Source organism: Schistocerca serialis, chromosome 9, assembly GCF_023864345.2.
Source record: "Schistocerca serialis cubense isolate TAMUIC-IGC-003099 chromosome 9, iqSchSeri2.2, whole genome shotgun sequence".
Classification (NCBI taxonomy): domain Eukaryota; kingdom Metazoa; phylum Arthropoda; class Insecta; order Orthoptera; family Acrididae; genus Schistocerca; species Schistocerca serialis.
In genome coordinates, this window is record NC_064646.1 from 389,382,444 (window position 1) to 389,526,622 (window position 144,179).

The 144,179-nt window shown below is 42.3% G+C and overlaps 1 protein-coding gene across 1 annotated transcript; it reads left to right on the forward strand.

Moving 5' to 3' along the window:
- The first annotated feature begins 24,375 nt into the window (after positions 1-24,375).
- LOC126419636 (mucin-5AC-like) lies at positions 24,376-103,476 on the forward strand. Its single transcript, XM_050086825.1, has 10 exons — positions 24,376-24,473; positions 36,785-37,860; positions 47,419-50,011; positions 58,329-58,445; positions 59,923-60,018; positions 63,576-63,762; positions 77,140-77,324; positions 91,303-91,431; positions 96,880-96,991; positions 101,421-103,476. The coding sequence occupies exons 1-10, from the start codon at positions 24,432-24,434 to the stop codon at positions 101,765-101,767; spliced, it is 4,884 nt and encodes a 1,627-aa protein (XP_049942782.1). The 5' UTR covers positions 24,376-24,431; the 3' UTR covers positions 101,768-103,476.
- Positions 103,477-144,179: the final 40,703 nt, after the last annotated feature.

The window sequence follows — 144,179 nt, forward strand, 5'->3', positions numbered from 1 at the left end:
TAAGGCACCTGTCATCATCAGGTTTACTATCGAAATTTCGAGAGAACATTTTCCGGTAAGAGTCTGGCAACATATTACTTCCCCCACATACGTCAAATTCGAGAAATTAGAGCCGAACGTGACTACGCCTATTCAGGCTGTTTTAGTTTTATTTCTAGACCATGCTCTCGTAGACAAATTATAGAATCAGGTAAATATTCTGAAGAAGGCTCAATTTCTTAGGCTGAAGCCTAGGTAAAGGATGGTTTCATTACCGCAATCCAGGCTGATAGTTTCTTATATACCAATACAGACGCTTACCGATATCATTCTACCATGCGCTGTTGCGAGTACAACAGGGTTGGAGCACTCAGTTAGTGGTACAAAAAGTACCCTCAGCCACACACCATTAGATACCTCGGCCACACACAGTTAAGTGGCTTGCGGAGTATGATGTAGATGTAGAACGATAATTCCATTCGCATTAAATACAAATATACTCCTTCATGGGCGAATTATTTGCTGCATGAAACTTATGTGAATTGGCCCACGTTTACTTGTTTTATCACGTAACGTAGAATGTACCGGATCCTCTTACTTCCAGCTAATTATCCGTGAAAATGAAATTAGTAGCAATTGCGGAAGTGTCGGGAAATGCTGTCAGATTTAAATTAATGAGGGAGAGCATTCCGTTCACCTGGCACTCTAACCGCTGGGAAAGTAATGATGGAACGACGGCTTCTAGTAGCAGAGTAGGCGGATGTTACGGCAGGGGAGACGGTGTACAGCTCCTGGGCTGCGATTTCCTTCGGGAAGCGACTCGGGGCCCCTGCGTAACGCCTGAAACCTCCGCCGCCCACGCCTTACACAACAGGGGGCGACACCGGCCGATGCTCCGCTTGTGACAGGTGGGCGCTGCCAGCCCGCCGTGAGAATGGCGCGGACCCCGTGTCGCAAGTCGCCTGCTGGCATTGCTCGCGCATGCTGCGCATCGCGGAAGTGAAACCGCGCACCGCCCACGCACACCGGCATGCATGGGTGGCCCGGCGCTTTCTGGTGGGCCCTGCTTCGTGATCGGATTGTCGATGTGGCTGCCGCAGTCTCTCGGTACACGCTACGACAACGCCCACGCGTCGTGTTCAGTCGAGCCGTGTAACTGCCCGTAACTTCCTGGTTGCATGTACGCCTCTATTTGGTAGAATTTCGGACTCCTGGCTGTTTTCAGATACAAAGTAATAAAAGTGGGAGATCACTGAAAGAATTTATGTCAGACACTACACACTGAAAACACATATATGTTGACCCCAAAATGGAAAGTGTGCCAGATATATGCGATGTGACGAATGTGGATGAAAGAACGCCATAAATTTGCCAGCTGGAGCATGAAAACTAACGAATACATCTCCAGGACCACACACATGAGTAACAGCGCTGGAAATCGTAAGTAACATCGATCGATAAGTTCACATTACGAAATTTGCGCCACAAAAGTTGATTCTAAACTAAAAAACAAGAGCAAAAGACGACAAAATGTAACATAGGAGCACATTGTATGTACCACATAATACCGTTACCATATGTATAAAAAGAAACATGTATTACATGCCACTGAAGATGCTTCCAAAATAAAAGAAGCGAAGCGCTTATGGCAATAAACAAACTACCTCCATGAATATAAATATAATTTGTATGCGTCCATCATATTATGTATTAACATCTGGCAGTTTCATGTGCTTTTGATAATGGCGTAATACAAAGACCGAAACCGGTCGTGTGAACTTAAAGTCATAAAAAAAAGGCAACTGGAGCGGTATTTCGTCGGTTGCGGAATCAGCAGCATCATCCAGACATAGAGAAACTTGTATTCCGTTATTGTTATAACCATTGTTTGTTACATATTTCCGAATAATATTTGACGTTGTGCTTGGTTGCATTACTAGTTTTTATCTCCATCTACATCACGAGATGCTGTTGTTGTAGGCCATTATGTGACTGAATTCCAAAACTGCATCTTGCTTTGAGGGATATAGATTAAATATTTCTTGATGATGCATTTTGTTGTTATTTGTACACAGTACAGATATGTAGCGCTTCTGTGAACAGACTTCCAAAGGTTTATACAGATTTTCACTGACTAAGAGTGTCCATAGTCAAGTCAGCAATATTAATTTGCACGTAACACAAAGCGTATTTTCAGCTGAGAAAGTCATTCAGTGGTATTTTGAAATAGTGAGAGCCCCTTTTAGGTGCCTAGGGACTGCTTTACCATAAGAATCATCGCCCAGGCAGGAACTTTAGTCGGTAATTGAACCCACCTTCATTTGAACAATGGAAAACTTGTTATCGTTTTTTGAGGAATATTTTATGAGTTCAAGAACGTTCTCTACTGCATAGTATCTTTGTTCCCACCACCATGTCCCGGAATAGTTCCCTACCTGCAGTAAACGGAAAATTGACGGCATTGTCAGACCTGTCTTATCGTATAAACGCACTTCGTCGTTTTGTGGTAACACTGTCTCATCACTTTCTTTTCCCAGCAAAGAATTGTCCGCGTTTTGCATTTCAGTCAAGTTGCGGCAGGTGTCCACGTGTCATTGTTTTTGATCGGGAGTCAAGGTGTATCTGCCGGAATTTGCAAAGACTATTCTTGTCTTCAAAACATTCTGGAGAGCGTCTTGAACACCTGATTTAGAGATGTTGCTCTATTGCTACTTGTGACGCGACAGTGTTGCCACACCACGGCCGCACTTCCACTACTTAATACTGCCTTCTCACAATTGACTGGCCGGCCGCGGTGGTCTAGCGGTTCTGGCGCTGCAGTCCGGACCCGCGGGACTGCTACGGTCGCAGGTTCGAATCCTGCCTCGGGCATGGGTGTGTGTGATGTCCTTAGGTTAGTTAGGTTTAATTAGTTCTAAGTTCTAGGGGACTTATGACCTAAGATGTTGAGTCCCATAGTGCTCAGAGCCATTTTTGAACAATTGACTGGTCGAATGCACATCTCTGTTGTTTACAATTCTTCGTTCAAGCTGCTATCGCAGTTACTGCGCTGACGTCGCTTACACGCCGGGAATAAATTCAAACTCAGAACATTTTGGACGGATGGCGTATGCATGCAGCCCTATGAATATGGCGTTACACATCAGGAAGGTATAGAAGAAACAGCAACACGTTGACACCGAGATGGTTGAAATAAACATATTGGTTCCTGTTCGTGTTAACTTATAGCAGCCAGCACAAGTTACGGTATCAAAAATATCACCAAAACATCAGAGGTCACCTCCGGCCTGAAATACGCACTCCTCACTCGCATCATTGGGCTGACGGAGCAGTTGACGCTCTGCGTTATTTGAAAAGAAGAAACTCGCGACTCATATAGGCACACTACTCCCCTTCACTCTGCTACTGTCGATTTTCTGTGTTGTTTGGCGCCTGGGAAACGTGCTGCTGTATTTTCAGCTCACTCAAAATGTTCATTACATGCTGTTCACATCGTAATGTTCTGTCGGAAATGGCGTCCATTGACAGCAACGATTCCTGTCGGGCTTGAAGTCAGTTGTCACTAGAAGGGGTGACGTATTCGGTCCCTGTCGGTTAAGGTGTTTTTACCATTGCTGCTCTTAAGCCGGTTGCGAGTGTTACTCCAATCCTCGGAAACACATTGGACACGCCACACTGATACACCAACAAATCAGCAACTTCATTCATGGTGTGGCCATGGGCACGTCTAAACACGAAAGCCCCTGCCACGTCGTCACGTTGACCCGTCTTACTGCACAGATTCCATGTAACATGCAGGAACAAAATCCTTGCTATGAGTTACTTACGTCAACGCTGGAGGGTCACATGATACAGAAGGTCACATGAGTACTTGGTATCGGCTCTACACCATCTGTAGCGCTCGAAAGCGATCTGTACTCTCTTCCAAGAGGTCACAAATGTTTTGTCCTGTGATCTTATCAGAAGCTCCTATTCTCTCCTTGTTCGTTCACTTTTAGTTTGATATAAGGGTACAAACCAAACAAATACTATCAAGAAAGACTCCCTAACATTGAAATTTATGTCTGGCGTCAAAATCTGTCCTCTCTCTTTGTCCCTAGCTTTTTTTTGGGTGGGGGGGGGGGGAGGGAGTGTTTCTTGATGTTAGCAGTGTACTATTTCTTTCACAAGACAAGTTGCAATGAAAATAAGGTTGGTCAGAATCCACCGATGTGTGCGTAGTATAAAAATCTTTCAAAATCTTTTCTATTTAATCGCTGAGTCAATTCACTTCAGTTCGCTTGCTATGTGTTCATCTTATGAATTAAATTTTTTTTCAGTATTTTCAAGTCGCTGCGCAGCTAGAAATTTTGTCTTTGGCCATATAAAGAAGACAGATTCTGCAATCATTTTTATGTGTAAACAACAACGGCAAAACTGCTAAAATATTTGGCGTTCTGCAACTAGTCTTAACAGTACGCTGGAATCTCGTAGACTGTAGAATTTAAAATGGTGTTTACTGCATGTCCATAATTTTAAAGTATGTATCTACTTATTGATGCGAATGTAAGTGGGTGAAGTATGGCGCACCGTCATTAACTCGTGTTGTGTCGTGGCCTGGATGATGTCAGTTACTCCAGGTCCGCTTCGATTAGATTTACTTTCATTTCAATTGATCCATAGTGAGGACGCCCTCCAGGAAGCAGAACATGTCAGAAAAACAATAACACATGACAAATATTTACAACTAAAACAAATAAACTAATGTACCTTCCAGGGTCCCAAGTGGAATGATCGTCATTTTTTTATTTATCATTTTTTTAATAAATGAGCACTATATGAAAGGATCATTTTACACCACTCATTTACTAAGATCGCATTAATACACTGAATTTAAAATAAAAAAGTTTTTTATTTATTTATAAGGTAATAAACATATAATAGAATTACTACAATACTTAGTTACAATGAAAACGCATTACTGCACTGAAATGGTGCAGAGCAGAAGTTAGCTTGTACTTTACACACACACACACACACACACACACACACACACACACACACACACACACACACACGCACACACAAATCACTTGGTTCTACTGAGCAAGTTATCAGTGGAGTATAAGGATTTGGCCACCAGTAAATCCTTTAGGCTTCTGTTAAACTGAATTTCAGTGGTTGTTAAGCTTTTTATGGCTGCTGGCAAGTTATTGAAAATGTGTGTTCCTGAATAATGCACACCTTTTTGAACAAGAGTAAGTGACTTTAAATTCTTGTGAAGGTTATTTTTATTTCTAGTATTGATTCCATAAACTGAGCTGTTGGTTTGAAAAAGTGATATATTTTTAACGAAAAATTTCATTAAGGAATAAATATATTGGGAAGCAGTATTTAGTATCCCTAGTTCCCTAAACAGGCTTCTGCAGGATGTTCTTAGCATAGTATGCCAACTTTTTCATTTTTATGTCCCCTATGTCTGACAGAATTCGCATTTCAAATAGAGATTTGTTTAGAAGCTTCAGCAGTTATGTAGTGTGCTCCTCCCGATTTAATTTATTATCAAGCTGTAATCCCAAGAATTTAACACTGTCCACTTCTTCTATCTACTTGTCATCGTATGTTAGACATATACTCGTGGGGCACCCCTTACAAGTTCTGAACTGCATGTAGTGTGTTTTTTCAAAGTTTAGTGACAAAGAATTGGCTAGAAACCAATGATTAATGTCCACAAATATTTTATTAGTCGATCTTTCTAAGACTACACTTGATTTGCTATTTATTGTAATGTTTGTATCATCGGCAAACAAAACAAACTTGGCATCTGGTAATGTTTCTGATGAAAGGTCATTGATATACACAAGAAAAAGAAAGGGCCCTAAGATGTAACCTTGTGGGACCCACCACGTAATTAGTTCCCAGCTGGATGATGCCTGATAGTTTTCGTAATAACACCCTATGTTTCCTGCCCGAGATATATGATTTGAACCATTTTGCAGCACTAAACAGGTATATAACGAATTTTAAAATATGACATGTGGTACGCACCATATAATACTGTAAGGGGCGATCAAAAAGTTTCCATTCGTAGGTCATACAGTCGAAAATCAGCATGTTAATCAGGCAAAACTGCCATGAGCATTGTGGCGATCATCCGAGGGACGCACCAGGTTGAAGATACTCGTTTGATAAAACACGGTGTCCTGCTGCGTGAAGAAGTCCGTAATTGCGTGCTGCACGTCCTCCTCAGACAGGAATCGTCGACTTTTCAAGGCCATTTTTAAGGGACCGAAGGCTTTGATAATCGCTTGGGGAGAAATCAGGACTACGGCAGGCGATGGTGTGTCACCCACTTTATTTGACGTAACTTCTGCGTTACGACATTTGCGATGTGGGTACGTGCGTTGTCATGAAGCAGCCGCACTCCTTGTAGCAGTTTTTCCAGACGTTTCGCTATAAGTGCCCCATACACATTCTTTATTCTCCGATGGGTGTCACCGGTGTTTGTTTTTCGGCAGCGAAGAAAAGAATAACACCACGTTAGTCCCGTTTGGATGCATTTGACAATAACGTGGCCATAATTCAGGTCTCCACATTTACTGCACGCACGTCGTAAAAACACGAATGCGACGCTAATCCCTTGCCTACATGGTAGTACTTATATACAAGCATCGGAGCCACCCTACATTGCATATACGCTGCACCAACGCCCTCAAACGGAAACTTTCTGATCACTCCTTCTAGTTAAAGAAAAATACTTTCACTGCTTTGTGGACGTTATACACAAAACATACCTTTGTAAAAGCTCCTGTGGAGCACAATTTTAACTTTCCCTGTCTTTGGCATTATGTATCCAATGGTAAGCTACCATGGAAACAGTAAAAATACGCTACATGTTCTTGCTTTGTATCAGCGTCCCACTAGTAAAGGGAAGCATACTACTGGTTCGCAAAATTCCTGTGTTACAAACAACGCTACCTACAGAACACCCCTGTCAACGCCGATTAGAAGCGGTTGTGACGTCGTCATGTTTGGTCCGTTGATTTGCGAGTTGCCGCCGTCGTGCTGTTGTTTTATTTTGTGCGATTGTCTTAAAAATGTGAAAGGTTTCACTGTCTGTAGCGTTTCGTATTGTTCACAATGCCTTACAGATGTCCATTGCCTAACTGCAGAGGGAATTATACAAATGGCCCAAAGGTCAGTGTGTTTTCCTTCCCAGAAACCGAAACAGAAAAGCAGTAGTCGATTCGAGCTATCTGTCGAGAAGATTTTCAGCCAACGAGTAATTCCATTGCAAGTAATATGATTATCTTTAAATACGTTACAATATACATAGTTCTGTAAAACGATTTTAATGTCTGTATTTGTAAAACAGACTGAGAAATAATGTGATGCCATTCTTATCTATGCAGTACATTTTCAGTAACAGAACGAGGAACGAGAAACCATAATGTATGATTGTAAAAAGAGTAGGCTGTTAATAACACTGTTATCGAAGCCTAGGTTGGTTAAAGGCAAGTCACTTTGATATTAGGCAAACATTCAATAGAAAATAATTGAATAATCTAGAGAATCTAGTGAGGTTATTAGGTTAGGTCTGTTTTGCCTGAGATAACTGTTTATAAATAGTCCAGAAGTAATAGTTGTAAGTTTTTTGTTGTTACGGGGCCTGTACCAACACTGTTTCCATAACGCTCATAACAGACGTCAAAAACTACAGCAAGGAACGAGGATCCAGAAAGTAGAAGAACGAAGGAAGAAAATGAGCAGCTAGCTTTTGCACTTGAGGAAAATGAGGAAACTTTGTGTGAAGCTCGTAGGAAGATACCGTTCCAGATATTGATGAACTAAAAACGAAACTAAGTTTTAAAACATTGCACCTTGTTTTGGTTATTATGCAGAAAGAAAAAAATGCTGTTATAATTACAATTGACTAACGTCAACCAAGCATCAGGTGCTGTGTCAAAGTTAGTGAGGATTTAAATTTTATCAGCCTTTTCGATGATGTGGAACTAAAACATGCATCTGAAACTAGATTTCCAATGGCTGTGCAGTGTGTTAACAGGTTGGAAAAAAAATCAGCCAGAAGAATATACACTGCACGTTCGTGTAGTGTTCTGGCAAGCAATCGATTGATTACTGTGTAGCTGCAGTGAAAAAACAGTTAATTGTATTGGATAAAGAGTTCCTGAAAGACGCAGTGCTTTGGCTTTCCTTAAAGAACAAATGGTTTCAGTTAGCTAGCAAGGTGAATGTGTCATGTTATTATTGGCAGACTATAATTTCTTCCTCCCTGGTATATTCTACTTCACCACATGCGTATAAATTTATCAAGAGCCCTGGCAATCTCATTTTTCTCTCACCAGTCACATAGGCCCCTGCGCTCTAAGTTAGACACAAATCCTTAAAGACCGCAGAATGAAGATTTTCTACATTGTGTGAAGATAAAATTCACATTTTTGGCTGAGGAAGACAAACTGATCTTATATTGTTAACAGATGGGTTACAAGCAGGGCTGTGCGTATGTTCTGCTGCACACAGCAGTGAGATTGATAGAATAGCTTATGTGTTCATTATTTCAACCTTCTTGTCTTCTTTGAAAGATGTAATCCTTATATTACCAGTTGCAAATGCTGATAGTGCTCAGGTATGATATATGGTAAAACGCATTGTTATTGGACTTGAGACATATGGTTCACAGTCTTTGCTATTGTGGGTGACAACAGTGCTGTAAGTAGAAAGGCCGTTTCCCATTTATGTGATCAACCACAACTGGAAATCCAGTATGCACACACAAAAGACCCAAGCAGGAAATTATTTTTGTGATTGATCCTGTTAATATTTTAAAATGTGTGCGAAATTCGTGGCTGAAAGTTTCTGACCAGGAACTAATATTCCCAGAATTCAAAGGACTGCTACAGTAGTAGCTTCCTTTGGTGTCTTAAAATGCATGCAGTCAACTGAGAAAAACTAACTTGTACAATATGGGGTTTCTTTCTCTAAAATCACTGTATCCGTCGCATTTAGAAAGACAAAATATTTCTCTGGCTTCAAATATTTTTCATGAAACTATTCCAATAGCATTAAGAAAATTAGGCGCCTTAGACTACCTCAGTAACCGTTACAGCACTGCTTCATTCCTAGAGGCTGGCGGGATGTGGTTAGTATTACAATATTATGGAAAGGAAAGAGACCGAGAAACGTAACAAGAGCCAATCACAAAAATCTCTTCTCATTTAGCGCTCCTTCAAGAACTTGTCCAGTGGTTGAAGAAGTGGAAGGACCTAAATACTGGCAACAAACTGACGAAAGAAATGCGCTTTGCTTTGTACCAATCTACAGAAACTATCATACAATTGTGCAAGCATCATGCTATTGATTGTGGACTCGGTTTTCCCTACCAGCCGGCCGTGGTGGCCGAGCGGTTCTAGGCGCTACAGTCTGCAACCGCGCAACCGCTACGGTCGCAGGTTCGAATCCTGCCTCGTGCATGGATGTGTGTGATGTCCTTAGGTTAGTTAGGTTTAAGTAGTTCTAAGTTCTATCACAAAAAGTGTTAGTGCCCATTCCCATACCGCCTGTGCGTGGGCTGGCCGACTTCCATCATAGTTGTAAACCGCCACGTACAGGACTAGGGAGAGTGGGGTCAACACCACCGATCAAGACAAGCACCGGATATGACGTAGGTTAAGTTAGCTTTGTAGGACTTAGATTAGGACACTAATTTAGGGAACTGCAGCGATTACTTACCTTGGCCAGCCCAGTGCCAGGGGCATGCTCTTCGGGTTTGAGCCTGGCTATCCCAAGTAGGTTTATATACAACTGGCATACCTGTGGCACTGCAGATAATAATAAATAGTCTTAGTAGACAAGTTAAGTAATAAGTAGTTAGATCAAACTGCTCATTGTTGTAGTAAACTGTAACTAACACATTGTAGTAGTTAAACTGTAGCTCACTAACACAGCTGTCAAAGCTGCATTGTAATCTTATCTATGTATAATTATTATGTCCCACTAATCATCTTAGGAGGTGGGTTAATATTGCGTAATTACTAGGGGACTGATGACCTCAGAAGTTAAGTCCCATAGTGCTCAACCATTTGAATCTCCCTACCAGGAAAGGTCCAAACAAACAGTTTGGAGGCTCGATTTGGGCAGTACCAACAGCTGGTTGGTTCACATTATCATAGTTTAGTTCGCCAGATTTTTGAGGTGGAAAAGAAGACTAGAATTCGTGGCTGGGCGGACATGGCCGACCTCGCATCTTTTTCTACCAGTGGAGATTACACTGTGAGCAGATGTGTCGGAATTTAATTCCTGTGTAGCAGATAGAAATGATGTGAATGAAATTTCTAATGAAATGTGGCCTCTCATTCATTACATAGAGGGATGCTGCTCCTGTGCATGTATCAAACCATGAATTTGTAGTTATTGTACAGAATTTCTAACTGCATAGAGTGATGCATGAGAAAACATGTGATGCTATAGTTTGACTGCCGCAGCAGGTAGAGGTGGTCTATGTTATCCAAGAGATGATGTGATGCTTTGTGCATCTTGTGTATATGCTGTGATGAAACTGTTACTCAATCATTTCAGAGTGCAGTTTTTGCAAAGAGAGAATCAGCGAAGTGTCCCAAAAATTTTTGCTGGAAGGTATTTGCTTTACGCTTTATCGGGACATCCTAGCCCTTCCCGTCCAGCAAATGTGATCCAGGAACGGATTGTGCAAATTGCAAGTAATATTGCACTAAACAGTTTCGTTAAAAATGAAACAGAGCGAGTAAGGTCAAACCAAGCCTGCAACTAAACGAAAAAGTTTTTGAGCAAGGGGTTAAATAAAGTTCATATTTCGGAGATAGTGTTTGTTTAAGAGAAAGTATCAAAAATGTGTATTTTTTTGTGTGTGAGTGATACACAATAGGCCAAAAATTTCTTCCAAAAATGCTGTTGTCTATACATTTTAGCTGTCTACTTTGTACAATAAAAACGCAGTAAATGGTTCGTCTTACACTACATAGTGTCATATATTTTATTACTGAATTCATTCTTTATTAATCAACGATATGCAATAACACCTCCGAAGTGGAACACCATGGGACGATGCTGTCTTAAAATTTCATTGTTACTCTCTGGTCCGCTCGATATTGTTGCACCGGATTAGTTCGCCCCTGCAAGGCAGACAACCAAGTGAAGTAATTTGCAAAGCGGGCTGCTGTCGCGCCTTCCTGGAAATTCGGTGTCAATGAACTCCACGCACGTACTGACGTTTGCCACGTTACATACAATGCTCAATCTGAGCACCTGTAATGTGAGTTGAAGTCCTGGAGGTACTGATAACGCTATATGTCGCACCCCTCCCCACATTGGAAACGAAACAAAGAAAATGTTTTTTTTTTCCATACCGTTACTTCTGACTTTAACATTAACTAAAATAACCATACATTAATTCATTTCTTTCGAGAAAAACTGGTAGTTAAAGGATTAAATAAGACCCTCATGTGCTCCAACACATTTTCTACGAGCTGCCGCAGGAACTGTATTTCTTAACGCGTTTCGGCCGTATGGGTTTCGACGATCTTACGAGAGCACTGACAGACTGAAACTGCAACACTCGAATTTATTGTTTTAGACAGTTTGATAGTATTTTGTCCCGTGGATCACTTTTACGATTGATCATAACGGTGTGGCATGAGTAATTTTACATTCATGTGTGTGTATGTGTGTGTGTGTGTGTGTGTGTGTGTGTGTGTGTGTAGGTGACTCTGCTAAAATTAGTCAGGTGCATTTTCTCTTGTTATTTCGGCAAATATCAGCAATTTAGTTTTTGCAATGTGTGTTTGGAGCCAGCGTGGTCATCACGTCTTTCATACGGACGAAACGCTTCGGTTTGTTTCCTGTTACAAACTAAATTATTTTTAGAGCAGAATTTTTCGTGCCCATTCGATAGGGCGGTCGCAAATTAGTCTAGTGCATATTTGTTTTACTGATACGCCTTAGTACGGACAGTAAAACACAAAGAATAACCAGTATTCCACCGCTATGCGGCGGCACAGCTCAATCACTCCTGGAGTATTGCATATTCTTCGCGTTTTACAATGCCTATTAATACATATCACCAGACGGAATATCGCATTAGATTAATTTTGGACTGCTTTATCGAATTTTGTTTGTAAAGCGAAAGAAAGAAGTGATAAGCAGGGCCTTTTGTGTATAATGTGAATTAATAATGCCGGCCGGTGTGGCCGAGCCGTTCTAGGCGCTTCAGCCTGGAACCGCACGACCGCTACGGTCGCAGGTTCGAATCCTGCCTCAGGCATGGATGTGTGTGATGTCCTTAGGTTAGTTCGGTTTAAGTAGTTCTAAGTTCTAGGTGACTGATGACCTCAAATGTTAAGTCCCAAAGAGCTCAGAGCCATTTTGAATTAATAATACCATCCTACCAACTTATGCTATTCCATTATTCTTTTATGGCATAGAAGAAATTGTCCAAGGGTAACTTTTTTATGTTAACAGACTTCCTCTGTCACTTCCTGATAGAACAGTTTGATGATTGTAAATGAAAAGCAGAATATTGTGCATCCTCCACAGTATTAATTTATTTTTGTTAGTCAGTTTTTGGCTTAGAAGAAAGTCATCAAAATTTGTTACTACCGTCATCAGAGACGGTAAAATATTGGTGAAAGATGTTGAAAAACGTGTTACACGTCGGGAATGAGGTAGAACTGGCTACGGTAGTAACGGATTATACAGGGCGAGTCAAAAGTCCTTGGACACCTTCATAAGTTGGAAGATTAAAGGGAAAATTGAAATGTGATTATGGGAACATATGTTTGACGTGGGGCCGCAACTTTTGGAGTGAATGTCATTCATGGCCGCCATCTTGAAATCCGCTATTTTGGATTCAAGTCTTTTTTTTTAATGAGAAAGGGGTGTATGACACATCAAATAACACTCGCTTGAGCTCTGGTATTCAGTGGTGTAATTTGTTTTTGTCTATCTTGTACAGTTTAGAAGTCAGAGTGGTTGCGGTGACTACAGTTGTGCATTGCACGGGATGGACAACTCGTAGAATATGTGTTGTAGCAGTCGGAATGAAGGTAATTTCCAACTTTGAACATTAATAACCTCTAAACTGTAGAAGATAGACAAAAACAAAATACACCACTAAATTCCATAGCTCAAGCGAGTGTTATTTGATGTGTCATACACCCCCCTTCCCATAAAAAAAAAAAATGACTTGAATCCAAAATGGCGGATTTCAAGATGGCGGCCATGAATGACATTCACTCCAAAACTTGCGGCCCCACATCAAACCTATGTTCCCATCATCACATTTTAATTTTCCCTTTAATCTTCCAACCTATGAAGGTGTCCAAGGACTTTTGGCTCGCCCTGTATAGAGTGCGTAACATCATATTGAGAGTTGTTGACGAATATTGTACCTCATTTGGCAGCAGTAGTCACTTAAACTCTAATGATGGCGGAAAAATAGTACACAAAATAAATTAATACTGTAAGAGACGCTTTGGCTGTTCGTTTGAAGTTTACTTTTGCTGTCTGTCAATCATTTTATATCGCTGGGTAAGCGATCAAAAATTTTGGTGACAGGATTATGCGCCCCTGAAAATAACAGATGAGAGTGCTGTAGCTTCAATCCGTCAGCTGATTCGGTAGACTGACGAAAGCCACAAAGCCGAAAAATCAGTTGAAGAAATAGAGTTTTTGCGACTGTACGCACGTAAGGAACCACTAAATACACTGCAAAGATACAGTGATGCAGATATTTGGGAGTTGTTTTCGCAGCTCCGTGGATCTAGCAGCGCACGTTTCGGCACTGCGTGCACATCCTCGTGCTTTAGCGGAGCGGCGCTGCGGGAGAAAGCCGGTCGCGAATCCAGCCCAGCGGCGGCGAGGCGGAGCGGCCTGAGTTACCGCTTAGCCAACCGTGGGATCCTGTGAGCTACAATTAGGCCCGCGAGGCGGCTAAGTAAGCGAGACACGCCTGATGACTCCCCCGGGCGCCTCGTTCTCACTGCACGGAGGACAATGCAGCCACAATGGGCGACTGCGCGCAAAACACAACTGCGTTTTCTCAGCGCTGGCACAGTCGCCACTGTACTTTGTCGCTGTAAAATGGAGCGCAAGACAACAGAGTTGGCCATTGGCCCGTTAAACACGCTTAAACACGGGAAGACTCTCGGGGGCCGTAAGAAGTGTGCTATTATAAGATAAGAGCTTAAGTAAGTGGCCTGTAAAGAGACGAAGAAATAGCAGGACAGTAATTTGCGGCGGCTAATACAGAGCACCTCATACCCTCAGTTGACCGTAATTTTCGTCCAGTGTGCTGCAATAGCAAACTAAGTAACATAATGCTATTTTAGTAAGATGACCCTGAAGAGGACCGTCGGAAAGACTGTGAAAATGTCGTTTTGCTTTATAGTTCTTTTTAATGTTAGAGACACGGTGGAATGTCCAGAACAATTTTATGTGAATTGTATTGGGCAGTGGGTGTTTTTTTGTGGGAGGGGGGGTTCGTCTGACAGATTTTATTCGGCTCTCCAAGACTTCCTGTCCGTCAGCCTTTTCATCTCAGAGTAGTTTTTGCACTCGATGCCCTCTATTATTTGTTGCACATATTTCAACAACTGTCTTTCAGCACAGTTTTTACCCTCTGCAGCTCCTTGTGGTACCATGGAAGTTGTTCTCCTATGTCGTAGCCATGTCTTGTCAGTCCGTCTGTTCTTCTTGCGAGGGTTCTACACATGTTTCGCTCCTCCCTGATTCTGCGGAGAAACTTCACATTTCTTATCAGTCCACTTGACTTTGATCCTCCTTCTGTAGCATTAAATCTCAAATGCTTAGAATTTTATCCATCGCAGTGGATATTTTCCGTTTTTCTTTCCAAGTTCATCGTCCATTTTCCACACAATGCAGTGCTCCAAACGTATATTCTCAGGAATTTCTTCGTTAGTTACGGTTGATCTTTGATACTGGTTGACTGCTTTTGGCTAGGAATGCTCTCTTCTCTGGCACTAATTGCTTTTCATGTCCGTGCTTCGTCCGCCAAGTCTTATGATGTTAAGTTCATCACCAATCTCATTTTTCCACATTACTTTCGTTCTTCGTCCGTCGATCCTCAAACCATATTACGCACTCATTAGATCGTTTATTCTATTCAACAGGTCCAATAATTCTGCTTGACTTTCACTGAGGGTAGCACAATACCATCAGCGAAACTTATCGTTGAAATCTTTTCACCCAGAAATTTAACTCGCTATTAAAGCTTACTTCCATTCCCGTCATTGCTTGAGCGATATGCAGATTCAGTATTAGTATGTGAAAGACTGAGTCCATGTCTTACACCCTCCATCATTGCTCTTGCGATGTACAGATTCTACATTAAGATGTGAAACAGTGAATTCAAGTTGTGCACTCTTTTCTATCCGAGTACTACGATTTTGATCATCATTTTTACTGCCGCCTCTTGGTTCTTGCACATATTGTACATACACCAAAAAAAGTTTTGCATCATCTCTGTTCCGAGATTTCCGGAACCTATACAGAAAATTGGAATAGAGATCAACATAAACATCATTTCCGCCCTTTTATTGCTCATGAAAACCACACATTACATGTTGTACTACCATACAGCGAGGCCTTCAGAGGTGATGGTCCACATTGCTGTACACACCGGTACCTCTGATACTCAGTAGCACATCCTCTTGCATTGATGCATGCCTGTGCTCGTCTTGGCAAAATATGCACAAGTTCATCAAGGCTCTATTGGTCCAGATTGTTCCACTCCTCAACGGCGATTCGGTGTAGATGCCGCAGAGTGGATGGTGTTGTCCATAAACAGCCCTTTTCAGTCTCTCCCAGGCATGTTCGATAGGGTACATATCTGGAGAACATTCTGGCCACTGTAGTCGAGCGATGCCGTTATCCTGAAGGAAGTCATTCACAAGATGTGCACGATGGGGGCGCGAATTGTCGTCCATGAAGACGAATGCCTCGCCAATATGCTGCCGATATGGTTGCACTATCGGTCGGAGGATGGCATTCATGTATCGTACAGACGTTACGGCGTCTTCCCTGACCACCAGCGGCGTACGTCGGCCCCATTTAATGCCACCCCAAAACTGCAGGGAACCTCCACTTTGCTGCATTCACTGGACAGTGTGTCTAAAGCGTTCAGCTTGACCGGGTTGCCTCCAAACAAGTCTCCGACGATTGTCTGATTGAAGACATATGCGACACTCATCAGTGAAGAGAACGTGATGACAATCCTGAGGGGTCCATTCGGCATGTTGTTGGTTGCAAACACGGGCCTCGCCATGGACGTCGGGAGTGAAGTTTCGCATCAAGCCGCCTATTGCGCACAGTTTGAGTCGTAACACACGTCCTGTGGCTGCACGAAAAGCATTAGCCAACATGGTGGCGTTGCTGTTAGGGTTCCTCCGAGCCCTAATCAGTAGGTAACGGTCATCCACTGTCTGCCCCCCGGCAGCTGAGTGCGTCGGCACGGTAGCTCAGCGTGTTCGGTCAGAGGGTTTAACTGCCCTCTGTAATAAAAAAACTGAGTAAAAAAAATGTTGTCCTAATCATCATCATTTCATCCCCATGGAGGCGCAAATCGCCGAAGTAGCGTCAAATCAAGCACCCGGCGAACTGTCTACCCAACGGGAGGCCCTAGTCACACGACACGACAGTTATCCACTGCAGTAGTAGCCCTTGGGCGGCCTGAGCGAGGCGTGTCATCGACAGTTCCTGTCTGTCTGTATCTATGCCATGTCCGAACAACATCGCTTTGGTTCACTCCGAGACGCCTGGACATTTCCTTTGATGAGAGTCCTTGCTGGCGCAAAGTAACAATGCGGACGGTATCTGACCGCGGTGTTGACCGTCTAGGCATGGTTGAACTACAGACAACATGAGCCGTGTACCTCCTTCCTGGTGGAATGACTTGAACTGATTGGCTGTCGGACCCCCGCCGTCTAATAGGCACTGCTCACGCATGTTAGTTTATATCTTTGGCCGGTTTTAGTGACATCTCTGAACAAAGGGACTGTGTCTATGATACAATATCCACAGTCAACGTCTATTTTCAGAAGTTCTGGGAACCGGGGTGATGCAAAACTTCTTTTGATGTGTGTTTATTACTCGTGAAAGCCTAAACATAGTATAGTCCTGTGTTCGGTATGCTGATGACATGTTAGTCCCTGTGTCAGTGTATTCAAGAGCGGCTGGGAATAGAAAATGTAATGACGCTTTACGAGTCGCAGGTGTGCGCTGTACGGAGGACAATATGGAGATAGCTCCAGTAACACGACGTACAAGGTTTTAGAGAGTAGCCTTAAGCTTGAAAGAAACTCAACGATCGAATTATACAGCACCTTAAAGTGTGCATATACAAGAGCCTGCTAAAAAGTAACGCCTCCGATTTTTCGTGTGAAAACTCTTGAAGACTTTTAAATCATGCAGACATTATTAACAGTCTACGTCCTTGTTCATCATGTCTACATATTTATTTCCCAACACAAACAGCATGGCGACTAACGCATTCCTACCAACTAGAGAACCCTTTCTTCATATCACCATTTTAGAATTTTCGACGTCGTTGACGAAGCTACTACCTCACCTATGCTTCGACCGTTTCATCACTATCATAGTGGTCCTCGAAGATGTTCTTCAAATTTTCTAAACAAATTAAAATCGGATGGGGTCTAGTCGGGACTGTACGGAATGTGATCGATGACAATGAACCCGACGCGTCGGATTGTGACAGATGTCATGGCGCTCGCGTGTAGTCTGGCATTGTCATGTTTAAGGCGAGGTGCTCCATGTGTGGACGAACTCTTCGAATTCGAAACTCTAATACAGCACGCTGTTTCTCAAGCTCCGACATATTTTGTTCCATACCGCCATGTTACGGGCAACGGCCTCGCCACAATGGATACACCGGTTCCCGTGAGATCACCGAAGTTAAGCGCTGTCGGGCGTGGTCGGCGCTTGGGTGGGTGACCATCCAGGCCGCCATGCGCTGTTGCCATTTTTCGGGGTGCACTCAGCCTCGTGATGCCAACTGAGAATAGTAGCGGCTTCGGTCAAGAGTACCGTCTTACGACCGGGAGTGCGGTGTGCTGACCCCAAGCCCCTCATATCCGCATCCTCCACCGAGGATGACACGGCGATCGGATGGTCCCGGTAGGCCACTCGTGGCCTGAAGACGGAGTACCGCCATGTTACACTCTACGGATTGGAGCCCTCCAGCGGCAGAGGTTTTGGAAATATGTAGATATGAAGAATGAAGGTGTGAAGTGTTAATAGCATTTATTTTAATTAAATGTGTTTTAAGAGTTTTCACATGAAAAATTCGGAGACATTATTTTTCAGCGCGCCTTCGTTCTTACGCAAGGCATTGTCATTCAAAACCCGCATCAGCCAAGTATCTGAAAAGGAAACACGAAACGAATATGACTGCTACAACAGTTACTGTGAACGTAAAGATTCATCGTTGCGCACTACGACTAAGCCTTTATGACGGACATAAACTCGTTTGAGAGTACATTCGGCGGCATACTCTGCGGCAGGCGCTACCAGTTACGGTAACACTGCGAAATGCAGCTGTGACTGACTAGTCCTCTGGGTTACGGATAGGGATAAGCGATATTTAAGTGAACTGAGTCTTATCTGTTAACCACATAAGACGTCTCACACTAGGCACTGTTACGTTCCAACATAAAAACGAGTTTTCACTGTTCACCTTATTTTGGGTAGTAAATAATCCAACTGGTCAGTTTTTGTTGGATGTGAGGTCCGCCAGTTATGCAAAAGAAAGCGTTTTTTCTCAGTACACAAACATGTTTCGGAACCACTGTGCCATCATCAGTGGGTTTTAATTTTTATTTATTCTGCAATGTGAACATTTTTGTTAAATGATTATAAAATTATTTGCATCTTTAGTTCGAAAAAACACATCATTTCTTTTTGTAAATACCTTTACAATTGGTGTCCATGAATTTTCTGGATCACTTGTGTGTTAATTAAAACAGCTAGCTTGTCACCTGCAACCAAACGATGTTGGTGACAAAATTTTTTGCTGGGAGTTAGCCTATCTTCAAGAATGTAATTTAGTTTGTCGCGATGTTTTCGCACCTATATTCGTTTTTGCTTATGGCTGGCTCAAAATGGCTCTGAGCACTATGGGACTCAACTGCTGAGGTCATTAGTCCCCTAGAACTTAGAACTAGTTAAGCCTAACTAACCTAAGGACATCACAAACATCCATGCCCGAGGCAGGATTCGAACCTGCGACCGTAGCGGTCTTGCGGTTCCAGACTGCAGTGCCTTTAACCGCAAGGCCACTTCGGCCGTCACGCCGGCCGAAGTGGCCGTGCGGTTAAAGGCGCTGCAGTCTGGAACCGCAAGACCGCTACGGTCGCAGGTTCGAATCCTGCCTCGGGCATGGATGTTTGTGATGTCCTTAGGTTAGTTAGGCTTAAGTCGTTCTAAGTTCTAGGGTACTAATGACCTCAGCAGTTGAGTCCCATAGTGCTCAGAGCCATTTGAACTTCGGCCGGCTTTTGCTTATGTTTTCGTGTGGCAAGCACTTACATTCTCCGCATTATGCTGAGGGGTTGTGATGCGCACGTAACTATAACATGTATTTTCCACAAATAACGCAGTAAAAACACTTTTCACTTCTGCAAAATCCAAGTTGATTGTGGTTTGTTGTGTGTCCCAGCCCAGTCAGTGTTCATTTGTTCACCAGAGAGTTGGGCGCCAAATTTGAATTTTGTTTGCATTTTAACACACACACACACACACACACACACACACACACACACACAGAGAGAGAGAGAGAGAGAGAGAGAGAGAGAGAGAGAGAGAGAGAATGCAAACAAAATTCAAATTTGGCGCCCAACACTCTGGTGAACAAATGAACAGTGACTGGTCTGGAACACACAACAAACCACAATCACACTGGATTTTGATGAAGTGAAAAGTGTTTTTAGTGCGTTATTTGTGGAAAATACTTGTTATAGTTACGTGCGCATCACAACCCCTCAGCATGATGCGGAGAATGTAAGCGCTTGCCACGCGAAAACGTTAGTAAAAACGAATATAGGAGCGAAAACATCGCGACAAACTAAATTACATTCTAGAAGATGGGTTAACTCCCAGCAAAAGATTTTGTCATCAACATCGTTTGGTTGCAGGTGACAAGCTAGCTGTTTTAATTAACACACAAGTGATCCAGAAAATTCATGGACACCAATTGTAAAGGTATTTACAAAAAGAAATGATGTGTTGTTTTCGAAATAAGGTGCACATAATTTTATAATCATTTAACAAAAATGTTCACATTGGAGAATAAATAAAAACGAAAACCCACTTCTGATGGCACAGTGGTGCGGAAACATGTTTGGGTACTGAGAAAAAACGGTTTTTTGCGTAACTGGCGGACCTCACATCCAACAATTTTAATTGCAAACACGGCCAATACAAGGAGCTGCAAAACAAAATGATGAATATATGGTCAGTTTTTGTTATTGTTACTGTAAAAATGTCAGTAATATATTGTTAACGTCAGTAATGTATTGTTAAAATGTCAGTAATATTAAGCTAAACGAAACTATTTGTGGGTTGTCACAGCAATACGCAGCTGCAGAGTTACGTCTCGCAGCCTATTAGCAGAGATAGGTTACCGAACAATCAGTTTAATAAGCCACAGCTGCAAAATACTAACACGAATTCTTTACAGACGAATGGAAAAACTAGTAGAAGCCGACCTCGGGGAAGATCAGTTTGGATTCCGTAGAAATACTGCAACACGTGAGGCAATACTGACCTTACGACTTATCTTAGAAGAAAGATTAAGGAAAAGCAAACCTACGTTTCTAGCATTTGTAGACTTAGAGAAAGCTTTTGACAATGTTGACTGGAATACTCTCTTTCAAATTCTAAAGGTGGCAGGGGTAAAATACAGGCAGCGAAAGGCTATTTACAATTTGTACAGAAACCAGATGGCAGTTATAAGAGTAGATGGACATGAAAGGGAAGCAGTGGTTGGGAAGGGAGTAAGACAGGGTTGTAGGCTCTCCCCGATGTTATTCAATCTGTATATTGAGCAAGCAGTAAAGGAAACAAAAGAAAAATTCGGAGTAGGTATTAAAATTCATGGAGAAGAAATAAAAACTTTGAGGTTCGCCGATGACATTGTAATTCTGTCAGAGACAGCAAAGGACTTTGAAGAGTAGTTGAACGGAATGGATGGTGTCTTGAAGGGAGGATATAAGATGAACATCAACAAAAGCAAAACGAGGATAATGGAATGTAGTCGAATTAAGTCGGGTGATGTTGAGGGTATTAGATTAGGAAATGAGACACTTAAAGTAGTAAAGGAGTTTTGCTATTTGGGGAGCAAAATAACTGAGATGGTCGAAGTAGAGAAGATATAAAATGTAGACTGGCAATGGCAAGGAAAGCGTTTCTTAAGAAGAGAAATTTGTTAACATCGAGTATAGATTTAAGTGTCAGGAAGTCATTTCTGAAAGTATTTGTATGGAGTGTAGCCATGTATGGAAGTGAATGGACGATAAATAGTTTGGACAAGAAGAGAATAGAAGCTTTCGAAATGTGGTGCTACAGAAGAATGCTGAAGATTAGATGGGTAGATCACATAACTAATGAGGAGGTACTGAATAGGATTGGGGAGAAGAGAAGTTTGTGGCACAACTTGACCAGAAGACGGGATCGGTTGGTAGTACATATTCTGAGGCATCAAGGGATCACCAATTTAGTATTGGAGGGCAGCGTGGAGGGTAAAAATCGTAGGGGGAGACCAAGAGATGAATACACTAAGCAGATTCAGAAGGATGTAGATTGCAGTAGGTACTGGGAGATGAAGAAGCTTGCACAAGATAGAGTAGCATGGAGAGCTGCATCAAACCAGTCTCAGGACTGAAGACCACAACAACAACAACAGGTCACTCATAACATGGCAGTCGTTCCGTGTGGTAGCCGTCACCCATTAGAAGTTCCGTCCAGGTAGGGTCGTTTCCTCGATAAGTGTTGGTTCTGATGGCGTAGAGGTAAAAATGAATAAATATGTACAGTAACCAAATAAAAAATTGTAAAGCATATGCGTGGAAATGGACAGGTCGAGTGACCGAATCCCTATCGAACTACGGAATATTTTAACACGCGTTGAACGTAGCCTTCAACCCTCAGTGATGCGAAGATTCGCCAAGAACGACACGTGGTTCGAATTACGCGTTAAACTGTAGGTTCCCTTCACTCGCGGTAAAGTAGGTGCCCGCAGGTCGTTGAAGTGCCGTCCTTTTGAAAGACTGGCAGCAGGCGAGAGCCACACGGCGTTATTCGATAAGTTAGCTAGGATACAACTGCAAAAAAGTCAACAAAACGCGGAAAAGTAGTTATTGCTACACACATTTTTCTGCAAGAGAGGAATTTAAAAATACCTCACAGCGCGATATTGTAGTCAAGCATTGTATTTCGAACCAGCCGCCCGCTTCTGGGACACGAGGGGACGCTCCAACCCCCTATCAAATCCGCCTGGTGGATCGACGAGCGTTTTCCACATGCACTTAGACCGGTGGTTCCCAAGCTGTGGGTAAAATGAAATTTTATGGGATAATAACTACAGGATTCGGTTCTGTTTCAGTCATCATCATCATTTTCTGGAGCCTTTGTCCCGAATCAACGCGGAATCGGCCTTGTTACTATGGATTTGGCAATGTTAGTGTCGGAGGGTGGCCAGATGACTTTCCTGTCGTAACCATGTACCCCCTGGGACAGAATTTGTGTACCCCAGCTGTCTGCGTCTAGTGTAAGCCATGAAATAGTGAGAGCGGTTTCATATCTCTGCGAGTCGTGTAACTGAGACGGGATGTGGGGAACAGCCCGGTAGCCACCAAATTGGATGCCGAAAACCGCCTAAAAACCACATCCAGGCTGACTGGCACAGCAGCCCTCGTCGGTAATCCGCCAGGCGGATTCGATCCGGGGCCGGCGCCCCTACCCGCGTCCAGGAAGCAGCGCATTAGCGCCCTCGGCTAACCTGACGGGTCCCGACTCTGTTTCAGTCGCGAAACTAAATTATTTTCAAAAGATCGTTACTATTATGACAATTTTGTAAGACTGTAATATTGATTTATAAGTTAGCAATAATTACTTTTTCTCATTTAGTAGTATTAATGCGATGGAGATTACAAGTTCCTCACATAGTCCACCCACTACACTCTTACGTTGCGCATTGTCCCGTACATCGCTGATGATAAAAGTGAGACGTATATGTAACAAATACTAAATATCTCAAGAACATGTCCTCTCCAAATTGTAGATAGTATGTGCAGTAGTCCAGAAATTGCTTCATTACTCGCTTCAGAACCTAAATCGTTCAAATGGCTCTGAGCACTATGGGACTTAACATCGGAGGTCATCAGTCCCCTAGAACTTAGAACTACTTAAACCTAACTAACCTAAGGACATCACACACATCCATGCCCGAGGCAGGATTCGAACTTGCGACTGTAGCAGTCCAGCGGTTCCGGACTGAAGCGCCTAGAACCGCTCGGCCACACCGGCCGGCTTCGAAACCTATAAATGATTTAATTGGCAGCATGACACAGCAGTAACCACGTAAGAGTTACGATAGTGTTGCACACAATGTTACTCTTATTATTACTATTACTACTACTACTACTACTACTACTACTATTAGTGGCTGTGGTCAAACAAAAAGGCTGAAGTTTTCCAGTTTGTGCCAGTTCAGAAGTAAGGAGTGAAGCAGTGAAGTGATTTATGAACAGTTAAGTATAGTCCACACATAGGTATTGAATAGGATTGGGGAGAAGAGGAGTTTGTGGCACAACTGGACTAGAAGAAGGGATCGGTTGGTAGGATACGTACTGAGGCATCAAGGGATCACCAATTTAGTATTGGAGGGCAGCGTGAGGGTAAAAATCGTGGAGGGAGACTAAGAGATGAATACACTAAGCGGATTCAGAAGGATGTAAGTTGCAGTAAGTACTGGGAGATGAAGAAGCTTGCACAGGATAGAGTAGCATGTTGAGCTGCATCAAACCAGTCTCTGGAGTGACCACAACTCTCGTCATGCATTTATCCTGATAACTTTCTTATTTATGTACAATCTTGTACTTCTTATAAAGAAAGAATGATGTAACAGCGTGTTCGACTAGTCAAGTGACAGTCTTACATTCTCACCCAGTCCCTGAGCCCCTGTTGACCTTTTTCTGTGTTACGACTACGTTGTGACTTGTCCTCTGACTGCGGCGCATTCTGTTCCCGCAGCAGTGGACAGCGACGCGGCACGGCGGCTGCAGAGGCGGTCGACCGCCGCGCCTTCGTCGCTGGCGTCGAGGCGGCGGGCGACTGCACAGGCGCGAGCGGCCCTCCGGCGCAGACTCGCCGGCGGCGCCGACGCCGAGATGCTCTTCACGTCCGAGACGAGGAACGCGCACGCCGGCAGGGTAAGTTCTGCAGTTAGCGTGCAGCTAGTCAGCTGGCGGCGAGACGCGTCGTAGCTTGGGTGAGGGAGCCACCTTGGTGTACAGGCCTACAGCGGCGTTCTCACTGTTGTGTCTGTCTGTAAATATTGCGTCTACACTACTGCCCATTAAAACTGCTACACCAAGAAAAAATGCAGATGATAAACGGGTAGTCATTGGACAAATATATTATACCTAGAACTGACATGTGATTACATTTTCACGCAATTGGGGTGCACAGATCCTGAGAATTCAGTACCCAGAACAACCACCTCTGGCCGTAATAACGGCCTTGATACGCCTGGGCATTTAGTCAAACAGAGCTTGGATGGCGTGTACAGGTACAGCTGCCCATGCAGCTTCAACACGATACCACAGTTCGTCAAGAGTAGTGACTGGCGTATTGTGACGAGGGCAGGGCAGCAGTCGAACATTTTCTGTATCCAGAAAGACCCGTAAAGGACCTGCAACATGCGGTCGTGCATTACCCTGCTGAAATTTAGGGTTTCGTAGAGATCGAATGAAGGGTAGCGCCACGGGTTGTAACACATCTGAAATGTAACGTGCACTGTTCAAAGTGCCGTCAGTGCGAACAAGAGGTGACCGAGACGGGTAACCAATGGCACCCTATACCATCACGCCGGGCGATACGCCAGTATGGCGATGACGAATACACGCTTCCAATGTGCGTTCACCGCGATGACACCAAACACGGATGCGTCCATGATGATACTGTAAACAGAACCTGGATTCATCCGAAAAAATTACGTTTTGTCACTCGTGCACCCAGGTTCGTCGTTGAGTACACCATCGCATAGGCTCCTGTCTATGATGCAGCGTCAAGGGTAACCGCAGCCATGGTCTTCGAGCTGATAGTCCATGCTGCTGCAAACGTCGTCGAACTGTTCGTGCAGATCGTTGTAGCCTTGCAAACGTCCCCATCTGTTGACTCAGGGATGGAGTCGTGGCTGCACGATCCGTCACAGCCATGCGGATAAGATGCCTGTCATCTCGACTGCTAGTGATACGAGGTCGTTGGGATGCAGCACGGCGTTCCGTATTACCCTCCTGAACCAACCGATTCCATATTCTGCTAACAGTCATTGGATCCCGACCAATGCGAGTAGCAATGTCGCGATACGGTAAACCGCAATCGCGATAGGCTACAATCCGACCTTTATCAAAGTTGGAAACACCTCCTTACATGAGGCATCACAACAACGTTTCACCAGGCAACGCCGGTCAACTGCTGTTTGTGTATGTGAAATCGTTTGGAAACTTTTCTCATGTCAGCACGTTGTAGGTGTCGCCACCTCGGCCAACCTTGTGTGAATGCTCTGAAAAGCTAATCATTTGCATATCACAGCATCTTCTTCCTGTCGGTTAAATTTCGCGTCTGTAGCACGTCATCTTCATGGTGTTGTTGTTGTTGTGGTCTTCAGTCCTGAGACTGGTTTGATGCAACTCTCCATGCTACTCTATCCTGTGCAAGCTTTTTCATCTCCCAGTACCTACTGCAACCTACATCCTTCTGAATCTGCTTAGTGTATTCATCTCTTGGTCTCCCTCTACGATTTTTACCCTCCACGCTGCCCTCCAATACTAAATTGGTGATCCCTTGATGCCTCAGAACATGTCCTACCAACCGATCCCTTCTTCTGGTCAAGTCGTGCCACAAACTTCTCTTCTCCCCAATCCTATTCAATACTTCCTCATTAGTTATGTGATCTACCCATCTAATCTTCAGCATTCTTCTGTAGCACCACATTTCGAAAGCTTCTATTCTCTTCTTGTCCAAACTATTTATCGTCCATGTTTCACTTCCGTACATGGCTACACTCCATACGAATACTTTCAGAAATGACTTCCTGACACTTAAATCAATACTGGATGTTAACAAATTTCTCTTCTTCAGAAACGCTTTCCTTGCCATTGCCAGCCTACATTTTATATCCTCTCTACTTCGACCATCATCAGTTATTTTGCTCCCCAAATAGCAAAACTCCTTTACTACTTTAAGTGCCTCATTTCCTAATCTAATTCCCTCAGCATCACCCGATTTAATTAGACTACATTCCATTATCCTTGTTTTGCTTTTGTTGATGTTCATCTTATATCCTCCTTTCAAGACACTGTCCATTCCATTCAACTGCTCTTCCAAGTCCTTTGCTGTCTCTGACAGAATTACAATGTCATCGGCGAACCTCAAAGTTTTTATTTCTTCTCCATGAATTTTAATACCTACTCCGAATTTTTCTTTTGTTTCCTTTACTGCTTGCTCAATATACAGATTGAACAACATCGGGGAGAGGCTACAACCCTGTCTCACTCCCTTCCCAACCACTGCTTCCCTTTCATGTCCCTCGACTCTTATAACTGCCATTTGGTTTCTGTACAAATTGTAAATAGCCTTTCGCTCCCTGTATTTTACCCCTGCCACCTTTAGAATTTGAAAGAGAGTATTCCAGTCAACATTGTCAAAAGCTTTCTCTAAGTCTACAAATGCTAGAAACGTAGGTTTGCCTTTCCTTAATCTTTCTTCTAAGATAAGTCGTAAGGTCAGTATTGCCTCACGTGTTCCAGTGTTTCTACGGAATCCAAACTGATCTTCCCCGAGGTTGGCTTCTACTAGTTTTTCCATTCGTCTGTAAAGAATTCGTGTTAGTATTTTGCAGCTGTGACTTATTAAGCTGATAGTTCGGTAATTTTCACATCTGTCAACACCTGCTTTCTTTGGGATTGGAATTATTATATTCTTCTTGAAGTCTGAGGGTATTTCGCCTGTTTCATACATCTTGCTCACCAGATGGTAGAGTTTTGTCAGGACTGGCTCTCCCACGGCCGTCAGTAGTGCCAGTGGAATATTGTCTACTCCGGGGGCCTTGTTTCGACTCAGGTCTTTCAGTGCTCTGTCAAACTCTTCACGCAGTATCATATCTCCCATTTCATCTTCGTCTACCTCCTCTTCCATTTCCATAGTATTGTCCTCAAGTACATCGCCCTTGTATAGACCCTCTATATACTCCTTCCACCTTTCTGCTTTCCCTTCTTTGCTGATAACTGGGTTTCCATCTGAGCTCTTGATATTCATACAAGTGGTTCTCTTCTCTCCAAAGGTCTCTTTAATTTTCCTGTAGGCGGTATCTATCTTACCCCTAGTGAGATAGGCCTCTACATCCTTACATTTGTCCTCTAGCCATCCCTGCTTAGCCATTTTGCACTTCCTGTCGATCTCATTTTTGAGACGTTTGTATTCCTTTTTGTTTGTTTCACTTACTGCATTTTTATATTTTCTCCTTTCATCAATTAAATTCAATATTTCTTCTGTTACCCAAGGATTTCTACTAGCCCTCGTCTTTTTACCTACTTGATCCTCTGCTGCCTTCATGGTGTAGCAATTTTAATGGCCAGTAGTGTACATCCAGTCTTTGAAAAACAGTTCACTGCACTGCGCGTCGCGAAGCCTGCATTGCTTCATGTTTCTACCCTGCCCGTCGAATTTGGTAGTGGTACGAGGGAACAGGAATTGGCGGTAACAATTTTTCTTTCTCTTTGGTCAAATGTTCTGAGCGGAGAGAACTCCCCCCCACTCCCACCGCCCTCTCTCAGAAATTACGCAGTGGATTTATGTCCGAATTTTCATATCCAAACGAAGAGTGGGAAGTCTAGAAAAAGGGTATCAGATTGAACAGTGTTAGGTGTACTTTTGGAAACAAAATTGCTCGAAAGTAATTCCGGTGGTTAAGAAAAACTTAATTACTGATTTGAGGGAAAATAGAAATATTTCCCGAACAGCTGCTGCTAACTATGAGAAATGAAATTTCAAATCTCGGCATATAGTGAAACTTCTTTCTCTTGTTGTTGATTCTCTTAATAATAACAGAATTGACATTAAATGTGTTAACACGCTTTCTGTACGAACTTGAAAATAAAAATAAAAGTTGTAAGAACTCTGGTCAAACGTTTTGTGAAGTGATTTGTCTGGAAATAAGCACTAGAATAGATTACAGAAATATTTTATTTCCTCTGAATGATGCTCGAAATTGTGTAAAGCAAATGAGGTGCCGACGGAGAATTTAAAGTTCAATGTTTAACTTAGAATCGCAGAGAGTACTAGAGTGGACCGAGCACGGGGCTCACAACCCGAAACACACGCCACCGTTAAGCACTAATGAAGGACTGGGTCCCTTACTTGGATTGCACATAATTCATTAAGGTCAATCCAACACATTTATTTCAAATAACATAAATGAAGTTACATTTGAATCTGTCTGACATTAAACAGGAATAAGAAAATCAATTTTCAATATCAGTTGATGTAGGGTGTGATGCGCAAGTTAAGCCAATAACCAGATAAACTGAACAATTCTGCGTAATTTAAAAGAAGGAGAAAAACAAAACTGAATCAATACACCCCACTGACAAATATCCAAAAAAAAAACTTACAATATTACGCAAAAGAATACACTGAAGTGGGGATCAGTCATTCACCCGACAGAACACTTCAAAATGAGTTCAATAACACAGCTGCGTTCCCCAGAAAACTGCAAGACATTAAATACACTTCATTTGACGAATAAATACTCATTAGCATTACGTCACTCCAGTTTGAACTGCAGTGTCCCAAAGAAACAGACGCTTATTCTGAAAGAACAATTTTTTTATATGTTTTAATTACAGCATTAAGGAATTCCAAAAGATGTCCAATCGAACCTTTCTATGCGGAGGCTGAGCCAGAAACACAGAATGCCACAAAAACACAGTTTTGGTGTGAAATCTTACGGGACACCCGGAAGCAGATACAGACAAGGGGTCGGCACCCACAAATAACACAGGCTAAGAGTCAGGCCGGGAGCACATCCTACGAGAACTTGTTCACACTATGCTCACCACAAACTGTAGACATTCCGGCCGAACATCCGCTTGCGGTGGCTGCCAGAAGGACGAAGCAACCAACAGGCCCACGCCGCGCTTCTCACACAGGCACCTCAATTTGTACAAACATCTAGGCCAACACTAACTCCGGACTCCCCTCTCACTGCGAGGCTTGGGACAGTTTATATGAAATGCCTTCCAGGCAACCAGTAACCGCCGCAGGAGTTTCACGATTAGCAAACAGGCCCAGCGTAACAGACACCACACATGTGCTTACGCCCGAGCCACAGCTCCGCCAGTCTCACCGGCCGCCCCAAAACGACTGCCTCTCGCCGTCCCGCGCGCCCCAGTCGAAAACGCAAAGATGCTCATGCCCGGAGACGCGCCAAAGATAACAAGCCGATCGCTGATGATCGACCAGCGATCTGGCTCATTGAGGATATTTAATAATTTTCTAAGTCATAGCTGGAACAACAGGTTTCTTTTATCGTTATTTAACAAAACACGATCAGTCTTAACCGCAAAGGGTATGTTATTTTTCCGCTAACCGGTTTCAGTCATACGGAGTTTTGTAAACCCTCGTCGCCAGTTTCCTAAAGCCATCGTCGTTAGTTCTGTGGAGGTCGAGTTGCCACTGTTGTTACGGTAGACCGAGTTTGTGAGTTCGCGAAACGGCTTCTGGTGCAGTACACCGCTAAGACAGTTTCTCCCTGCCGCTATTACATAGCTATGCCCCAGGGTCTGGTAACACGATAGCAGAACGAGGGTTCTACACCGCTCCAACAGATTAGTAATAAAGTCACGCAAATCAGTTAAAAGGCTTTAACTAGTTGAAATATGAGTCTGCAACACTGCTTGTAATATAAAACAAAAAAGGCCCCCAATGGCTATGTGCAAGTAATCATAGGTAAACTTCACAGTCCGTAACAAGTGCAATTTGAATAACTGTCTGCTCACTTCTAAGAGTTTACTTAACGACGTTCCCTGTCTAAGTCAGCGCTGGATGGTGATCTATATCCAAGCGGGCTAGAGCTGCTTTTCTGAGTAGGCTTCTGTCCGTTGTCGTTCGGTCGCTGGTGGATAGTAGTCGGCCGGCGGTTGGCCGAGGCGAAGTCGGCATCTTCATCCTCAGCGCCGCCCGTGGTGTTGGTTGCGAGCTATGGCACCGGCACCAGCTTGCATCTTTGCGCCTGAGGTGCTTTTGCCGTGGCTGTGTCTTGTTCGGCTGTGTCGGTACAGCAGGAAGATCATCTTCAGACGCCGACCGCGGTGGTCTAGTGGTTCTAGGCGCGCAGTCCGGAACCGCGGGACTGCTACGGTCGCAGGTTCGAATCCTGCCTCGGGCATGGATGTGTGTGATGTCCTTAGGTTAGTTAGGTTTAAGTAGTTCTAAGTTCTAGGGGACTGATGACCTCAGAAGTTAAGTCCCATGGTGCTCAGAGCCATTTGAACCACTTCAGACGACTATGTGACTCCATTGGTGACGCGTGGAGTCGGTGCGCGGAGTCGTTGTACGTGCTGAGAGGTACTTGCCGTCACATGCAGCAAATGCAGCACATCATCTCTCTCGCAGCGCCTCCCATTCATCTGTGTTGAACTCACTCTCCCTACGCAAATGTCTTGAGGAGTCGCGCAGCTGTTTCTTTGATTGTTCTCCACCAGTTGATCCATCTTGGTCCCTACCCGTCGAACAATACTGGTGAAACGAGCGATTAAGAGTTTTTCAGCGAACTTCTCGTGCACGATATCAGATAAAGCTCATCGGGCGATTCCGCGCCACAGCAAGATTTGTGGCCGTTCTATGTTAAATCGCTCTGGACAGGTACTCCTAGATATCCAACGATTTTGACTGATTCCAGTCACTAATCCGTAATTGTCAAGTCAAATGATGTCTGACCTTCTTGTGTATTTACACCTATCGCAAGAGAAACCGAAATGGCAAATATTGAGAGAAGTGATCACAAAATACAAAAAGTTAACTGAAGTCACTCAACGGAATATATGCAACTGGACCGAATGAGATACCTGTGAGTTTGTACACAGATGTCCCTGTCCTAGAAGGAGTTCATATCGTAGCTCGTCGGAAGAAGGAGACAATTTTGTAATACGCGAATGTGGTGAGATGGTGAAACAAGTAGTAAGTAAAGAATTATTTTATCAGCAGCTGTTGTTTGATGGTTTTGAAATATTTTTTCGTGCAAAATAAATAATAACGAAAATTAATTTTATAATTCTGTTTGTGATAGGACAGTAGGCAAAAGAGGTAGTGGCATATCGTATCTGCCGCCGTTCACCTAAACAGTGTTCTAGTTTGTTTCTGTGCCCACCAGAAGATACAAAAGAACGCCACACTTTGTCCACCAGAAGATAAAAAAGAACGCCACACTAGAATGACCGCCACACGGCGAGGCCAGTCACCAGAGAGGCCACATAGGTACTGTCATACTCCATAGAGGGCGCACACAACACGCACTGTGTTATGCTTCCACCTTACGTCACCCAGACGTGGATATGAGTCGACACACGGCTCACTGAGACAGCTTGTATCAACACACACATGGAGAGGTTCCCGGTAGTGGCATCGACTTTTTTAAACCAAATATACAGTCATGTAGGCTAAAATACCAGGTATACCTGCTACCATTCACCCTGGTGAACCATCGTTTGCGAGTAGCTGGAGAAAAAATTTTTCGGAACTGTGGGTTATGTTTAATAGCGTTAAAAATGTACTTTTTCATAAACTGGGTGCGTGGTGTAATGGATAGCTTAAGTGCTTCACGTACGGGAAGTTATCGAAAAGACTGTGATAATTATTTTCATTCAGTTGATTATTTAGATGTAATTTATTATTTCCATTCCTTTGTCACATACTTTTAATCACCGTATAAACTCTTACATTTATTTCATTATTCTTCACAGCATTCTTTTTCCACACGGTATTTTTGTGAAGGTGAATTTAATTATATTTATCTATTATAGGACTTAGTTGTTTGAAAATTCCAATCAATCAGTTAAAAAACAAAAAAGGAAATAAACTATTTATATTGACTGTGTAAGGTGTGAAAAATGTATTTTTCGTTACAAGATATGCAAATTTTTTTGCACGGTAATCGTCATACAAACGTTCGAAACGTAACCTAAATTCCTGTTACACTGTGAAAAAAATAACGTGGAACTAAAATGAAATTCAAGAAAAATTAGGAATAGATAAAAAGGAGTGCAGTAACATGGACGAAAAGATAGGATGATAAAACAAAATAAAATAAATAGAAATGAATACATAAAATTAATTAAAAACACTTTCCAAAGATTTCAGATGAAAAGAGAATGATAGGAAGAAAAATGAGACCAAATGAAGAAGATGATATTATGGTTAAAATGATGCGACAAAGCAATGGAATTAAAATTTTGTGTTTAAATCGATTAATTGAATAAAAATTATGATCAAAGTCATTTCGATAGATATTTAGAAATGAAAAAGAATTAATGCACGTAACGAGATTCGCACTCACAATCTCCCACATGTGAATCCTTTACCTCTGTCCATTTTTGTTTCGCTGATCTCATTTTGCTCGTTATTGTTCGTTGCATTTGTTCGGGGTGGAACTCCCATGACACATGGTCAAGTTCATCGTTGATCGGATCACTCAGTTTTTGTCCATTACACCACACAGACAGAGTATGTAATAGCACTCTTTTTTAACACTGTTGAGTGTCACGCAATTTTTTGATTTTTTCTTTCATCAAATACTGGAGAATTAGGGCCCTCCAACGTGAATGGCTGCAGTGTGTGATACCTAGGATGTTGATAAACGTGGCCACTAATAAAATTCATACCTTAAGAGTTTTAAGCTCTTGTTCATCTTCGCTACTGCGAATCACTACTTTTCTATTGATAAAGTGATCGTAGCTCTTAAGGTATACATTTTAGGCACCATTTTTACTAGACTATGTGCTTCGAATGATCGTTCCTGTCATATCCTTGAATCAATTAGTAAAGACAGTCAAAACGGTAGAATATCTCGTTTATAAAAATGACAGGTTTCGGCACGTGTAATCGGCCGTCTTCAGATTATGAGCACCATTTGGTTAAAGATGGCGGCATGGTGAACAGCTGCGTCTGGTCACACGCAGGTCATCGAAGCACAGGCAAGCTGAAAGGTTTGTTACCGGTAGGTTCGATCAAGACGCGAGTGTTAGGGAAGCTTCGTGAAACCAAAGGGAATTCCTGGAGGAAAGACGACTTTCTTTTCGTGAAACGGTATTCAGAAAACGTAGAGAGCCGGCATTTTTAGTTGACGGAGAACGATTCTACTGCCACCAACGTACATTTCGCGTATGGACCACGAAGATCAAATAAAAGAAATTAGGGGTCGTATGGAGGCATATAGACAGTCATTTTAGCCTCGCTGTGTTTGGCAGTGTAACACGAAAGGAAATTACTTGTAGTCGTACAAGGTACCCTCTGCCATGCTTGTGGAGTATGTATGTAGATGTTGTACAGTGTTCACTTTCACTGGTCAGTCTTTGAACACTGGTTTAGTCATGAATCAAGTAACCGACGATTTATACGCTGAAGATCCAAAGAAACTAGTACACCTGCCTAATATCATGTAGGGCCCACGCGAGCAATCAGAAGTGGTGCAACATGACGTAGCATGGACTTGCCTGTCTGAAGTGGTACTGGAGGGAATTCACACCATGAATTCTGCAGAGCTGTCCATAAATCCGTAAGAGTACGAGGGGGTGGAGATCTCTTCTGAACAGCAGCTTACAACGTATCCCAAATATGCTCAATAATATTCATGTCTGAGGAGTTTGGTGGCCAGCGGAAATGTTTAAACTCAGAAGAGTGTTCCTGGAGCCACTCTGTAGTAATTCTGGACATGTGGGGTGTCGCATTGACCTGCTGGAATTGCCTAACTCCATAGGATTGCACAATCGACGTGAATGGATACAGGTGATCAGCCAAGATGCCTACGTACGTTCACCTGTTAGAGTCGTATCTAGACTTATCATCTTAACTGCACACGCCCCACACCATTAAAGAGCCTCCACCAGCTTGAACAGTTCCCTCCTGACATGCAGGATCCATGGATTCATGACGCCTCCATATACGTATAAGTCCATCCGCTCGATAGAACTTCAAACGAGACTCGTCCGACCAGGCAACATGTTTCGAGTCGTCAACAGTCCAATGTCGGTGTTGATGGGCCCAGGCGAAGCGCAAAGCTTTGTGTCGTGCAAAGGTACACGAGTGGGCCTTCGGCTCCGAAAGCTCATATCGATGATGTTTTGAATGGTTGTTGGCCCAGCATTGAAATCTGCAGAAATTTGCAGAAGGGTTACACTTCTGTCACTTTGAATGATTCTCTTCGGTCGTCGTTGGTCCCGTTCTTGCAGGATCTTTTTCCCGCCTCAGAGATGTCGAGAGATTCGATGTTTTGTCAAATTCCTGATATTCACGGAGCACTCGTGAAATGATCGTAAGGGAAAATCCACACATCCCTACCTCGGAGATGCTGTGTCCCATTGGTCGTGCGCCGACTATAACCCCACCTTCAAACTTACTTAAATCTTCGTAACCTGCCACTGTAGCAGTATTAACTGATCTAACAACTGCACCAGACACTTGTTGTCCTGTATATAGGCTTTGCTGACCGCAGCGCCGTATTTTACTTGTTTACATATCTGTATTTGAATACGCATGCCTATACCAGTTTCTTTGGCGCTTGAGTGTGTTACATGTATATTGTCCATTTAGGGTCTTCAGGGCGAAGTCTAGATGAATCCTTAGGTGGTCTTGAGGCACGATGTCGAATAAACCGTTCATACACGCTGTCTGGGCCTGTCCGTGGCTGCGGTAATATCCGCGTTTCCACGTGGAAACTATTTGGACGACGTAAGGCGGAACTACAACATAGATCGGGTAGTATGCGTCCCCTACCGTATCTGAGGATAATACACTACTGGCCATTAAAATTGCTACACCACGAAGATGACGGGCTACAGACGCGAAATTTAACCGACTGGAAGAGGATGCTGTGATGTGCAAATGATTAGCTTTTCAGAGCGACGGTGGCCACACCTACAACGTGCTGACATGAGCAAAGTTTCCAGTCGATTTCTGATACGCAAACAGCAGTTGACCGGCGTTGCCTGGTGAAACGTTGTTGTGACGCCTCGTGGAATGAGGAGAAATGCGTACTATCACGTTTCCGACTTTGATAAAGGTCGGATTGTAGCCTATCGCGATTTCTGTTTATCGTATCGCGAAATTGCTGCTCGCGTTGGTCGAGATCCAATGACTGTTAGCAGAATATGGAATCTGTGGGTTCCAGACGGTAATACGGAACGCCGTGCTGGATCCCAACACCCTCGTATCAGTAGCAGTCGAGATGACAGCCATCTTATCCGCATGGCTGTAACGGATCGTGCATCCACGTTTCGATCCCTGAGACAACAGATGGGGACGTTTGCAAGACAACAACCATCTGCACGAACATTTCGACGACGTTTGCAGCAGCATGAACTATCAGCTCGGAGACCATGGCTGCGGTTAGCCTTGACGCTGCATCACAGACAGGATCGCCTGCGATGGTGTACTCAACGACGAACCTGGGTGCACGAATGGCAAAACGTCATTTTTTCGGATGAATCCAGGTTCTGTTTACAGCATCACGATGGTCGCATCCGTGTTTGGCGACATCGCGGTGAACGCACATTGTAAGCGCCTCGATCACCTCTTGTTCGAATTGACGGCACTTTGAACAGTGGACGTTACATTTCAGATGTGTTACGACCCATGGCTCTACCCTTCATTCGATCCCTGCGAAACCCTACATTTCAGCAGGATAATGCACTACCGCATGTTGCAGGTCCTGTACGGGCCTTTCGGGATACAGAAAATGTTCGACTGCTGCCCTGGCCAGCACATTCTCCAGATCTCTCACCAACTGAAAACGTCTGGTCAATTGTGGCCGAGCAACTGGCTCGTCACAATACGCCAGTCATTACTCTTGATGAACTGTGGTATCGTGTTGAAGCTGCATGGGTAGCTGTACCTGAACACGCTATCCAAGCTCTGTTTGACTCAATGCCCAGGCATATCAAGGCCGTTATTACGGCCAGAGGTGGTTGTTCTGTGTACTGATTTCTCAGGATCTATGCACCCAAGTTGCGTGAAAATGTAATCACATGTCAGTTCTAGTATAAAATATTTGTCCAATGAATATCCGTTTATCATCTGCATTTCTTCTTGGTGTAGCAATTTTAATGGCCAGTAGTGTATGTAGCGCCTCTCTGGAACTTGGCCTCGCCGTGTGGCGCCCTCTGTGTATGACTGTGTCGCCTTTCTGCTTTCGGACACAGCATTGCGTTGGACATGAAATATTGTATTTGACTATTAAATGTTACAGTTGCCACCACCGGAGGAGGATACTACGAAGCCGCCTGGTAAGGAGGAAAAAGATAGCGGCGGCGAGAATAAGGAGGTGTCGACGTCACCACGGTACGTTCTCCGCGGGCGGCGGCCGCCCTACACAGTACTGGACCGCAGGGCGTCGTCGGCCAACAGCTCCAGGGACAGCAGCGAAGAGGACGAGGCGACGAAGCAGCGGAAGAGGCGACCGTCCAAGGAGGCGTCACACTCCGACGACGATGACGACGACGATACTGACAGTGACGGTGACGATTCCTCGGAGGAGAGGAGAGGAGCCAAAAGGGACGGACCCGGTGGCGGGAGGGTTTCTGACGAACGGAAACTTGTGCGGAAGAGGAGGCCGGTGCAAGCTATTTCCGGTGCTGAAAGTAAGGATACGGAGTCCGTGAGAGGCGTGCGATCCTCGACTGCCGCACCGACGCAAGAGTCGACGACAGTAGTGGCGCCGCAGAAGTCGACGGAAGCCGCCTCGTCCACAGCGCCGAGTGTAGAAGGAGCGGCGCAGGGCGAGCAGCGGGCGGCCGGCTCGCGAAAGAGGCGTCCGTTCAAGGTTGCCGACAGCGATGAGGAGACGACGAAGGCGGCGGAGGCGGCCCACAAGAGGCGGCGGCCCTCGGACACGGTGCTGTCGCCTGCGTCTTCGCCGCCTTTCCACCCGATGCTGCCCGCGGCGTCGGCGCTCACCATGTCCGACTCGCTATACAACCACTTCCGGCCGCTGAGCGACGTCCCGGAGGACCACCTGCTGCCCTTCCTCAGCTTCGGCAAGAAGCTGCCGTCCAAGGCGGCGGCGGTCGCGCACCGGGCCGCCACGGGCAGCACCAACTCGCTGCTGCCGGAGGCCTCCGCCGGCCACGGCCGCGGGGCCGGCGGGGGCGGCTGGGCGCTGACGACGGTGCCGCCCCCGGAGCAGCAGGCCTCCGGCCAGCGCCGGCCCCCGGAGGACGTGGAGGACGAGCACATGGACGTGGCGCTCGTGCGGACCGCCGTCGAGCGCAACAAGGCGGCGCGCGGAGCTGCTGCCCCCAGCGCCCTCCGCACACTCTACACGAGGTACGCGCTCTCCGCTCGCACCACACGCGTCAACATTGCCGAACGGTATCTGTACGGAGATCGTGACGCACCGCTTTTCCAAAAGTGTAATTTATCCTCGTATTGGTTAAAAACAGTCTTGCTTGCAATTTTAGTTTTTATTTTTCAACTACGCGTTTCGCTTTATTTAGGCATCTTCAGGTTATCTTAATTTGGTATTTCTTAGAAGGATCCTTCAGTCAGTGTAGCCAAAGGCCATCGTCGAATATATCAGGCCAACATCATATTTGTTAAACTAAAAAACTTTTCTAGATGGACGCGAGTGACAGCAAGATCTTAGAAAAGTTTTTGAGGACGGGGCGTGAGTCGTGCTTGGGTAGCTCAGTTGGTAGAGCACTTGCCCGCGAAAGGCAAACGTCCCGAGTTCGAATCTCGGTCCGGCACACAGTTTTAATCTGCCAGGAAGTTTGATATCAGCGCACGCTCCGCTGTAGAGTGAAAATTTCATTGTAGAAAAGTTTTTACCGAGTTTAACGAATGCGATGTTGGCCTGATATATTCGACGATGCCCTCTGGCTATACTGACTAAAGGATCAAAAAAATGGTTCAAATGGCTCTGAGCACTATGAGACTTAACATCTATGGTGATCAGTCCCCTAGAACTTAGAACTACGTAAACCTAACTAAACTAAGGACAGCACACAACACCCAGCCATCACGAGGCACTAAAGGATCCTTCTAAGAAATACCAAATTAAGAAAACCTGAAGATGCCTATATAAGGCGAAACGCTTAGTTAAAAAATAAAGAACTAAAATTGCAACCAAGACTGTTTCTAACCAATACTGTTAAGCACAAGTTTGCCGTATGCCACATGTGGATTGGAAGAATTTCTGCCGCGCGGGATTAGCCGAGCGGTCTAGGGCGCTGCAGTCATGGACTGTGCGGCTGGTCCTGGCGGAGGTTCGAGTCCTCCCTCGGGCATGGGTGTGTGTGTTTGTCCCTATGATAATTTAGGTTAAGTAGTGTGTAAGCTTAGGGACTGATGACCTTAGCAGTTAGGTCCCATAAGTTTTCACACACATTTGAAATTTGAATTTTTTTGAAGAATTTGTATTTATCGTGGTGTCCAAAATTGAAGCGACAAACCGAAATATTGCAAGGTTGTGTTTATTTTACCACAAAACACCATAATCAGATGATAGAATAGTAGAAACAATATAGAGAATACAGAACGTAAACGTTTGCAGCATGCATAACGGTAGATAAAGATGTTCTTCGTGTTCTCCAACTTAACCGATTTACACAAACTTTCCGATAACAGGTTAATGCGCTCAGTATGGTGTCTTGACCGCCTCTGGCAGCAATACAGGCCTTGACAAACGATGGGGCACGCTGTGAATGATGCCATCAATCTCATATTGGGGCAATAACGTCCGTTCTTCCAGCAGCGCTGCTCGCAAGTCTTTGAGAGTGGTTGGTGGGTGCTGACGTGATGCTACCTGTGTCGCTGGTGCATCCCAGACATGCACTATGGAGTTAAAATCGGGAGAGCGAGCGGGTCACACCATGCGTGTGGAATAATTATTTATTTCTAATTTCTGCTACCAGTCGCTTTTTTATTTTATGTTTAATCTAAAATAATACAACGCGTTTCGAACATGTTCTGTTCATCTTCAGACGTTTATACATACATACATACAGAGAAATGTTACGTTTAAAAGAAAACGTCAACCACGTGTTGTTTATGAGGTCGAGCATTGTCTTCCAGCTCACGAGGTTCCAAGATTTCGTCATGATACCTGACAGCAGTTAAACCTTGCAAATTTAGTCGTACAGATTCACGAAGAGGTGTTCGAGTGGTCAACATAATGGCTGCCCACACCATTAGGGATCATCCTCGATATCAGTCTCTTTCCACAATGGTTGGATCTCTAAATCGTGTTCCACGGTCCCTCCAGATGCGAATCCGTCGAAAATCACTGTCCAGACCGAATAGGGACTCAACTGTGAAAAGAACATTGGCCCACTGTTCGACGGCCCAGGTGGCACGTTGACGTCTCCACTCTACAAATTCCTTTCTGTGAAGACACGTCAGAAGTACACATACAGAAGGCCTCCGACAATGAAGACCACTCTCCCGAAGCTTTCTGTACACCGTTTGCCTCGCTACAACACGTCCAGTGCATGCTGCGAGGTCAGATGCTAGTTACGGTACCGTCGTGCCCGTACAACCAAATAACGATTCTCTCTTTCTAATTTTGCACGTGGTCGACCACGCCCTGGTTTTCGGGATACAGTTTTGCTCTCTATAAACTGTCGCCACATCCGAAAAACAACACAAAAATGCGTGTTAAAGCCATCGGTCCATATCAATTTGTGAATGTCCTGTTTCCAATGGCCCTCCACCGCAGAGAGCCTGGTAACCATCTTCTCTGTGCCATACTGCACCGTCTGTGACCATAGACAGCCAGTGTGGATGTGAGAGTACCCGGCAAACAATATCCAGTTTGACAGGTGCCCTGACGTCGTCGTTGGCGTGGTTGCTCGTTGACCAGAATGCCATCTTCCGTGCAGGACACGGTCGTACGGGCATCTGTTGACAGCTTATATGATTACGTCGTGAATGAATAAGAGTGGACGATCAAGGACGAAGTGCTCGTTGTAGAAAGGGCGTAAGGCAAGGATATAGCCTTTCGCCCCTACTGTTCAATCTGTACATCGAGGAAGCTACGATGGAAATAAAAGAAAGGATCAAGAGTGGAATTAAAATTCAAGGTGAAAGGTATCAATGATACGATTCCCTGATGACACTGCTGTCCTGAATGAAAGTGGAGAATAATTATTTGATCTCCTGAACGGAATGAACAGTGTAATGAGTACACATTATGGATTAAGAGTAAATCGAAGAAAGACGAAGGTAATAAGATGTAGTAGAAATGAGAACAGCGAGAAACTTAATATCAGGATCGATGGTCACGAAGTAGATGACGTTAAGGAATTCTGCTACCTAGGCTGTAAAATAACGAGTGACGGACGGAGCAAGCACATCAAAAGCAGACTAGCAATGGCAAAAAGGGCATTCCTGGCCAAGAGAAGTCTACTAATATCGGCCTTAATTTGAGAAAGAAATTTCTCAGAATGTACGTCTGGAGTACATTGTAGGGTAGTGAGACGTGGACTGTGGGAAAACCGAAACAGAAGAGAATCGAAGCATTTGAAGTGTGGTGCTACAGACGAATGTTTAAAATTAGGTGGACTGATAAGGTAAGGTATGCGGAGGTTCTACGCAGAATTGGAGAGGAAAGGAATATATGGAAAACACTGAGATGGGACAGGATGATAGGACATCTGTTAAGGCATCTGGGAATCACTTCCATAGTACTAGAGGGAGCTGTAGAGGGCAAAAACTGTAGAGGAAGACAGGGTTTGGAGGGGGGGGGGAGGGGGGCAGTCACAGACTGGACCGTGACGGCGACCCTGTCTTCTGAGTTTGTGTACATACCGTGAAGCGGGAGATATGAAAGTGATCTGATTTCCGAACACGGGTTCCTTAACAAAACTTTATCCGCTAACTCCCCTCCACACCTTTAAGCCTTTCGGTTCATCGCTTTAGGAAGAACGAGTCGAGTTCTCCGTTCTAGGAAGTCCTGAATCCATCACAAATCCCACATGATAGTAAGCTTACGATTTGTTCCAAAATGACTAGGCAAAACCGTGAGATTCCGACCCTCATACATCTTGATGATGGTGGCTAATGTGGTCTAACTTTAGATTGAAATATACCTGTTTGTCAGGACGATATAACTGTTGCTTATTATGAGGCTTATTACAGTACACGCATTGGACATGGCGAATTTAGAATTGGCTCTCCTCTCTGCGGCTAAGTGTCGAACAAGTAGATCGTCACGCCTGCTGATGATTTCTAGAAAACGATAACGCACGAGTGCCGACTCGGCCTTCAGCGATGCGATAGTACGGCTCCCAGGTGCACGGGGTAACCGCTGTACCGGTGCAGGAAGCGATGAGGCAGCGCCACTATTGGGCCCATTGTCTCTCGAACTCTTACGCACAGTTCGTGCAGATCTTAGCATTTACGGCATACTTCGAGTGTCTCTCCCGCAACTGCTTGACTGCAGACGTCGGACTGTTACGACTGACATCATTCCCTGGAATCATGGAGGTGCAGCGTGAATCAGAATCTGAAATTATATGGAGCCTGCAGAATATCGCGGCTGTCATGGTTCTTCATCTCAGTGTTTTCTTTCATCCGAACAGATATGAGATTATATGAGATTATCAATGACACTTTGGAAGGTGCTGTAAACGTTACAGATTGTGTATAACGCACTGTTTCTCAGCCTTAGGCGTATGACACAAACATTTTTTGTTGCTTCCGCGTGAGATACCACACGTTGCTTCACTTCATACAGCCATCTATTTAATTTAATAAAATAATGTTATTGTTGTTACAACAGTATTTAACGCAAAATTAAGAGTGCCTCAGTGTAGCTTTATATCGCTGCCTCATTCAGCATTGTACTTGCGATGTTGCCACTAAATTCTGCAGTAAATTTTTACATAGAAGTCCCTTTCGCCAGTAGCAACATCACAATCGATATGAAAATGTCGCTTACTTTTCTCTTGACAGTGTAATTTGAATGTTTATATTTTCATTAACATTTGTTTTCATGTAGCGACTTGTTTGATAACAGTAGGAAGAGAACAGAAATATTTTTCGTAACTAAATACTGTGTAACTTCACATTCTCGTATTAGTTCAAAATAACGAAGAAATTCACTAATCAGCATATATCTTTGCCAGAGATGCTATTGTGTTGAATATTAATTTGACGTTTCTTGAAAGTTTTCTAAACTTCCATGTTTTGCCAAGGTTGTTTCTAGTACGAAGTAGGAGTTTCGCTGGGAAGTTCGAGCACGCTGCAGAAGTTTCGCTGGGAAGCCCTTACACAACCTCCTTGTTATCTCAGTCTCTCCCCATGCGATTTCCATAAATTTGGAATCCTGAAGAAAGACATTCGCAGCCGTCTATTTGCTCGGGATGAAAATGTGCACCCTTGGGTTGTCATCGTTCCATAGGCTACGGTAAACATTTTTCGATGAAGGAATTAACAGTCTTGTCTCATAATGGCCTAATTACTTTTTCCATCTTTCTGGTTTTCATTCGACTGCCCCTTATTAGGTATAGTTTTCGCCTCCTCAGGTTTCTCAGCATTTTAGTGACGCTCTCCTGTGAGTGAAACAAACCGATGATACTCGTGTTGCCCTTCTTTGAATACGTTCCATATTGTGTGTTAGTTCTGTTCGTTATAGATTCCAGACAACTGAACAATATTCTACAAGGAGACGCCCGAGCGTTCTGTAACCAGTTTCCTTTGTAGGCCGACTGTATTTTTTCGAGATTCTGGCAGTGTGTTCATGTCTTGTCACCAACCTTACCTACGACAGCCGGTGCTCATTGTCATTCACATTCCTGAAACTTGTGACAAAATTTAGGTATTTGTAAGAGGTGAGTGACTATATTATTTATGATAGATATTGTAGTCGTACAATAAATACTAAGTTTTCTAGTTTTTTCAAGTGCATTGTTTTACATTTCTGCAAATTTAAAGCAAGTTCCGATCATCGCACCGTACCGAAATCTTAGCAAGATCTGACAGAGTATTTTGCAGTTTTTTTCAGGTAGCTCTTCATTATAGTAACAGCATCATTTCCAGAAAGTCTTAGTTTACTATTAATATTGTATGCCGAATCATTAATGTACAACATGAACAGCTCAGGTTCCAGAAATCTTCCCTGGGGTACGCCTGAACTCACTAATACGATTACATCCCTCTATGACTCTCCTACCTACATTGAAACCGCCAGTCCAGTTACAAATTTTATTTCACCCACCATATAACTCTACTTTCGATAGCAAGCGTAGGAGTGGCACAGTCAAATGCTTTACGGATGTAAACATTGCATCCACCTGACTGCGTTGATTCATTTCTTCCACGGCGTTATGTAAGAAAAGCACGAGCTGCGTTTCGTGTGACCTGTGTTTTCGAGAACCCTGCTGATTGGCATGGTGTAGGTCATTTTGTTCGAGATACCTCATAATGTTTGAGATCAGAATATGTTCTAGGGTTCTACAGTGGTACTCGACGGTAATTTTGTGGGTCACCTCCGCTACCTTTCTTGTAGACGGGTGTAACTAGAGCTTTTTTCCGAACACTGTGACACAGTATTTTGTTCGAGGATTCTACGAAATATTGCGGTTAAATCGCAGCTGTGAATTCTGTATAGAATCTCTCAGGGATTACTACAGACCTTGGAACCTGGTTTAGATTCAGCGATCTCAGCTGCTTTTAACACCGCTAATTCTGCCGGAAAACTTGAATGGTCCCGTTGACAACCAGTTTCTACATTTGTGAAACAGTTGGTCAAAGTACACCTTGCAGCGCAACAAGTGCTGGTTCCAGAAAATGTAAGTGTTTATGCACAAGATGGACTGTGATGATGGAATTTTATTCGTTTATTTATTATGACATGATCATTTTTTTTTTTTGGGGGGGGGGGGGAGAGACTTGTGAATTGTGCGGTGTGCATTAATCGAATTGATAGCACAGCTGAGTCGATTACCAGATTTAACGAAGAGTTTCCCGACAGAATTCTGTCATGGTCTACAGAGCTGAATCCTTATTGCTGTGAAGTATAAAAAGAAGAGATTAACCCTTCGAATACCAGTTGTAAATTTATTCCAAAATGCCCTCAGTTTGATTTGTCTTATTCTTTCTGAACCGGTCGGAGTGGCCGGGCGGTACTACTGTCTGGAACCGCACGACCGTTACGGTCGCAGGTTCGAATCCTGCCTCGGGCATGGATATGTGTGATGTCCTTAGGTTAGTTAGGTTTAAGTAGTTCTGGGGGACTGATGACCTCAGCAGTGAAGTCCCATAGTGCTCAGAGCCACTTCAACTATTTTTATTCTTTCTGAGATATCAGATCCTTACGGAAGTCCCATGTGTATAACTCTTACACGAAGAAAAAAATGTCCGCAGCTCTTGGTCTAGTGCCTAGCGTTTCTGCCTGTGGATCACGGAGTCCCGGGTTCGATTCGCGGCCGGTTTTTTTATAAGGGCGCCGATGATCGCGTAGTTGAGCGCCCCACAAACCAAACATAATCACATCATCACGAAGAGATAATAATGACGTGCTACTAAACAACACACCGCACATTCTGCGTGACCTGCCGTTTCTGCAACGTCCTCGGCAGATAATGGAACACGCTACAGGCGGTTGTTGAGATCCGTCTACTGCTCGCCAATGGAGCTTTTGGGAGGTAGCTGGATTGCCTTCTCGCATCGTCTGCCACATCTCTGCTCTCGTGACTTACGGTAAGTGCCGTGAAACTCTCTCAGGCGCCGAGTCACGTAATAACGCTGAGCGTTTGCGAAAGCGGAGACAGAACTTCCTCCCGATGTGCTACAAACAGCAAACGCCTTCAAGTCCTGCAGACTCTTACTACGCTGCTGCTTTGCTAACTCGTCGGTTTACGATTTACATTCTCCGTTTAGTGGCACATTTACACCTACAAATCAATCTCGCCGAAAAAATCCATTGTAAAAACTCTAGGAATCGACGTACTTGTCAAATTTTTAAATACATTAGTTACTTTAGTTTATCAGGGGAAAATGGAATTGAAAGTCGTTCCTTAGTGAAGTACTTAGGTAGGATTTCACATATCTTCTACATTAATCAAGACAGAAACTTGGGGTGAATATACACTACTGGCCATCAAAATTGCTACACCACGAAGATGACGTGCTACAGACGCGAAATTTAACCGACGAGAAGAAGATGCTGTGGTATGAAAATGATTAGCTTTTCAGAGCATTCACACAAGGTTGGCGGCGGTGGCTACACCTACAACGTGCTGACACGAGGAAAGTTTCCAACCGATTTCTCATACACAAACAGCAGTTGACCGGCGTTTCCTGGTGAAACGTTGTTGTGATGCCTCTTGTAAGGAGGAGAAATGCGTACCATCACGTTTCCGACTTTGATAAAGGTCGGATTGTAACCTATTGCGATTGCGGTTTATCGTATCGCGACACTGCTGCTCGCGTTGGTCAAGATCCGATGACTGTTAGAGTATGGAATCGGTGGGTTCAGGAGGGTAATACGGAACGCCGTGCTGGATCCCAACGGCCACGTATCACTGGCAGTCGAGATCACAGGCATCTTATCCGCATGGCTGTAACGGATCGTGGTGCCACGTCTCGATCCCTGAGTCAACAGATTGGGACGTTTGCAAGACAACAACCATCTACACGAACAGTTCGACGACGTTTGCAGCAGCATGGACTATCAGCTCGGAGACGATGGCTGCGGTTACCCTTGACGCTGCATCATAGACAGGAGCGCCTGTGATGATGTACTCTACGACGAACCTGGGTGCACGAATGGCAAAACGTCATTTTTTTCGGATGAATCCAGATTCTGTTTCCAGCGTCATGATGGTCGCATCCATGTTTGGCGACATCGCGGTGAACGCACATTGGAAGCGTGTATTCGTCATCGCATTGACGGCAATTTGAACAGTGGACGTTACATTTCAGATGTGTTACGACCCGTGGCTCTACCCTTCATTCGATCCCTGCGAAACCCTACAGTTCAGCTGGATAATGCACGACCGCATGTTGCAGGTCCTGTACGGTCCTTTCTGGATACAGAAAATGTTCGACTGCTGCCCTGGCCAGCACATTCTCCAGATCTCTCACCAATTGAAAACTTCTGGTCAATGGTGGTCGAGCAACTGGCTCGCGCGCGGTATTAGCCGAGCGGTCTATGGCGCTGCAGTCAAGGACTGTGCGGCTGGTCCCGGTGGAAGTTCGAGTCCTCCCTCGGGCATGGGTGTGTGTGTTTGTCCTTAGGATAATTTTCGTTAAGTAGTGTGTAAGCTTAGGGACTGATGACCTAAGCAGTTAAGTCCCATAAGATTTCACACACTTTTGAACATTTTGAAGAACTGGCTTGTCACAATATGCCAGTCACTACTTTTGATGTGGTATCGTGTTGAAGCTGCATGGCCAGCTGTATCTTTACACGCCATTCAATCTCTGTTTGACTCAATACCCAGGCGTAGCCATCCGATTTTACTAGGGCATGTTTCCCAGATGCATGTACATAGAATCGTGATGCGCTTTTTACAATTAAATTTAGATATAATTTTCCATTTACCTTTCGTAAATACTCACCGAGCCCTCGAAAGCACGCACGACGAACAACCAGACCAAAGCCAGGATCGTCCCTTTGTGTAGCGATTATTTACGTAGTTACTGCGTTCACAGTTTTAGGTGCATGACGTCAGAGTTCGCAACAGTTGTCTGAAGAGGAGACACATATACAACATCCGTAAAAAAATGTTTTCACCAATACTAACAATGGCTAATCTGTCAACTTTGGTGTAGCCATTAAAAAATCTAGATAAGCGCTGAATGAAATGCACTGCCAATAACATGGTAAATATGAAGCGAAACATAGGTGGTAAGCTGCTTTTCTGTTCCCTGTTGCAGCGCCCAGAGCAGGCCCAGCTTGGACGAATCGACGACGACGACCAGCTCTGGACCTGCCCAAGCGCAGAATGGGTCAGTCGAAGTCCCAAGCACGTCGCCAGTGGCCGCTACTGTCGACGCCAACAGAACGAGAGAGGCGCCGGTGTCTCCCTCGATACAGACAGACGTTCCTCCTCCAACCACGTCGTCTCTGAAGACGCAGACACCCGCTGTAGTGACGTACAGGCGCAGAAGTACCACCACTACAGTTCTGCCGTCGGTGAAGCCTCTCTCCAGCAGTGATTCGTCTTCCAGTGTCACGAATACATCATTTCCCGCCACCACCATTGCTTCGCCCTTCACTAACAGCACAACCAGCGACACTGCCAATTCCTTCATTGCCACTAATTCTAGTACTACTGGATCCACGACAGGCAACATGGCTACCACTATCCCAACCACCACAGTTACCAGCGCAACTATTACCACCTCTACAGCCACCTCTTCAACCACCTCTACCAAGACTACTCCTTCCACCATCACCACAACTCCAAATCCCTCGCGTTCCAACGAGCGTCCTAGCAGCCGGTGGACTATTATTGTAACCACACCGCCTGCTCCGCAAGAAACCTTTCCCCCTCCACCAAGATTTACTAGAAAGCCAACTGCCGTGAGCTACACTGCCAACTCTCCAAAACATACCACGGAAGGCACAACTGCAGAACTGAACACTACACCAGTCTACGAAAGCAGCCCAGTTTCACCGGTACTATCTCTCCAAACTTCATCCTCACCTGCATCCGAGTCATCTGACATTCCATCAGCACTCGTCTCGAGCCTACCATTTAGCACTTCCTCATTCAGAGTACGTTTTCCGTCGCCTCCATCTGTGTCTCCCGCAAGAGATCCTCTACCGCATAAACCTAGGAATTCCAGCATCTACAGCACAATTAATCGCAGGCCGTTCTTACGGAAACCGCCAGCGAAGCTGGTGACTGCAACTTCACCACCAACCCAAAGAAACTTGACCGAACCGCCGCAGTTTACGAATAGCGTGTACATGGACGCTCGACATTCTTTGCTGCCGAAGCCCAACAACATTTCTTGGCTCCCGGTGTCTCAGGAACTTCCCGTGAAGAACTATACCAAAATTTCGCTACAAAGGCCGGCACACAAGTATCCTAGGCCAGATATTACGTTACGGAGAAGACCGACTCTGCGGGATAACGAACATATATCTGTGCTAGAGAATACCACCCCAGTAACTGATCTGGTGAAGGTACGTGAAAATGAGACAGGATCGTCTAGTCTTGGAGCCAACTTAGGTTCTGCAGCCAAAGAAAGCCCTGTAGATATTCCAGATGAGGGCATGATGTTGGGTCTGTCACCACCGCCACCCACAACTAAAATTCTGTCCACGGCCGTGGTGACCTCTGTTTCTGTACAGGGTGAGTGGAGGTCGCCAGTAACGACAACAATTCCACCAGCTTTGTTGCCTCTGCCTCTAGAGCTGACAGCGGAATCTGACTCCAGTTCAGAGAGCAGGAGTAGCTCTGCTCCAGCTCCAAGCAAGGCAGCCACATTGAACTCGTCTAGTGTGGTTAATGCAACTGCGCGAGGCAACGCAGACGTCACTACAGTAGTCAGTGTAAAGAACGAGCCTCCTGTAACAGCTGCCCTCGTCCCTCAAACTACTGTAAGTACGCAGAGCTCGGAAGTCTCTTCGACTTCATCGTTCCAACCCAGCTCGACGTCTGGATTCGATGAGTCTAAAGATATTCCCAATCATGAACAGCAGAAACAGAATGTCACCAGGGAGGCCTCCTCTATTTCTTCCCAGATCGAGTCTACCACTCAGCGTCCTGAAAATAAACTGAAGATTGCCGATGATCCAACCACTATACCAGAAGTCTCCAGTGAACCTGTCACATTACCAGATCGAAATCTCAAAAATGTCACTGCTGCGCCCTCCTCGAAAACTCCAGACACGACAACAGAAGCGAGTAAACAGTCTTCGGAAGTTGGTGCGCTCACTACACCCAGTACACCAGCGCAGGAATTGGAAAAGGCGGCGCAACCAACTGAAGAGAGTGCAGTGACGACGACAGTAGGTGTAGAATCCACCTCTGCAGGCCACACATCAGGGATGGCAATATTCGAGCGACCTGATAAAGAGTACGACCTACCGATAGTCCACCTGTACAACGGAAGCTCGACAGTCTGGATGACTGAAGCGGCGGTACCAGGGAGGGATGATGAGCAGACGACGCAGAAGACAGTTGCTACTGAAGGTATCAGCAGCCCAACGCCAAAGACTGCTACTGCTGAGGACACTGGAAGCCCAACGCCGAAGACGAACGCCACTGGAGGCGGTCAGTCGACCTCATCCAACTCGTCATACCAGCCGGGCGTTCAGTGGGGAGCAGGTGTGCAGCCAGCGTGCGGCAACGTCAGTCATTGCTACGAGGCGGCGGCGCCCACTCCTGATTCTGAAGACCCTGAGGACTCTTGGGGCATGCATGCTGGCATGTACGCACTTGGAGTGCTCTGCACCGTCCCGTTGGCCATCGCTGCCGCCTTCGGTGTTCGCTTCTTGGCGCGGAAGCGGAGAAAGGTTAGTCCGCTACTTATTTTCTGTTTTGTTGTTTCAACCTCCTCGCCCCATATCAGCAAGGACTAGACTTGTAGCGATACAAAGGTAACTCTCTTCGGCTAATCAGTTTAAAAATACGTAAAAGAAAGTACACTTTCGAGGTTCATATCAAAACTAATGCATCCTATGTTTTTGTGTTTACTTTGAGTATCGGGGCCACATTATTTTAGATTAATATTGATTTTTTAATGTTCCCGCTAATGTACTGTGGGTTTTACTGCCCTGCAAAAGGTAGCAGCATCTACATCTACATTTACATTTATGCTCCGCAAGCCACCCAACGGTGTGTGGCGGAGGGCACTTTACGTGCCACTGTCACTACCTCCCTTTCCTGTTCCAGTCGCGTATGGTTCGCGGGAAGAACGACTGCCGGAAAGCCTCCGTGTGCGCTCGAATCTCCCTAATTTTACATTCGTGATCTCCTCGGGTGGTATAAGTAGGGGGAAGCAATATACTCGATACCTCATCCGGAAACGCACCCTCTCGAAACACCGCAATGCAGAGCGCCTCTCTTGCAGAGTCTGCCACTTGAGTTTGCTAAACATCTCCGTAACGCTATCACGTTTACCAAATAAGCCTGTGACGACCCGCGCCGCTCTTCTTTGGATCTTCTCTATCTCCTCCGTCAACCCGACCTGGTACGGATCCCACACTGATGAGCAATACTCAAGTATAGGTCGAACGAGTGTTTTGTAAGCCACCTCCTTTGTTGATGGACTACATTTTTTTAAGGACTCTCCCAATGAATCTCAACCTGGTATCCGCCTTACCAACAATTAATTTTATATGATCATTGCACTTCAAATCGTTCCGCACGCGCAATCCCAGATATTTTACAGAAGTAACTGCTACCAGTGTTTGTTCCGCTATCATATAATCATACAATAAATGATCCTTCTTTCTATGTATTCGCAATATATGGATCGTTTCAAAATGTCGTTTGACACTGAGGTGCTTGTAAAACAGATGTATCATTGAATTCCTCGGTGGTGAACAAATTGCGCCAGTTGAAATGTAGTAGTTTGGGAGATTTAAGAAAGAAAGCAACTTTCACATGACGTGTCACAGCCATGTAACATATTTCGATGAATAGACCACATATAGAAAGAACTGCTGCAGCGTAGTACAAAAAGTAAATGAGAGGAGTACGCTGTGAGACGAACAGAAATGACACTTTTATTGGAAGACAGTAATTACACTGTAATGCCTGGACCATGAAATCGATATGTTTGACAGCGTTCCCGGTTGCTGCCATCATCTTACATAGCTTCGACTGTGTTTCGTTTCATGCTTTTTTCAATGTTTTTCGATCAACTCCACACATAGCCTGGTATCTTCCTAATGCAGTATTTATATCACCATCATAGTTATAAGAAATATTGCAACCTAAGTAGTTAAGATGTTGAAACTGTTCAAGATTGTGCAATTCAAAACAATATTTGCTCGGATTGGGTGTTTCCTCTGGAACGCCATGGTTGCTAATTTTGAAGTAGAAACTTTAAAATTACATTCTTTGCAAGTCTTATGTAATAAGTAAATAATTCTTTGAAATTATCTTCCGTGTTTTGCGTGATCACTGTGTCATTAGTGTGTGCTAGCACATTTGAAGTGATCCGTAGTAACTTAGTACCAGGTGGTGGTTGTCTGTGCAAAATATCGTCCATATAAATATTTTAATAATCGTGGATGATAATATCAAATGGTTCAAATGGCTCTGAGCACTATGGGACTTAACATCTGAGGTCATCAGTCCCCTAGAACTTAGAACTACTTAAACCTAACTAACCTAAGGACATCACACACATCCATGCCCGAGGCAGGATTCGAACCTGCGACCGTAGTGGTCGCGCGGTTCCAGACTGTAGCGCCTAGAACCGCTCGGCCACCCTGGCCGGCGATGATAATATCTACACTTGTCGTACACCCTGGCTAATAACTATATTTTCCCCATTGTAATTAGATAAACTGAGCCTTAACCAGGTGCCATTATAAAAACACGTTATTGTGTGCCGAAGTTAGCTTTGCTTGGTTATTATATTCTATGGATCCTGTCTGCCTACATTATCGAAAGTCTTCCCTAAATCTATACACGCCATGTGGATGGGTAAATTCAATTCCTTTCTTTTCTTCGTTAGCTGCTTCATAGTAAATACATTTTCAATACAAGCTCACCCTTTTAGAAGACCATTCAGTTCTTCTTACAAGAGCGACTCTGCTGTTGTTGTTATTCGCTTACTTAACATACCAGGATGTAGTTTACAGGTTGAATGTAAGTAACGTGTATTTCTGTAGTCTGTGGGTTCATTGCTTTCTCCTTCCTTAAATACAAAAGAAACAGTTGCCGTAAACCACGTTTTGGGGATCCTCATTGTAAACCGATATGGTCAATAAAAACAGTTACATTCCATTGTGATAGGGTTGTACAGCAACCGGTTTTGAATTATTTCAGAATAAAAACAATCTTGAATGCAGAGTCTCGCGGCGATAACATTGAATAAAATGTTCTCGGGTTTCCAACCGCGTCAATTGGTTAAAACTACACAAGCTTTCGGCCAAGCACTTCTTTGCCATTGTCAAGTGTTATGACTGCCAGTGGGCTGTTGGTGCGTCCTTATATATGCTAGCTGCCGGCTGTGACGTCAATGGTGCCCGTGAAATTGCCATATATGGGCATGTTTTGAGTCGGCGTTCCATGTGCCCTCTTCAACGGCGCGATCGCTGGATCCCACGCAGCTCTGAGCTGTAAGCCACCGTCTCTATTCAGGGTGTTTGTGGTAATTTTTATTTTAATAGCTTCCTGTATTACACTGTCCCAGAAGCCGGTAGTGCGAGCCACGACAGAGGTATCGTCAAATTTTATGTGGTGACCATTTTCTAACGCATGCTCAGCTAATGCAGATTTCTCTGCATAGCGTAGGCGATAATACCTCTCTTGTTCTTTCCTGCCTTGTTCCACAGTGCGCACTGTTTGTCCGATGTACTTCTGGCCACACTCGCAAGGTATTTCGTAAACTCCAGGTGTTCTGAGACCTCAGTAATTGACGGATTTTCGTTGGAGGCCTGAAGATCGATTTGATCTGGTGTCTTTTCAACAGGCGGCTTATCTTGCCCGACAGAGAGCCACAGAATGGCAGCACAGCAAGTTTCTTTTCCTGCTTTTCGTCGCTGGTCTTATTCTGATATTTCCCAGAAATCACTTCTTTCACTTGATGGGTGCTGTAGCCGTTATTCCTGAAAACCTTGCGTAGGTGGCTCAGTTCGTGGGGCAGGTTGTCGTCGTCTGATATTACTCTTGCACGATGCACCAATGTTTGCAATACTGTGCGCTCCTGTGCTGGTTGATGATGGCTGGTAGCGTGCAGGTACAGGTCTGTGTGGGTGGGTTTTCTGTAGACGCTGTGGCCAAGGCACCCATTTCGTTTACGGTAGACAAGGACGTCGAGGAAGTTCAATGCATTATCTTTTTCCACCTCCATGGTGAACTGGATATTACTGTTGATGCCATTGAGGTGTTCCAAAAACTCGTCTAATTTCTCGCGTCCGTGTGGTTAAATGACGAACGTGTCGTCAACGTATCGAAAGAAGCACTTAGGCTTCAATGGCGCAGTATCTATGGCAATATCCTCAAAATTCTCCATGAAGAGGTTTGCAACAGCTGGAGCCAACGGGCTACCCATTGCTACGCGTAGACAATCTGATATGCCGCAAAAGGGCAAAACGCGTTATTTACTTTGCAAGCTAGACTGTTTTTATTTGGAAATAAATGTCTTCAATAGATTCAGGAGGCGAAGTTTTGAGTAAAAGACCTCCGTTCGTTATATTTACGCCCTCTGGCCTAGGTGATTTTTTAAAATTTATTTTTCTTATTACTGTCGCTAACCCCCTAAAGTGAACTACTCAGTCTTTTTTACTACGCCTCCACGCCTTTCTTCAGGATTAGTTGAAATAATTTCCTCGGGATTAAATAAAATGTTTTTATAATGTGCAGTCCATTCTTTCTGTGCCTCCTATTCGTGTGTGGTCCCTTTCTGCATTTTTTGATGATTTGTAGACAAATTGTTGACCCGTGTACACATGGTGTTGGAATATCTATCTCAGGAGTAAACCGAATGCTTTTACAATGTTCCACCCATTCTTCCTGTGTTGTCAAGTTTTTTCGTGCCTTGTCTCTTTCTGGTTGATTGAAATACTTTAATAAGTTACAGGAAAATGTCCCCTGTATACATCGTTTTCCGCATCACTAAGGAATTTTTCTCAACTCTCTGTATGTGCTCTTCTTGTCAGAGATTTTGCAGTATTTCTAGCGGCTATATTATGCTGTCTAGCTTCATCTGTTTTTAACAGTAGGTACGTGTCATACGCTACTTGCTTATCCCTGAGTACTTTTTCTGTTTGCAATAAAGCAGTTTCTGAAAGCGGAATTCAGTGTCTTCGTCGAGCGTCTGCGGGGAGACGAAATTAGAGAGCGAAATTTTCCGCGCCTCACGGCACGTGACTGATGCACTCCCTAGTCGCTGTGTTTACTTCCGCGTTCATAGCGGCTGCTGCATCTACAGCCAACTTGTGCGCATCACGTTACGGACGCGGCCTTGGGTGCGCCTAGTGGCAGGCAATCCGCACAACATGCCGAGACCGCTGTGTTATGAATGCATAACGACGAAGAACTAGTCGCCGCCTTTGTGCAGGTTTATCAGCAGCAGTAGCAGCGGTGTCAGACAGCCGATTGGCGGCGCCCACGAAATTCCTGCGAAGTGCAAAGATAGAGCAGTCCGCATCAACCATCTCGCGAACAATGTGAGAGTGGAACAGGAAATTAAGCACTAATCAACTGCTGAACCAGCAGGCAGGCGTGTTGCAGCCAGAGACTACAGATGTGGGCAGTGCATCGTCCTGGAATTCGTTTCGGGAAGAGCTATGTCCCGAGATAATTCGAATTACACTACTGGCCATTAAAATTGCCACACCAAGAAGAAATGCAGATGATAAACGGGTATTTATTGGACTATAACTGACAAGTGATTACTTTTTCACGCAATTTGGGTGCATAGATCCTGAGAAATCAGTACCCAGAACAACCACCTCTGGCCGTAATAACGGCCTTGATACGCCTGGGCATTGAGTCAAACAAAGCTTGGATAGCGTGTAGAGGTACAGCTGCCCATGCAGCTTCAACACGATACCACAGTTCATCAAGAGCAGTGACTGGCGTATTGTGACGAGCCAGTTGCTCGGCCACCATTGACCAGACGTTCTGGTGAGAGATCTGGAGAATGTGCTGGCCAGGGCAGCAGTCGAACATTTTCTGTATCCAGAAAGGCCCGTACAGGACGTGCAACATGCGGTCGTTCATTATCCTGCTGAAATGTAGCGTTTCGTAGGGATCGAATGAAGGGTAGAGCCACGGGTCGTAACACATCTGAAATGTAACGTCCACTGTTCAAAGTGCCGTCAATGCGAACAAGACGTGACCGAGACATTTAACCAATGGCAACCCATACCATCACGCCGGGCGATACGCCAGTATGGCGATGACGAATACACGCTTCCAATGTGCGTTCACCGCGATGTCGCCAAACAGGATGCGACCATCATCATGCTGTAAACAGAACCTGGATTCATCCGAAAAAATGACGTCATCTTCGTGGTGTAGCAATTTTAATGGCCAGTAGTGTACTTACCGGGAATCCCTAGAGGGAAGACGACACTCTTTTCCAGAGGCACTACTGTGGAAATTTAGAGAAGCGTCTTTTGAGGCCGACTGCAAATCGATTCTACTGCCGCCAACGCACATTTCGCGTAAAGACCACGAAGGTTAGTTTCGAGAAATTAGGGCTCGTACGGAGGTTTATATACAGTCCTTTTTTCCCCGTTCTGTTTGCGAATGGAACTGGAAAGGAAATGACCGGTAGTGGTACGTAGTAACCTCCGCCATGCACCTTGCGAGGGTTTGCGGAGTATGACTGTAGATCTTGATTCACATAATCCAGTGACAGTACAGTTCTTATGTTACGGACTTTGAAAGTATTCACGTGTTCCCTGAGCACGGTACTTGACTATATAGTTTGTACGTGTCGCAGTGAAAAAGACATAGAGATGGCAGATCGCCGCAACTGAATGTACCGATTCCTGTAGTTGTTCTCTGCGTGAAGTTACATACCGAGGGCTACGGTGAATAAACTGCGGAAGTAAATCCTGTAGTTTGAGTCAGAATGGTAGTCGAGCTTTGGCTTGTTCTGAGCACCGACGTCACGCATTCTCCAACAGCCAATCAGCGTTCAGTAATGTTCTGACGACTGAGCGCGCTACTGTGAGTGATGTTGTCAGTGATCTCTATACTAAGATCACTGGTTGTTGTTCATTGCGGGCATTAAACGTGATCGTAGCGAGATATTCAGTGAATTTTTATTAAATATCTTGCGAGTAATCGCTGATGGCGTTGGTAAGTGACAAATTCTACAGACCGCTGTTGCAGAAGCAGCGAAAATAACACCCCACATTTAAAAGAACGCAAAATCCCCAAGACTGGCCAAGTTTTACTGAAATTCAAAATATAGCGCGTACTTCAATGCGAGATGCGTTTAATAATTTCCATAACGAAACTCTGCCTCGAAATCTGGCAGAAAACCCGAAGAGATTCTGGTCGTACATAAAGCACACCAGTGGCAAGACGAATACCTTCACTGCGCGATATTAACGGTGAAGTCACCGATGACAGTGCCACTAAAGCAGAGTTATTAAAAACGGTTTTCCGAAACTCCTTCACCAAAGAAGACGAAGTAAATATTCCTGAATTCCAATCAAGAACAACTGCCAAGATGAGAAACTTAGAGGTAGATATCCTCTGTGTCGCAAAACAGCTTAAATCACTTAATAAAGGCAAGGCTTCTGGCCAAGATTGTATACCAGTCAGGTTCCTCTCAGTGTATGCTGATGCAATAGCTCCATATTTAGCAATTATATACAACCGCTCACTCACAGGAAGATGCGTACCGGTATCTAAAGACTGGAAAACTGCTCAAGTCACACCAATACCCAAAAAGGGAAGTAGAAGTAATCCGTTGAATTACAGGCCCGTATCACTAAAGTCGATTTGCAGTAGGGTTCTGGAAAATATACTGTATTCGAACATTATGAAGTACCTCGAAGAAAACGATTTATTGACCCATAGTCAGCACGGATTCAGAAAATATCGTTCTTGCGAAACACAGCTAGCTCTTTATACTCACGAAGCAATGAGTGCTATCCACAGGGGATGTCAAATTGATTCCATATTTTTAGATTTCCGGAAGTCTTTCGATACCTTTCCTGGCAAGCGTCTTCTAACCAGACTGCGTGCCTGTGGAATATCGCGTCAGTTGTGTGACTGGATTTCTGATTTCCAGTCACAGTTCTTAGTAATAGACGGAAAGTCATCGAGTACAACAGAAGTAATATTCGGCGTTCCCCAAGGAAGTGTTATAGGTTATATTAACGACGTAGGGGACAATCTTAGTAGCCGTCTTAGATTGTTTGCAGATGATGCTGTCATTTACCGTCTTGTAAAGTCATTAAATGACCAAAAAGAATTGCAAAATGATTTAGATAAGGTATATGTAAATCCAAACATCTAAACAGGTTTCAGGATATTTGTGGCAATGCTAGTTACTGCACCATCTTCTAAACGGTTTGCACGCAACTATCGCCTACACAGGTCACTCATTGTCAACAATGGAGTTATTTTTGATACAGAATGGTATGGTAGGCTCTGAACGAGCAACAAGCGTGTGCTGAAGCAAATATGCCGTTATGGGTTAAGAGACGTTTATGCAAACATTTAAACAGCTTTGCGGATATCAACCACAATATCAGTGACTGCATAATCTTGCGAATCAGTTTCAGAAAATTAAGAACGATAAAAAAACTACTTAAGTTCGAGTGAGGGTGAAATTAGATTGTTACATTTAGCTAGCTTTTCGATAGAATGCGACACAGTTGCCAAACGTGACTTCAGTGACATATCAGTGAGACAAAGCAAGGAGATTCAAAGTAAAATTTAGGCGAAGATGAGGAGGAAAACTCATTGAAAGTAGTTGTTCGTAAACTTTGTTATATTTTAATCCATAAACTGATAAAAAGTGCTATTTACTCTGAATTTGAGTCGCTGATTTATGCTTCAAACCGCATATATACATTATTGGAAAGTTAATTATTAAAGAGATAATTAAAGAGCTACAAGCAGAGTGTGTACGGGAGAGAAATATTATATGTGAAAATATTCCTGTTTGTGTGTCTGTTACAGTTCCTGGACGAATCCGACACGTGTTCCGAAGTGAGCTGCCCGCCGCGCGGACTCATCAGCAGGGCAGACACCGACATCGACGCAGATTCCAAGGCAACAAGACTGCAGACGCACCTGGTCAGTACTGCGGCATCACTGCCATTGCGGTGACCGCGGTGTGTGTAGAGACGAGGATCAATGATCCTTAATTACTGCCGTTACCATTCCAGTAGCCTTACATGCTTAAACGCGAGGTCCGAGAAAGTTTCTTCCACACAAGCACCTTATCATTTTCCCACCTCCACCCCGGTCCCTTCACCACCGCCACGTGTCTCCCCCCCCCCCCCCCCCCCCCGTGTCGGTTTTCACTACTAATTGTGCTACACGCTATACACAAACCTAGCACTTGGGCGCTGCACTCAGCGTGGCCGTTACTAATTGTGACATATCCTACATAGAAATCTTAACGATTGTGCCATCACTAGCAAATCCTCCCAGCCGTTACTAATTGTGAAATGTCCTATATAGAAATCTTAACGGTTGTATCTTCTCTGGCGGTTCTTTTAGCTTGGCGCCCCAGTCAGCGGTTTCTGTCTTTTGTGCCTTAAACCGGCCTGGAAGTGCAATATGAGCGGAAGATAAAGAGATTTTAAGAAGAAAGATGTAAGCAAACTCATACTCTGCGGTGAATCACGATATAGTTGAGAGACTTCACGATAAATGTTCTGGATAGGCCACATACTAATCAAAAACCCACTAGGTGTTTCTTCGGCCTAACCTGTCAGTTTGATGAGGCAGGATGCGCTTTCGGTTTACGGAAAAAAAAAGGAAATAAATCTACAGGCACGGATGTGGTGGGGAGGATGAGCACTGCCCCCTTCCACCCCTCGCTGGGTACGAAGGCGGCTTTTTACTGTGTTAACAATAAAAAACAGACGTGAGGAATTGGACGAACTTGAAGCATGACTTACGAGCTGTAGTGCCCAACGACAAATCAAATATAATTAAAATTAATAACTATTCGTTCAGTTATAGTGCTGCATTATGAAACTTAGTGAAGTGACTACATACTAATGCTAAGACAACATAGTGTCTTCACTACCAAAGCAATGACATATTTTGTCCTGAATAGCTTTGACCCAGTTGTTATTACTTGTTGCAAAGTCCTTACAATTAACACAATTGCTATGACAGGCTTTTTCCAGAATTTTTGTAGGCTCATGTTGACTGCTTCAAAACATTTCAAAGCAAATGGACAAAAGCTGCTCACTTCTTATTTAATATTTCATTATTAGCTAATCCATTCCTTGCATCATAGATTGTGGGCTTGGGCTGGAAAACCATGTTTTATTGTCAGGCATAATGTCACATGAGAATGTAGTTAACTAATGCCTGTATTGTTAAACGAGATACTTTTGTCTTACAGCCATTCATTGTTAACAAAGTTCAGTTTTATGTGAGTGTGGTTTCCAAATTTGTCCTTTCATATTCAGCAAAGAGGTGATAGCCTAACAGAATGCCATGAAACCATAATCATTATCTATTTTATGTGCTTCGCCATGAGAGTGATCTACTGACTGATGTGTGTGTCACATCTTGTGTATGTCTGTTGCAGGGCTGGGAGCAGGAGACCCTGCCTGTAACCTGCTGGGAAGTGCCCCGTTCCAAACTGCGGCTGCAGACGGTGCTGGGCCAAGGGAACTTTGGACAGGTTGGCTTACTCATTTTGTAGTAGATAGAAATCTGTTTCATAGCTTAGGCATCATCACTGTAAGCTTACCCTCCCACACATCACTATTAAAATTCTATGTCTTTGCACAAATTTTAAAAGCTTTGAGAGGTGTAAAATATACAAAAGAACCTTTCACTTATCTTCATTACCTCGTTGTTGTTGACTCCAAGTCATCTTGTGTCTATGGTACATTCTTGAGGCTGTAATTATGATTTAACGGGTTCCTGAAGATGAAATAACTAATGAAGATTTGCGTGTAGTTACAAATATCTTTTTATTTTATTCCATTCTTCTATACCACACTGACTTCACAATCTCCATTTTTACCACACCACAAATTACATTATTAAAGACACAATCAGAAACACATCTGACTCCAGCTAAGTCATGCCCACCACAACTACTAGCTTTCTGTGGTACTAACAATATTCCAAAGAGTTTACATCCTTTCATGCCAAAAGGAGAATCTTCAAGTTATATCATTATTTTGTAAATGAATCCAGAAATAAATTTAATAATTAGTGTTAGATTGTGCAATTAATAATAGAAATTGTAAGTGTGCCAGAAATTTTTAATTTCAATTATTTTTAAAAGAAGAGTAATTTTGGCCGTACATATAGAGTGCTAACAAATTAATTTCTTTTTATACATTTTTACCCAAAACATAGCACATCATATAAAAAATCATATGAAATTCATTCAGTTAGACAGCTGAGAATGTTCACCTATACAAGAATCGATAGTATAAATGGTATCAGTTGTTTCTACATAAAAAAAGGTAATGTTAGAGGAGGGTGACCCATTATAACACCATCTGCTGTACAATGGTAGTTCTTGTCATTGAAATGTTCTTGATACAAGGGATGCATCGGTAATAATTTTACAAACATTGGAAACAGATTTCTTGCACCAAGGCAGGAAAAAAAATTCCTTGATAATGTATGACTGAAAGTCCTTCATCTTTGGTTTAGTAGAGAAAAAGGTATACAACATTCCCTATCATTTCAGTTTGTATGTATACTTGTCAAATTATTTATTGTCCCAACCTCTACAACACCCCTGACATTGGGAATTACCAGGATCAGGGACATGACATAGAAGGACTAAACCCCTTTAACTAACATTATTTGTCCTTTTGATGACAAACATTTATTTTTTAAGCAACAACAGGTCCCCTTTCAGAAAAACAGGAAGGAAAATTCCAAGTTAATTTGCGATGTTGAATTTACACACTTGAAAGTGTTCAAAATGGTGAATACCTGACTGGGTTGTCCCATAAAGGTTTTTATCTACCCAAAAAAGATGGTTATCGATATTTACTGTTCTGTATTTTCCTAATTTGTCTCATATGTAAATGAGGCCAAAGATACAAACAACGGGTTGGCAGTTTGTGTAACAATCTGTAGGCAAAAGTTCTCACATGATTGGTGACCAGCAAGCAAAAGATGCTGCACACATTGATAACATTATGGGTACATGAACTGTTGATGAAGTACCCTCCATGCAGTACTGTTGGATATGTCATGAAAGAATATTCTGAGCCTGCAGAATATTCTTCATGAATAGAAACAGGTTGGACATTGGACATTGTAGACAGAGTGACCGCAAATGAACACTGATGTTATCTGGAAGTAAGTCTCCACAATAACACATTGTTACTGGGGCAAAATAAGTGCATCAACCAGTTGATTTATATCTATCTAACAAAAAGAATTTTAACAAAATAATTTAATTTGATGGATAAAAAATCTACTCACCAAGTGGGGGCAGAACACATACATAAAAGGAGGTTATAAGTAGGCAAGCTTGCTGAGCCAGTGGCTCCTTCCTCAGAAAGATGGTTTAAATGGGAAGGAAGAGGGATGAGGGAAATGTACTGGGATGGTCTAGGGAAAGGGGTAGATTTCAGGAAAGTCACACAGAACCATGGGTCAGGGGAGACTTACCACAGAGGATGAGAAGTCTTTCTCAGAAATAAAAGCATTTGATTTATAGTCAGATATTCGCTTTTGTTCTAATAGTGTATGACACTTCCACAAGCCTTGCTAACAATTATGAACTGCTGTGATGTGGAAAGCACAAGTCTTATACTAAAAGGAACAATAGTTTCTAATTATTCCTGCCGTAACAGTTCACACAAAATGGCCAGACTATGTATAAACTGTCCCTAATTTTGCCACATTATCAGCATGTCACAGGAATCATTCATAACTATCTAATACAAAGGAATATTCCTTCAGAGCAACTTACAGTAGGACCATCATGCAAACCTAATTTTTACCCAGTCTTCCACTTTTAAGCTCTCAGTTTTTCAAATCTCATCTGGTGCAGTCTCCAACAGTCAGTCATTCCTTGTCATCCCAACTGGTTAGTCTCCCCAACCTGGGGTTTGGGTAACTTTTCCAAACTCTACCTCTTTTCCTAAACCTCACCAGTCCTTTTCCTTCACCCCTCCTCCTTCCCCTTCAACTCTTCTGCCACAAGAAAGAGCTACTTGCACCAAAAGCTGCTAAATTGTAACACCTTATATATATATATATATATATATATATATATATATATATATATATATATATATATATATATATATATATATATGTGTGTGTGTGTGTGTGTGTGTGTGTGTGTGTGTGTGTGTGTGTTCCCCCATGTGATGAGTACATGAGTACATTTTTTATCTATCCAATTACTTATTTTTTCAAAAATTGATTATTTTTGTTGATGTAAACGAAATTTCTGGGTGGATAACTGGAGACTTGTTAAAATAATTCTAAGAAATGTAATTCAACCGTGAAGAAAGTTACTTACAGAATTATTATCCATCTGATGTGTAGACTCCTTTCCAGTTTACAATAACTGAATGTTGAGATTCCTGTGTTTCATCATAGGTTTGTTTTACAGCAGAAAAGTTGATAGAAATGTTCAGTGAATTCCTACAGATGACAAGGCTTACTCTTAAAATTCTGGCAGCAAATGTTTCAGTGTGAGTCACTGCATTATATTCTCTTACATCCATTTATTTCATCGTGCTGGTAAAATTTCACTGTAAGCATTTGAAAATGGTACAATAGGGGCTAAAACCATATTTGAACCATTAATCTCATGAAATTACAGTGGTTTGTGATGTACATATTTAGATGTTGAAATCAACAAAATTACATGTATGTCTTTAGAGATATATGTTGGAAAGAAAGAAGTCCACTGCTTAACCTTCTTTGTTCAACTACTATACATAAATATGTTTAGATCATAAAATTTTTTCTTTGCCTGAAGGTGACCTGTTGTCATGTATGTTTGGAGTGCTTTACAGTTCTTGTTTTGTCACTAAGTGTGCATGATCAATATCTTAACCAGTAGGTGAATGAATGTTATAGTTGGCTGATGACCCACATTGTCCTTATTTTTAACAATAACTTCCCTCAATGAAATACTCCATTCACTTATAAAATGTTTTATTGTGTGGAGCAGAGTTGGTAAAATATTTTTGTATTTCCTGTTATTTATTCACTTTGTAGTAATGCTGATCACTTTAACAGGTGCTGAAAGCAGAAATAGATGACATATGTGGTGGCATTGGCTCCACTAGACTTGTAGCTGTTAAGACTGTGAAGGAGGATGCAAGTCAGAGAGATAAAGATGATCTCCTGCGTGAGATGGAGATCATGAAAACACTAGGAGCCCATCCAAATGTAGTCACACTATTGGGATGTTGTACTGAACAAGGTAAGACAACTTTAAAAACACACACACACACACACACACACACACACACACACAGGGTGTGATTTCTAACAGCAGTCAAGCACATAATTCTCATCACATTTTTCATATGACATCCAGTGTCAGTTTATTTTCCATTACAAACAACATGATTTTTAAAGCGAAATTTTACATCCGCACTTGATAGAGTGGTTCCAAATTAGTCTGGTGTGATATTTGTGTTATTGACATATATTAACAGGGACAATAAAACATGAAGAGTAAACTGTACTCCAGCAGCAATTGAGCTATGCTGCTACTGCATGGTGATATCAGTCAGCACGAGCTGCTGTGGTGTTGTTGCTGCTAGAGTACTGGCCATTCTTTGTGTTTTATTGTCCCTGTTAACATATGTCAATAACACAAATATCACGCCACAATAATTTGGAACCGCTCTATCTAGTGCGCATGTAAAATTTCGTTTTAAAAACAATTTTGTTTGCAATGAGCAACTAACCATTGATTTCTGTCAGCAATGAGAGTCACATGTTGGTGAGCAGTATTTATTTGGGATGACGCCAGCCACACATAGAAAAAGTGATATTGCATACATCTGCCAAAACACCAGAGAAAAACATGAAAAAGTGCCTGACGGCTCTGAGGGGAGAGACCCTGTTACAATTTCTTCAAATCTGGATGTGTGTGTGCATTCCTGTAACTTTTCCAAAGATATTAATTCCTTCAATGGTCGTTGCCAGTATTTCAGGTTTCACTAGTGAACTACTCTCTGTTTATGACCAGTAAAATGTATCTCTTGATTAGAGAACCTACACAGTTATGCCTTAACATACCAAAATAAGAACATTTAGTAACTATTAACAGAAGAAACATTCTCATAAATTATGCCCCATTCAAAATTTACTACAAATATCTGTCTTACTATATCTGTTTGAAGTTATTGTGAATGCTATATTTGCTTTATACTATGATTAAAAGCTTCCTGGAGCAGCAGTATACCTAGATTTATTGTGAGGCTAGTCAGAATGACTCATACACTCTGAGGTAGTGTGTGCTGTTGTGAGGCTGTATGCTGGCCCAGAACTTGAACCTGTAACTTTGCCTTTTGTGGGCAATGCTCCTGCCAGCTGTGGAAGAGAGAGCATGGTCATGACAATTTTTACACACATAATTTTGCATAGTTTGCAGATCATGCAGTTCTAGAAAATTACAAGCTACAACAGACATTTTATAAGTGATATACAGGTCGGTATTACTGTGGATTCTTTAATGCTATGTCATCTGTAGTTAGGCGCCCTAGGAAGAAGCACGTGTTTTTGTTTTTGGCTGTGTACTCTAATGTTAAACTGGCAAGGGGTAGAAATGGACCCTGCAGTGGTTGAAGACCAGAGATTGTACATCAAGATCGATACTTCATGTGGCAGAAACCTGACAGAAGTTCATAGTGCATTAAGTGAAGTTCATATTGAGTTTACAGTGGACTGTAGTGTAATTTCAAGTTGGGTTAATAGTCTTTGTGGTGGTTGTATGAGCACTGACGATAATCTACGACCCAGAAGGCCAAACATGTCATCAGATGAATAAAGTGTGAAACTTGTGGCAGATGATCTTGAAGAGGATTGTTGAGCGACTTGTGAGGAACTCTCTGAACCCATGAGAATTCCCCAACACCATTATTTTGTATTCTGACAAATAATTTGAAGAAGAGAAAAATTTCTGCAAGAAGGTCCCACACTATTCGACTCCTGAAGAGAAGCAGAAATGCCTGGACATTGCAACCTTTCTCGAACAATGGTTCGACAATATAGATCAAGGACTCTTGTTTTAAATTGTCGCTACTGATGAAACGTGAATTACAGACTTTGGACAAGAGTTGAAGTCTCAGTCCAATGAGTGCAGAGCTTCATATTCTCCACATCCAAAAAGATTTCAATGCGCTCAATCAAACCTCAAGCAAATGATGATTTTTGATTATGATCACTAAGGGATCATTATGACAGATAGAGTCCCATGCGGAACAAAGTATCACAGAACTGTATATCATAACTTCATGCAAAATATGTGCAGAAACATGCACAAAATCAAACATTAGTTGCTCAAGGCTCAGCCACTCATTCTCCATGACAGTGCTCACCTGCATATTTGTGAAGTTGTAGCCCAAAAACTGTGCTGTAAACACGAATGGGAAGTACTTCCACATCCTCTGTTCAGCTCGGACATGAGTCCATCAGACTTTGACTTGTTCCCGAAGTTCACGAAACTTATGAGTGGACACCATTATCTTTCTCTGGAAGAGCTTTCTACCGCTATTACCTGAGCTATTTGACAGATGAACAGAAGTGGTGTACTGGATGGAATAATAGAGCTTCCAAGGCAATGGTATTCAGTCATAGAGAAGCAGGGAGACTATATTGAAGGAGTAAAGAGATATTTAGATATTTGGGGGGGGGGGGGGGGGGAGATTTAAGCAAAAAGATTAATGTGCATTATTTATGAAATGTTCCTCATATCTTTTAGTTCCTCTCCCCCATGTGGATTGGCTTGCTTCCTGATGACCTGCTGTGAACATTCGAGCCAGGTCAAGGTGCTGATTCAATGGCTGACTATAACTGGGAATTAACTGGAGGCTGAATAAGCCAAGACATTACAGAAGGAATCCCCCCGTCCCCCATTCCACTCTCACATAAACACAAGGAAAAAAGACAACAGGAACACTGACTTTGTCAAACGTAGGTGGAAATGACTAAAGTGAAACAGCAGTCCCCTCGTTAAATGTTCATATAACCATAGTCCGCAGACCTGTGTTAACAATCATAGTGCTTCTAATAATGGTGAATACAACTTCAATTTTATATCATGCAAATTTTGATGATGTCAAAAGTTATGATAATTTTTTGAAATATTAGCTCTCGAAAGAATTACATGGAGCTTGTGGTCCTAAAATGTTTGGTCAAATGGTTTCCAAAAGCTGTACTCTTCTGAACTGGAATTTATTGGAAGTTACGCTAAAGTTATGGACTAGGCAGTGCTAAAGTTATGTACTAGGCAGTGATGTAAACAAATTGTCATGAATGCTATAGTTAGCATAGTAAAAAATATCTATATTTTATTATTATTATTATTATTATTATTATTATTATTATTGTTGTTGTTGTTGTTATCATCATAAACATTTTGACTCATTGAAAGTGAGGCAGATGGCAGGTAAAATTTGGGAGTTTGAGGAGGAAGGAGGTGGGGTGGGTTAAGACTGTAACAAACTGTGACATCCCCTCCAGACCTGAAATGTTGATCTGTGCCTGTCTGTTACTAACTGAGATAATGTGGCACAAAGGCGAGTCAGTCATTTATTGTTTTAGCTCATGGTATCGAAATGTGAAACTTTATGATAATTATGTCCACACATCAGTTATTATTATATGACTCATATCTCTCTTGAGTTGCAACAGACTTCTGCACTGTTAGTTTCTGTAAGTACTGTACCAATGCATTCATTATTGCTAAAATGAATGATATTCAAACAACAGTCAGAGCAGATTTTATCAGTTTAGAATTCATTGGGCAGACTGTAACATTTGCTATGTTTGACAATGAACAAAGATGAAATGAACACGTAAAATAATTTTGTGATGATACTGTAGTTCACTTGATACCATAGGCACTTACAGCATCAATAATAACAATATTCGAAAATATCATAAATGTGTGTCTTTAAATTATAACTTGACATCACTATCATGCTCATCATTGTAAAGTTCCTGTGCTTCAGAATTCAGCACTATAGCAACCACTTTTTTTGCAGTTGTATCTGCAAGATGTAATACCTATATTTTCTAGTTTAGTAATAATATGAGTCAGTAATATTAATTTCTTCACAATTTTTAATACTTAAATGCCCTACGAAGTAATGTCAGATAGTCTGAATGTTGACACTCCCATGAAGGTGACTAATGTTGCATAATATATGCTAAATTCAGTTAGAGTTTGTAACATGTTAAGTAGCTTAATTGTTGTGCACATATTAATTTAGTAACATGTTAAATAGTATAATTGTTGAACACACGTTAATTAATTGGATGATACGCAATCTAGATACGCATTTTGCTTAATCCATATTTCTGCACTATTCATAATCCACAGTACTGCACATGTCAGTATTTGGTGAAATGTGACAGTTTAGAGAGAGAGAGAGAGAGAGAGAGAGAGAGAGAGAGAGAGAGAGAGAGAGAGAGAGATACTAAATTTTCATAAGATTAACAGTTTGAGATCAATGTCAGATATATGGCAAATCAGATCCAGTTAAAATTGCATCAGTGATGGCTAAGAATAGTGTGAGATCTTTTAAAAATGGTATTCTTTCACAATATATGTAACCTAGAGTAATGAACTTTGATTGCAGACCACATTGCAACACACTCAGGAACTGAAATTTATTAAAGATTTATCTACAAGGCTGGTAGGCACAACAAGCTATTTCTCCATTTGCAAGAAGCAAATGATGAAAAATGCAACATCAGTCTGTCACTTATCTTCCTAAATAAGTTACTAAAATCAACTGTCATCATGAATTTAGTGCTGCAAGGTCATGTCTATTTAGGCAATACTGGGCCACACAGTGTATCTGCTCTGATTAGCAGATATGGTCTCCTTTGTTTCCAGTAAGTTCAGCCTTTGTAGTGGACCCCTGCTCATGTGTCACAGAAACCTAGTTAGTTCCCATGAGCTTATGAAATAGTTCTGGAACTTTACACAAGTTCTTCTCTTTTATCAAAAATTTTGTCTCATTACCATCTAAAGTTTGTTTCTGTCTTTGATTTTTCCCTAAATAAGAGCTAGTTAAATAACATTTTTCAAGACAAGTGACTTTCATTTTGCGCCTTCCCCCTTCCCCTTTTTCTATACATACTTTCACCTTTGTAAGTTTTCACTTCTAATGGTGATATGCACTGTATATAAATCATATACTCAGACACCTCTGACACCCCTCTGAGATTGGTGCCCGAAGTAGCAGATTGTGCTGATTGAGCCTTAACCTGTCTCCTCTTGTTTCTCAGTGTGCTTCTTTAGTTTGGCTTCCTTATGCAAAAACAGTTTGTGTCCAGAATCTTTATTTTGGTTTTGAGCTTACTTAATTTGCTGATGTAATTAGTTGTAAGTTTCTCCAGGCTGTCATCACTATTGCAAACTGTGTGGTGGTGCTCTGCTTGAGAAAAGTTGGCCAAAGCTTGCTTCCTGACTACTGTTTGGACAAGTTTGGAGTAAAGTTCCTAATCACCAGAATTTGTTCAGCTGTCCTGATTTAGACTCTGAACCCCTCTGAATCATTGTGATTTCTTTGTCAATTGAAGATGTTAAGCTCATTGGATCCCTTCACACAGTTTGAGAGGAGTATATGGTGTCCAGCCTTAGGATCACTCCTTCTCAAGTCTTTCATCAGAAACAACACGAACATAAAACTACACTCAATATGCAGTTTACATGATCATTTTCACTAAACAGTCACACTTATATCTCAAATTTGGTAAAGGAATGGTTCTGAAAGGATGTATGAGGAAAGCCTTTCATAGGTTTAGGCAGCTAATTCCTAAGGAATGTCCCAGTCAATAATGCCCCTTGGTTTTTATATTTAATGTGAGGTGTGTGGCAATCCTTTATTGAAGCAGATAGATAAAAACAAATGTGCAAACAGTATAAAGCATAACCAATGTAAATTCACTCATCATTATTTTCCATAGATCTCATCAAAGAGATAGGATGAGCCAAGGTATACATTAACAAAAGACAAAGAAATCATAGACATATAAACTCTATAATGTACTGATAATGAACAATCACTATAGTGCATGATAGTATTCATACTTAGGCCAACTGAAACAAGGCTACTATTTGGCAAAAAGCTGATGTCTCCTAAGTAACTCTAATCCACTATCGATAGCTTAACATTTAGTTGATTGCAATGATATTTTTAACAAACAGGGTGTGTACACCTGAGACAATCAGGAAACCTGGGAAAAAGTGGGAATTTTTTCATCTGGGAAAAATCCAGGTAAAACATGGGAATTATCCATTACTTTAGTTTTCCGTTAAATTTTTATAATTTTGAGTGGGAAGAACTAATACTCTAACAAAGAATTTTACTTTATCCTGCTACTGCAGAACAGTATTTTAGCAATAAAACTTAAACTAGAGAATAGCATCAAAAATAAAACCTTAGCTGAAAAGAAAATATGCCACTTGCAACAACAACACACATGCACACACAAGCTTCTGTAGACAGCAGAATATGTTAAAGGCTTTTGATGAGCATGATGTTACAGCTGTTTACATTTTTAACAGGTCATGGGAAAATATTATGAATGGGGGTTTGAGAAGTGTTAGGCTCAAAGTAAATTTCCTTTTATGCAACATGAATTATGTTAATCAAATTTTCTTACACTACTCCCATGCAACAGTTTGTGCTAACTGTACACTTTCTTGTTAAATGTTTGCTTGTAGTGATGCTTATTTGATTTCATTACTATCTCAACCAAAGGATCTATTCTCAGAGGCTCTAGCTCCTTTGCAGCCAACTTTTGATGGTTAATTTAATTTTGGGTTCCCAGAGGGAGAATTTCACGCTGCAGTGGAGTGTGCACTGATATGAAACTTCCTGGCAGATTAAAACTTTGCGCTGAACTGAGACTCGAACTCGGGGCCTTTGCTTTTTGCAGGCAAGTGCTCAACTGACAGAGCTACCCAGCAACCCCTCCTCATGGCTTTGCTTTACTGTTAGCATTTAAAATACATTCAACCTAGGACATGTTTACACTTCACATGACAGTCGATTCCTGCATGGTAAACAATCAACCCCAAACACAAAGTGCCATCTGTGGAAATGATTAAACTCAACTAGTAATGTTTAATAACATGATCACTTGACTAAAATACAAATGAGGCACTGAGACCCGTAAGGGCCTAAAGCACAATGCCCTCGACCCCACATTTAAGTGAGTGACACAGCTTTCCATGAATTTTCATATATATAATGTTAGATAAACCTGACTCACAATAAGATCAACAGATATCAGAAGTATGAATACATGCTACAATGCACAATCATCGGTGATGTGCTTTAGGCTCTTCTGATTCTTATAAGGGAAATTCTCCATTGCACCACCCTAAGATCTAGTGGCAAGAGGGCCCAGTGGATAGCCTGTCAAAAACTAAATATACATCAAGCATGAAAACAGGAAGAAGGTATAATGAACAGTGGAAGGAAGAAAAAAAAATGTCCATGTCATGGTGTAATGTCCATTTGCAACAGCGAGGTGTAAAGAAGAGGCCCATAATGAAAGTGGGATTCTGGACAACTACTCTATTAACTGCCGAAAGGAATTGGCATTCAAATGGCAGCCAGAAATGTTTGATGAAAAGGCAACAAGTCCATTGCCTCCTCCACTAGAAAACACGTCTGGTGAGTCATACACAGCATTAGTGACAGTATGTGTGTCATACGATAGGAATCTCTTATCGACGCACCTAACTTGTATGCCAGATGAGTGAGTGAGATATGCATCCTTGCCCAATTTTGGTGTTTGTATGAATGTGAATGTGATCACTCCCAAAGAAATGATGAAAACATAATAGTTTATAATAGAGGGAAACATTCCACGTGGGAAAAATATATCTAAAAACAAAGATGATGTAACTTACCAAACAAAAGCGTTGGTATGTTGATAGAGACACTAACAAACGCAAACACACACACAAAATTCAAGCTTTCACAACCCATGGTTGCTTCATCAGGAAAGAGGGAAGGAGAGGGAAAGATGAAAGCATGTGGGTTTTAAGGGAGAGGGTAAGGAGTCATTCCAATCCCGGGAGCGGAAAGACTTACCTTAGGGGGAAAAAGGGACAGGTATACACTCGTACACACCCGCATATCCATCCGCACATATACAGACACAAGCAGACATATATAAAGGCCATAATAGTTTGTTACATAAGCTGGTTTTAAGGACGTCCAACTTGTTTTTGGAGGTACGTTGTCGATACGTTTATGGTGTGGCCTCATGGGAGAGAAGCTCTTGACCGCCTCCTAGATCATTTTAATTCCCTGCATCCTAGCATCAAGTTTACCATGGAGGTGGAAAGTGATGGGAAGCTTCCGTTTCTGGATGTTCTGGTGTACAGAAAGGATGATGGGACACTGGGACACAGTGTTTATCGTAAGCCTACGCACACGGACCGTTACCTGCATGCTTCTAGCTGTCATCCATCGTTCCAGTGGACGTTGGCGAGAAGAGCTTATGCCATTTCAGATGGAGAAAGCTTGACACAAGAATTGGACCATCTTATGGTTGTGTTCAAGCAGAATGTCTATACAGATAAACAGATCCGTCGTGCTTTCCAGTATGGACCTTCACCTGAACCACCAGAAGATACCTGCAAATCGGTGGCCTTTTTGCCTTTTGCTGGGAGCATTTCCTCGAAGATAGGAAGAATTCTGAAAAGATACCACATCAAAAGTATTTTTCGTCCGCCAGCCAAGATTAGAGCGCTCCTTGGCTCTGTAAAGGATGACTTGGGTTTGAGGAAGCCTGGCGTGTACAAGATCCCTTGCCACTGTGGGAAGGCTTATATTGGGCAGACAATCCGGACCATTCAGGACCGATGTGTTGAGCATCAGCGGCACACATGGCTGCTTCAACCTGAGAAGTCTGCAGTGGCGGAGCACTGTCTCACCGAAGGACACAGAATGCTCTATGACAAGACACAAATGGTTGCCCCTGCTTCTCGCTATTGGGACTGTGTTTTAAAAGAATCTATAGAGATTCGTTTATCTGACAATCTTCTTAATAGAGACAAGGGCTATCTTTTAAGTAAGACTTGGGACCCGGTGTTATCTGACATCAAAAAACAACGGTCTGTGTTTCGATCGTCCGAATAAAAAGTTTTTTAATTTTTGACAGCGATATCTCGATTTCGCCTATTTCCACCACTGGCGGCGCGGTATGTTTACTGCGCTAGAGGGCTGTTACGGCACCTTCTCGCGCACGCATTGTGGGTCTTCTGCTGGGCTATATAGGGGCCGCAGCTTGCGCTAGGAAGTCAGTTCCGGCGAGTTCGTGCACCAGCACTCTCACCTGAAGATGGCGGCTAGATGGACCGCGGAAATATTGTGTCATGAAGACGTTATGATCCGGCTGCATACCCGAGAAGAATATTATCAATTATTACGCCAGGAAAGCCTTCGTTGACTCATATTCTATAATCAGTGTATAGTATGACAATTACCCGGACTACAGAAAGATAACAAATAATTCAATGACAAGACAGACAGTTGGTAGTGTTATCATCATCATCATCATCATCATCATCATCATCATCTTTGTTTCCCCTCTATCCAACATTTGGTGGGGTTGGGGTGTCAATGGTACTACACCATTTTATTTGGTTTTTCCATCATTCTTCTTCCACAATTTGGTTCCATAGCAGGTTTCTTCTCTTTAAACTCATCTCTCTTGTATCAGTCCATCTTGTTATCTTTCTTCCTCTTGGCCTCTTGCCCTCAATCTTGAACTCCATCATTCTTCTTTGTATTCTTTCTTCTCCCATCCTCTTCACATGCCCAAACCATTTTAATGTATTCTTTTCAATTTTCTCAGTCAACTTCTCCACTCCAATTTCCTTCCTAACATCTTCATTTCTCTCTCTCTCTCTCTCTCTCTCTCTCTCTCTCTCTCTCTCTCTCTCTCTCTCTCTCTCTCTCCTCGTCTTCTCTAGTATACTTCTCAGAAACTTCATTTCACTGGATTGTATCTTACTCTCCTCTCATCCAGTCATAGTCAAGTCTTTGAGCTGTAAATTAGTAGAGGTGTGAAGTAAAGTCTTGTATAGCACCAGCTTGCACCTAATTGGCACTTCCCTTCCCCACACCAAGCCCTTCACACTCGTAAAATGTACTACTCTGTTGTATGGTTTTGCTAATTTCCATCTCCAAACAAGCATTCCCCATTAATACACTTCCCAAATATTTAAAGTTGTCCACTATTTCAATATCCCGTCACTTAATATGAATTTGTCCCTTGCCCTCTCTATCCTCTCTGGTTACCACCATGGTCTTGCTTTTCTCCACACTAAATTTCGTTCCAAATTTCTTGACCTTGTCATTTAGGATGTCTATTTGTTTTTGTACCCCCGTACTACTTGTTACCCACACCACAATATCACCAGCAAATAGTAACAGCATCATCTTCCTTCCTTTATGGGATTCTTTTGTCTCTTTGACTGTTTCATCTATCACCATTATAAATAGTAGTGGTGATATCACACTTCTTGTCTTAGTCCTGTAACATTCTTAAACCATTCAGTTCTTCCAACTGGTGTCTGCACACAACTAGAGCATTTTTTGTACATTGCGTGGATGACTTCAAATGTTTGCTTTCCAACTCCCTTCCTCTTCAAGGTTTCCAGTTCCTTTTCCCTGGGAACACTGTCATATGCTTTCACTAGGTTGAGAAATGTCATCACCAGATCTTTCCTATACTCCCAATGTCTTCCAACAACTGTCTCATACTAAAGATTTGGTCCACTGTTGATCTACCATGATGAAAGCCATACTGCTCCTCTTCTAACTGCCCTTCCACTTTTTCTTTCACTTTTCTTTCCAGTATCCTCTCCATTATTTTTGCTACTTGGGATATGAGTGTGAGCCCTCGATAGTTGTCACATTCTTTCCTGTCACTCTTCTTGAAAATTGGGATTATTATTCCCTTTCCCCATTCTTCAAGTACACATTTTTGGGTCCAAATGCATCTTATGTTGTGTAAAAAGTAAACAAAATAAATTGGCATGAGGGAGTTTTGGACACTGCTTATCCACTTTGCAGTTGAACACCATGACCAGTTAACCAAGCCACCATGGCTGTTCCAGCACACTTGATGTACTTCTTAAGCTTGGACCATTTGTTTTTTCTAATTTGCTTTTTTTTACATTTAAGTACATCTTCTTCCTTCATGCTTGATGTGTGTGTAGTTTTTGATGGTCTATCCACTGGCCCATCTTACCACTAAATATGAGGGAGGGGGGGGGGGAGGGGGTGCAGTGGGAAATTTCCCTTGAAAGTGATTGAATGGATTACTATATGATAAAATTCATAACTTAATATACCATAACTTAATACACCATAACTTACTCAGAAACCCACAAAATAGGTTTACTGTCAGTACAACTTTAACATATACTGACATCCAATCTAATTTCACTGCAGTATATAGTGAGTGAACCACCATATTTGAGGAGTGTGCTACCATGTAGCAGGATTTATGCCGAGCAGATGGGGGTAAAAGTCTGCCGCAGTACACTGCCACCTGGTGGCACTGATGTAAACTTCTAGTTGGGAGGCAAGGACTAAGCGTGCACATCGTTAACTGTGCACATTGTTTATCAAATCTGTATGTATTTGGCCCATAAGGCAATTATGACATGTGATTTGGTCGTGCACAAAACCTCCTTAAAACATGCACAACTGAAGGTGTGCTCACGGGCCTGTTGGTAAGTTTCACAGAGTATAAAGAAGCAGTAGCCCAGTAGATTTAAGTGCCGTATCTTTCAGATTGCAGTATCTGTGTTATGTCTAACAGCATTCACAGAAAAATAACCAATAAATCTGCTATGTGTCAAAAGTTTGGGTGGTCATGTGCTATTGTGCTCTTACACAGCACCTACCACTGAATGGACGTCAAAAAATTGGCATTCGGTACCATGGCGGAATCGTCTGAGCCTCTGCTTTAGACCTTCCACTCTGCTGCAAGCAGCTGACCCTGGGTACACTGTTACAAAGACTGAGCTTAGCCTGTACCTCAAGTTTGATGTTAGCTTACATCAAGTCAGTCATCCACTAAAAGGGAGAAAAGCTTACCTCAGAACCCAAGCAGCATGCATCATTCTTGCTGATATGAGCCACAATATGCAGCCGATTCCACCCAGTGCACTCAATAGTTGCTAGCAGAGCCTCCTCCACATTACATACGAGCTCCCCTGCCCCTTCTCCCACTTGCTATTTTCCTGAAGGGCTCCATAGCCCACCCTCTGCTCTTGTCCAGACTGGGCTGGAGATTTGATCACTGGCTCAGAACAGTTTTCAACACTGCACGGTACCTTGTAGCTATTGCTAAGATGTAATGAGTTATCCATGCTGCATGTTTCCACATTCTCCTTCTGCCCAGGAGACATGAATCCACCACTAGCCACCACTCATGCCTGATTGAAGACAGACTTATCAGATGCTGTGTATCAGAAGACACAGTGACAACAGCGTTACTGGGGGATTCCAGTGGCACCAGAAATATTACTGAATGCAAATGTATCAACAGTGACTTTTCACAACTAACTCAACTCTCACAAAAACTACTGTACGTAATGGATACGCAAGCTCTAAATGTTAACAAACACTAGACAATCAGATAAAACCACAGATAGGAATGACTTTTTGACAGAAGTACATGAAAAATAAACACTAAATGAAGCAAAATGTTGTTATATAATTCAAACTTCTGCCTGCTACTGCTGGACACTTTTTCCACTTGGGTAGCTGACCCTACACTGACTAATAAACTAGTAGTTCAAAATGTGTTGGAAAACGGTGGCGTTAATGGCAGTCTGATGCTAAATTACTAACTAAGATCATAAGAAACCTACTACAGTAAATATGTGAATATGAAAGCTCTAAATGTAAGTAAAATTTAAACAATCAGATAATAACACACTTCTTGGCATAAACTTGTGGAAAGTAGACACTGAACTAAACTAAATGCTGTGTTCTAACTCAAACTGCTTATGCTGCTGTTGCTTCTCTTCATCTCAAATGATGTGATGTTTATTACTTATAATGCATCAATTCTATTTATCATATCTGTTGATCCAGCTATCAGATTTTTATATTAAAGAATTTTAAGTGCCATCTGCAGAATTAGTGCACGGATACTCTTTTGAATGATATAAGTGAATTTTTTCTTTCATATTTATAGATACTTTTCATAATTTTGTTTGTAATGGTAATCAATAATTTGTGATAATAATTAAAGACACGATTCAGACTTTTATTCACTTGCATGTTCTTCTGCACTCAGTTAAGGAGTATAGACATCATTCGTCAACACATAATACAGTAAATTTGTTAAATTTTGGAGTAGGTTTGTTGGCTGAACATGACCTTCATGAAAATTGTCTTCTAGACATTACGATAATAACAGTGACTTAGAAGAAATTACATTTTGGGAGACATTGATAGAATTTTGTTGAGGATGAGAGAGGAAAGGGGTGGGGGGGGGGGGAGGGGGGCACATGAACTTTCTTCTAAATAATTTGGACTCAACTGTAACAAAACATTAATGTTTACAGAACCACATCTGCTGATAATGGAATATGTGATGTATGGGAAACTTTTGGCTTATCTTCGTGACCACCGAACTAGACGAAAGTATTTCAACTTCTGTGAAGATGATTCAGATGCTCTTACATCTCGGGATCTCACTATTTTTGCCTACTGTGTTGCACGTGGAATGGAATACCTTGCTACAAGAGGAGTGAGTATTTAACTCTTTTATTATATAGTGTATATTGGCCTGCATTGCGTTACACTTTGTTTGCTCATGTACCATTTGGGGTGAAACAAGTACACTACTGTATACATCAAATCATCATAGCAATATTATTGATTTTCAAGGTGAAGGAATCCACTATGTTTATAAGCAGTATGTTATAAAATATGCTATCAATTTAATAATAATATTCATATACACTCCTGGAAATTGAAATAAGAACACCGTGAATTCATTGTCCCAGGAAGGGGAAACTTTATTGACACATTCCTGGGGTCAGATACATCACATGATCACACTGACAGAACCACAGGCACATAGACACAGGCAACAGAGCATGCACAATGTCGGCACTAGTACAGTGTATATCCACCTTTCGCAGCAATGCAGGCTGCTATTCTCCCATGGAGACGATCGTAGAGATGCTGGATGTAGTCCTGTGGAACGGCTTGCCATGCCATTTCCACCTGGTGCCTCAGTTGGACCAGCGTTCGTGCTGGACGTGCAGACCGCGTGAGATGACGCTTCATCCAGTCCCAAACATGCTCAATGGGGGACAGATCTGGAGATCTTGCTGGCCAGGGTAGTTGACTTACACCTTCTAGAGCACGTTGGGTGGCACGGGATACGTGCGGACGTGCATTGTCCTGTTGGAACAGCAAGTTCCCTTGCCGGTCTAGGAATGGTAGAACGATGGGTTCGATGATGGTTTGGATGTACTGTGCACTATTCAGTGTCCCCTCGACGATCACCAGTGGTGTATGGCCAGTATAGGAGATCGCTCCCCACACCATGATGCCGGGTGTTGGCCCTGTGTGCCTCGGTCGTATGCAGTCCTGATTGTGGCGCTCACCTGCACAGCGCCAAACATGCATACGACCATCATTGGCACCAAGGCAGAAGCGACTCTCATCGCTGAAGACGACACGTCTCCATTCGTCCCTCCATTCACGCCTGTCGCGACACCACTGGAGGCGGGCTGCACGATGTTGGGGCGTGAGCGGAAGACGGCCTAACGGTGTGCGGGACCGTAGCCCAGCTTCATGGAGACGGCTGCGAATGGTCCTCGCCGATATCCCAGGAGCAACAGTGTCCCTAATTTGCTGGGAAGTGGCGGTGCGGTCCCCTACGGCACTGCGTGGGATCCTACGGTCTTGGCGGGCATCCGTGCGTCGCTGCGGTCCGGTCCCAGGTCGACGGGCACGAGCACCTTCCGCCGACCACTGGCGACAACATCGATGTACTGTGGAGACCTCACGCCCCACGTGTTGAGCAATTCGGCGGTACGTCCACCCGGCCTCCCGCATGCCCACTATACGCCCTCGCTCAAAGTCCGTCAACTGCACATACGGTTCACGTCCACGCTGTCACGGCATGCTACCAGTGTTAAAGACTGCGATGGAGCTCTGTATGCCACGGCAAACTGGCTGACACTGACGGCGGCGGTGCACAAATGCTGCGCAGCTAGCGCCATTCAACGGCCAACACCGCGGTTTCTGGTGTGTCCGCTGTGCCGTGCGTGTGATCATTGCTTGTACAGCCCTCTCGCAGTGTCCGGAGCAAGTATGGTGGGTCTGACACACCGGTGTCAATGTGTTCTTTTTTCCATTTCCAGGAGTGTATTTTTATACATAATCATTACACACTCAATGGACTTTTACCTAATACCTTCTCAGAAATCTGATGATGTTCTAATTTCATTCTACTTTACAACATTCTGTTTATGTTTAAGAACAATATATTTCAGATTAAATTTTCATTCACTTGGTATTTTAGAAACATTTTTGAATCACGTAATTTTTAGAGTGTTTTACATTTTAAGTTAATAATCTGTGGAAATTTACTAAAAAGTTCTTTCCTATTCTCTAGTGATTCATTTTCTCTCAATATTAAAGCTTATTTCAGCATGCTTTACTCTCAGAAGACCAAGCTTCCAGATTATTTTGCATACTTTCACTCTGTCTTGGAGGTGCACAACTATCATCTGACACAATGCATCTAAAGTAAACAAAATATTCCTTTCACAAAATTAAGTGGTAAGAATACTGCAGAAAGTAGATAAAGTATTAATGATCCCTTTTCAGTAATCTTGAAATTCTTGTATACATCTCCCAGTGTTGTGCTAATAATAAAAAAATAAAAAATATGTATTTAACACACACACACACACACACACACACACACACACACACACACACACACAGATATATATATATATATATATATATATATATATATATATATAAAAAGAAAGATGATGAAACTTACCAAACAAAAGCGCTGGCAGGTCGATAGACACACAAACAAACACAAACATACACACAAAATTCTAGCTTTCGCAACCAATGGTTGCCTCGTCAGGAAAGAGGGAAGGAGAAGGAAAGACAAAAGGATATGGGTTTTAAGGGAGAGGGTAAGGAGTCATTCCAATCCCGGGAGCGGAAAGACTTACCTTAGGGGGAAAAAAGGACAGGTATACACTCGCACACACACACATATCCATCCACACATACACAGACACAAGCAGACATTTGTAAAGGCAAAGAGTTTGGGCATTTTTTGGGCAGAGATGTCAGTCGGGGCGGATGTACAGAGGCAAAGATGAAGTTGAAAGACAGGTGAGGTATGAGCGGCGGCAAATTGAAATTAGAAATTAGCGGAGATTGAGGCCTGGCGGATAGCGAGAAGAAAGGATATGCTGAAGGGCAAGTTCCCATCTCCGGAGTTCTGACAGGTTGGTGTTAGTGGGAAGTATCCAGATAACCCGGACGGTGTAACACTGTGCCAAGATGTGCTGGCCGTGCACCAAGGCATGTTTAGCCACAGGGTGATCCTCATTACCAACAAACACTGTCTGCCTGTGTCCATTCATGCGAATGGACAGTTTGTTGCTGGTCATTCCCACATAGAACGCTTCACAGTGTAGGCAGGTCAGTTGGTAAATCACGTGGGTGCTTTCACACGTGGCTCTGCCTTTGATCGTGTACACCTTCCGGGTTACAGGAATGGAATAGGTGGTGGTGGGAGGGTGCATGGGACAGGTTTTACACCGGGGGCGGTTACAGGGGTAGGAGCCAGAGGGTAGGGAAGGTGGTTTGGGGATTTCATAGGGATGAACTAAGAGGTTGCGAAGGTTAGGTGGACGGCGGAAAGACACTCTTGGTGGAGTGGGGAGGATTTCATGAAGGATGGATCTCATTTCAGGGCAGGATTTGAGGAAGTCGTATCCCTGCTGGAGAGTCACATTCAGAATCTGATCCAGTCCCGGAAAGTATCCTGTCACAAGTGGGGCACTTTTGGGGTTCTTCTGTGGAAGGTTCCGGGTTTGAGGAGATGAGGATGTGGCTCTGGTTATTTGCTTCTGTACCAGGTCGGGAGGGTAGTTACGGGATGCAAAAGCTGTTTTCAGGTTGTTGGTGTAATGGTTCAAGGATTCCGGACTGGAGCAGATTCGTTTGCCACGAAGACCTAGGCTGTAGGGAAGGGACCGTTTGATGTGGAATGGGTGGCAGCTGTCATAATGGAGGTACTGTTGCTTGTTGGTGGGTTTAATGTGGACGGACGTGTGAAGCTGGCCATTGGACAGGTGGAGGTCAACGTCAAGGAAAGTGGCATGGGATTTGGAGTAGGACCAGGTGAATCTGATGGAACCAAAGGAGTTGAGGTTGGAGAGGAAATTCTGGAGTTCTTCTTCACTGTGAGTCCAGATCACGAAAATGTCATCAATAAATCTGTACCAAACTTCGGGTTGGCAGGCCTGGGTAACCAGGAAGGCTTCCTCTAAGCGACCCATGAATAGGTTGGCATACGAGGGGGCCATCCTGGTACCCATGGCTGTTCCCTTTAATTGTTGGTATGTCTGGCCTTCAAAAGTGAAGAAGTTGTGGGTCAGGATGAAGCTGGCTAAGGTAATGAGGAAAGAGGTTTTAGGTAGGGCGGCAGGTGATCGGCGTGAAAGGAAGTGCTCCATCGCAGCGAGGCCCTGGACATGCGGAATATTTGTGTATAAGGAAGTGGCATCAATGGTTACAAGGATGGTTTCCGGGGGTAACAGACTGGGTAGGGATTCCAGGCGTTTGAGAAAGTGGTTGGTGTCTTTGATGAAGGATGGGAGACTGCATGTAATGGGTTGAAGGTGTTGATCTACGTAGGCAGAGATGCGTTCGGTGGGGGCTTGGTAACCAGCTACAATGGGACGGCCGGGATGATTGGGTTTGTGAATTTTGGGAAGAAGGTAGAAGGTAGGGGTGCGGGGTGTTGGTGGGGTCAGGAGGTTGATGGAGTCGGGTGAAAGGTTTTGTAGGGGGCCTAAGGTTCTGAGGATTCCTTGAAGCTCCGCCTGGACATCAGGAATGGGATTGCCTTGGCAAACTTTGTAAGTAGTGTTGTCTGAAAGCTGACGCAGTCCCTCAGCCACATACTCCCGACGATCAAGTACCACAGTTGTGGAACCCTTGTCCGCCGGAAGAATGACGATGGATCGGTCAGCCTTCAGATCACGGATAGCCTGGGCTTCAGCAGTGGTGATGTTGGGAGTAGGATTAAGGTTTTTTAAAAAGGATTGAGAGGCAAGGCTGGAAGTCAGAAATTCCTGGAAGGTTAGGAGAGGGTGATTTTGAGGAAGAGGAGGTGGGTCCCGCTGTGACGGAGGACGGAACTGTTCCAGGCATGGTTCAATTTGGATAGTGTCTTGGGGAGTTGGATCCTTAGGAGTAGGATTAGGATCATTTTTCTTCGTGGCAAAGTGATATTTCCAGCAGAGAGTACGGGTGTAGGACAGTAAATCTTTGACGAGGGCTGTTTGGTTAAATCTGGGAGTGGGGCTGAAGGTGAGGCCTTTGGATAGGACAGAGGTTTCGGATTGGGAGAGAGGTTTGGAGGAAAGGTTAACTACTGAATTGGGGTGTTGTGGTTCCAGATTGCGTTGATTGGAATTTTGAGGTTTTGGAGGGAGTGGAGCTGGAAGTGGGAGATTGAGTAGATAGGAGAGACTGGCTTTGTGTGCAATGAGAGGAGGTTGAGGTTTGCTGGAAAGGTTGTGAGTTGCCTTTCCGGAGGTGGGAAACCAGGAGATTGGATAGTTTTTTAAGGTGGAGGGTGGCATGCTGCTCTAATTTGCGGTTGGCCTGTAGGAGGATGCTCTGAACAACAGGTGTGGATGTGGAGAGGAAAGATTGAGGATTTTTATAAAGGATAGGAGTTGATGGGCGTGTTGATTGGCTGAGTGGATGTGTAGGTGAAGGATTAGGTGGGTGAGGGCAATGGATTGTTTGGTTTGGAACTGGTATAGGGACTGATGGAAAGAAGGGTTGCAGCCAGAGATGGGAACTTTAAGTGTGAGGCCTTTGGGGGTGATGCCAAATGTCAGACAAGCCTGAGAAAATAAAATATGGGAGTGTAATCTGGCTAGGGCGAAGGCATGTTTGCGGAGGGAATGTAAATAAAACTTAATGGGGTCGTTGTGAAGGTGTAGTGAGGGTGACATGGTACTAGAAGGTGGAAAGTGGAACATGAGGCTGAAATGGAAATGAGAATAAATATGAAAAAATATATGGGGAGAGATAAAGGTAAAATTAGAAAGCAAATGGAGATCTGGTGTGAAAAAAGGCGAAAAAGGGTTGGTTAGGGCTGGGCTATGTTGATCCTGTGGTGAACTTGTGTAGGTAGATAATGATGTGCATAAAGGTTAGGTGGTTGTGTTGCCGCCAAAACACGTTAAAGGGTGGAGAAATTCGGGAAAATTTCGAAAAAACTACGTGAGGATGTATTAAAAGGAGTGGTTTGGTGGTGGCAGATTATGGAAATGAAGCTAACAATTGTTTGATGAAGAAATAATGACGTTAAAACCTGTGGGAAGCGGCTAAAAATGATCGGTGATGTGAGAAAAACGGAAATGGAAATAAAGCAAAAGTTATTAAAACTGCCGAAAGGGTTGTTTAATAGCTGAAAGGAACTGTTTGTGGACTGGAAACGGTGGATTTTATAGCAGCAAAGCGGAAAAAAAATTTTTTTGGTTATGGTTTGGAAGTGATTTACGTATTATTACGTATTATTGAGTGTATATCGACGGGATAAAATTGTATACTGGATTACGGTAAAAAAGGAGAAGGTGAATAGAAAGTGATGGCAAAAACAGAAGGAGGAAATAAGACGACAGAAAAGACTTCGAAATGTAACAGTGACAATAACAATAACGATAACAATAACAAACGTGATTGTTGGCTTCAAATTAATGATATGAATATAATAGAGGGAAACATTCCACGTGGGAAAAATATATCTAAAAAGAAAGATGATGAAATTTACCAAACAAAAGCGCTGGCAGGTCGATAGACACACAAACAAACACAAACATACACACAAAATTCTAGCTTTCGCAACCAATGGTTGCCTCGTCTGGAAAGAGGGAAGGAGAAGGAAAGACAAAAGGATATGGGTTTTAAGGGAGAGGGTAAGGAGTCATTCCAATCCCGGGAGCGGAAAGACTTACCTTAGGGGGAAAAAAGGACAGGTATACACTCGCACACACACACATATCCATCCACACATACACAGACACAAGCAGACATTTGTAAAGGCAAAGATTTTGGGCATTTTTTGGGCAGAGATGTCAGTCGGGGCGGATGTACAGAGGCAAAGATGAAGTTGAAAGACAGGTGAGGTATGAGCGGCGGCAAATTGAAATTAGAAATTAGCGGAGATTGAGGCCTGGCGGATAGCGAGAAGAAAGGATATGCTGAAGGGCAAGTTCCCATCTCCGGAGTTCTGACAGGTTGGTGTTAGTGGGAAGTATCCAGATAACCCGGACGGTGTAACACTGTGCCAAGATGTGCTGGCCGTGCACCAAGGCATGTTTAGCCACAGGGTGATCCTCATTACCAACAAACACTGTCTGCCTGTGTCCATTCATGCGAATGGACAGTTTGTTGCTGGTCATTCCCACATAGAACGCTTCACAGTGTAGGCAGGTCAGTTGGTAAATCACGTGGGTGCTTTCACACGTGGCTCTGCCTTTGATCGTGTACACCTTCCGGGTTACAGGACTGGAATAGGTGGTGGTGGGAGGGTGCATGGGACAGGTTTTACACCGGGGGCGGTTACAGGGGTAGGAGCCAGAGGGTAGGGAAGGTGGTTTGGGGATTTCATAGGGATGAACTAAGAGGTTGCGAAGGTTAGGTGGACGGCGGAAAGACACTCTTGGTGGAGTGGGGAGGATTTCATGAAGGATGGATCTCATTTCAGGGCAGGATTTGAGGAAGTCGTATCCCTGCTGGAGAGCCACATTCAGAATCTGATCTACCAAAAAAATATTTTTTTCCGCTTTGCTGCTATAAAATCCACCGTTTCCAGTCCACAAACAGTTCCTTTCAGCTATTAAACAACCCTTTCGGCAGTTTTAATAACTTTTGCTTTATTTCCATTTCCGTTTTTCTCACATCACCGATCATTTTTAGCCGCTTCCCACAGGTTTTAACGTCATTATTTCTTCATCAAACAATTGTTAGCTTCATTTCCATAATCTGCCACCACCAAACCACTCCTTTTAATACATCCTCACGTAGTTTTTTCGAAATTTTCCCGAATTTCTCCACCCTTTAACGTGTTTTGGCGGCAACACAACCACCTAACCTTTATGCACATCGTTATCTACCTACACAAGTTCACCACAGGATCAACATAGCCCAGCCCTAACCAACCCTTTTTCGCCTTTTTTCACACCAGATCTCCATTTGCTTTCTAATTTTACCTTTATCTCTCCCCATATATTTTTTCATATTTATTCTCATTTTCATTTCAGCCTCGTGTTCCACTTTCCACCTTCTAGTACCATGTCACCCTCACAACACCTTCACAACGACCCCATTAAGTTTTATTTATATTCCCTCCGCAAACATGCCTTCGCCCTAGCCAGATTACACTCCCATATTTTATTTTCTCAGGCTTGTCTGACATTTGGCATCACCCCCAAAGGCCTCACACTTAAAGTTCCCATCTCTGGCTGCAACCCTTCTTTCCATCAGTCCCTATACCAGTTCCAAACCAAACAATCCATTGCCCTCACCCACCTAATCCTTCACCTACACATCCACTCAGCCAATCAACACGCCCATCAACTCCTATCCTTTATAAAAATCCTCAATCTTTCCTCTCCACATCCACACCTGTTGTTCAGAGCATCCTCCTACAGGCCAACCGCAAATTAGAGCAGCATGCCACCCTCCACCTTAAAAAACTATCCAATCTCCTGGTTTCCCACCTCCGGAAAGGCAACTCACAACCTTTCCAGCAAACCTCAACCTCCTCTCATTGCACACAAAGCCAGTCTCTCCTATCTACTCAATCTCCCACTTCCAGCTCCACTCCCTCCAAAACCTCAAAATTCCAATCAACGCAATCTGGAACCACAACACCCCAATTCAGTAGTTAACCTTTCCTCCAAACCTCTCTCCCAATCCGAAACCTCTGTCCTATCCAAAGGCCTCACCTTCAGCCCCACTCCCAGATTTAACCAAACAGCCCTCGTCAAAGATTTACTGTCCTACACCCGTACTCTCTGCTGGAAATATCACTTTGCCACGAAGAAAAATGATCCTAATCCTACTCCTAAGGATCCAACTCCCCAAGACACTATCCAAATTGAACCATGCCTGGAACAGTTCCGTCCTCCGTCACAGCGGGACCCACCTCCTCTTCCTCAAAATCACCCTCTCCTAACCTTCCAGGAATTTCTGACTTCCAGCCTTGCCTCTCAATCCTTTTTAAAAAACCTTAATCCTACTCCCAACATCACCACTGCTGAAGCCCAGGCTATCCGTGATCTGAAGGCTGACCGATCCATCGTCATTCTTCCGGCGGACAAGGGTTCCACAACTGTGGTACTTGATCGTCGGGAGTATGTGGCTGAGGGACTGCGTCAGCTTTCAGACAACACTACTTACAAAGTTTGCCAAGGCAATCCCATTCCTGATGTCCAGGCGGAGCTTCAAGGAATCCTCAGAACCTTAGGCCCCCTACAAAACCTTTCACCCGACTCCATCAACCTCCTGACCCCACCAACACCCCGCACCCCTACCTTCTACCTTCTTCCCAAAATTCACAAACCCAATCATCCCGGCCGTCCCATTGTAGCTGGTTACCAAGCCCCCACCGAACGCATCTCTGCCTACGTAGATCAACACCTTCAACCCATTACATGCAGTCTCCCATCCTTCATCAAAGACACCAACCACTTTCTCAAACGCCTGGAATCCCTACCCAGTCTGTTACCCCCGGAAACCATCCTTGTAACCATTGATGCCACTTCCTTATACACAAATATTCCGCATGTCCAGGGCCTCGCTGCGATGGAGCACTTCCTTTCACGCCGATCACCTGCCGCCCTACCTAAAACCTCTTTCCTCATTACCTTAGCCAGCTTCATCCTGACCCACAACTTCTTCACTTTTGAAGGCCAGACATACCAACAATTAAAGGGAACAGCCATGGGTACTAGGATGGCCCCCTCGTATGCCAACCTATTCATGGGTCGCTTAGAGGAAGCCTTCCTGGTTACCCAGGCCTGCCAACCCGAAGTTTGGTACAGATTTATTGATGACATTTTCGTGATCTGGACTCACAGTGAAGAAGAACTCCAGAATTTCCTCTCCAACCTCAACTCCTTTGGTTCCATCAGATTCACCTGGTCCTACTCCAAATCCCATGCCACTTTCCTTGACGTTGACCTCCACCTGTCCAATGGCCAGCTTCACACGTCCGTCCACATTAAACCCACCAACAAGCAACAGTACCTCCATTATGACAGCTGCCACCCATTCCACATCAAACGGTCCCTTCCCTACAGCCTAGGTCTTCGTGGCAAACGAATCTGCTCCAGTCCGGAATCCTTGAACCATTACACCAACAACCTGAAAACAGCTTTTGCATCCCGTAACTACCCTCCCGACCTGGTACAGAAGCAAATAACCAGAGCCACATCCTCATCTCCTCAAACCCGGAACCTTCCACAGAAGAACCCCAAAAGTGCCCCACTTGTGACAGGATACTTTCCGGGACTGGATCAGATTCTGAATGTGGCTCTCCAGCAGGGATACGACTTCCTCAAATCCTGCCCTGAAATGAGATCCATCCTTCATGAAATCCTCCCCACTCCACCAAGAGTGTCTTTCCGCCGTCCACCTAACCTTCGCAACCTCTTAGTTCATCCCTATGAAATCCCCAAACCACCTTCCCTACCCTCTGGCTCCTACCCCTGTAACCGCCCCCGGTGTAAAACCTGTCCCATGCACCCTCCCACCACCACCTATTCCAGTCCTGTAACCCGGAAGGTGTACACGATCAAAGGCAGAGCCACGTGTGAAAGCACCCACGTGATTTACCAACTGACCTGCCTACACTGTGAAGCGTTCTATGTGGGAATGACCAGCAACAAACTGTCCATTCGCATGAATGGACACAGGCAGACAGTGTTTGTTGGTAATGAGGATCACCCTGTGGCTAAACATGCCTTGGTGCACGGCCAGCACATCTTGGCACAGTGTTACACCGTCCGGGTTATCTGGATACTTCCCACTAACACCAACCTGTCAGAACTCCGGAGATGGGAACTTGCCCTTCAGCATATCCTTTCTTCTCGCTATCCGCCAGGCCTCAATCTCCGCTAATTTCTAATTTCAATTTGCCGCCGCTCATACCTCACCTGTCTTTCAACTTCATCTTTGCCTCTGTACATCCGCCCCGACTGACATCTCTGCCCAAAAAATGCCCAAACTCTTTGCCTTTACAAATGTCTGCTTGTGTCTGTGTATGTGTGGATGGATATGTGTGTGTGTGCGAGTGTATACCTGTCCTTTTTTCCCCCTAAGGTAAGTCTTTCCGCTCCCGGGATTGGAATGACTCCTTACCCTCTCCCTTAAAACCCATATCCTTTTGTCTTTCCTTCTCCTTCCCTCTTTCCTGACGAGGCAACCATTGGTTGCGAAAGCTAGAATTTTGTGTGTATGTTTGTGTTTGTTTGTGTGTCTATCGACCTGCCAGCGCTTTTGTTTGGTAAGTTTCATCATCTTTCTTTTTAGATATATTTTTCCCACGTGGAATGTTTCCCTCTATTATATATATATATATATGGGTTTTAAGGGAGAGGGTAAGGAGTCATTCCAGTCCTGGGAGCGGAAAGACTTACCTTAGGGGGAAAAAAGGACGGGTATACACTCGCGCACACACAGACGTATCCATCCACACATATACAGACACAAGCAGACATATACAGAAGCAAAGAGTTTGCCTCTGTATATGTCGACCTGCCAGCACTTTCATTTGGTAAGTCACATCATCTTTGTTTTTAGATATATTTTTCCTACGTGGAATGTTTCCCTGTATTATAACCAGTGGAATGTTTCCCTCTATTATATATATATATTGTCTATGGGATTTTATATTATGGTAGAAAGGTCTTCAACAAGCCCCCACACAATTTAAAGCAAGATATGGACTGCTCCCTAAATTGAAGATATACATTATTAACTCTTCTAAAAATTATCTCACTATCTAGATTCAAAGACTGAAGACTTCTTTCAACTGGAGAGCCAGCAGAAATGCCTATTGTAATATTCCTTTCTTCTTAGGCTCACAGATAACTGCCATTGTGGGATACTATCAATGTGGGTACACACACACCAAGCTAATGGTGTTTCTGTAAATTTTAATGGAATGAACACAGTTAGTTTATAGCTATTTATTGAAAGTTAATTATTAATGTAGCTTTTAACAGCTACTTTCTACCAACATCTTCTTAATGATTAAGCTGACTATAAGAACATACAAAGAAAGTTTTTTAATGAGTAAGCTCACTATAAGAACATACAAAGAGGATTAATATAAGTTCATTCAGTTTTCAGAACAAGGGTTATCATAAGGTTTATAAGACTGCAGTTTATGTGATTCTTCTGAACCTCTTTTGGGAAAAAGAACAATTTTTTCTGGCATATGATTTAGCCTAAAAGATAATGACATACAGGAGAATCTCAGAATTCAGACTACTCATCATCATGAAGAGATTATACTAATGTCCTTCGGTATTGATGACCAATGGATTACAACAATCCATCACATGTGATATTGCTGCAAATGGTCACTAGCCTGAACCCAGACACACGAGTGGTTTTTCAAGTAATTTCAACCAATATTACGAAATCGCTGTATCAAAAAGTTCTGCTATGGAAGATGGAGTGTATTGTTTAGCAGCAGTTGCAGTTGATTTCCACAAATACTTGCAAAAAATAAATTTATAAAAAGAGTATTGTAATTTATTAAACTTGTCTTGAAATGATTTTCTTGGGAATATAATTTATTACAAATTTCAATGATGCCAAGCAGGTTGTGTTAGTCTTTTCAGTGTGCTAATACAGTTCATTTATTAGCCCTTAGTTCCCTTTTCAATCGTTAGTCTTATAGTTCAACTGCAAGTATTTACACAGTTTGCTTTACAATCTTGATGTATCTGCAGTAATGTTATCAGTAGAAGTACTGCTCTTTACCATAAGTTCTGTTATAAATTGTACAGGTGAGAGTTACAGCACATGCAGTGGCAGGGGTTGCGAGGATAAGTGTGTAATGGATTTGCCCTGAACATATATATTAAAATTTCCACTACATATTGTGGTATGTCATACTGTTTAGAAGTTAAAAACTTCAATAATGTGTGTTATTGTTTCATAAATGACATTTTAATCAACTGGAGTCCAATATATCATGACTATAACTATGGACTTCCCATCAGTTCTTCTACAGCACAAGCCTCAAAATGCCAATGACGGCCAAACTGGAGTATGTGTATTTTATTACTTCTTAATATAAATGGCAACTCCATCCTTAACTTTACGTGTCAGAGCGGTTCATGGTCCCTGAATAACTATGAATTCTGAAGTAAAATTCTTATTCTACATGGATGAAGTGAAATGAAGTAAAACTACACAACAACACGTGATATCTAGACAAATGAGTGCTGTCAGACAGCCATATTGCCACATGTAGCTGCTAAGCAGCCAAGCAGCCATATTGCTTGTATGAATTGCATGTGCAACCCATTAGATTGCCTAGGATTTCCATGCAATCAGCTACCAGAGGTTGATCACTGTGATTTGTCTCCACATGCATGATGTACAAAGTAATTAATTGCCCATGTGACAGATTGCTGTGATCAGTCACTTGTGTGAGCAGCCCCTAACACATAAAGATTGTTGCTTAACATCTAAACCTTCAGTTTACTTAACTGGGTGCTGTTATGTATAATACTACAAGTTTTTGACAGCTTGAGGGATGTTTCAGAACCATGTCTTTGTTGTCCAGTGATACTAGAGCTTACTGTTTTATAAATAAGACTTAAAGAAATGAGCATGTGCTGAACATATAACATTTTCGCAATAAACTTTGCAACTTAAATGTTTTTTAATGCAACACTCTAAGACACTGTATGACACTATTTTAAACTTCCTGACAGATGAGAAATATATACTGGTTTGGGGCTCTAACCTTTCTGGGTCTGAGTCCAGGCCATTGCATGTACTCTGCTGCAGAGTGGAACATTGACTCCGGACATTTTCTTGTCAAAATAAGCAAATTGATAACCCTAAGGTTACAAAATAATCAGGTTATTGTTTTTTGATTATGAAAGAGGGATTTGTACCACAGTAATATTCATTGTGTTTATATGTAAGCAGTATAATTTCTAATCGCTCTGCATATTTTCGGAGAAGGAAGCAGCACATGAATCAGGATACAAAATTATCTGCAGGCATATAAATCACTTGTTGTAACCCTCAATTAACTATGGATAGGATTATTATTAATAAAAACTTTACTGAGAGTCTTATGTTTTGTTTTCAAGTGTATATGCGTGCTGCATGGGAGTGTGCTACATGGTCTAATCATCTCAAGCTAACATTTTTTTTAAATGTTTATTTCACAGATAATCCACCGTGACTTAGCAGCTAGGAATGTGCTTGTGGATCACAACAAAATGTGCAAAGTTGCAGATTTTGGCATGTCTCGAAGTGTTCAGGATCTCGGTGATGTATATGAGCAGAGACACACAAAGGTGAGTAAAACAGTTGTGTACATGATAGTATACATACTTGTTGCCATTTTGAGTGATATGACATTTTGAGTAATATGACATTTTGAGTGATATGACATGGGGAGGAAGCATGAGAACAACAACGTATTAGGCTTGGCTTCATTTTAATATTAGCTACACTTTTGTGCCTCAGCTTACTTTTATTTAAACAAATCTATTCTTTTACTGTAGTAACGAGTGTATTACCCATATTGATAATTCATTCATTGTATTTGCAGGGAATTTATTAATAATTTTTATGCCCAGAAATAGTAAACAATTTAGAAATATATGACAGGCTCATGAAATCTTAAATTGAATTATATAATATGGCAAAGTATTACAGTTTGCTTGTCGTGTTGCTTTACTATTTACAACAAATTGTCAGCCATCAGTAATGGATAATTCCGACTAATTATACACCTCTGCCATTTCTCTCAAATTTAGTTAACTGTAAAAATATATAGTCCTTTCAGCTATTTCTTACAGTGTCGTCTCATGTAAGAATTTACTGTATCTAAATTTTTACTTCAGTTTCCTAAATGTATTTTTGTTATTGATAGCAAATTATTAACTTAATCAGTCTCATCAGATGGAAAATCAGTATAACTTCAGATGTGTGTGTGGTGCAGGAGGCATACAACACATTAATAAAAAACATGGGTTCTGCAAAAGTCTGCTCTTGTCTTCTCAACATGTGTGTGCCTCTCATTCTGGAGTCTGAGTGATCTGCCCTCCCTTTTATGCTTCCTGTAGTAGCTCCAGAAACTAAGTAGTATGTCAATTAACAGTTTTTATGTGTGTTTACTGTCAGTAGAGTAGCGTGTTGATTATTGAAATGGTGGTCAACCAAATGATTGCTTAACTGAGTTGTTACTTGATCATCCCACTGAGGTCTTGAGCCCTCCCCACACCTGTGAACTTTGACGCATCATGTTAACTTGTGATACAGAATGCCTAAACTTACAGTTTAGAGAAAGATTAATCTGCAAACAAGTTATCTAATGGGTACAAGGTTGGTGAGTCAACAGTTATGGAGAGAGAGAGAGAGAGAGAGAGAGAGAGAGAGAGAGAGAAGACGAGCATAAGAAAGTTTGTATCTAAGCTTGATTGTACTGATGAATTGGCAAGTCAGAAAACTATGAAACTCGCCATGAACGTGGACCCAGATGATGCTGTTTACAGGTGATTTGCACAATGAAGATCACAAGGAGAGGCTATCGTTGGTCCCATTCTATTGAAAATACAATTAATTATAATGAAAATCTTTGAGGGACATCAAATTTTGAAGCAAGTATGGGCTGGTTAAAAGGCTTTAAGTCAAGACATGACATTTGTGAGCTTCAAATACAGGGAGAAAAACAGCTAATTTTCAGCAGCTGATTCTATCAAAGTGGAACTGATGGATGAATTAAGGGAAGAAAGTCATGTTCTCAAAAAAGTTTACAGTGTTGATGATATGGGCTCAGTTGGAAAGCTGTTGCATCACATAATGAATTAGGAAGATCTGGTTCTAAAATAATCCAGGAGAGTATCACTGCTTTAGCCTGTGCTAATGCTACAGATAGCTACAACTGCCTATGCTTGTTGTTGGTACAAGCAAGAAACTGCATGGTTTCAAACATGTTAGTATGTCTGCAATGCCTATTGTTTGCACCTCATGAAGAAGCACCTGGATGGATAATGTGAATCATTTATGGAAGTTTTTGTACCGCATGTAAAGGCTTACCAGTTAAAGAATGGCTAAAGAGAGGAAAGATTATTGCTCCTTGACAATGCGTCAACCCACGCATCATAAAAGGGATGTTTCTTTCACCTAACACATCCTTCTTATGACAGCATGCAGATATAGGTGGTATTGAAACTTTCAAGTGGTATTACAGAAAAGAATTGTTATGGAAGTTATTGTTGGAGAGAGAAAAAGAGGGACAAAACAATGTTAAGACGTCATAAAAATACTGATTTGAAATATTTTGGTCTGAGCTGCCAGAGATGGCAGTCATGAGGTGAGGTCTTGCCTGTGTGAGTGAGTGTATGTGTGTTTTCTTTTTTGAAGAAGGGTTTGGCCAAAACTTAACTGTGTAACAGTCTTTTCATGTGCCTGTCTGCAACCTCATGTCATCTTTATGGCAAGTAGTAATCTATACTTTTTCTTATATTTTTGATTTTGAAAGACATGTCCTATGATCTGAGCAGCAGGGGATAGTCTGAAGGACTTTAAAACCCTCACTGAAGTATGGTACCTTCCTTGCCTATGGGCAACAGACTTTCTTTGATTTACTGTATTTACCCAAGTACAAGACAATCATGATTACAAGATGACCCATGCTTTTTGAAGAGGATTCTTGAGAAAAATTTATTTTTAACATACTCTGAGTAATCAAAATTACCAACTACTTTGCTGACATAAAATATCTGCCTAAAAAGTTAACATTATACCTAATCTAAATTTTCATTTTCCCATGGGAAATGTATTACCAGTCTCACACTTTGAATAAGGGGAATAAATTTGCTTTGCATACATATGCAGATGGCAGTAAGTCACTCAGCATACTAACAAGTAGTAAGTAGTACATAATTTGATGTATATAAAACTGTCATGTAGCTAACATCTTCCACTATCTTCCAATGGTTTGCGGAGTATAGATAATGAAAATGCTGCCTTAATTGGCATTTCAGTGAAAGTGATAGTTATGGAATGGGATGAAGTTGCAGTACAATCCTGTATATTGTTGTGGTCATAATATTGCTACTCTCTGACTGATTGGAAGAAATAGCAATTCTCTTGTATGCAGTTGTTAATCTTACACAACTTTCTAACCATAGGAAGCTTGTAAATAAAAGTAGTATTATTTTTCATTTTGTATGTATTAATTTTGCTTTGTGTTCCATGCAGCTGGATACACTCATCACTATGGTAATTATTCTTACACAGTAAGAATATGATATTCATCACTACTGCTTATTTCTGAAACTTGTGTCAGATCAATGTGCAGTGACAAAACATCTCTCCAGTAGTATCTATAGTCCACACTTTTTGCAAACTGGAACTCATTATGACTCTTAGATTAATTTTTTGTTTATAAATAATTGAAGTAGGTTCTATTGATAATTTTATGAAATATATTTACAGTGGGATGTTTACTGGAGTGATGTTTTCTCACAGTTAAAGCTGATCATTTCATTTGTCTTGTAGACTAAAGACAGCACGTACTAGATATGGGTTAAAGGGGATAGGTCAGTTATATTACAACACTAGGCTAACAACAGAGATATGCTGACTGTTTACAGATAGAAGAAACATAACAAATGTTACAACTTGTCATGACAGAAAACATACAATTTAGTGTGGATTGTAGCACTCATACCCTTAACAGCCATAAGTAAGTTACATACTGGAAAACAAAACATACAAGTTTAAAATGTTAGAACTTAATTTTTAGAAATTCTTGAACAGAATAGAAACAAGGATATAGTAAACATTTTTGTTTCAGTTTGGCTTTCCCTTGTATTGTTGAGCTGGTTATATACTGTAAGAATGAAGTGGCCAGCTCATTGCTTGTGAAAAGTCTGCATTTGTGTAAGATGTTTCAAGCAATGCTAATGCAGTAATTAACTTTTAATATCCATGTGCCAATTTTTCAACTGTTTTGAAAACAGAAAATCTTGGCAGATATAATACTCAGCAATGAATATTCGGTTCTGTATTAATTTGGTCCCTGAAGGAAGAAAAAGAAGAGTGGGGGTCTGAGTGGGGTACAGTTAAGTGAGGGGTGCTCCAGGGATCGGGGCCATACCTGTTCCTTATTTATATAAATGATATGACCTCTAGTATTAAGGGTAACTCTAAAATGTTTCTGTTTGCTGATGACACTAGCTTGGTAGTAAGGGATGTTGTGTGCAACATTGGCTCAGTTTCAAATAGTGTAGTTCATGACCTAAGTTCATGGCTTCTAGAAATTAAACTAATGCTAAATCACAGTAAGACCCAGTTTTTACAGTTTCTGTCACACAATTCAACAAAACCTGACATGTTAATTTCACAGGATGGGCATATGATTAGTGAAACTGAACAGTTCAAATTTCTAGGTGTTCAGCTAGATAGTAAGCTGTCATGGAAAGCCCACATTCAGGATCTTGTTCAAAGACTTAATGCTGCCATTTTTACTATTCGAATGGTATCTGAAGTGAGTGATCATTTGACACGAAAATTAGTCTACTTTGATTATTTTCATTCACTTATATTGTATGGTATTATATTTTGGGGTAACTCTTCCCATTCTAAAAGGATATTTTTGGCTTAGAAATGGGCTGTTCGAGCAATAAGTGATGTAAGTTCATAAACCTCTTGTCAACCCCTGTTCATGAGTCTGGGTATTTTGACACTGGCCTCTCAATGTATATACTCCTTACTGTCATTTCTTGTTAACAATATTAGCTTATTCCCAAGAATAAGCAGCTTCCACTCAGTTAATACTCGGCAGATATCAAACCTGCATTTGGATCGGACTTCCTTAACTCTTGTGCCTCCATTTTCAATAAGCTACCACTCAAATTCAAAAATCTCAGCAGTAATCCACACACTTTCAAATCGAAACTGAAGAGTTTCCTCATGGGTCACTCATTCTATTCTGTCGAGGAGTTCCATGAAAAATTAAGCTGTTTCTTGTTTTATTGTTGATTGTGTTTACTTAAACTTATGGATTGACTTTTTTGGCTTCATAAACATTTTATTTTTATCTTTTATTACTTTTATGTTGAATTTTATGTACTGACACTTACATGACCTTGGAGATTTGCTCCTGAATTTGGTCCTACAGAACTTGACATATAAATAAATAAAATAAAAAGTTTTATAAATATCATGAGATTATTCTCAATGTACTGTCATTAACATAGTCAGTCAGCAATTAAGACATGAAGAGAATAGCAGCTTTTGAAATGTGGTGCTAAGGAATCGTGTTGAAGATTGGGTTGGTTGAACAAGTAACTAATGGTGAGGTACTGAATACAATCGGAGAAAAAATATGGCGTATCTTGACTAAAAGAAGGGATCAGTTGATAGGACACACACATCCTGAGACATAAAGGAATAACCAGTTGGTAATGGAGGGAAGTGTGAAGGCAAGAAATTGCAGAGGGAGACAATAAGCAGGTTCAAATGGTTGTAGGTAGTGATAGTTATTTGGAGACTTCAGTAGTTATTTGAAGTTGAAGGCAATTTCACGTGATAGAGTAGGTCTAGTGTAGGGAGCTGCATCAAGCCAAGCATTGGACTGTAGACCACAGATGCCAGGAAAACTGGTTATTATACAATTCAGGTTATAGCAATATGGTAAATTCTATATTTATTCAATAACTTGACAAGGTAATTACTGCAGGCAAAGATTTGTGATTTGACCCAAAATCATGGAAAACTTATATTTGCAGGGGGCTCTTCCGATTCGATGGATGGCACCAGAGTCCCTCTTGTACCGTATCTTCACGCATAAATCCGATGTCTGGAGTTTTGGAATTCTTATATGGGAAATTGTTACACTGGGTAAGTAACTGCTGATAATACTTTAAATAAATTTTTTAATTGTATTTTAATAGTCTTAGGGCAAGCAAACATTATCACAACCTGAATCATTTAACACTACCATTCTCTATGTCTCATTCAAAATTCATTACTGCATAACTTGATTAGCATAAATTACATTCACACAATGTATAACAGCTGCGGATTCTGCATGGTGTCTGTTCTTTTTGACATGTCCAAAAGGACAGACACCACGCATTCATATAATTAAATTACATTTCTTCAGCTAGTTAAAATAGCTATTTAAATGTATAATTGTATGTTATGCAGTGTAGAAAAACAGTTCTCAAATGGTTGTTGTAGTAAGTAGAAAAATTTACTTATCTTGTGCCGACACTATAATTGTGGCTTAAACATAGTTTTCATGTGGTCTAGAGGATGATATTAACGTAAACTGTACTTCATGAAATACAGTTTATACATGGTACATGTCTTATTTGTGTGATGGAAAACAAATTTATGTATTTAAGATGTAGCAAGTGGAGCTATTCAACCTTGATGTGCCTCAAGCCAGTTTGTGATGAGATGATACTAGTAGCAAGTGAGATGGTGCCTGCACACAGACACAAGCTGTGACTGGCAAACATGTGTAGTCGAAACAAAGAGTGGCAGTTCTTCTGGAAAGTGTGGAATTCTGAGGGAATTTTATAAAATCTCAGGGAATTCAGATCAGATAGATATGTGCGACTTTATTGTAATGACAGACACCTCACCTGTGACTCATCATGCTTTTCTTTACAGCCATGCTTCCATAGACATTCTGCAAGGGTCTATGAATATCTGTGATGCTCTGGTTTTTGACCAAAAGAAACTTGATGACAGCTCTCTGCTTGAAATGCGCTTTTGTTACAGACTGTTATTTTGATGGCTATGTGTAATGCTGCTATCTATCGGAACTTGTGAAACTATAGGGGATGAAGCAGGAATATTCCATGATGTCCCACAACAAATTCCACATTTTTCCAACTGAAAATGGCCAAGGAAAAAGAAGTGTATTATATTACTTACTGAGTACCTCCTGTAATTTAACATACTAATGATAGAACAAAATTTCTTCTTCTCTTGTTATTGTGTGGAAAAGCAATGAAAACATTCCATACAATTGCTACCTAACATTCTTCCAAGGTTATATTCCTTGTAAAAGTGGCTGTGCCTTTTTTTATATATCTTAAGAAATAATAAATTAAGGGAAATCAAAAGTTTGCTCTTTCTTGTGTAGCCGCATGACTCTGATGGAAGAAGGCAATGCTTTCTTCTATGTAATTCATGCCTTTGTGAATTTTAATGGGAAAATGGATGAGGGGTTGTCTATGGAAGTCCATTGTTAAGCATCACAGTTCACAACAGTTTCCCATATACCGTATGCCTTTGGTGTCAACATCATGCCCTTAGAAAGAAAAAAAGAAAAAGAAGTTACAAAGGTGTTTATTGTGGCCAGCCACAAATATTCAAGAAGAGTAGCTGTATAAAGATAAATAAGAAGGTTAGCATTTGCATCTTCTTCAACAATAAGGTCATAAAAGATGGAGCTCAAGCTCAGTTGTAGCAGCATGAGCAAGAATTGTGCCAGCACGAGTATGCAAATTATCATTTATTCATTATCATTATTCTCTTGACAACTATCATTCCCTTCATTATGAATGCTTCTAGAGTATTGGATTTGTCCTCTAGCCATTACTGCTTAGCCATTTTGCACTTTATGTCAATCTCTTTTTTTTTTTTTTTTTTTTTTTTACCTATGTGATCCTCTGCCACCTTCCCTATTTTACCTCTCAAAGCTACCCTATTTTATTGCTTTCTCCTGTTTCAGTACAGCATTGCATACTGCTGTCTTGGTACTCTGACCAATCTCTGGTTCATTCAGTTTTTCCACATTGCATTTCCTTAATTTCCTGTGGCATATAAGCTTTATACTTGTATGTGTTATCTTTTGTGTATGTTGACTACAGTAATGCATTTACTATGCTGTTCATGGCACCTTGCCAACATTCATATTTTCTTATTCATTATAGGACTACTCCTTCATTATCCCTGTCTGTCTCATTTTTATACCCTTGTAGTTACATGAACAAAAGTTTTGTTCTTCCTGCCGCCAAACTTCACTAATTCCCAATATATCTAACTTCAAACTATCTTTCTGGAGCTACTACAGGAAGCATAAAAGGGAGGTAGTGATTTGTAAATAGGTTTTAAATGCATTTCCTTCAGTGCTAAATATTAAGATTTAACTACACTTTTTCTTCTGCCAGTTGTCAGTCAGACAGTTACTCACAATAAATTTCATTTTCCCAACTTTAAATCTTTATCACATTCCACTATTGCAATCTAGTGATAGATCTCAAATTGTGTATACAGCTGTCATGAAAGTGATTCCCAGCAGGACATAAATTATGGATGCTGCAACATCAAAGTAAGCAGTTTTTTCTTTGATGATTCGTAGTGTAAGTACAGGTCTACAAACTAAATGAAAGATGTGCAAGAGTGTGCCTAGTGACTATCTGTAGTATGTTACAGCACTTCATGACCCAGGGTATTTGCATCTACCTGCATGCCTAAAGCACTGTGAAGTGCATGGCAGACAGTACTTACCATGGTACCACATGTGAGGGTTTCTTTCCATTCCAATCACCTATGGTGCACTGGAAAAAATGATTGTTTAAGTTTATCTGAGTGTACTGTGCCTTCATGATCCTTACAGGAGCAATACATAGTGAGCTGAAGAATATCTCTAGGTTTTTCATTTAGTACTAGTTTTTGAAATTTTGTAAGTAGACCTTCACAAGATAAATGGCATCTGTCAGTTCAAGTTTTTCTACATTTTCATAATACTCTGCTGTGAGTCAAACAAATCTTGATCTTTCTTTGTACACTGATCAGCCATAATGTTATGACCACTGACCTGCTACTGATATAAACCTGTCCGTGCAATAGCAGTGTCGCCTGGCAAGGAATGACTATTAGTCTGACACACACACAGTGCATTAGTATCAGTTAGTGTGCTGTCCATGTCTATAATGGGGAAGATGTGCTACTTATCTGAGTTTGACTGAGGACAAATTATGATTGCCCAGAGGCTCAGCATGAGCATTTCGCAAACCGCACAACTTGTCGGGTGTTTGAAGAGTGCTTTGGAGAGTACTTTCAACAAATAGCAAAACCAAGGTGAAACCATGTACAGACATTATGGGGTTGGATGGCAGCCCCTCATTACAGATATTGGATATAGTAGGGTGGGCAGATGGTAAAACAAGACAGGCTGCAAACTGTGGCAGAAATAACATAAGACTTTAATCCTGAGCTAAGTACAAACGTGTCTGAAAACACAGGACACCAAATACTCCTAACAATGGGCCTCCACAGCTGACATCAGCATCCACAACTGAAATGGGCTCATAGTCTTCAGCATTGAACAATGGCACAGTGGCAGAATGTTGCCTGGTCTGATGAATCCCACTGCCTTCTACATCATGCCGATGGGAGTGTGTGAACCCGTTGTCTTCCAAGGGAACAGCTTTGTGACATATGTAGTGCATGGTGGGGACAAGCTGGCAGTGGTTCCATTATACTCTGGGGTGTCTGTGGGTCCTGTGGGCCCATGCAAGGCATCACGATGGCCAAGGATTATTGACACTGGCTGCAGACCACATAAACCCTTTCATGATGATAATGTTTCCCAACAGCAGTGGCATTCAAAAATGTTCAAATGTGTGTGAAATCTTATGGGACTTAACTGCTAAGGCCATCAGTCCCTAAGCTTACACACTACTTAACCTAAATTATCCTAAGGACAAACACACACACCCATGCCCAAGGGAGGACTCTAACCTCTGCCAGGACCAGCCGCACGGTCCATGACTGCAGCGCAGTGGCATTTTTCACAAGATAATGCACCTTGTCACAAGGCTGGGAGTGTGATCAAGGGATTTGAGGAAAAATGTGGAAAGTTCCAATTCAGTCTCCTTTGTAGATATATAGAATTTTTCCAGTATCCTGCCAATGAACTGAAGTCTACTACCTGCCTTACCTGGTATTAATTTCCTGGTGAATTATGAAATAGTTTTGGGAGTTTATTACACATGATTTTTGGTAGAACTGCTACTAGTCAATATCCCTTATATAAACTGCACAGACACATTTAAGCAATCATTCTTCCTGTGTTCCATGCAGTTTGGATGGGAAGAAACCCTAACGTCCTAAGTACCTTTTGCCATGCAGATCACAGTGGTTTGCAGAGTATGTATCTAGTTGTTGACTGTAATGTAGCTATATTGTTTGTTAAAGGGGCCAAGTGTATGAAATTCTTCATAAAGCCTATTAATAGTTACTTGCTACTGGTACTGAATGGAAATCTATCTTGCTTAAGGTAAATCATTCTGCTTTGTGTCCCCAGGGTCAACACCATATCCAGGCCAGTCAGCTCGAGAAGTAGTCAGGTCAGTTCGAGAAGGTGGGCGTTTGGAGAGACCACCGCATTGCAGGCCTGAGTTTTTCCGACTGGCTTCTCGGTGCTGGCACCATGATCCAAGTCGCCGACCATCCTTTGGGGAACTCAAACGAGAATTGGCAGCATTAGTTGAGGACGTACGTTTTGGAGGAGGCTATGTTGATCTGGATGCGTTTGCAGACCATGGCTATTGTTACGGTAGAATACCTACTGCAGTACGACCTAGTGCTAACAATACTGCTGACACAACAACAACTGCTGAGGAATGTGATGCAGAAGTTATAAGTATGTAACTTAAGGTGTTCACAGAAGCAGTCACTTTCCTGCTGGTAACGATGATGATGATGACGATGATGGTGATACACTGCATATTGATAAGGATTCCTGGAAAAAGAAAGAATGTTGCTGTTACATAGCAAAGATAATTCAGCTGTATAAATGTTTGCAGTGGGCAAAGAAAGAACATAAAATTTGCCTACTCTCTTTAAACGACACAAAATTTTTTTTGTGATGGGTACATATTTCTCTAACACTGCTGCTTAGGGAAAATATGTCTTGTAGGCAACAATAAGTGCAGTCCATTTGAATGTTGTTAGTTGCTATGAGAAGAGGTCATACTATATTCCCTTCTGTACATTTTATAATCATTTTCATCAGAATGCAAGCAGCCATAGGTAACTGCTGGTGGAAAGTGGGGGTAGTCAGTCAGTGTGAAGCAACAAATGTCGCATTTCTGAAGAAGGGGCTGTTATATTTTACATACATTAAATAACTTAAAGACTGCAGCACTGAAATCAGAAAAGCTTCAGTGTGCATTTACTGCTGTCCAACTAAAATTTTGTCTTCCAAGATTTGGCATACTTTGGTGTATTTTTGAAATTACTTTTCAAGCCATTAGCTGTAACCACAAAATAACTTTATTTAAATTCAGTAGAATTTCTGTTGTGATTTGTAGAAGCGGTTTAAAGATAACTGAAAGAATGGTATCTTAGAAACTAGCAAACATAGAAAGAAATAATTTTTCAAAATTAAATTAAGAAGGAAGAATCAGTGAATAAAGTTTGTAAATTCTAGAAAGTCAATGAGGAGTTTTCCTGAACAGTATAAGGATCTAGAGAAATCCAGTTAAAAATACCAACAGTAAAGTAGTTCTTGATACAGCAAAAATTCATCGTGTATGATGATCGAGTGAAGTAATCTTATGGTGCAAAGGTACTGAATTTAGATGCTGGAACAGAGTAGAGCTATGCAGTTGCCTTCTAATCCAAAGAGTAATTTTATATCTGTTACATTAGTATGAGTTGTTGTAATTAACAGTATTCTTATTTTTATGTACTTGGCAGTAAATGATTTTGCCACAATTTGCACAGCTATATTATTGGATGCTACATACATTTGGTTCTTTTCTGTGTGAGGATTGTGGATAAGTAAAGACTGTGTTAACATATCTGGCTTGAAACAAATATTTTGCATATATCTTTTAACATTTGTCATGAAACATCAATCATCACTGTATAAATATCATCAATTTGATCAAAAAGACTTATGATAAGTTTTTCCAACATGACAATGCCCATACAATATCATTTCATTTTAAAATGTATAATATTATTCATTAACACATTCATCAGTTTTAGGGAGACTTCATTGTTTATTTTAAATGAGCCAGAAACAATTATTTTGTTCTAGTCATATACAGTCTTAAATTGCTTGCCTGTGTCCTACAATGCTACTGAACATCTGCATTAGTTTCATAATCATTGTATTTTACTTTGTTTAATTTAATGATCCATCTTAGCCGAGTGTATTATGTGGAGTCTTAACAGATTTAGGCAAATCATTTCATACTAGTGACATGTTACTTTAATATTATATATTTATGTGTATTTTTCATTCTTTATTTTACAACACCATTTACTGCCACATTCTGAAAACTTTTGCTTCAAATGTATGTTTATATATGTGTAAATACGTTGTTAAATAAAAATTGGTACAGTTTTCATTACCTGCATTACATTTTATGCACATGTATTCACAACAACTCTAATATAAATATGGTGGTGTAACAAATCTGTTTTGGAGCTACCACAGTCAGCCAAAACATCATTCTGTTGAGCTGAATTGAAGTTATGTGAATGATGGTTGCTCATTAATGGTTTTCTTCCATTGTTTTTATCATGTATAAAGTGGGACGTAAGTACAGCTGACTTATAGATAACTATAGCTTACAAAGAGAGACTTTTAGTTCTTCTCAGAAATTCAGGACCTGATAAAGCATGTAATTAAGTTCTTCTCAGAAATTCAGGACCTGATAAAGCATGTAATTAAGTTACTTTTTTTATTTGTATACATTCTTAGTTTGGAATCATTCACCCTTCACAGCTTTTGATAGATTATATTGTTAGACTATGAGATTTCTTACCAAATCTTGGACAGGTACTGAAAGTAATCTCATCAGCAAAATGATTAGTCATCTGGAATGTCAGAGCTATTAAGAAATTAAAGTGCCTGCAGATTGTGTGTGTGTGTGTGTGTGTGTGTGTGTGTGTGTGTGTGTGTGTGTGTGTGTGTGTGTGTGAGGGGGGGGGGGGGAAGGGTGGAGCAGGGATCAAGTGCTTTGATGTGCTGATTAGTTTGGCTTATTCACAGATGTTGCACAATTCAATGTCCGACTCCTTCGCTTGCTGTAGCTTGGGGCACAAGCATGGATGTGACAGAGCGGTTAAATGTGTGATTGCATCAGGTGTACTGAAGATCATAATTTTAAGGAAGAACTGAACTGTGAACTTCACAGGATTGTCGTAATTTACTGTGTAGAGGTTTATCAGCAAAACAGTCATATTATGATAACTGAAGAAGGAGGAGTGAGAAAGGAAAGGAAAGCATGCAGCATTGGTGGCAATGATTGAAAATGTGGTCAGACCAGGATCCAAACTCATGACCTCCTGCTTACTAGACTGTTATGTCAACCACTGCAACACCTAGGCACAGTGTTTGTCACAACTGCATGGACTATCTCGGCATGCCTCTCAACTGATCCACACTTCCCCCATGTGTCATCTATCCCAGTTCCTGTCCATATCTTCCATGCTCACTACATAGAGATTCATGCTGGAGGTCAGATGTAATCGTGCATCTGTATTAACACGATTCACGTTGTCTGTCGCACTTCACATAGTGTAGACCAGGAACTGTCCGCTAGGCATGCCCGATGTAAAACTGACTGGGCACGGCCTGTGCTGCCTGAATTGTTGTTGTTCCGCCGGCAGAGGGTGCGGCCGAATTCTCATGTGCCCTCTGGTGGACGGGCCTTTACTTGTGGCAACTACTGTCCATGACGCGCCGTGCAACAATCTTTCTGGTGGCTACTGCAGCATCCACACTGAATGTGGTGGATTCATTGCCCATTGAGGCAAATCAGTTATATGAATGGATGTTCTTGACAAGGTATTTCCATCAGAAATGTATCTGAAAGCAATCATGGTGTAATGTACCACACATAGTGTGTCCATGATTATCTTACCTTCATCTCTATCTGAGGTAGAAACTGCTGCATGTTGGCAGGGACAGCCCATTCCAAAATGAACAATGTGAATGGCATTCAGTGACTTGTTCTTCTCCAGTCTTTTGATTGTTAATGTTCAAACATTTATTGCACACAAATGCAGAGCTTTAGAGAGAAATCATCTTGATGGGTGTTTGAAAATGTTATTATATTGTTTGCAATAAAAAACAAGGGTCACATTAACAAATGATAAAAAAGGCATACAACTAATTGGAAGTAGGACACATTGAATGTTTTCAGCAGCAAAGCTTGATAATTTAATCATTCTTATTCTCAAGTTACATAAATGATTCACCAAAGCCACTGGAGAATTCTTCAAAAATAAGGGTATTTGCTAATGATGTATACATAGAGAGAGATCTGTACTGATAAAGAATCCAAATGCATGTCCACCAGAAAAAAACAAAGAAAATTGTGCATTAGGGTGACATCTGGCTCACAAAATACAGCATAATTCTTAATCTCACAAAAACTCATATTATGCAAGCCCAGATGAAATGATACTTATGTGTACTAGAATTAGGGATCAGTGGGGAATATTTTATTAAATTCTGTGTTTGCAATTCTTGGATATCCAGATGGTTGACAGACTTGACATGGAACCAGAGTGTAGGTAAGTTAACCAGGAATGTCAACACTGCCTGCTTTGCACTTTGAAGTCTCTCTTACTGCTTACCTGCCAACAAGATTGCTAATGTGTTTTGCGTGCTTTTATCCCATTAAAATAAAACCCTGAACTATCTTATTTTTTTATTATTTTGACAGAAACTTAAAATGCAGAATATACATGTTGTTGTTGTTGTTGTTGTTGTTGTTGTTGTTGTCGTCTTCAGTCCTGAGACTGGTTTGATGCAGCTCTCCATGCTACCCTATCCTGTGCAAGCTTCTTCATCTCCCAGTACTTACTGCAACCTGCATCCTTCTGAATCTGCTTAGTGTATTCATCTCCTGGTCTCCCTCTAAGATTTTTACCCTCCACGCTACCCTCCAATGCTAAATTTGTGATCCCTTGATGCCTCAGAACATGTCCTACCAACCGGTCCCTTCTTCTTGTCAAGGTGTGCCACTCTTCTCCCCAATTCTATTCAATAACTCCTGATTAGTTATGTGATCTACCCATCTAATCTTCAGCATTCTTCTGTAGCACCACATTTCAAAAGCTTCTATTCTCTTCTTGTCTAAACATTTTATCATCCACATTTCACTTTCATACTACACTCCATACAAATACTTTCAGAAACGACTTCCTGACACTTAAATCTATACTCGATGTTAACAAATTTCTCTTCTTCAGAAACACTTTCCTTGCCATTGCCAGTCTCCATTTTATATCTTCTCTACTTCAACCATCATCAGTTATTTTGATCCCCAAATGGCAAAACTCCTTTACTACTTTAAGTGTCTCATTTCCTAATCTAATTCCCTCAGCATCACCCGACTTAATTCGACTGCATTCCATTATCCTCGTTTTGCTTTTGTTGATGTTCATCTTATATCCTCCTTTCAAGACACTGTCCATTCCGTTCAACAACTCTTCCAAGTCCTTTGCTGTCTCTGACAAAATTGCAATGTCATCGGCGAACCTCAAAGTTTTTATTTCTTCTCCATGGATTTTAATACCTACTCCAAATTTTTCTTTTCTTTCCTTTACTGCTTGCTCAATATACAGACTGAATAACATTGGGGAGAGGCTACAGCCCTGTCTCACTCCCTTTCCAACCACTGCTTCTCTTTCATGCCCGTCGACTCTTTATAACTGCCATCTGGTTTCTATACAAATTGTAAATAGCCTTTCGCTCCCTGTATTTTGTCCCTGCCACCTTTAGAATTTAAAAGAGAGTATTCCAGTCAACATTGTCAAAAGCTTTCTTTAAGTCTAGAAATGCTAGAAATGTAGGTTTGCTTTTCCTTAATCTATCTTCTAAGATAAGTCGTAAGGTCAGTATAGCCTCAAGTGTTCCAGTATTTCTACGGAATCCAAACTGATCTTTCACGAGGTCACCTTCTACCAGTTTTTCCATTCATCTGTAAAGAATTCGTGTTAGTATTTTGCAGCTGTGACTTATTAAACTGATAGTTCAGTAATTTCCACATCTGTCAACACCTGCTTTCTTTGGGATTTGAATTATTATATTCTTCTTGAAGTTTGAGGGTATTTTGCCTGTCTCATACATCTTGCTCACCAAATGGTAGAGTTTTGTCAGGACTGGCTCTCCCAATGCCGTCAGTAGTTGTAATGGAATTTTGTCTACTCCCGAGGCCTTGTTTTGACTCAGGTCCTTCAGTGCTCTGTCAAACTCTTCACGCAGTATCGTATCTCCCATTTCATCTTCATCTACATCCTCTTCCATTTCCATAAAATTGTCCTCAAGTGCACTGCCCTTGCATAGACCCTCTATATACTCCTTCCACCTTTCTGCTTTCCCTTCTTTGCTTAGAAATGGATTTCCGTCTGAGCTCTTGATGTTCATACAAGTGGTTCTCTTTTTCTCCAAAGGTCTTTTTAATTTTCCTGTAGGCAGTATCTATCTTACCCCTAATGAGATAAGCCTCTACATCCTTACATTTGTCCTCTAGCCATCCTTGCTTAGCCATTTTGCTCTTTCTGTCAATCTCATTTTTTAAAATGCAGAGTGTACTTAGGCAACTTAAAAACAGACATTTGAAAAAATAAAACCCCACTTACATCCGTTTCAGCACTGATAATTAAGTACTCAGCCATTAGAAAGTATCTGACCCTACATTTATATCCTGGCTGTCATGTTTGGCTAGTATCAACTTTACTGTGTGCAGCTTTGGATGCTTGGCAACAGAACATGCCCTTTCAGCCTCTCTCCTGTATTATTGTTTAGGTGTTGATTTCAAAAATGATGACTGTAATGATTCAGAGTTTGACATTGAATTTAGCAATGATGTTCCTTCATCAGAGACTGAATGTGATGACAGTTCATCGGTTGAGTGACAGGTGCTCATTAATGGTATTAGATAGATACACGCACTGTTTTCCAACCAGCTTCTCCAAGATTTATGTTCACAAGAAACCATTGTGAAATACATGGTTAGACTTCATAGCTGCATGGAAACTAAAAGTTCTTTAAGTTTCAGGATGTTTTAGTCGAAGTCCACTATAGCAGTATACTCTGAATTTTATTATTGGTGAGCTTCAAAATTTGGTAACTCATTATTTTGAGCTTTAAAGGTTATCTTTATTTGTCTATATGTAATGCCATTCATTATAAGATATTTTTCATTAATTAAAAAAATATTTTTTGAAACAATTTGAGGAAAAAAATCAATATGTTAGTGGGTTAATCAGTTTCTGTTCTGTGATCTAACCTTCTGAGAAAATTTAGCTGAAGTAAAGATAAAGTTTATTCTGCAGAAATAGATAGTAAGATTATTGTATAAAGTTGGTAATGGTACATCTTGCAGCAGCCTCTTCAGGGAACTTGGGATTCTTACAGTTACATACAAATACATTTGCTCCTTGAAGGTGTTTATGCTTCAAAGGAAGAGTGAGCTTAGGACGAACTGTGAAATTTGCAACCACATTAGTAGATGTAAAAATTCTTTCCTTATAGACTGTGATCATCCCTAGGGTTCAGAAAGGAGCTTTATAATTTTGTAGAAAAGTCTTTAACAGACTGTGGAAATCCACAAATATTCAACTGCAAAGTAAATGAGTATATTAGTGATCAATCTTTTGGTAATTTATGAGAATATTTGGAGTCAGAAATATAAATTATATTTAGCATCCATGTTTAAATAGGTTGTACAAGGGTCAGTGGGCTGTGACCTGTATGGATGCAGGATGATGAATCATGGAACATGGTGGTGAGGGCCTGTCATGTGCCCTGGGTGCTTATGAGACAACATTAACAAATTACACATTTATGAGCTTTGATTATACAACTGAATCATTCTCTGCAGTAGTAGTGTGGAGGTCAGTGGATGCACCCAACAGCAGTGGTACACCCTGACATGTCCAGCTCAAGAGTCTCTCGAGGCTGTTGGCAAAGTCATGGCAGCAAATGCAGCAGGAGTGGAGCAGCTAGCCCAATTGGCAGTAGGTGTTGCGTGTCTGGTGATGACACACAACAGCTCATACCTCCCCCACATAGGGACAGGGACTGCTCCTCAGCCACATGAGAGGAACATAAAGAAATATTTATAAAAACTGGAAATAGCATTTCACAAAAATAAATGTTTTCTACAATAAAAAGAGAGATAGAGAGATGGTCAGTCCCATAAGTTAAAATATAAAAGATTGATTTTTGATTTGGTGATTAACTAAAGTATAGATGCAGTTGAATGGAAAATGAATGTCACACAAGAAGATATAATAACAGACAGGAAGTTGCACACACTAAAGCAGAAAGGCCAATGTGTGAGTTATTAAAAGAGAGACTGGATGAGTGAAGAGAAGAGTGCAAATACACTTCATGAGAGATAGGTATCAGAGGAATGTAGCAGTTAAAGGTAGTGCATAGGAGGGGCTTTGTAGGTGGGTGTTTGGAGAAGGAATGGGGGAACATTGGAGAGGGGTGCACTTTGGTACCAAGCCTTAGGAAGTGAGAGAACAGGATTGGAGATGAAGGGAGCCCTGATGAGGGGTGGGTGGTAGGGATCTCCTACATCTGGTAGGATTGATAGATATCAGTACATATTTCATGGTACGGTAAGGGGACATGATTCAAAGTTTCTTTGGGAGAGTATGTGGAGGGTATGGAGATGTAGTGTTGGGGGAATGTGGTGGTAGAGGCATGTCACAGTACCAGAATCAGTGAGCAGTGGTGAAGCTAGGGGATGGGTAGGGTAGTATCGTGTTTTTGGGTAACATAGGATATTTGGAGGTGTTCAGGTTGGAAGAGTAGTTGGTAGAGGATGTGGGTGGGGATCTAAAAGTGGAGTGGAGTGCATAGTGTTCGAGGACCTGTAGGGTGTGGTAAAAGGAGGGAAGAGTGTAAGTCCATACCACATTGACATAGCAGAGGATGGGTCAGATTGGGGCTTCATAGGTGTATAGAATTGTGGAAAGGTGCAGTCTGCATGTTTGTCTGGTTGCTTAATAAGGGAATTTCACCCTGCCTTTAGAAAGGCAACACTTGGCTTTGTAGTGTGTGAGAACATACTTATTATTTTTAGTGGATCATACTGTCTTCCATTCTGTTGGTAGTATCTAATGCTACATTTATTTTACCATCAAACAAGTAAATCACTATTCAACTTTTATCCTTAAATGCGAAGTATAGTGGTGGTTTGTTTTATCATATTTCTGCAAACAGAGGAACACAGTTGGAGCTACATCATACATTTATGCACAAAGTTTTACAACAATAGGTGGAGTTTGTATGTATTATTAAATGTACCTGGTTAGATCAGCCTTGTGTTGTTGATCTTCAGTATTTGACTATGATGTTGATAGATCTTCTTAAAAACTGTTTGCAAGGACTTTCATGTTTCTTTATTTAGTGGACCACTTAACCACTATGAAACGAGTGACAATGATAGGTTTCAGCTTTTGATGAATTTAAAATTGGTATGTCACAGTATTTTATCAAGACAATCTTCAATAAAAAAATTTATTTTTTGAAGTGACATAATAGTTTTGTATAAGACAGTTGTACGGACATAATGATTCTTTGCATAGGTAATGGTGGATCACTTCACCATTAAGATATGAGCAAGCACGTTGTAAGATGGTATTTCTTGAATATTTCAAAGTGATATGCAAGTATACTTGTTGATTTTAGATATTAAAAAAGGGTTTTAAGCTACTGTATTGAAATGAAACTCTGTTAATTAATTTGAGACATAGAGGGCATTACTTGCACTACACGGGATAAACTAAGGCTGCCAAAGTTGCTGTAAACAACAACCTCAGCTTCCTTCTGCCTATAGACCAGTAAGATTATATGGTGACATGCATTGCTGTGAGATTGTTGGATTGTAATGCAAATGGTATGTTGACCAGAATGGATAGTTGCTATTGGATAACATGGTGTTTTATTTATTGTTCTGTGTAAAATAAATTAGTTCTGATTCTGTAATTTCCTTGTATTTGAGCTCTGAAGATGGCTTTTTCTAGTAGAAATCTAGATATGCAAGAGTAATAAAAACTAATGGGGAGTGCCACAGACTGCTGTGTGCCTCCCCTTCCTTTTTGATACTTGTCCCAATTTCCTCTAAAACTTTCTCTCTGTGCCCTTCCTTATGTAATTCAAGAATACATCCTGTAATCCACAAAGCACATTTATTATGAAAGTTAATCTTATTGTCCACCAGTTAGTTAGTGGCACATGCAACTGTGTGAAGAACAATATTCCAGTATTTAGAGGCTGATTCTTAACTTATTCAGTACTTCTCCACTGACAGAGTGTAGCAATATTGGGACTATGATAATGCTTCCAAATATCCAAGTTGGCACACAACCTAAGAGAAAGGAATGTACACCAGTTCTCTTCCTCTGCCAAAAATATGTACACATAAGAAAAAAATAGCTTTTACCACACTTACTGAAAAGCAATGCACCGAATGAACTTCAGCCCCAATTTTGCATAATGCATCAATAAATTCATACTAAGAATCAACAAGATAAAGGTAACAAGTGTACATAAAAAAGTCTAGAAACAGCATAAAAATCTGATCATTAACTACTTACCCTGTGATCTGAGTGTGTAAGGTACACTGTGTGCAACCTGATCATCATTAGGTAACTATTTCCAAATTTTCTTAGACACATTATTTGTTGCTGGTGCAGCTGGCAGGACTTATGGTAATGTGTCCACAGCTCCTTTGAATGGTTTGACCCTACTCACATGAACAATAGAGCTTTTTGTCAGCAGTTGTAACTTAACATTTATTGGCAAAGTTGTTTCAGTGACTTTGTATGGACCATGGTACGTGGTTAAAACTTCTCATTTTTACCTTTAGCAGTATATGGATTTGTTAGCAGTACCCAATGACCTGTTCTATATTGTGGCAGTTTGTCCACATGTTGCCCCATTTATTCCTGACATTTTGAGACTATTGAGTTGCCTTGCTTCACTCTTTGCCAAACTTCACGTAACTGTTTTGCAAATTCCTATACTGGCTGACTAATAGTTTCAACTTAAGGCTATATCATGTCCAAAGGAAATTACATATTTCTGGTGTAAGCCATCTCATATGCCAAAAGACTTGTAAGGACTTTGGAGTTGTATGCTGAGACTATGAATTCAAGGTACGACTCCCAGTCATAGCATTGCCTATTAATGTGGTGGCTTAATATTCTAGAAACAGTTTTGTGTACCCTTTCTGTTTGACCACTTGATTGCAGATGAAGGATTTATTCAAAGTGATGAATGTCGAACAAACAACACAGCTGTTTCGTTAAGTCTGACATGAAATTTGTACCCTGATCTGTAGTTATGGTATCCAGTACACCACATTTAAGGATCCAGATAATTTATCATTGCTTGTGCTATGGTGTTAGCTTGTTGATGTGGAATTTCTATCATTGCTATGTATGACAAAAAACAGTTGACTGTCAGTGTTTACTTTTTTACAGCCAGTGCTCTGTTACAGTTTCCTAATGTATCTGACCAAACAATTTAAAAAGGTGTTGATCTCACTGGTAATCTTTGTAACAGAATTTTATGATGACTCAGGCCAGCCCTCTGCACATTATGCAGTCTTTCACATATTGTTTCACACCATGTCTTCTAATTCTCCATCAGAATTTCACTGTGACTTGTGTATACATAATTCTGTGACTACTGTGACCTTCTAATAAGTGGTCAAGTGTGTGTTGCAAAAGCTTGTCCCTAAACACTGGCAGAACTACCACACATGGTCTGCAATTTGTCAATTTACAGACTAAGTCATCATGTGTCATGAACTAGGGCTGTGACCTGAATGCCTGACTGTGTATATCAGATGTTTGTGCCTTCTGCCATTTGGTCATGCTTTTGCCTAGTGTCCACTATAATTTTTTTAGTTAAAATATCTGCATTTGTATGCTTCTTACCCAATTTTTAAACAGCTCCATAGTCAAACTCCCTCAGTTTGAGTATTCATCTTGTCAATCTACTAGAAGGAAATTTCTGACCAAATAAATAGCAACAAAGATAGGTGATTGTGTAAATAACTGCTAACATCTCCTTTTCAGTAGTGGGGTAGTTCCATTCCAGTTTGTTTAGTTGTCTAGACGCAAAAGCCATTGGGTGTGCCTTACCATCTACATTCTGACTCAAAATACAATCGACCATACTATTGCTAGCATCACATGTAAGGGCTAACTTATTTTCAAAATCAGAAAATACCAGTACTGGGTTTCATATCACAATTTGTTTCAGTGCTTCAAATATTGTTTGAGACTCCACCGAATACTCGAATTTTATATCTTTCTTAACAAGTGGTTTAGTGATTCTGTGATTTCAGCAAAGTTCTTTATGAATTTGTTATAATATTTACAGAAGCCTAAGAATAATTGTAATTGCTTTGTTGTTCATGGTGTTGAGAAGTCATGGTGGCTCAGATCAATTAGCAATCAGTTTTTACACCTTCTCCACTAATTACATGTCTGAGATGTTTAATTTCTGCCTGTGCAAAGTGGCATTTTCTCTGAACATCTCACATATCCTTCCATATCTTTGACGTTGTTTAAGTATACCCTTCATTTCTTAGGCTTTGATCTAAAAATCTCTAAAATGTAGCTGGTGAGTTCCTAGGTCCAAACAGCGTTGTGTGATACTAATATTGACCCCTTGGTGTTGTAAACAAGTTTTTGGCTGATCTCCTGAAACTAATTGTAGTTCATAGTGTCCACTTCTTAGGTCTGTACTCAAAAAATAGCCTACATTGGCCGAATTTGTCCAATGTCTAAATAACACTGGGGTATGGGATATGATATGTGTCAGCGATAGTGTTTGTGTTCACCTATCTGTAATCATAACGTAATCTGTATTTCTTAGTTTCACATGATGATTTTTCCAGAATAGTGATGAGACTTGCAATCCATGGCCTATCACTATGTTCTATCATTCCTTCTGCCAGTTGCTGATCGATGAATAGGACCTGGTGTGGCTTCCAGTGGACTGGAGTATAGTTACCTGTGGGTATACTCTGTATGATGTTGTGTAACAATCATTGATAACTGACCATCTGTATCAAACAAATCAATGAATTATATTGGTAAAGCTTCCAACCTAAATTGATAACTCCCTTATAAGTTACTCAGTTTTTTGCATAATGCATATGCACTAATGGTTTGCTTGTCATTCTGGCCATCACATGATCTATGAGAACATCTAAAGTAGCAATGCCAAAATTATCTAGGCTAACAGGCACCATAAATGCACCATTTTTATTACTAATACATTCCATGCTTCTGCACACAAAACAGTGGATTTTATCCAATTTTTCATTACTCTTTAGGGCTTCCACTGCACCCAGTACCTCTTCTGGCAAATCAGTACCTACAGCAATCCAAATTAACTTCTCTGTACCTGACACTCCGTTATCTTGGGAACTAATCTTTAGCATATGTGTTTGCAATTCAGTTGGCAGCACCTTCGTGATGTGCACACCTTGCAACATTGCCTCAACTGCAGTTGTTGTTCCCAGCAGAAACAAAGTTCCACCAAATTCAATTGTGTTCCACAAAAGACCGATTTTAGCATGATGTTTACCAACGAAATCCAGTCCTAGAATTGCAGAATAACTTTCACGAGCATGTGGCAACACATCCATGTACTCACAAAAACTCTTTATCTCCAATGCTTAAGTTGGCAGTGTTGTCCCTAATGACTTTATGTCATTGTCACATATGTCATGTACGCTATAACTTGCAGACCTGTGTCTCTTCCTGTCTAAGAGGCCTAGACTAATGACATGTGCACCTCTGACTACTAAAAACTAATGGTTCTTGCACTGTACTAATCCTAATAGGCAACATTCCATCTCTGCAGATGTCTGTGTAATATTAAGTCCTTTGTGAGTGCTTTCAGATGGGTGATGCAATCCCATTTGCATTTAATGGACACTTTTTTCAGTTGCTGTTTCTATTGCTAATTACTGCTGCACTCTCATGCATCATGAGTGGCTCAACCACACTCATCACACTCTGGCTGATGACAATGCCTTTGAAGATGGCCTCTACATCCACATCTGTTACACTTTATTTCAGAAGCGTAGACTTGATAGTCATTACTTCATTTCATAACAATAATGATTTCTTCCAACCGTGTGGTGTTTCCAATAGCTGCAGCCAGTTCAGATGAATTCTCTATCCTGACCCTGCATGACATGTCAGAAGGATACCCTGTAAGAAGACACTGAGAGCCCAATTCCAGCTTCACATATGGTGGCTGCATCAGCATCTGTATTCTGCAACAGCTGATACATTTCCATATTGGGGTTTGGTTGATTTGACAGGAACAGACCACAAAGAGCGGGGTCATTGGTCTCATCAGATTAGGGAAGGACGGGGAAGGAAGTCGGCTGTGGAAATGCTGTGTGGCTAGGGCCTGTCTTTGGGTAGACCATTTGCCTGGTGCAAGTCTTTTGAGTTGACGCCACTTCAGCTACTTGTGTGCTGATGGGGATGAAATGATGATGATAAGGACAACACAACACCCAGTCCCTGAGTGGAGAAAATCTCGGAGCGAGCCGGGAATTGAACCTGGGCCTTTAGGTATGACATTCCGTTGCGCTCACCGCTCAGCTACCAGGGGTGGACTGCATGAAGTTATTTAGGGAAATACGGAAAACCTAAATCAGGATGGTCAGACACAAGATTGAACCATCATCATCCTGAATTCAGTGTGCTAACCTCTGCGCCACCTCACTCAGTTTTGCGTATTGATTTTCCAGATTGTATCCTAGATGGATTACATCAATTGATTGTCCTTCTATACCAAACAGTTTTACCCTCAGAAATGATGTTCTTTTCTATTTCTAGCTCCTGGAACTCTTCTTCCTCAATAAATGCTTCATAGGGTATATTTCAGCCTTGCTCACTAACCATAAGTTATCCATACATAAACAAGTTTCATCAGTCCAATTGATTAATTTGGTGGTAGCTATTACACTGTTAATGAATCCAGTAACATGCTCCATTGCTTTTCAGGTAAAAGGCTTTATCAGGTTGGCTGGTAATGGAGCCACGGAAGAATGGCATACAATCAGTGCTCATTTTACTTTCTCCGATCCCAACTGCTGTGAGGCTTGCAGTACTTCTTGCCTACAAAATTCGTCAGTGTATTATTTCTACTGAGCATTTAATGCCAATAACTTAGTTACTGTCTGCCCCTGGTAGCTGAGTGGTCAGTGTGACACAATGTCAATCCTAAGGGCCCGGGTTCGATTCCTAGCTGGGTTGGGATTTTCTCTGCTCAAGAACTGGGTGCTGTGTTGTCCTAATCATCATCATTTCATCCCCATCAACGCACAAGTCCTCGAAGTGGCGTCAAATTGAAAGACTTGCACACAGAAAACGGTCTACCCGATGGGAGCCCCTAGTCACATGACATTTACATTTATTCACTTAGTTACCTGTTCCGATAAAGACGCAACAGACCTAGCTGTAGCAGCTCCATATGCATCTGACATTTAGTGTCTTCTGCAACTGCTTTTACAATGACAAAACAATGGGAATGCTACAGTTATAATAAGACAGAAAACGAATGAAATTAGTTTTTATGCTTGATCATGGTCCAATGCAACTCAAAACAGTCCTGCACCAAGCGATCAAATCATCTACAAATGTCACACTGACTTAGTGCACAGCAACTCATGTCATGTTGGTGTCTCCTCGAGCTGATGTGGCGACACAAGAATAAATACAAGCAGAAATGCCAGGATGGTTCCATTGAAAGGTACGGCTGACTTCCTTCCATAATCCAATGAGACCGATGACCTCACTGTTCAGTCTCTTTCCCCCAAACAACCCAAACATCATGTGGCAGAGGTGGTACATACACTAGATCTTTAACATGTCCCCACAGAAAAAAGTACATGCAATGAGATCTAGTGATTGGAGAGGCCATTTCATGAAACAGCTCACTCCGCATCTGAACTCACCATGTTTGCGACTAGCACTGACTCTTTAAAATGACATATACATGATACCTGTACAATTTTTGGCTCTTGTGCAAAAATAATTGATGTGTTCCTGGACTTTATGTACACTATGCATATGTTGATTGGCTGTGATTCTTATGGATGCAGGATGAAGGAGCATGGGGCACAGTGGTGAGTGACTCTAGGCACCCTGAATACTAGTGAGATAGTATTAGCAAATTATACATTAATTAGCTTGGTTTTTACAATTTAACTACCTTCTCTGCTGCAACAGTGAGGAGGATAGTGGATGCAGCACACAAGGATGGAACATGCTGACATATCCAGCTCAGTGGTCTCTTGAGGTCGTCAGTAAAGTCACAGAAGCTGAACCAGTAAGAGCGGCACCATGCAGGTTATTTGGCTCAAGTGATTGCAAGAGTTTCTCATCTGGTGCATGCATGTCTAAAGGACATTATAATGTATCTTACCAAACGAAAGCGCTGGCACGTCAATAGACACACAAACAAACACAAAGATACACACAAAATTCAAGCTTTCGCAACAAACTGTTGCCTCATCAGGAAAGAGGGAAGGAGAGGGAAGGACGAAAGGATATGGTTTTTAAGGGAGAGAGTAAGGAGTCATTCCAATCCCAGGAGCAGAAAGACTTACCTTAGGGGGAAAAAAGGACGGGTATACACTCGCACACACACACATATCCATCCACACATTTACAGACACAAGCAGACATATTTAAAGACAAAGAGTTTGGGCATATTTTTCCCATGTGGAATGTTTCCCTCTATTAATTCAGGACATTATAATGTAATATACAGACACTGTATAAACACAGACATTGTGTAAATGATTGATATACATGCCTCAACAGGCTAAAATTGTGATACAAAAATTTCTCTCTCCCTGCACAGGAATCACGAAAGTGGTATAAATAAATCAGAGTTCAGAAAACAAAGATACTTTACCCTCCATTTTTTCAGTGATGGTCTTTGACTAATTGTGTTGCCACTGGACTTGACTTGCCATGTACTAAGTCAGTGCCCGCTATGTGTGACATTTATAGACGATTTGATAACTTGGCACAGGACTGTTTTGAGTTGCATATAAATATTGAAATAAAGTGCTTGACTTTAATAATGTTCGTGACTTTTTGTGGATGAGCATTCCCACAAGTGGTGACCCAACATGATTACTGCCACAGGCAATATGGACAGTATATGATATATGCAAGTTTGGATCAGTTCAGGAGGTGTGCTGGGATAGCTAAAACAGTTAAGGCACCACTCACAATAAGTGGGAAATCTGGGTTTGAGTCTTGGTCTGGCACAAATTTTCATATGTCACTAAGAAAATGTACAGCTGACCTCAAGTCATATTCACACTTTGTGAATCAATTGTGCAAAACTTACATCCCTATCTTATTTTATGATGTAATGTAAATTTCTTAGATTGAACTTTATTTCATACAAATATGCTGTCTGTCTTCATCTTTGGTTCACCATGAGCTAACTAAGGCAGCTTCACTACCTATAGTCCAGTGGCGACACAATTAGTCAAAGACTATCACTAAAAAAATAGAGTGTAGAGTATCTTTGTTTTCTGAACTCTGATTTATTTATGTGTCCATTTCTCCCTCTAGTGTGTTGCATGTTATGTTTAGAGAGTATCTTCTTTGTAGGGTCACATGTATTCAAACCAAAAATTAAATAGTGCTTGACTTTAATATCATTCATAACTTTTTGTGGATGAATGTTCCCACAAGTGGTGACCCAACATGATTACTGCCAGTTTTGGTACACTTCTGGGTGCCAATGGTCTCTATTGATGGACTTTCTGGAAATAGATGATGATGAATAACTGAGCACCTCTTAACGCACAAAACAGTTTGGAGTTGTTTCCTCAATCAAAGTGTGATAGTCCTGCCAGTCTACCAGGAACCATCCTTCTTCTTTACCAAATAGAAAGATAACATCTGCAGGTTGTTGGAATGCGGAAAACCCCCTGCAATTAATAAATACTGGAATTCTTTCTTTGCTGAGGCGTACTTTTCAGGTGTTAGTCTGTGAATTTTGAAGGCAACCAGTGATCTCAGCTTAGATGGAATGTCATGTCAGTGGTCTACCAGCAAAGCTAGAATAGCAGTCTTCTGTTACCTCTCAGTCAGTGGACATTGCTGATTGCAGATGCCACTGAACATAATCTGGAGGCTGATATCCTACACCATTGTCCCATTGATGTTTGCATATGGAAGGATTAACTTCGCATAAACAGTGAGACTTTTTATGACATACAGGTTGTTCAAGCAGTCACCAAGAACTGGATCACACTTCTGTTTCAGGTGCAGCAGTGACTGAGTGGAATTTTGTGAATTTGTCTATCAACACAATGGATTCATTGGAAGAGTAACTTCTTACCATAGTGAGCATTGCCAGTGAACTGCTTGAAAAATTAGCGGTTTGAAGGAAATAAAAGCAGATACAGTTGAAGACAATCATTTTGTTATGTTCTCAAATTGGCAGATCCACTATCAAAACATCAGAGTGAACTGTGGAGGTTAAATGAAAATGACCCTCCGCTGATGTCAATGGACAACGTCAATCTGGTGCCTCTGAGCTGTCAGAATGCCATTTGGTTTTAAAACACACATCAAACATGGCAGTGTTTCATTGATGAAGTGCTTCATGATCTGCCCTAATGTTTTGGGTATTTGGACATTTTTAGTTTCCTCAAACTCTCCATCAAAACACAATAAATGTCTACAAATTATTTTTGATATTCTTTCAAAGTATGGTTTACAGATCAATGAAGAGAAATGGGTTCTGAGCCTAAAAGGAGTATAAATTTTGGGCTTTGGTTAACCCTTCTGGCATTAAGACCATACAGAATAAACATGATATCATTGTCTGTTCCTCTTCCAAACACCTTCCAACAGTTACGCTACTGATTTGCTATGGTGAAGTTCTACAGCTGCCATCTTCCCCATGCTATGGCTTTACATACCTTACTGTTGTGCTTTTGGGATGAACTTCAAGAGGACAATGATCCATCACTTGGACTCCAAAGATGTTATAGGCAGCCTACCAGGTCAGATCCAGTTTAAGATATGTGAGGCTTTAAGTACATCCTGTCCCTCCTGTGACCCTGAATACTCTCACTGACACTAGCCAGCCAGACAGCATCAGGGGCAGCCCCTCAACAGCAAATAAGAGGTACATAACAATTACTCTGGTTCTTTTGCCACAAACTGTTGGAGTCAAAAAAGTAAATGGAGTGTTTGTGGGGGGTATATGGAGCTTTTGAGCATTTCAGGACAAATGTTGAGGCACGCCACTTCACAGTTTCTACTGATCACATATCTGTGTCCTTTGTTTTCAAAACCCCAGAGGACTAATTCTCACCAAGACAATTCTGCCACTTGTAATTTATCAATCACTTTACTACTGACACCCACCATTTTAGAGATGCAATTAACATTATGGATAACTACTTTTCCAGAATTAATGCAGTTTCCATTACTGTAAGCTTCAGTTTGTTGGTGATGGCGCAAGACACTGTCATGTAATTACAAGAGCTTATCAAGAAGCAAAATACAGGATGGTGGAAAAATGGTGCCAGACTTTAAACCCTTCCCTAATTTGTCAATGGTTCTTATTGGTTGTCAGCTTTGTCTCTTGTGTTGCTGCATCTACGTTCTGCATTCAAACCCAGTATTTGTGCTTGAGCAGTAGAATTTGGGTATGGAAAACCCATCAGACTTCCTTTGGAGTTCTTCAACCAACAACATGACCACCCAGCTAGATATTCTCCATTCTTATTGAAAGAAATCTATAACTAACTGCATTTCCAGATTTCACCTGTCCACTGTATCCTGCCACATGGATCTACCTATGGATTCTGCCAAAGCTCCTTTACAAACACCTTACAGAGGTCCGTATTCAGTACTAGACTGGAGTGAACACATAATTATGGTTTTGGTTAATGTCAAGGACACAAAATTTCTTTTGAACAAGTCAAGCTGGCCTATCTGCTCCAGATGGATGACACTGCAGACCAGGTCCTCTATTGTCACCTGACATCTACATCATATTGTGCAGTGGCTGATGAGCATACACCATGACCAGATCAGTCTCTGCACCTACTGATAAGATTATTTCACCACTGAACCAATCTTCACAGGGCACTCAGCCAGTTTTTCCTATATTGCATGCATTCTGCACAAGGATGGGCAAGTACAAATATTTGTCATCCCTGACACGTTCCACATCATTACAAAGTGTCATATTCATGATTTATGGAACAAATACTAATCGGATCTAATCTAATCCCAAGAGCTCTGCTCTATGAGGGAGGAGAGGACTGTGTTAGTCAAAGACTATCACTGCAAAGTGAAGAGTAGAGTGTCTTTGCTTCCAGAACTTTGATATCTCAATGTGTTTCATTTCTCTTCAGTGTGTTGCATCTTTTGTTGACCAGGGATCTTCTTTGTAGAGTCACATGTATTTACTAAAATGTGTGGCATTAATATCATTCTGGCTTTTAGTGGATTGACATTCACACAGGCTTAGTGTATTTTCCTGAACTGGCCAAGATAAGATGAAGATCATCTGGGCTAAGAGGGATAAGCAATTTTCTTGCAGAGGTCCCAGATTATGCTTTGACTATCTTCCAATGTGCCTTCTACTGGTTTTTAGCTTTAGCCTGCTTATTAACCTTCTGTAATATCATTACAGTTCCCAATACACTAGTTTGCATTTATTATTGTTACATGACTTTTGTAGTACAACTGTAGCAGTATTTGTAGTTTATACAGATAAAGAGTGTGCCACTTAATTATGCATCTTTTTCACTGTTTCTTTAAACATGGCATCTTGGTACTGTAGTAGGACAGCATTACTTTAAGGTGACTACTATAGTGTATAAGAAGTCTTCACATACTTAGCAAGAAGACTGAGACCTGTTGGGACTTAAATTCCAGTCAGTACATGGCATGTCATGTCTGAGGTTTGTTGTTTGTTGATGATAGAGTAATCTCCTCATTCCGGGTTCAGTCTCACATTTGTGACAATTTCCATCTTTGCACCTGAAACACAAGCCACATATGTCTTTTTTTTCTGTTCAAGATACCTGAACAATGAAACGGCAGAACATAATGCCTTGTGGCAAAACTTTCACTTTGCTTTGTTGTAAAGATTCTTTGTTACAAACCCAGCTATAAATTTCACTAAATTGTTTGTATGCAAATAAGAGAATCTGGATGAGCTACTGTACACATCTTCATTTTCTTTGGGGAGTGATATGAGCACAGCAGTCAGTCACAATCCCACTGGTTTCTTATTATTCTAGCTGATCTACATATCAGCTATAAGTAGCCATCTCAGTGCGTTTCAATGAGTGACCTTCCGAAAAACTCACAGCAGTACATGTCACCACTTGACTTCATAGGTGTGTAAAGAGAAGAGTTTCCGTCTGTCTACACACCAGTAAAGTCATGTGTTGGAATGTACCTTTATGTGTTCATTGGATAGTAACTCACTGAAATGCACTGAAAAGGCTATTTGTAGCTAAAATCTTGATATGCAAACTAATAAAAACCAGTGGAATTGTGACTGATGGCTATGATCCTATCATTCTTTAATTTTTATTATGGCTGCTGTGCACAACAGTTCCTTGTGGAATCAAAGTTGCTCTTTATTTTACTGATTCATTCATGTTGTGATAATAATTGTAGTGTCATCAATATCAGAGCAATTAATACTGTTTATGATAGTAAGCAGAATGTGCTTCAAATTTACCTTGATAACTGCTTCAAACTGATAGGCTGTTGAATCATTTTTCTGACCTCCGTCTCTGTTCACAGCACATTCTGGCTGCCTTGATTATGTTAACATGTGAGTAAAGAAACTCATTTGTGGCATGGTAACAAATCTTCTTGTAATATGCAGCTGCAGATGAATAAAAACTAATAGTTGTACCACTGGTGAGATGAAACTTTTTACAGTTTCTTCACAGCTGTGAAATGGTGACAGTCCTAGATCTTTATCACAGCTTTCAGTTTGTGTTTGTCTAGCAAATTTAACCTTAAAAGATTCTGTCTGTCAGTTAATATCATTTTTGTCAACTTTGTAAACAAATGTAAACCTATGCAAGCCATTAACTTTTTCAGTTCAACAAGATAATTATCCCATTTAAGGGGAATTATTCACTGAAGAAACACCTCCCCTTTTCCTTTTCAGAAGACAATTTCTGATGTTTTTTTAACGTGACACTTTCAAACATTACGTTCAAGTAATGAGCCATCATCATTTTAGGTGCTGTCCCATTCAAATAATGAATCATTGTCAAATTATATGCTACCTCATAACCTGTTACAGAGAATATGTTAATGTTAATCTGTGTAGCAGTAAATTTCCCCTTTAACTAACCCTCAGGCCAGAAGTCAGAAAATATTGCAGTAGTTTTTTAACGCAACAACTATAAAAACAAGGCATCTTTTGCCTCAGGCAAATTATCAGATGTTAGTGAATGCAGAAACGTTTTGCAGCTGCTAAATATACAGGGTGATTCAAAAAGAATACCACAACTTTAGGAATTTAAAACTCTGCAACGACAAAAGGCAGAGCTAAGCACTATCTGTCGGCGAATTAAGGGAGCTATAAAGTTTCATTTAGTTGTACATTTGTTCGCTTGAGGCGCTGTTGACTAGGCGTCAGCGTCAGTTGATGCTAAGATGGCGACCGCTCAACAGAAAGCTTTTTGTGTTATTGAGTACGGCAGAAGTGAATCGACGACAGTTGTTCAGCGTGCATTTCGAACGAAGTATGGTGTTAAACCTCCTGATAGGTGGTGTATTAAACGTTGGTATAAACAGTTTAGAGAGAATGGGTGTTTGTGCAAAGGGAAAAGTTCTGGACGGCCGAGAACGAGTGATGAAAATGTAGCACGCATCCAGCAAGCATTTGTTCGCAGCCCAGGAAAATCGACTCGCAGAGCTAGCAGAGAGCTGCAAATTCTACAATCAACTGTGTGGAGAGTCCTACGAAAAAGGTTAGTTATGAAACCTCATCGTCTGAAATTGGTTCAAGCACTGTCTGCAGCTGATAAGCAGCCCGTGACAGAGCACTTCATCACTGGCCTCCAAGAAGCCCTGATCTTACCCCCTGCGATTTTTTCTTATGGGGGTATGTTAAGGATATGGTGTTTCGGCCACCTCTCCCAGCCACCATTGATGATTTGAAACGAGAAATAACAGCAGCTATCCAAACTGTTACGCCTGATATGCTACAGAGAGTGTGGAACGAGTTGGAGTATCGGGTTGATATTGCTCGAGTGTCTTGCATATTATTAGGTGGAGGAAGTTTCAATTTTGACACACCTGTGCTGTTGCCTGTCTGTAGCAACATGGTGACTACACCACAAGAGAAATCATTTTGTGTGTTGGAATTTGTGCAGAGAGATGGACAACAAGATCTTGTTCATTCTTTTTGGCCTCCCAGGCCATCAGACCTCACACTTGCGATTATCTTCTGTGACAGTACATAAAAGACAGGGTCTTTGTCCGACCTATGGCAGCTGCTCTTTAAGGTCTGAGAAATTGGATTGCTGAAGCCGTCAGTTCAATAAACAGATACCTGTTGATTCATGTGTGGAATGAAATAGACTACTCTTTCGATGTTTCTTGAGTAACGCATGGTGCTCCTGTTGAGTGTATCCTATGGTATGGTGTCAGTGTGAACATAAAACTTCACACCGTCCCCTATCCAGTGACATGCACAGTACATTTCTGTCTTTTGTAGTTTGTAATAAAAAATTGCAATCTGTTCTTTTTTTGTTTACTTTAGTGGTTTCTGACCTTTTTTGACTTGCAAACCCCTTCTACACTCATCTGACTTCTATGCATAGGGGAAATCCATGTAATTTGTATCACATAAAATTCGTCATTGATAAATCCTGACTGAGTGAACCCTAGCCTAGAAATATATTTTCTTGGGTAATATTCTGTAAGATACATCAACTGATGAATGTAAATTTTATTAGTTATGGAACTATTCTAATGAAAATAACAAACAGTTGCAATTCAGTATCATGTAATTTGGACCTCATCCATGTAATCTGGACCACATAGTCGTGTAAATTGGACTACATGATACTACCTTGTTCACACATAATAAATGCACCCCCTGCGGGTCCGGGGGTTAGAATAGGCCCGAGGTCTTCCTGCCTGTCGTAAGAGGCGACTAAAAGGAGTCCATCCCCCTCAAGGGGGTAGTTAGCGCCTGCATCCGGAGACGGACGGTCCCACGACCTATATTTGTGGTCTTTTTGGTTTTTCACTTCTCGTTTCTTCCTTCTTTGGTTGGTTCCTTTCTTTGTTCTTCTCCATCTCACTGTCTTCCTTACTCTTTCCCTTGCCTTCTTATCCTTGCCTTCTTTTCCTTGCCTTCTTTTCCTTGCCTTCTTCTCCTTGCCTTCTTCTCCTTGCCTTCTCTGGTCTCCGCTTCGGCGTTTGAGTCAGTCTGTCCTCTCTCTCCTCCTTTTCCTCTTCTTCCTTCTTCCCTGTGCGCGCCTGAAGGCTGAGCCACATGTTCGCACGCGTAGCCGGTGACGGGGTAACGCGTAATTCCCCGCCCTGGGTAGACAAGTAAGGCACGCACGTACCCCCTGGTAAAGGCCAGGCCCAGGGAGGGGTGATTGCCTGAGCTGATACCTTCTGACCATGCCGATTAGTCCCTCTGTCTGTTTCTCGGGAGGTGTGACCTGAGGTGTAAACATTCACCTAAGGCGGGAGTGCCCTCTGAGAGGGTCCCCATAAGGAAGGAGCGCGCCATCGGAGACGCTGGCAATCATGGGGGATTCCTCCGCAATGGATTTCTCTTCTTCTCTCTCGACTTCTGCCCACAAACGGAAACATGACCAGCCCCCAGTGACAAAAGTACTACCGCCTACCCCACAGTTCCTCGTCATTTCTCGATCTGAGGACGGAAAGGATTTTTCCTCTGTCAACCCTTTCGTTATCCAGAAGGGCGTAGATGCCATAGCCGGTACTGTTAAGTCTTGTACGAGGTTGCGTAATGGTACCTTGTTACTAGAAACTGAGAGCGCCTTTCAGGCACAGAAACTGCTTCGAGCCACACTCCTGTACACGTTCCCTGTCCGGGTGGAGGCTCACCGAACTTTGAATTCGTCTCGTGGTGTGGTCTATACTAGATCCCTCGACGGATTGACTGACGAGGACATTCAGTCTTTCCTCGCTGAGCAGGGCGTGACGGCTGTTCATAGGGTCATGAAAAAGGTCAACAATGACCTTGTACTGACCCGGACACTTTTCTTGACCTTTGATAGTGTTAAGCTGCCATCGCGCATCAAAGCGGGCTACGAGGTTATTTCTGTTCACCCCTATGTCCCGACACCTACGCGCTGCTACCAGTGTCAGCGTTTCAATCACACTCGACAGTCTTGTTCCAATGCGGCTAAATGTGTCACTTGTGGCAGGGATGCCCATGAGGGTGACTGTCCAACTCCGTCTCCCCGTTGTGTGAACTGTCAGGGTGACCATGCAGCATCCTCCCGCGACTGTCCCGTCTATAAGGAAGAACGCTGTATCCAAGAAATTCGGGTCAAAGAGAAAGTGTCCACCTCGGCTGCTCGCAAGCTATTGGCTAGTAGGAAGCCCACGCTGCTCCCAGCGGGGAAATACAGTACTGTCCTCGCCTCTCCTCGGACTACCAGGGAGGTGGCCACCCAGACATGCGATCTGACCTTCAGCACCACGGTCGTCCGTTCGGTCAGTGCTAAGATCGCGCGGTCGACGTCTCCTCTTCCTCCCATCACCCCACAGACACCAGCCCCTTCATCAGCTTCTGCTAAGACGGAGACCCAGAAGTCAGATGCATGGGCCTTCAAGAAGGAACCATCCCGTGCAGACTTCCTACGTACCTCGACCTCCCAGCCATCGACCGGTACTTCCACCAAACGACCTTCCAAGAAGGCTCATAGGAAGCACAGTTCTCCTTCTCTGCCACGGCGCATTTCTTCTCCTGCGCCACCCAGCGGTTGCCGCCCCAGGCCGTCATCCGTTTCGCCTGGCCGCACCGCTGGTAGCCGAACATCTGGCCGTTCACCGGCGGAGGAAGCTCCCCCTCCCGGCCATCTTACCAAGATGGCCGATGAACCTATAGAACCAATGGACGATGACTGTCTGCCTACTGATAGCGGCGGCAGTGCTCGCTCGAAGCCAGTCCCTCAGTGGCCTTCGAGGTGACCCCTTCTTTCATCTTCCTTTTCTTCTTACGATGGCACTTATTCACTGGAATATTCGCAGCATTCGCTCCAACCAAGAGGACTTGAAGTTGCTGCTCCGCTTGCACCGTCCGCTCGTCGTAGCCCTCCAGGAAACGAAGCTAAGCCCATGCGATCAAATTGCCTTGGCACACTACACCTCTGTGCGTTTTGACCTACCCCCTGTGGTAGGTATCCCGGCTCATGGAGGGGTTATGTTGCTGGTCCAGGATGATATTTACTACGATCCCATCACGTTGCACACCGGCCTGCAGGCAGTTGCCATCCGAATTACTCTCCCCACTTTTACATTTTCCATTTGTACCATTTACACTCCATCGTCGTCTGCCGTTACCAGGGCAGACATGATGCAAATTATTGCTCAGCTACCTGCACCATTTTTGTTAACTGGAGACTTCAATGCCCACCATCCCCTTTGGGGCTCTCCAGCATCCTGCCCGAGGGGCTCCCTGTTAGCAGACCTTTTCAACCAGCTCAATCTTGTCTGCCTCAATACTGGCGCCCCTACTTTTCTTTTGGACACATCTCACACCTATTCCCATTTAGACCTCTCTATATGTACTACCCAACTTGCACGCCGGTTTGAGTGGTATGCACTTTCTGATACATATTCGAGTGACCACTTCCCGTGTGTTATCCATCTCCTGCAGCATACCCCCTCTCCGTGCTCATCTAGTTGGACCATCTCCAAAGCAGACTGGGGGCTCTTCTCTTCCAGGGCAACCTTTCAGGATCAAACCTTCACAAGCTGCGATCGTCAGGTCGCACACCTCACTGAAGTCATTCTCACTGCTGCTGAATATTCCATCCCTCACCCTACTTCTTCTCCACGTCGCGTACCGGTCCCCTGGTGGACCGCAGCATGTAGAGACGCTTTACGTGCTCGTCGACGCACCTTTAAACGCCACCCTACAGTGGCGAATTGTATCAATTATAAACGATTACGTGCACAGTGTCGTCGTATTATTAAAGAAAGCAAGAAAGCCAGCTGGGCTGCTTTCACAAGCACCTTCAACAGTTTTACTCCTTCTTCTGTTGTCTGGGGTAGCCTGCGCCGGCTATCTGGCACTAAGGTCCACTCACCAGTTTCTGGCTTGACGGTCGCGAATGACGTCCTTGTGGCCCCTGAGGATGTCTCCAACGCCTTCGGCCGCTTTTTCGCAGAGGTTTCGAGCTCCACTCATTACCACCCTGCCTTCCTCCCCCGCAAACAGGCAGAGGAGGCTAGGCCACCTAACTTCCGCTCCTCGAATCGTGAAAGTTATAATGCCCCATTCACCATGCGGGAACTCGAAAACGCACTTGGCCGGTCACGGTCCTCCGCTCCAGGGCCTGATTCTATTCATATTCAGATGCTGAAGAACCTTTCTCCTGCGGGTAAAGGTTTTCTTCTTCGTACTTACAATCGCATCTGGATTGAGGGACATGTTCCCGCATGCTGGCGCGAGTCTATTGTTGTCCCGATCCCTAAGCCGGGGAAGGACAAGTACTTGCCTTCCAGTTATCGACCCATCTCGCTTACCAGCTGTGTCTGGTTAACTCTCGTTTGGTTTGGCTGCTCGAGTCTCGACGCCTACTTACCAATGTACAATGTGGATTTCGTAGGCGCCGCTCTGCTGTTGACCATCTGGTTACCTTGTCGACCTTCATTATGAATAACTTCTTGCGGAAGCGCCCGACTGCGGCTGTGTTCTTTGATTTGGAGAAGGCTTACGACACCTGTTGGAGGGCGGGCATTCTCCGCACCATGCATACATGGGGCCTTCGCGGTCGCCTCCCTCTTTTTACTCGTTCATTTTTAATGAATCGACAGTTCAGGGTACGTGTGGGTTCTGTCCTGTCAGACACCTTTCGCCAGGAGAATGGGGTGCCACAGGGCTCAGCTTTGAGCGTCGCTCTCTTCGCCATAGCGATCAATCCAATAATGGATTGCCTCCCAGCTGATGTATCAGGCTCCCTTTTCGTGGACGATTTTACCATCTATTGCAGCGCGGAGCGTACGTGTTTCCTGGAGCGCTGTCTTCAGCGTTCTCTTGACCGTCTTTACTCCTGGAGTGTCGCCAATGGCTTCCGTTTTTCTGCCGAGAAGACGGTCTGTATTAACTTCTGGCGCTACAAAGAGTTTCTCCCACCGTCCTTACGACTCGGTCCCGTTGCTCTCCCATTCGTGGAGACAACAAAATTTTTAGGTCTTACATTTGACAGGAAACTTAGCTGGTCTCCACATGTGTCATATTTGGCTGCCCGTTGTACCCGTTCTCTAAATGTCCTCCGTGTTCTCAGTGGTATGTCGTGGGGAGCGGATCGAACCGTCCTACTTCGCCTATATCGGTCGATCGTCCGCTCCAAACTGGATTATTGGAGCTTCGTATACTCCTCTGTACGGCCATCCATCTTACGCCGCCTCAACTCCATACAACATCGGGGTTTACGACTTGCGATCGGAGCGTTTTATACTAGTCCCGTCGAGAGTCTTCATGCTGACGCTGGTGAATTGCCACTCACCTACCGGCGCGATATACTGCTTTGTCGGTATGCCTGTCGGCTACTGGCAATGCCCGACCACCCGTCTTATCGTTCCTTTTTTGACGACTCTCTCGACCGTCAATACGGGTTGTATGTCTCTGCCCTGCTACCCCCTGGAGTTCGCTTTCGTCGCCTCCTTCAACACCTTAATTTTTCACTCCCTGCAACCTTTCGAGTGGGCGAGAGCCACACGCCACCTTGGCTCCAGGCTCAGGTTCGCGTTCACCTTGACCTCAGCTCGCTCCCAAAGGAGGTTACCCCCGGTTCGGTCTACCACTCCCGTTTTGTCGAACTTCGTTCGAAGTTCATTAATATGACCTTCATTTATACAGATGGCTCTAAGACCAATGACGGGGTCGGGTGTTCTTTTATTGTCAGGGCACAAAGTTTCAAATACCGGCTCCATGGCCATTGTTCGGTCTTCACAGCTGAGCTCTTTCCCCTCTACTAGGCTGTTCTTTACATCTGCCGCCACCGACATTCTGCTTATGTCATCTGCTCCGATTCCCTGAGCGCCATCCAGAGCCTCAGTGATCCGTACCCGGTTCACCCTTTCGTGCACCGGATCCAACGCTCTCTTCAGCAGCTGGTGGACGTCGGTTCTCCGGTTAGCTTTATGTGGGTTCCTGGCCACGTCGGTATCCCTGGGAACGAAGTTGCAGATGCCGCGGCCAAGGCTGCGGTCCTCCAGCCTCGGACAGCTTCTTGTTGTGTCCCTTCGTCAGATTGTAGCAGGGTCATTTGTCGGCGCATTTTATCGCTGTGGCATGCCGATTGGGCTGCACTTACAGACAACAAGCTTCGGGCCTTGAAACCTCTTCCCGCGGCTTGGACGTCCTCCTCACGCCCTTCTCGGCGGGAGGAGGTAGTTTTGGCCCGGTTACGAATTGGACATGCCGGTTCAGCCATCGCCATCTGCTGACGGCTGCGCCGGCGCCGTTCTGCCCATGTGGGCAGTTGCTGACGGTCCGCCGCATTTTAACGTCCTGTCCGGATTTTAACACACTGCGTCTTGATCTTGGCCTGCCATGTACTCTAGATGCCATTTTAGCGGATGACCCACGAGCAGCTGCTCGCGTTCTTCATTTTATCAACTTGACAACCCTCTCTAAGGACATTTGATTATGCTGTTTTTTTAATCCTATGCCTGTCAGTCTGTCTTTTATCGTGTTTTCCGTTTCGTTGCTGTTTTAAACTTGTGACTCGCGGTGCATTCCTAACGTAGTCTGGGCGCTAATGACCGTTGAAGTTGTGCGCCCTAAAACCACAAAAAAAAAAAAAAAAAAACATAATAAATACAGGGAAGTAAACTAGAAAACATAATAAACCAATATCAGATGTTTACTGTGGACACTGATAACAAAAATAGAAAATGTTGATTGTTAATTCAGCACAGTTTTTGTGCAACTATCCTACATTTATAACACTGAATCCAGTCCTCCTGAAATGATTCTCCACATACAAGACAAAAAGCCTCTTTGCCACTTGATGACCCTGTAACTACAATCGTTGTTTTCGGTTATGTAAACAGCCACTTATTTGTGCTACATTTTGTCGATTTCATCATTATCGGCGTTGTCTTATGAGGAGTTCCAGTTAGAATTATTCCAGTCAGAATTATTTCCTTCTCGAACCAGCTAAACTGGTTGATAGAAGTGGACTAATTTGGTTTGCTGGAACATAGTCATGAAATTCATTCGATGTGTCTGGGGAGTCTGAAGATGTATGCAGTGGATGTGTGGTTGAATGATGAGGTCTGAACGCTGCATTCTCATCTCTTTTAGGTTCACTCTGGTTGGTGACAGATGAGGGAACAAAGTCATCTTACATAAAAACATGTCTATCCACTGGACATAGCCCACCTACTCAGAAACCATTGATCACTGTTCCCATAGCCGCTACCATAGGGAATGCTACTCCAACTAAGGCCGCTATGTGCTCTATTGTCAGTCGCCTCCCAGGATTCAGCCTTAGTTTTGTTGCGTCATAGAGCTCCGTGATAGCTCCTACTTGATGTTTTCTTTTCTTAGCAAGCACATTTCACGATGTTGCACAGCTATGTGCGATGTTTTGCCCATCTTGAATATTCTTGTGGTTGTGATTTTATGTCATTCACAATCTTCCCCAACAAATCAAAAAATTTATGGACTATTATCTTGTTGAAAAAATGAAAATTTGTGGTAAGGTCTTATGAGACCAAACTGCTCAGGTCATTGGTCCGTAAGCTTACACACTTCTTAATATAACTTTAACTAACTTACGCTAAGGATGAAACACACAGCCATGCCCGAGGTAGGACTCGAACCTCTGACGGGGGAAGGGGCCCGGGCCGTCACAAAAGCCTCAGACTGCTCGGCTACCTTGTTGAAGCCAGGTGCCCTAGCTTGGGGTTAATTCCGGTTGTCATAAGCTCGGTTCGGGGTGCTGCCTCATAAAACTGTCATGTCATTCCTTACTGGCTGATCTTCGCTCCCTGTTGAAGCGTGTTTTGATTTTATCTGCCTGTGCTATTTCAAAAGCTAGTATCATCATACCTCTCCTGGTCACACGAGAACGAAAAACTACACTTTAAAAGCTAAACACGACAACAATTTCAATGAAGAATACTGATTGCGGCAAGTTTAATTAAGCTTTACATTAAATTAATTCTTTTAGTTGTACGTTTTTGTAAATGTAAGATAATTGAAATTACTCACCCATTTAACATGCTTTCCAGGTGTAGCAGATCCTGAACAAGGTGATTTTCGAGTGCAGAAGGCAAGTCCATTGGACGGCCAATGCGAATGTCAGATGCTTTGGTCTTTTTGCGGGAAATATATCTCTTTAGTGTCGTGTTGGAAATATTGTACCTCACTGTCGACTCGTTAAGACCTTCTCCGTTGTTCACTGCTGTTAAGGCCAATGCCAAGTCATGTTTCCATTTATTACATTTTCCTTCCGCTTTTGTGACATCCCTGGTAGTCATCTGGAAAACTATGCGAGTTGATAGATTTATGTGTAATTTGAATCAGTGGACTAAAATACACACTTCAATGCGGTCGGAATTGCACGAGAGAGAACGTCGCAAAAAATGTAGAAATAGCATTACACCACCGTAACATATTTTAAATATAATAGTGAAATCATTTACTTTACAGTTGTTTTGTGGTATGAGCTAATAAACTGGAAAATACACTACGCTTTTACTGGTCACAATTTATAAGTAACACGTGCCACGAGAACACACCATCCTCTCAGCCCAGCAGTTTGTACTCGAGCGAAGGCAGATGTTGCTGGCACATGCTTTGCACCGCCGTTCACAGAGGTGTCTGGGAGGTAGCGCAATCTATCATGCTTGCACGGAATCAAGGAATGGTCAGAATTACACATTGGTCCAAATTACACGTACTCCCATGTAGCAGACATGCATAAAATTCTAAGCAAAACATTTAATAACCTTCAATTAACCCTTAATACACTACTGGCCATTAAAATTGCTACACCACGTAGATGACGTGCTACAGACGTGAGATTTAACCGAAAGGGAGAAGATGCTGTGATATGCAAATGTTTAGCTTTTCAGAGCATACAAACAAGGTTGGCGCCGGTCACATCACATACAACGTACTGACATAAGGAAAGTTTCCAACAGATATCTCATACACAAACAGCAGTTGACCGGCGTTGCCTGGTGAAACATTGTTGTGATGCCTCGTGTAAGGAGGAGAAATGCGTACCATCACGTTTCCGACTTTGATAAAGGTCGGATTGTAGCCTATCGCGATTGCGGTTTATCGTATCGCGACATTGCTGCTCGCGTTGGTCGAGATCCAATGACTGTTAGCAGAATATGGAATCGGTGGATTCAGGAGGGCAATACGGAACGCCGTGCTGGATCCTAACGACCTCGTATCACTAGCAGTCGAGATGACAGCCATCTTATCCGCATGGCTGTAACGGATCGTGCAGCCACGTCTCGATCCCTGACTCAACAGATGGGGCCGTTTGCAAGACAACAACCATCTGCACGAACAGTTCGACGACGTTTGCAGCAGCATGGACTATCAGCTCGGAGACCGTGGCTACGGTTACCCTTGACACTGCATCACAGACAGGAGCGCCTGCGATGGTGTACTCAACGACGAACCTGAGTGCACGAATGGGTGCGATTGGTTACATGTCTCGGTCACCTCTTGTTCGCATTGACGGCACTTTGAACAGTGGACGTTACATTTCAGATGTGTTACGACCCGTGGCTCTACCCTTCATTCGATCCCTGCGAAACCCTACATTTTAGCAGGATAATGCACGACCGCATGTTGCAGGTCCTGTACGGGCCTTTCTAATTACAGAAAATGTTCGACTGATGCCCTGGCCAGCACATTCTCCAGATCTCTCACCAATTGAAAACCTCTGGTCAATGGTGGCCGAGCGACTGGCTCGTCACAATACGCCAGTCACTACTCTTGATGAACTGTGGTATTGTGTTGAAGGTGCATAGGCAGCTGTACCTGTGCACACCATGCAAGCTCTGTTTGACTCAATGCACAGGCGTATCAAGGCCGTTATTACGTGTAGTTGAAACCTAAAGTTACTCTAGTTATGGCTTAAAAGTTACATGATGTGTAGGCATAGTTGCAATAATAAATACAAGTTTTCATTGTAGTTACTCACCTCTTCCTTGGAATTCATTGAGAAGGTTGCACCTGCATTCCGTGGCATAGAGGTTTGAAGTCAGGGTCCACGGAAGTTAAATAAACTGTCAATCACTTTCAGCACAAAGTCTGTTTCTGTATTTATTTTTTAAATAGACATGTGAAGAAAACGACTTTTCGCACAAATACGTGGATGAACAGGGTAATCAAGCCATCACGGCTTTATTCACTAAGACTGGGAACTCCTTTAAACTTAACCAAAAACCAGTTAATTACAAGGATTTATAATTTTTCAGTAACTGAAAATCAGTGGATGTTTCAAGAAGCTGCTGTTTTTTGTTCAGACTTAATGTGGATTCTAAAATTGTTGATCTTTCGAAGGGACTGCGAATCCAGTTTTTTTTATTGGACACAGCAGGGAAATATTTTATGAAGATTTTTTCAAGTCACTTCAAATGATCTTTAACAATGTTCTTGACATTTTCGTCCAAACAAAGATGATTTTCCACCAGAAAGTCGTGAACTGTAACAAAGCACTCGGTGTGATTCCAATTGAAACACGTTTCCCAAAAACTAATTTTTTAAATGAATGATTCGATGCCATCTTGCACAATTTAAACGTTCATTTTGCCCCCAGGAGAGATAAGTTTAAAGTGTTTATTTTTTAGAAGATCTGTGCCAAAGGAGCTAAAGCCTGAAACCAGATTTCATCTTCCATGCGCTTGGCTTAGTGAAAGGCACGGCTGCTGAGAAAAACGTAAACTTCGTCTTTAGACTCAAATAGTCTGGAAATAGTTCTATCTCGAGATAGCAACCAAATTTCAGTGTGAGACAATAAACATAAATGCTTCCCATTTCCTAACAAAGCACTGTAAAGGTGCGGGAATTTGTAGGGATAGCGTTAATAAAATTTAACTGCTTTCGTTGCATCGTCTAGCACGGATTTCATTGCATCGGGCATTTGTTGAGAAAAAAAAGCCTGTCTATGAATGCAACGAAGTATCCAGGAAGCGTTGGGAGCTATCGAGATTTCACTTTGGCAACAAACCCAGCATAACACGCTGTCATAGATTGCGCTCCATCAGAACAAATGGCTATACAGCGAATCCTGTCTATTGAATATTCACGGAAGTATTCATAGGTTAACTTAAATATATTTCTTTTAGGGGTCTACAGAATGGGAGCTCCTCTTCTGCAGACTCCCCTATTAATATAACAGGCGAAAAGTAACAAAATGGTTAAACTGGCAACATCACTCGATTCATCTAATTGAATCGCAAAAGAAGGACTGGAACTAACTCTTTGCGAAATGTCATTTCCAACATAATTTGATATGTCTTTAATCCGGCGGTTGATCTTTTTTTCGGACAGTCACACCATATCAACTTTTCTCGCGAAAGATTTTCCAAGCATGCGCTGTGCTATGTCATTTATGCAAGGTTGTAGTAAATCTTTAGCTACTGAATGAGATTGTGCAGTTTTAGCAATTTTGTACCTAACGCGATAAGACACTCTTAGAGGATTCTCATTGCCACTGTTTGCAGCGGATGCAAAAGTAATTAAATTGTTTTCCACTTATTGCCTCTTCATATAAATAAATGAGCAGATTTGTTTACTTGGGTGGGGTGTTTAGTTTCTAAGAGAAGTAGAGAAGGTTTCAGAATACTGTTAGCAAGAATATCGCCACAAACAACACACTGTCGTCTTGAATAGCCCGTGTCACCTAAATGTGAAAGCCTAAACGTAATGTAATTATCATAGTACTTGCTTTTTTTTTACCACAATTCACTTTTGTCGGATTGACACCCATCACTAGAAACTGAATGACCTGTTGAAACTACATTAACTTGTGATTTTGTTAGACGCTGTTTCCCTTTCAAACTTCCAATTTTCAACCAGTTATCCATTTTAAGGTGAACGGAAATGATTCTGATGCGCAACTGACAACTTACTTCATTTACCACAAGGAAAGGAGAAAATTAAAGACTTGACCGCCATGTAACCGCTTCTTAGTAGGGTTGCGGTACAGTCATTAGTATTGTTAGAACATACAGAAGCCGGCAGAGAGGAGTGTACAGATGGTGGTAATCAGTATTAGATCCAGATTCTGCGCCAGATATTTGCATCAGCGTAGTATCAAAGTCCAGAGTAGAGTAAAGTAGAAAGGACTAGAGGTAAGTAAACTTTGTAGAATAATTAGAAGTAAGTGTTGCATGGTGTGAAACTGCTTGATGTATGAATGTTTAGGCTGTGTCAGCGTAGCCCATTGAGTGCATGAGGGGCGTTGGGAAACTAAAATGACACTGACATACACAACAGCAATGGCTTCACAACTAGAAACTGATTAGATTAGGTGTTTTTTGGGTAAGACATTAACGATGGGTGTTTCGTTTGTAAGTAGGCTGTTTAGGTTTTTATGTTGGTAATGCTATGCAGCGCTCTATATGAAAATCACTGACTGCGCTGTGTGCAGTCTGTGGCTGGTTGGCATTGTTGGAATATTCGCTATTGTAGTGGTGGACAGTTGGATGTGAACAGCTCGTAGCGTTGCGCAGTTGGAGGTGAGCCGCCAGCAGTGGTGGATGTCGGGAGAAAGATGGCAGAGTTTTGAGAGCGGACGATCTGGACACGTGTCCATCAGAAAAAGGAAATTTGTAAGACTGATATATATATTATGACTTTTGAACACTATTAAGGTAAATACATTGTTTGTTCTCTATCAAAATCTTTCATTTGCCAACTATGCCTATCAGTACTTAGTGCCTTCAGTAGTTAGAATCTTTTATTCAGCTGGCAGTATTTGCGCTCGCTGTATTGCAGTAGTTCGAGTAACGAAGATTTTTGTGAGGTGTGTGATTCATGAAAGGTATAGGTTATTGTTGGTCAGGGCCATTCTTTTGTGGGGATTATTGAAAGTCAGATCGCGCTGCGCTAAAAATATTGTGTGACAATTTAGTGTTGATAAAGGACAAGTAAAGAGAGAAATGTCTGAGTACGTTCAGTTCTGCTCAGCTGTTTGAAAATCAAATAACGTAAGAGGTTTATCAGCACAATAATTCACAAATTTTTCAAAGGGGGTGTATCACGTTCTTTGTTCAACGGAAAGATAGTAGCAAGGCACTATTTTCTCTGTTAATGATATTGTAAGGTTTAATTACAATCCGTTCATAAATTTGTTATGATTATCTATGTATGTGTTTTTGTAAACATTTATTATAAAAACACAGCACTAAAACATGTGCTAAGGATTGTGCAGAGGACTATGGCGTTCCAAACGGCGACCGAGCAGAAGACTGGGTGGACGTGGCTCAGCGCAGAGCAGGTGCTCTCATGTCGCAACACGGCTGATGTGGCTCGGGTGTCGTAGCGAGAATTTGGGCACGGATGTCAGCGTGACGTCACAGTAGGGCCGACGCCCCCGGGCGAAAGCCCAGCTGATGTGACGTAACCACAGGGGCGCCTCCTCTGCAGCTAGAAGGTAAAGGAGTCTATCTCCTGGCGTTATGTGAACTCTTGCCTACAAGTAACTCATCCCCCCACCCTGTGGCGACAGCACAGGCAGCCAGCGGACGTGACTGGGGCAGCTCAAGGGCGACAAAGGCACGGATGCAGTACTGTTCATCCCTTTCACTTGTGCCAATGGAGAGTGGAAGCAATCACATGGGGACCACCGTTATCTGATGAAGGAGTCTCAAGGGACCTGACCTGAATGTAACACCGGTGCCGATCGGAAAGGAGGGAACGGAGAGTGGCGGACCAAGCGATTGGCGTCTCCGAGCGTTTGCTACGACACTGACTACTGCTGTTGGAGGACTGTCTTCAACAAGAGCAACCGTCTGTCATCTGCTGCTCCAACTCTGGTCTGTCAATAGTCCAGAAATTCGTGTTATTGGGAAATTGTGTTAAACGGTGTTTTTAAGGGACGATTATATGCACTTTATTTTAAATGCGGCAGCCCTAAGTAGCATTTGGATGGATGGCTGGTCAAGAAGGTTCCACGAAAATAGTATTAACCATTTTGACAGGTCCTTAAAAATGACCTTTCATCGACATTTTGTATGCAATAAACGTCATTGAACATTTACTTACTTTGCTCATGAAAGACAACATTGTTTACTCATTCCTCTGAACCGTATGACTACCTATCTTTTCAATTTCTTGATTTATGTGATCAATAAGAGAATTCTTGTCGGTGAAACTCAGCTTATCTTCCTTCCACAAACGATTACCTTCTTGTTGACAGTTGTTTCGACTTGTGAGCGTGCCAATTAACATGTGATCTGTAATTTTTTAGATACAAAATCATGTTGAACACAATAACATCGGCTTTATACGCTTTGAAGGATATGTGACTCACAGGCTGACATACATCGATTTTAATGGGCGCCTTAGGAAACTCACCGAAAGAAATCTACACTTGTGCGACACTTATTTCAAATTGGGGAATCCCAGGGATGCACAGGTCTACAGCATTCAGTACAGTCCAGAGACGCCATAAAGACTGTGGACACTTTAATACTGTCTATGATCGGAATTACGAGGGCTATTCGAAAAGTAAGGAACGATAGGTCGCGAAATGGAAACCACAGTGAAAATCAAAACTGTTTTATTTGCAACAGGTAGCTGCAACTTCCAGCTACTTATCTCCATAGTCGCCGATCCGACTTAGACGTTTGTCGTAGCGTTGAACCAACTTTGCAATACCCTCGTTATAAAAGGCAGCCGCCAGTGCTTTCTGCCAATTCTCTACGCTGGCCTACAGCTCATTGTCTGTGCCAAAATGTTGTCTTCATAGCCAGCGGTTCATGTGAGAAGAGATGAAACTCAGAGGGAGACAATTACGGGCTGTATTGTGGGTAATCAAACATTTCCAATTGAAAACGACGCAGGAGCATCTTCATAGCTCCTGCAGAATGCGGCTGAGAATTGTCTTGAAGAAGAAAACGCACGACAGTTATGTAATGTTGGCTGCATAGCTTCAGGCGAAATTTCTCACCAGGCCTTCGTACTTGGCGGGAGACATCTTTACGTGCTCCCTGTGTGCTCAGAACTAAAAAGAAGGACGTAACGCGATCGACGGCAATACTAGAGACACTGCCCAACACACCTGTACAAAACTTCATCGGATTTTCGCTGTGGTTTACATTTTGCAACCGATCGTCCCTTACTTTCGGAATAGCCCTCGTAATTTTATGAAACAGAACGTTATCCCCCCCCCCCCCCACCTTCAAACGAGATTTGGCGAGATTTTGCCAGACTCCCCTTCCACCCCCTCCCACGCCCTCCGCACCCCATGTTGAACTCATGTAATTAACGGACGTCCCGTTAACACTATATCGCGTACAACGTATGCTCCTTGTGTATTTATTCCAAGGAAACGCCTTATAGCAGTTTAACATATAATAATGAAACTCCCTGTACACTGTCTTATGCTGTACGTCGTTCGTCATAGTATAGCAGTTACAGCCGCTATATGGCGACATGCTGGTTACCTGTTCGGCATTTATGTCCTGCAGTTACTAATCCTTTGACATTTATGATTTTTAGAAGTTTCTATAGCCTAGTTATTTATGAAATATTGTAACTGGGCGGTTGAATGATTAAAGAGGCCAAAACTACTAGGTCATCAGTCCCAAAATATTGTAATCTACCAGAGCAGTCTATGTGTGTATGAATAAGAGCACGCTCTGCTGAGGCCGGCAGTCCATTCCTGTCTGTACTTTCGTGAGTGCTGAGTATAGACGCTTGTCGAGCACCCTGCTATCGTAAGTCCTACTTCATTACTGACTCTACCAGAGAATGTTAATAACTTAATGCCAGAATTGATTGCTATGTTAGAATTTTCGCATATGAATACGCATAGGGATGTTGCAACTAAATGTTCTGTTAAATTAGCTGGAACCAAGTCGCAAAATGAAGACCATAGTCAAAATATGATGAAGCTTTACGGAAATGTGTTCCGCAGTATCTATAGTACGCCCATCGATTGTGACACGTCTCACTTCTCAGTTCTGAGTGACAGAGAGCACGTAGAGATGCCTAAGATAATAGTGTCTCCCGCCAAGTGTGAAATACGTGCTGTTATCAGATTCTTTTCATGCTGAGTGGTTCCGCCCGATTTTATGCAGACTTCGAACCGTAACAGTCATGCGCGACAACAAAATGTGTAATGGCGCAGGAACTCTGAAGCAGGATGTTGAGACGTTAATGATGCAGGTGGTCAGGGAAAGAAGTGAGACATCAACCGATGACACTGCTCAGCGAGTAGAATGTTGTCTTCAGGCGTTGTCCGTCTTCACAACACCGCTCAGCAGCACACTACAACTGCAACTGCAGCGTTTCATCACCCACCATACAGCCTGGACTTGGCTACCTCTGATTTTCGTCTCTTTACCCACATGAACAGCTGGCTGCGAGGACAGCACTCTGGCACAGATAACGAGCTGCAGACTGGCGCATAGAATCATCTGAAAGCGGTACAAGGCTACGACAGATAGCTACTTCGGAGTGGCAAGTATGTAGACAAATAGCTCGAAGGTGTAGCTAAAGCTAGAAAAAAACTATTGGTTTTCACTGTGGTTTCCATTTCGTGACCGATCTGGCCTTGAAAAAGAAAAAAAAAGAAAAGGAAAGATAAGGCGGCGGTATATGTACACATGCAAATATCTGTACATACACGTTCTTTCAGGCCAGCTCTAGGACATGAAGGTGGCAACACAATGTAAAACAACAAATGTCTTTTATTTCCACCACATATGCGTTGGTAGAATGCGATTTTCACTCTGCAGTGGAGTGTGTGCTGATATGAAACTTCCTGGCAGATTAAAACTATGTGCCGGACAGAGACTCGAACTCGGGACCTCTGCCTTTGGAGGACAAGTGCTCCACCAATCTTTTTTTTTATTTTGTTCGTTCTATTTGGTCGTAGCGAATGGCAAATGAAATCCGTTGAAGTTCGTTGTTGATCCCTTGACTCAGTTCTTTTATTACAGAGACCAACCAGCTCTCTGACAGAACATGCTGAACTCGTGAGCCGGCTACCTACTCAGCTACCCAAGCACGATTCACGACCCTCCTCACAGCTTTACTTCCGCCAGTACCTCGCCTCCTATCTCCCAAACTTCACAGAAGCTCTGCCAGGAAGTTTCATCTCAGCACACACTCCGCTGCAGAGTGAAAATCTCATTTTGGAAACATCTCCCAGGCTGTGGAAAAGCCGTGTTTGGCTTAAAAAGCAAATTCCGCTACATTGTGTGGGAGCGGCCAGCCTACGCATTCTTTACTCATAGCACCCAGTTTCAGAAATTTTCACAGGGAGACAGCAAACGCCAAACGCCGATACTACAGATTTCCGGATTGGTCGCCTTAAACAAAACGTCATTCTCCCGTTTTAGAAGAGCAATGCTGATTGGCAGACTATATTTCTGACACCTTGAGCTGAAGAAGTAATGCAAGAGACCGAAAGATATACCCTTCACCTCTGGCGTGGAGAGGGGCCGTTCCGTTGTCGCTCTTGGAGCGAGAACACGTAACGAGAGCGTGCGCGCTCGTATGTGTACTCAAAGAGCGAGGAACAAGTCTCTCCTCAGTACTTCACTGGGAGAGCACCTGTGTCGAGAACGAATCGAAGTGCGACTCTATATTGAGTCCTTGCGATTAAGTGTGGTTCACTGTGTTGGCTGACACACTTTTTGTGCAGTGTGAACGGACAGAGTTAAACGCCTGCGAGCGAATTTTTGAGTGGCATCGTGGTGGACTGGTTATCTGACCGGTGTACCACGCCAATAGTTAGACTAGGGGCGAATAGGAGTCCTTGACTTCATGAAGGCGTAGGGAGAGTTTGATTGGCGAAGGTCAATCCAGATAGAACAAGAATTATCTTATTTGTCAGCAGCGAGTGGCGCAGACAGCAGTCATCGCAGCTTACGGTATTGTGCGCTACAGCTCTTGCGAGCCCCATATTTCCTCCACAACAGTACACTTCACTGCATTTCACACGCGACAGCCTCGACCGTACCTAGCATCATTCTAAAGGATAATTATTGAAGTTGAGTAGGTGCAGCTCTCAGCCATTCTGCCAAGTCAATAACAAACAAACTTGGTATAGAAATTTCATTAACGAATCCTATCCTTAAGAGGTAACATCACATTCCAAAAAGAACCAGGAAATAACGTGTTCAGTTCATAACTAAAAGTGCCATTGTGATTTCTCAGAATTTTTGCAAAATAAATAATAATTTTCGTTACTTTCACGTTTTTCTTGCACTAACTAGCACTACTCCAGTACACAAGTATCCCACTAGTTACGTAAGAAATTTTGTGAATTTTTGGGTCATTTCGTTACAACGAACGACTCCAGAAGATATTTATTGCTGAAAGTTTTTCAGGCATTTCTCTTTAGAACGTTAGGAGCGTCTGTCCGACTTCTGTAGTAGTGTGGGGGTGGAAATTGCATCTTGCAGGAGCCACAGGGTAAAGGGTACATCTCAAATTAATCCGTTGCGCAGAATAACAGAATAGCAACCCACACGCTCACACAATTTATAATTAAAACATGATAATTGTTTCCAACTGCACTCGACACTCTACGTCTAACTGTTTCCGTTATCACTCCGTAAATAGCGGCTATTACGAGGTTAACTGTTCATGTCCGTCAGTGGCGGTGTCTGGTGCAGGCGATGGCTGCACGAACTTTGGCAGAACGCACGGAACTGTATAAACAGCGGAACTGTTGGGATCTGGCTGTAACTGCGCAACTGCAGAACTGCACTGAGAAACTGGATGAGTGTCGGCGACGTGTCCTCGTATGTCAGTCACTGGCGGAAGGATTTCCGTTTGCGTTCTATCTTGCGCTGGTGCGGCCCATGACTTCCACACTGAAGAAGGCTGCGGCATTTACAGTTTGGAACTAACGAGAGAAGAAAGTACAAAAATGTTCAGGGAAATTCAAGAATACAGAAATACAAGTCGCTGAAGGATAGAAAAATAGCAGGTGCAGAGAAGCTAAGACGAAATGCTGCATGAAAAAGTGAAGAAATCGAAAAAGAAATAATTGTCGGATGGAATTACTCAGCATATAGGAAAGTCAATACTACATGAATTCCACTGTTAAATGAAGAGGAGAGAGCGGATAGGTGGGAAGAGTACATTGAAGGCCTCTATGAGGGAGAAGATTTGTTTGATGTGATAGATGGAGAAACAGGAGTCGATATACAAGAGATAGGGGAAGCAGAATTTAAGAGATCTTTGGAAGACTTAGTATCAAATAACACAGGAGGGACAGATAACATTCCATCAGAATTTGTAAAATCATTGGTGGAAGTGGCAACAAAACTGTTATTTATATCGGCGTGTAGAACGTATGACTCTAGCGACGTACCATATGACTTTCGGAAAAACATCATCCATACAAGTCCGAAGACTGAAAGAGCTGACAAATGCGAGAATTATCGCACAATCATGTTACAGTTCATGCATCCAAGTTCCTGACAAGAATAATATACAGAAGAATGGCAAAGAAAATTGAAAATGTGTTAATTGACGGTCAGTTTGGCTTTAGGAAGGGTAAAGGTACCAGAGAGGCAATTCTGACCTTGAGGCTGATTGTGGAAGCAAGACCAA

What these genes read in the sequence shown, in the direction of transcription:
- LOC126419636 (XM_050086825.1), top strand. Translation starts at nt 24,432, where the DNA reads ATGCTCTTCACGTCCGAGACGAGGAACGCGCACGCCGGCAGG. An exon ending in GGAACGCGCACGCCGGCAGG is followed by an intron (nt 24,474 to 36,784) that starts GTAAGTTCTGCA and finishes TAAATGTTACAG; the next exon opens with TTGCCACCACCGGAGGAGGA. An exon ending in GGGATGTTGTACTGAACAAG is followed by an intron (nt 63,763 to 77,139) that starts GTAAGACAACTT and finishes TAATGTTTACAG; the next exon opens with AACCACATCTGCTGATAATG.